At 43.6% G+C, this 144,179-nt stretch overlaps 1 protein-coding gene across 2 annotated transcripts; it reads left to right on the top strand.

The window, feature by feature from the left end:
• The first annotated feature begins 23,418 nt into the window (after positions 1 to 23,418).
• ENOC (cytosolic enolase) lies at positions 23,419 to 101,246 on the top strand. 2 transcript variants are annotated; one of them, XR_015262797.1, is made up of 14 exons: positions 23,419 to 23,621; positions 43,395 to 43,549; positions 43,657 to 43,831; positions 44,024 to 44,095; positions 44,683 to 44,799; positions 48,339 to 48,419; positions 60,684 to 60,760; positions 91,892 to 91,995; positions 92,086 to 92,187; positions 92,645 to 92,730; positions 92,824 to 92,910; positions 93,028 to 93,225; positions 100,601 to 100,770; positions 100,888 to 101,246. XR_015262797.1 is itself a non-coding variant. In XM_086779344.1 (13 exons), the coding sequence occupies exons 1-13, from the start codon at positions 23,517 to 23,519 to the stop codon at positions 100,670 to 100,672; spliced, it is 1,431 nt and encodes a 476-aa protein (XP_086635470.1). In that variant the 5' UTR covers positions 23,419 to 23,516; the 3' UTR covers positions 100,673 to 101,246. The 2 variants fall into 2 exon arrangements, 1 of the variants encoding a protein (XP_086635470.1); XM_086779344.1 differs by having other exon boundaries at positions 100,601 to 101,246.
• The last annotated feature ends 42,933 nt before the right edge of the window (positions 101,247 to 144,179 follow it).

The raw sequence follows: 144,179 nt of genomic DNA, 5'->3' as shown, positions 1-144,179 counted from the left end.
TAATTTTCCCTATATAGAGAAATCTATGACTATTTTTCCTATCTAGGAAAGTGTTTCATTTTCCCTAGTTTGCGCTTTTCCTAGATATGTTCATTTTTATTTAGGAAATTATCTAGTGAATGCTTTTTTTTCCCTATATAGAGAATGAACAAAAGCTCCCTACGAAAGAAAGATAAAGTTACAGAGGTAGACCTTCAAAGTCAAGCAGCAATAAGGGCTAACAAGAAAGTAACGTGGGAAGATCAAGCTTACATCAAAAAACAAGTAGCATAATGGATAAGAAAGGCACAAGGCACATAAGAATCAATAACAATGGAACAAGTAAAAGCAGTACACTAGCCAAAGTCGCAACAAAAATGAAAGTAGCCTGCATGTGACAACTCTACAACACAGAGTGAAGCATTAAACAATCATTCACCAAAATGAACTAGCCAATAAGTGGGGGCATGGATACCCATTGACAAGAGGTGACTTGGTTCCTCAACTCGAGGTAATAATCACGTAACTATAGATGGTGAATATGGAGTAAACATCATCTTAGAAGAGATAGCTATGCAAATTGGCCTCAAATCATGGATTTTCGCCCCATTAACTAGTGTATCAACGTGTTGTGGCACCTTTGAAAATTGTTTAAGATGAGCTTATAGACATTGAAGGATGTTGATTTGGAGCCAACCTAGCCATCCTAAGGATGGAATCTCTAACATATCCCATATTACTTAGCAAACCATGGATGTGGAATGGAAAGATTAAGCATGAGAAGGAGCACACTAGCACCAGAATGTAGAAAGGTAAGAAAAAAGTGAAAGTGGAGTTTGAAACCTAAACTAGCACTAGCAAAACAACCACAATGAACTGAAGGCATCAATATGATTACTAGAGTGGAGGAAGATGAAGAAGAGAAAATCCCCAAAGAAGGTCCAGAGTTAGACTCATTATTCACGATGGATGTATCCAAAATCATGTCTAGATACTTTAAGAGGGCGCTTGTGTAACACCAAGAGAACACAATGGATAGTGAAGACAAACATGATGTAGTTGCTCACATAGAGCAACTACAAAAGTGGCTAGAATGAAGCCACACGGAAAGAGAAAACCCCATGGGTCAAGGAAGACACCTTGAAGAAATCAATAGGCGGAAAACATAAACCAGTGAAGATTAGTGCCAAATGAATAGAAGAGTTCTGCAAAGAAGTTGTTCAATTACTTACAAATTATAAGGATGTGCTTGCATGGGAATATTCCAATATGGAATTGGTGTTAAGTTCTACCAACATGAGATCAATCTCAAGGAGAATGCCACACCAATCAAACAACAAAGATACCATATGAATCTTAAATATGTCAAAAAGGTTATGGAGAAAATCAACAAATTACTCTAGGTTGGATGATTCAATTACTCTAGGTTGGTTTCAGAACAAGCCACATGGGTATCTCCTAGTTGTCATTGTACCCAAGAAGAATAGAAAACTTAGAGTTTGCATGGATTATCAAATGTTAATTGTAGCTACAATGTATGATCTAATTTTGTTGCCCTTCATAGATGTATTACTTAATGCAGTGGCCAAACATGAGATGTACTCTTTCTTAGATGGCTTTTATAGAGTGGATACAACCAAGTCAGAATGGCTTCAAAAAGATAAGGGCAAAATAGCCTTTGTCAGAGAGTGGGATATGTTTGCATCCAATGTAATGACATTTGGCCTTCAAAATGCCCTAGTCAAATTGGTGCAAGAGATTCTATGACTATCTCATAGATTTCATGAAGGTCTTTGTTGATGATATTGGTGCGTTTAGGGAGAAAGTAAAGCATCTACATTAGGCTTGCTTATGTGTGCAATGTTGCCAAGAAACTAAGCTCAAGTTAAATCCTAAGAAATGTGCGTATATTGTTTTATCTACTTTTTTGGGGAAATAGATATTTATAATATTAACACTGCAAAATCTTTACAAAATAGAACCGTTCAAAGATGCCATGGGCTAGAGCCTATTCTAATTATTTTACATTCTAATTCTGAAATTTACATAGCATATTCCACCTATCATCCTCCTAGACAAAAGAAGAATGGCTCCAAGATACATGGTACTCTAACTACATACGGCTATCATCATTACTTCAACGGTGCATTCTTTAGGGGGCAGCTTCGCAATGACTTGTTTTCCTAATCAAACCTTCAACACTAGTTTGGTTCCTAGAGGATTCTCTATAAAGCTCACGAAGGTATAGGTGGGGTGTTTTTCCTTGAGGTAACATCTTCTTGTCTTTGTCCCAAATTTGGGGAGCCTTGTCTTCATATCATACCCTAAATATCCCTGCATAGCACCACATGTTAGGAGACCTGGTATGTACAAGGGTCTACTCATCAGCAGATCAATTGATCCTAGATTACAGAGAGAACATAGCTTGATACATGTTAGCATTATTTAGATTATTAACATAATATATAGACCAACACTAATAAATGCATTTATACATCAACTTAGTCACATCTAGTGTTTCCTCTTTTTTGAAACATAATATATAGACCAGCACTGATAAATGCATTTATACATCAACTCACTCACATCTAGTGTTTCCTCCTTTTTTCTGAAACACAATCTTGTTCCTAGATAACCAAATTTCCCACAAGCATCCAAATCTAATAATATTAGATAGTAGATTAGTAACCTTTTCAGAATCATCCTAGCTTCCAAGAACCCACAATCCCCCCCACATCCCCTGAGCTCCTATAGACTTAGCTACCCATTTCCCTATTCTAGTCCAAATCCCCCTAATAGCAAGGCAATCCTAGAAAGCATGCCTTCCATCCTCCAGAGCTGATCTACACCTCGGGCAGTAGCTTGTTCACTTTTCCTCAGTTCCATGTAAATGGCCTTAGCTATCCTTTTGTCTATAGCTTCACCCCATTGAACCACATCCAATCCTTAATCTAGCAGGAGTCATCAAAAGTAGTAGACACCCACTTTTCCTAAACTTCAACCATCATCAGTTCAACCAACTGCCTTTCTCTGGGTAGAAGATCCAAATCTAAAGCCAGATGATCCAGTTCTTTTTCCAGCCTCAGTCCCAACAATCTACTAGTCTCCTCAATCCTTTGTTTTTTAGTCTTTTAGCAAGAGTAATATCTAAGAGAGCCAGTGGGGGGTTAAAGTTATGGGACCACCAAATCCCCAAGCTAAAGAAGGAGTTGCCTGTGGCTCTAAGCTGTGGCTCTAAGATAGCCATCCCAGTAGATTAGTTCCAACACTTCCATTTCCTGCATAGGAAGTTGTAGAGGAGAGAGTTTGAGATGTTGAGAGGGGCAGCATAGAATAACTTATCTCTCCAATTCAGGCCTAGCCATCTGCCTTTCTGAAGGATAGGCGAGTCTTCCACCACCTCTCTGAGCATTCTAGGCATTTGGGAAGAAGAATAGCAATTCTGGCTAGAGCATGAGTAGGCAAGTGTAGTATACACAAGCCACCTTCCAACTTAGGCATGCTTACCTTGTCCTAGGCTAACCAAGATAGCACTCTTTTGTTATTGCTCTTATTCCTTCATAGAAAGTCCCTTACTAGGCCTATGATTCTGTTCCATTGGGCTTTGCTAAAGTTGATAGCAGGATTGAGAAACATGATATAGGCATTCAACACAGTATTACAAATGGTCACCTATCGTCGAATGGAGCCCTTACCCCTTCCCATTTTTTCAATTTCTGAAGAAATATTTCTAAGGCCCAGTCAAATATCTGTTTGTTGGTAATCTCCAGTCCAAAGGGAACCCCCAAGTGCCTAATGATCTATCCTTTTTTTACCACCTCACAGCCCCATCGTTCTCTAGATCAAAATCATCGTCCTCAGTTAAGCTGATTATTTTGGATTTCTGGATATTGCACTTGGAACCTGAGGCATCTAGCAAACTCCTAGATAATAAACCTTGTAATGCATGTATCACATTATCACTGTCTGCCCTTAAAAACAATAGAAAGTCATCAGCAAAACATTGTATTATCAATTATTCCCCAGTCCTTAACTTTAGCCCAACAACCCTTCCTTTTCCACTAGCATCTTCCAGGGCCACAATTAGAGGGTGGGAGGCAAAAGCAAAGAGAAAAAGAGTAAGATGACAACCCTGTCTTACTGATCTTTTAATTTCAAATCTTCTTACTAGCCTACCATTTAGGAGAAGATTATAGCACCCCCCAAGGGAGAGGGTGAAGATGCATGAGGCAATTTTGAAGCCAAATCCCAATTTTTCCATGACCCTGGCCACAAAAGACCAATAGATCCTATCATAAGCCTTTTCAAGATCGAGTTGAAGCATTATACATTTCTTATTAGTTCTTTGGGCTACCTCCCTCCCTATCATAGTAGTGAGAATATTATCATTGATAAAGCCATATTGTTTCTTGGATACAACTTCATGACGAACATGAGATGTAAGATTCCTCCCTCCAGCTTTTGAGGTGTACAGGTGTAATAACCTCCCCTTCCAATCTTATAATGATTCCCCTCTCTGAAATAAAAGAAAGATCATGTTTTGGCTTGGAGAGAGAAAATCTCTAGAGGGAGGTAATTCATTGATATATTTTTGGATATAAAAATCCTCCTAGTGTCTAAAATGGTTTCCCTTGAAACAGAAATTCAAAAAAAACTTTCCAATGTGCAATTGGAATTAATTAAAAATATGTATAAGGACCTTAGCCTAAGGGTCCAGATTTTCAAAAAAAATTAGATTATGGTCCAATTGAGGTTCCTATGGGCCAATAGGATCAATCCAAGTGTAGGGAGGAGATAAATTAAAGAATAAAAGAAAACCCCCCCAAAAATGAGTAAATTCTCACATAAGATGAAGAGTGGACTAAGGACCCAAGACAAGAATTAAAAAACTAAATTTTGACACCTCCGTGTGGGGATCTCCCCTCATGAAGTAGGTGCCTTTTTCTCATCATTACCCCCAATTCTTAATCAATAAAATGAGATATTTTCATCTCTCCTGTTTCAAAACTAGATCCAAAAAGTAAGCTAAACTGACCCAAAAATGGTCAAAAATTGACCAAACTGATCTGAAAAATTCTAGAATCGGTTTGCTTGGTTAGAGGCTCACTTTTTCCTATAAATAAAAGCCTCCCCCTTTGTAAAAGCTTAATGGTGTTTATGCACTGTTACTGTTGTCCTCCTGAGCCATCTACATTGAATCTTTTAATAATCTAATTATTTTTTGCTAATCCTCTCCAAAGTGAATTGGTGGCCACTATTGCTTCAAACAATAGTAGAACCCTCAATCCCTCAAGCCAAAGGAGAGCTTACAAGCTCCATGTAAGCTAATTTTCTTAATTTGTTTACAAATTTTAATGAAAAATCTATGGTTTTCTTGATTTTTATGTTTTGCAAATGATTGAATTAAATTCAAATGCTATGCCTTTGATGAAAAGGCCACCCCCTTCTCTTCTTTACATTCCAACCTTTCTTAATCTTAGAAAGATTAACTAAGTGATTAATTAAACTCTTCTTATTGTTTACTCTCTTGAATTTAGAAAATTATGTAGATTAGAGTTCTATAATTCTAAATTAGGTTAATTAAGTTAAATAAAGAAAGATCAAATTGAGAAATGGTCAGCCATACAAAGGAGGTTATGGAAAAGTTTTCCAAAATTTTGTGAAAAGAAAGTTTATTTTTATGTTATTCTAAAAGAGTAATTCCCACCATTTTTTCATCTAAAAGAAATATTCTGAAACTAAGTTTGAGACCCTTCGAATTGATCTGTGGCTCAAGGTTATAGAATTTGAGGAATTCTTGTATGAAATTCAAAATTTCGATCAAGAAGTTTTGGGGATACTGATTCAAGAAATACTCCTTGTATTCAAAAGAAAATCAAACTGAAAACTTGCATAGAAACCCTGTTTTCTTAAAGGATTTTCTTACGCGCCAGAATGCTGGTTGGAGGGGACAGAGGGGTCTCACAGCTCATCTCCGAGCCACTAGACTCTCCATTAAACAAGAGAATGCCCTATAGAAATCTCAAGCATACCAAGGGGCTCAACCACTTTCTCTTTACCTTTATGTGATGTCATGCGAATCGGGATGTAAATGAATGATATGGGATGTGAATGGATGATATGTGATGTGAATTAATGTGATGTGATGTGAATCAGATAGATGTGAATGAATGGATGGATGGGATGTGATGTGAATGAATGAGATGTGATGACATATGAATCAGATAGATATGAATGAATGGATGAGATGTAATGTGATGTGAATCGGGATGTAAATGAATGATATGGGATGTGAATGGATGATATGTGATGTAAATGAATGTGATGTCATATGAATTAGTATGTAAATGAATGATATGGGATGTGAATGTCTATATGAAGAATGGATGTGGATGTGTATGTGAAGAATGGATGTGGATGTGTACGTGAAAGAATGGATGTGGATGTGTACGTGAAAGAATGGATGTGGATATATGTGAAGAATGGATGTGGATGTGTGTGTGAAGAACGGATGTGGATGTGTATGTGAAAGAATGGATGTGGATGTATGTGAAGAATGGATGTGAATGTGTATGTGAAGAATGGATGTGGATGTGTATGTGAAAGAATGGATGTGAATGTATGTGAAGAATGGATGTGGATGTGTATGTGAAAGAATGGATGTGGATGTATGTGAAAGAATGGGTGTGGATGTGTATGTGAAGAATGGATGTGAATGTGTATGTGAAAGAATGGATGTGAATGTGTATGTGAAAGAATAGATGTGGATGTGTATGTGAAAGAATGTGATGTGATGTAAAGAGATGTGATGTGACATGAATATATGTGGATGTGAAGTGATAAATGTGAATGTATGGATAGATGTGGGTAGTCGTACATGTGAACGATTGGATCGATGTGGATGAATGAGATGTGATGTGAAATGGATGTGATGAGATGTGATGTAAATTGGGATAGATGTGAATGGATGATATGTGATGTGAACGAGATGTGACGAAATGTGATGTGAGACGGGATAGATGTAAATGAATGAGATGTGATGTGAATGGATGAGATGTGATGGGATGTGAATCGGGATAGATGTGAATGAATGAGATGTGAGGTGAAATGGATGTGATGTGATGTGATGTGGATCGGGGTAGATATGAATGGATGAGATGTGATGTGATGTGGATCGGGGTAGATATGAATGGATGAGATGTGAATGAATGTGAGGTGATGAGATGTGGATATGGGTAGATGCGAGTGGATGAGATCTGATGAGAATAAAGGAGGAAAGATGTGATGAGATGGAAAATGATAAGATTGGATAAGAATGGGAATACATATGAAATGAATGTGGATTGATGTGGAACAATGTGGAAAGACGAGTTCGTCATAGAAACTGTATTTATGACATATTTTTAAATGATTGTTTTATGTCAAAAATGCTGGGGAAGCATTTTGACCGTCTTGTGAATGAGGTTGTGGAGACCTAACTGCTGATAAAGTTGCAATAGCTGACAGAGAGTCAACGGAAGACGTCTCACGTAGTAAGATCGGCCGAGGTCTTAACCAAGCTCAGTTCGATTTAAAATGGTGAGCGTCCGGTACGGTGGACGAGGAACTAAGGAAGCGACCTATGAGTGAAGCGCTAGGTGACCTGCGAAGGATCCTAGAGGGTGCTAACCATATGGTGCTCGAGCTCTGGGTCGCCGACGAAGATACCCACACGTGCGTTGAGGAAGATATTGGAATAAGGAGTAAGAGTTGTTTTCTAAATTCGGGCATGGATCTGGTTGATTGACTTTGCTAGTTCTCAACGGATGAGTCCATGGCTCTTTTATATGGATCTGTTGGTTGATCTTGCGGATCTTCAACAGAGATTCCATTTTGATTTTTACAAGTGATTTTTTACTATGAGCTAGGAACTATCAAAAAGGCCCCTGAGTGGACATGTGGTGAGCGTTCTGGTTGCCAATGATGCCATAGGTACACCGATGAAGGAAAAATTTGGAAATTACGATTCTACCGGATATTTTGGAGGATTATGACTAGTGATACTATAGTTTCATTAAAAGATTGTTTTAAAGACAGCTGAATCTGTGAAAAAGGCAATTTCATATTGGGTGTGTAAGTGGTGTGACTAGTTTTAAGTTTGAATGAATATCCGGCTAGGGGGCTTGGCAACTCTTTTCCCTAGTACCCAGGACAAAACCTAACCAAATTCTTAATTGGATCCCATCACTACAGTGGTTGGGTGGTTGGCTAATGGAGGCTGGACTGATGGATCCCTGAAATGAGACTCAATTCTATTATGGTACGATAAATGAAGTAAATCTCGGATAAAAATTGTTCTATGGAAAAGAATCAACGGTTGTGCCTCTTAATGAGGAAAAAAGCATTGGTCTCTATGATCCAAGTGCAAATCTTTTCCTTGATCTGACTATGGGACTTACGGGTTCAGTCAGATCAGTTCAGTTAATTAAGGCTCTTGACTACGTTAGAGTAAAATTATCCTAGAGGAATCGCCCATGCTTTCCGGGCAAGGAAAGTTTTTCCAGGTTCGGTTTTGGAAGAACCAAGGGCTTAGTCTCTTGTCCGGATATCTGTGAGTGAGGCCCCGAGTGAGGGACCCTGCCCCACGCAAGAAGTGCTACTTCCGCTGCTAGCACCCCTGAATTCGTTGCGCGGACGGGACAGGGATCTTTCATGAGAGATCCTTAAGGCAATGACTTTGGCTAGGATTTTATAAATGACAGTTAGCAGAGCAATGGGTCTCGAGTGTTTCAATATGTTACTGCAAGCAGCTTGTTTAGGAATAAGCTTCACCACTCCCTCCTTGAGGTCTTTGTCAAGCTAAAGGCTCCTCTACTTTTCTATTAGGGCACATTGTCTCCAAAGAAGGCTGAACCGTTTCTCTGGACAAGGTCAAGGTGATCTTGAACATGCTAGACCCTAAGAACATTAAAGAATTATAAAGACTTCTAGGGAAATTGAAGGGGACTGAGGTAGTGAAGGATTTAAAAATGCAGTTAGAATATGGTCTATTGATTTTAGAGATCCTACGCTAAGTCCAAATTTTCCACAAATTTCATCTTCCTCATCATCTCCCTCAACAGCTAATTGCTTCATCTCCATGTCCACATATTTGGCCTATTTCAATTGATTCAAAAGAGGGCTTCATACCTTTCTCTTTTGCAAGGTTTTGGTGTTGTTGAGCTCCTGCTACAATCTCTTATAGCCTTTGCTATTGTAGTTGTGGTTTGCTTTATTACACCTCTTCTTCACCTTGTTTATTTGTTCAACCACTCTGTTAAAGCTTTCTTGCATCTGATGTACCTGCTATACTAGCTCTATACTTATAATAAATGTTTGTTCATGGTATAAAGAGCTATTATGCTATCTTATAGAGTTTGTGTCTGTGGCCAACTTGGTGTCCCCTTTAGGCACTATAGGGCCTAACTTTATCTAGACGATTGGGTAGTATTTTGAACGTTAGTTTCCTTTTGTATCTCTAAGGAGTGCTTGGCTGTAGCTCTATCTTTTAGGTATGCTCTCTAGCCTTCTTTTACTTTTGAGCACTCTATTCTTCCCTAGGTCCAACTCAAACTCTAGGTCAAACTCTATTCTTTAAGAGCTCTTTGTTTGCTGATTGCTCTCACTCTTCTTAGGCTCCCTCCTAGTAGCTTCTCTTACTTTGGTTCTTTCTTAGGCACCTCCTGCTTCTTGTTGTTTATATGTTTAGGTGTGGTTTTTGGGTGCCTTTGGCAGTGTGTTGCCCCATCTTTTCCTTAACATTCTTTCCTTGTAAATTCTTGGCCTTCACGAAACACCTTTCTTCTTTTCCCTATCAATCTTCCCTCTCTTGTTGCTACAGGCCTTTGAGGCACTTGCTAGAGTTCCCTTTGCCTCTTTTCAAAGGTGTTGTCATCCTCATTTTTGGAGGTCCCTACCTCCCCTTGTTTAGGAACATCCCCTCCTTTTTGCCCTTGTGTCAATGCCAATTTCTTCTCTCCAATCATGGATTTGGCCATTAGGTGGGCATGCACATAGTTGTGTCTCCCTTTTCCTTTACATGTTTTGCCCTTATATTCAGATGCACCTAGTTTGATTGCTCTAAGCATGTTTTAGTTCTTCTCTAACATGTTTAGACTCTTTGTCAATGCACCACATTGTCCAAGAAGTACATTTGGTTTCTTGCATTTTCATCTTTCACATCCTTGAATTAATGCATGGTACATATCTTGGGTACCTCTTGACGTACATTTTGATGCGGTTATGCTATAAGGCTTATGCTATAAGGCTTCCTTCCTTAGGATATCCAAATGCCTATTTCAATTGAACTTCACCCTCTCCCTACCTGGCACTTGCACATATCCCTTGTTCCAAGGAGGTTTGAAGCTGTTATGTACCCATGTTCCTTTTAAAGAGCTCATGCCAGTCCAATTGAATGAAATCTCATTTGCTTCCCCCACCCAATTGACATTCTCCTTTTTTGTTGAGTTTAGGTGAGATAAACCCATATCCTTTCCTTGTAATCATGTTTCTACTCTTTAAGGAAGAATTTTTTTATAAAAAGAGCTCACGAGTGCAAAAATTTTGGTTATTTGCAGAAAATGTTTTTTTAAGCACTTTGTTTTCCATTTTCTCTTAATTTTCAATGGAGGCTTTTGTTTGACTCCCTTTTGTGCTAAGCCACAATCTTCTTTAGTGTCTTAATCATTATTTGATTTGTGGACTCATCCTACCCATTACACAATGCCCCAAACAATGGATCTCTAGTGTATTATCATGTTCCTCTAAGTGTGCCCGTGTACCACTTTGTTCACAACATGGTAACCAGTTTTAAGGAACATCCCAAATATTGTCATTATGTCGTGACACAAAAATTTGGCTATTGATTTAGTCAAGTTACTTCTTAGTGCCCTACTTCAAGCCATTTTATATTAATCTGTTGCAAATTTTTATCTTTTGCTCCCCTTTTGCTTAAGGATGTAAAGGTCCCACGTAATTCAATCCCCATTTCAAAATGGATGTAGAGGAGCTATGGGGTTATGTGGCATCTTATCTTTGTCATTTGGTTGGCTTAGCCTTTGGCACACATCATGTTGTTTAACAAACTTTCATGCATCCTTCATGATGGTAGGCCATCACAATCCTAATTGTAGCACCTTTCTTCATGTGGTCTCTCTTCCCATGTGATCTCCAATAGTGTGCATTTAACTTTCTTAGTGCCGGCTTCTTTCTTCACTCCTTACTTGGGGCTATACGAAGCTTTTCTTCTTGAATTAAGTCTAGCATGTCATGATACCTATTATCTTCTATACCCCTTGCATTTACCTTGAATAGCTAAGCATCTATTAGCTTCGTCGGCATTGCGTTTCCTAGCTATTCTTTATTTGTTATCATTGACAGAAAATCCACCATTGTATGTTCCTTTCTAAGAGTTTATTTGATTGTAAAATCAAACTCTTCTATTAGTATCATCCTTTTGGCTAGCTATCTTGTTAGGTTAGGCTTGTTGGTAAGGTATAACAAAGTTTGATCGTCTAGATGAAGCACAAATTTGTTTTTGCATAAGTAGTACTTGAATTTCTTCACTGAGTAGATTAGGCCCAAGGATTCCCTCTCAATCATGTTGTTTTTTTTTCCCACTTAGGTTATTGGCCTCTTGGCATTATAGGTAGGCCTGAACCATTAAGATACTTCCAATTGCTACATCAAAGGCATCCACAAAGATAAGGAATGGCTTCTTTCACAGGTGTTATTAGCATTAGCATTTTTTTAAGCTAGTCAAGCAATCAAGTGGCCATTTAAAATTCACACCCTTTTTTGCCATCCAGAAGTCTAAATGGGTGAGGTACCTAAGAAACCTAGTGTGCCATTTTATTTTTGCAAGAAATATTTGAAGCTCCTTTGTAGTGGTAGGTGTAGAAAATGCCTTTATAACCTCCACTTTTGCTCGATCTATTGCTTGCCCTTCCTTGGATGCTACTGATATTCTTTTTTTTTAAAGTGCAAGTGCATACTTAGCAGTATTCAGCTTTAATTTTGTCTTTACATCTTTGTATGTTCAACACGAGGTGATACAAGTGCTTGGATTTTCTTCCAAAATGCTAAATCATCCATAAACACCTTCATGAATTCAATCAGGTGGTCGTAGAAGATTTCTTGAACCATCCTTTAGAATGTAGCGGGAACCTAAAGGTCATGACATTGGATGAAAAACCCCCCGCTCAATTATAAATGTAGTCTTTTCCTCGTTGTTAGGTGCCATCTTCACCTAATTGTAATTGCTCAAGCCATCCAAGAATGAGTACATATTATGCCATGTGGCTTCGTCTAGGAGAGGGTTTGTGAAGGGTAGTAGAAACACATCTGCTACGCTAGTAACATTAAGCTTTTTGTAGTTCACACACACCCTCGGCTTCAAGTTCTTGGCAATATGGGATAGATAAATTCCATTCTATGTAGTTGTTTTAGTTCCTCTTTAATGTGCTTTGCATAATTGGGGCTCATTATATATCTTTGTTGTTTTACTAAGAGACCCCTACCCGAATTCAAACTATAAAAAGAAAATAATAACTTTACAATGCACATAATGTCAATGCTCATGTCTATCATGTGCTGCAAACAAAAGTGTGAACAATGGATAAAGGCTAAGTTGGAAATTGGAAAGGTTGTCCTAGAATTCTTATTGGATGTAAAAACTACATTCAATGGATTGTCATTGACAGCAACAAATAGGTGTCGGCTTCTAATGATTATCCTTAGCGTGTTCCTATGGTGAGCTTGGAGATGGAGGGCGAGTACTTTCTTGCTCAATACTTCACTGATCTAATGCCGATTGAATTATGTGTTTTGGATAGCACAAAGGGTCCTGCGAGAGGAAGATGCAATGGAGTGTGGAGAGGCTTTCACAGTTATTGAATGGCATCATGACTATCACTAGTGGTACAGGTCTCTCACAATATGTATTACTTGTATTCTTAAAGATCAATGATGTTATGTGTTTGCAAGAAGCCTTGAACAATGCACAAGATGGAACAAACTAGTTATGGGCACAATAGATTTTGTGAGAGATGCACCATGTATAGTGGTGCAACCCAACTCTTCAGTGTGCTAGTTTTCTTGAGTAAGGAAGATGCTTTTGAAGGCTATGATCAGTTTGTTGGCTTATCTTGGATGTAGCTCTTTTAAATCAAGACTATGAGAGAGTCGAAGGTTTAGATGCCACATCTTATTTACGATACAACAAGTCCACTGTCACATCGATCAATGTATTAGGTTGTATTGTATGCAAGATCTCATGCTCATTAATGCTTTCACCAACGATTTTGTGTCAGGATATACACTCAAAGAAAAAAGAGATTTAATATGCTTGGTTGACAGTGGTCAAGGAAGTGAAGAGGTGCAATCAAAGCTTCTAAGCCTTTTAAAGATGGACAGTGGTATTAGATATAGTGGGCGGGGATTCCTGATAAAAAACCACAACTCAATTCCTCTACCTCCGTCGCATGTAGTTCCCAACCAATTAAAACGAATACTCAACCAACTACAACAAGCTTTGTAAAGATAGACAGTGGTATTAGACAATGTGTGGGGATTCTTGATGAATAACCACAACCCAATGCCTCTACCTCCATTGCATGTAGCTCCCAACCAATGAAAATGAATTGTCAACCAACTACAACAAGCTTCGACCTTGTAGGTGCGATTGAAATCCTTTTATGCTCTGAAGATGAAGAGGATTGACCCATGTTTTGTATATTGTTAAGAACTATTTTAATTGTAGAAAATAACATGGTCATGCTCTTTATAGTGATGTGAAATTAATGAGTCTTATCTTTTTGTTTAGCTGATTATTAAATTTTACATGTGTATGTTGTTATAACAAGAAATAATTATGTACCATTTTTAGCATGCACCAATAGTTGACTCAAGGGCTTATAGAATGGCCATAGGGAAATTCTAACATGCATTACAAGTTATACTAGAATGGTCCCAAGGCCATTCTAACATGCACCAAGAGTATATAATGGTTATAGGGCCATTCTTTATAACATATTATGCACAATAGAATCATTTTAGGCCCATGATAAATCATATTATGCAATAATTACCCTACCATGCATAGTCTTTATATTTGATGCATGCACGGGTAGAGGATAGCCTTAGGCCCATTCTAATATTCACTATCATTTGGCACAAAAGGGTAGAGATGCTTCTTAGGCCATTCTTTCAAGAACAATGTGATTTAGAATGGACCTAGGGCTATTCTACCATGCATAGTGTGTTTAAAAGAATGGCCCTAGGGCCATTCTAAAGCACACCATGAATAGTCCTAGGGCCATTCTAAAACACATTGTGCTTGCAATAACGACCCTAAGGGTCATTCTACCATGCTCAATCTTGATATTTTATGCATGCACATTGAGAGAATGGCCATACAATTGCTCTAATATTAGCCAAGAGCTGGCACAAGGGGTATAGAATGGACCGAGGGCCATTCTACCATGCACAATCTTAAAATTCTATGCATGCACAGGTAGAGAATGGCACTATGGCCACTCTAACATGCACCAATAGTTGGCACAAGGAGGCACCATTCAATTTACTGAATTTGATGACTAGTTTCTCTTGGATGACTTTATCTTGCTTCATTAGTGTTACACGGTCCAGCAGTACCCTTGGAAATCAAGATCGCTCCCAACTTTAATTCGGATTGGATGATCTTCACCTCCTTGTCTTCTAGCCTGCACAAGCATCTAAATTGAGAAGGGTTGGGCTTTCTTCCGGAGCTCTCTCTCTCTCTCTCTCTCTCTCTCACACACACATTTAAAGGAGCTAAGGTCTAAAGTTATTTAAAAACCCTAATATACAAAGCCTCAAAATACTATATGGGATTATGTTAACTGCATGTGGTAGTTTGTGAGAAGTTCCTACATATTTACTTATGATTTTACATATACAAAAGCTCCTACTAAAATTTCTATAATTCTATTGATTTTGTACCTTGAGCATTGAGGGTATTCACACATACTCAAGAATGGCAACCTTGATGACAATATAAATGAATTTGGCAACACTCCATGAAAGGAGATGGGCGTCACGGAACAAACAGGAAGAAAGTATATTTTTATTTTCCTTTCTAGTGATATCAAATTCATGTTATTAGGATATATAACAACACTCTAATTTGGTTCTGGAAACACTATTAATCGATTGATGATGTAAGGAATATTATAAGGAATATTATAAATGAGCATATTCATGTTATTAGGATATATAACAACACTCTAGTTTGGTTCTGGAAACACTATTAATCGATTGATGATGTAAGGAATATTATAAATGAGCATATTCTTTGGTTATATCTTACAATATTGATATAATGTTCCTTATTTCTCATCATTTGTCAATGTTCTTTTTATGGAGCTCATAGCACATTCCTATTTTTTGTTTAGGTTGCTAGCTTTTCTTTTGAATCTGTAGTACAATTGGACCGCTAACACCCTAAGCATAAGAGGTCTAGAGTTTGTAACCCAGACTGTTGAAAGAGTTAATAAAGAACACAAAAATTTCGTTGAGGATGATGATGCTAGTTTTGTAAGAATATAGAATAAGTGACTTGGTAACCTTGTTGATAACCAATCTTTAGAGACCGAAGAGATTCTTATGTGAGTAAAAGAACAAAAGAGTGTAAGGGAGATAATGATGTAATCAAGACTCCTCTTAAACCTAGAAGGGTTGAAATAAAGCCTTAGGATGGGGTTGAGAGTGAGAAGCAGGTTCCTTCACCTTGCTTATGAAGGGTATCATGTTACAACCTTCAAATTTGAGGCTTCAACACCATTAATATTTGACAAAGTCTTAGACAAACACTCACTCAAATTTGAGGCTTCAACACCATTAATATTTGACAAAGTCTTAGACAAACACTCACTCAAGGATAAATGTTGTTTGTCTCATCCAATATTCAAAAGTCCCTGAGTCCATTAAATGCCCTTATTGCATTGGGTGGTTTCTTTTAAAGGGAAAATGAGATAGTGATGAAAATCTATGTGGGTAGATTTGCCAAGTTTAAAATAAAACATTGTGATCACCATAGATTTGATGACATAATAAAAATAGAGAGCTTTATCAAGGGTTTATCGTGCTCATTGCGAATCCATGTGAGGTTAGCAAGGCCACTCTCTCTTGATCATTTTGGATGCAAATTTAGCACTACAATTTACACCTATGCAAGAGCCAAAGAGAAATGAAATTTAATATAAGCTTGGAAGTCCTAGACACGTGCCAAATTGTAGCCTTGGTGAGAGAAACCAAAATGAGTAAGAAAACATACATAATGTACCATTTCAAGGTGATGTAGGGAGTCACAAGAGGGATAATAGGACAATATCACAAAAGGTTAGAGGACCAAAAAAGAAGAATATGATTTATGTTTGGAGAAGAAAAGAAGATGGATAGAAAAAACACTTGATAGAAGCCCAATGGAGAAAGCATGAGTCTAAACGAAAATTTGGGTTCACACTAGCATGCTAGTTTCCTCGTAGAGAGGATGCCACTATTGCATTTTTTTGGAGCCTCCGAAGCATGTTATTGTGTGAGCATTGCATGCATATATGTTTTTTGTGTCCGCATGTGTCCATTTACTACCATTATGTGCATCTTGCATAATATTTATCTCACACTGATGATGATCTCACTTGGTCAGCCTTGAGGAGCTATTTTGATAGGGATGAAGATCGTTGGCACCAAAACAAGCATAAGGTGGAGTGTAACCTCACAAAAATGAGAAGAGAAGATATACCATGACAAGGGACTCAAGCCCGTCAAGAAGAGGAACATTTTGTGATGGAACAAATATTGCCAAGCGCTGTATCGATATAGTCAAGCACTTGATCAAGGGTTGGGTTGATCCGGCCACACAATGCAATCATAAAAAAGATTAGGTCTCGATTCGTGATACTGTTCAGTTTAAGGTAGATGGAGGGATAATGAATTTTGGATTAAAGTGGATAGGTATTATCATGAGTAGAGACCAATAAGGCTAGATTAACTAGTGCTATATGCCATCAAGGTGAGGTTGTTTAATCATAGGTGGAAAGGCATTGCAGCTTGGGTAGAGAGTAAGGTGTGATCGACATTTTGGGTTACTTAGTTTGTAAGTAGGAGGGGAAATGAGTGGGTTGATTGGCTGGATGATAAGGAATTATTATTATGAGCTGATGATTAAGGGGTTGGGTTTTGGAGGTGGCCGTGTTCGAGGTGCTCGGTCAAAGAACATCACGTCCCTACTTCGGGTGCTAATTAGCTAAAAATCAAAGAAGGCATGTTTAATCGTAGGTGGAAAGGCATTGCGGCTTGGGTAGAGAGTAAGGTATGATCGACATTTTGGGTTACTTAGTTTGTAATTAGGAGGAGTAATGAGTGGGTTGATTGGCTGGATGATAAGGAATTATTATTATGAGCTGATGATTAAGGGGTTGGGTTTTGGAGGTGGCCGTGTTCGAGGTGCTCAGTCAAAGAACATCACGTCCCTACTTCGGGTGCTAATTAGCCAAAAATCAAAGAAGGCATGTAGTTATTTATCATGGCCCTATGCATCAAAGGGGGCATTAGATGGGCACACTTGCCATTTGAAAAGGTAATTTGAAGATGTGAAAGGGTGTCGTGTGGAGAGAAGCATGGGAGGGGTAACGACAACCAAAAAACAATGGGCACGGGGGCGCGTAAAGCCCAGCCAGACAGAGACACGGTGATCAACATCACCGTGCACCACAGAGCCACAACCAGGCCACGTAGACAACAGTAACAACCAGTGGAAATGGCAAGCAACAACGATCAACAACGAAACGGCGAGCAACAGCAACCAGGCCATGTAGACAACAGTAACATCGCCATGCACCACATAGCCACAACCAGGCCACATAGACAACAGTAACAACCAGTGGGAATGGCAAGCAACAACGATCAACAACAAAACGGCGAGCAACAGCAACCGCATTAACTTACACAAACTGGCAGGAAACGTTGAGGGCCACAAACTGCGCACACATCAGCGCGAGAAGATCTCTCTCTCTCTCTCTCTAAAGGAACGATGGTCTAAAGTTATATAAAAATCCTAATATACAAAGTCTTAAAATAATATATGGGATTATGTTGACTGCATGTGGCAGCTTGTGAGGAGTTCTCTTCCTTAAAAAAAAAGAAGACACACACACATATATATTTGTGATTTCACTCATACAAAAACTCCTACTCAAAAAAATTTAAAGGGATTTCCCTCCCTTTAAAAAAAAGACACACATACACACATTTGCTTGTGATTTCATTCATACAAAAGCTCCTACTCAAATTTGTATAATTCTATTGATTTTGTGCCTTGAGCATCGAGAGGATTCACACATACTCAAGAATGGCAACAACCTCGACGACAACATAAATGAATTTGGCAACACTCTATAAAATAAGTCGGGCGTCACGGAGCAAACAAGAAGATAAGATCTTTTTATTTACCTTTTATGATATCAAATTCATACTCTTGGTATATATAACAACACTCTAGTTTCATTGTGAAAACAATATCAATCAATTGATGATGTGCAAAATATTATAAATGAGAATATTCTTTGGTTATATCTTGCAATATGACATAATATTCGATATTTCTCTTCATTTGTCAATGATACATTAAATAAACATGATGTGGTCTTAGGTGGTCTATGGTTTTGATGAGCATTGAGATTGCATTGCATACTCCTGGGCAGATAGTGAACATAGATGTACACTCCAGCCACCATAGGTCCTTTTCTTGTTGGGCCTAGTTTTGGGAGTTGAGGAGAGCTGTTAGTTTTGAGTAGCTTTCTTTGCTAAGTGTTCTTGGGCTTCGGTTTAGCTCCACAGCTTAGGTTCTAGAATATTTCCTAACACTAGCTCTATCCTTCTTCTTTCTTTTGTGATACACATGGTGCCTTTTATAGATTTCCCATGGTAGGAAGCTTGAACTCTAGACCACTCTTTTGCTTGCCTTCTTTTTTACTTTGCTTGCCAAAAAAGAGTAGTATCATGTATTTTTATCTTTGCTTTACAACCATGCTTATCTTGGACAAGAATAACTTTCTTTCTTAACTTTTGAGAGAAAGACGTGGCTTTTAGAGAGAGGTGATGGGGAAAGAGAAAAAGTCATTTTTGCATGGTCAAGTGGGTTCGCAAAAGCGTCGAAAATAGGCAGCCTTACTGGGCATGGCGGAGGGCCATGTGAAAGCCGATAGTGTCCAACCACACCCACGCATGTGCCCATGCGCTTGGCAGCCAGAGCTCCCACAAGAACACATAAGCCCAAGCTCCTCTCCCTTGTGATACTAACAATGGGGGTGTGGAGATCCTAATAAAGGTTCCCCTCCTCTCTTTGACTTATGTGTATGGGATTATTCTAAAAGAATCCAAGCTTCTCATGGCTTCCACTTGTTCATCACCCAAAAAAACTTCTTTTTTTCTCCCAAAACTTTATGCAAAAATGCTACATGATCCTAAATCACTCCGTTTGTGCCGTTCCTTCCCTCTTGTAGGGGTGTGTAGAGAGGGAATCAAAAAACCCGATCACTAACAAGATGGTAAATAGTGTGCTAAGGCTTAACAAGTCAACTTGAGAAGGAGTATTTTCCATGTTTTATATTTTCATTCGATGCTCAAAAATTCGATGCTCAAAAAATTGCCACACATGAGGTGCCCCCAAAGTGTTCCATATTGTGATAAGAGACACCAAACACTTTACACCCTCACTTTTTAGCCCATTGGATCAAACAAGATTCAGTTCTTTTATTCCTTAAATTTCTCATCCTTTGACTTGTGTGAGCCACTTCTTAAGAAATCAGTGCACTTAGGCAATGCTCAAAATAATTGCTCAATACCTTTACACTCAAACATTGTTCAAAGATTAAAAGGGAAAAGTGTATTTTGAGTTTTTATGAAATTTGTGGAAAAATGCACCAACCATATAATATCATGGATTAAGAATCATGTGGAAGTGTATTCTGACACATGGGTCATGCTAGTCTTCTATTAAACACTCTATCTCCAGTAAGTAAATAGGATTCGTGTCGATTGCTTTTGCATTAACTATGGGGTTTTTCTTGTTAATCAATGCCATGGAGAATCATATTGCCTTGTTGGGAAGATGATTCCAACAAGGATTTGCTACTTTTGAATATCATCTAAATACTCTTCCATTGAAAGACATCGAAAATATGCCAACTTTTGCATATAGGTCTACTTGTACTTATCATAGTTGGTAACATGATAATAATAATATTCATATTTGATTTCTTAAAATGACTTGTAATAAAAGATATAATCCTAATAATTTTTTAAAATAACTTGTAATCAAAAATAAAATCCTAATCATTTTTTAAGTCAATGGGTCCATTGAATCATTGAGGTGTGCTCATCATGGTGAGTGCAACCTTTGTGTTTTGTTTCGTTTAGCTCCAAGTTATTTTAATATTCTATTTATTATGTTTATGTTATTCATAAATTATGTGCTTTTTATCAAATACATTTGTGAATAACGTTATCGAATTGGAACTCTAACCTACTACATTACCCACCTCAATAATCTAGAGCCTCCCTTGCCTCCTCACCCATGGCCCGCTTCTCTTGATGGATGCAATCCTAATCATTTTTAGGTCAATGGGTCCATTGAATCATTGAGATGTGCTGATCATTAGTGAGTGCATCCTTTGTGTTTTATTTCTTTTAGCTCCAAGTTACTTAAGTATTCTATTTATTATGTTGATGTTATTCATAAATTATGTGCTTTACATTTGTGAATAACGTTATACAAATGGAACTCTAACGTACTACATTACCCACCTTAATAATGTAGAGCTTCCACTTGATTACCTAGCACCCCGTCCCTTGCCTCCTCACCCATGGCCCCCTTCTCTTGATGGATGAACTTACTCTTCTTAGAGTGCAAATGGAGAATGAACAGTGGGATCATCATCAATTGAGTTTTGATGCCCCTTCGGGATATGGGGATGAGGTCTTCAAATTTCAAGCTACAAATGACACAAAGGAACTAATTGGATAATGAGATGATACATAAGGGAGGGTAGGCCTTATTATACATGCACCAAAGAGCCAATATTGGGATGCTAAGAAATAATTGGATAATGAGATGCCTTATTATACATGCAAGGGAGGGTAGGTCTTATTATCCAATTGGAACTCTAACCTACTATGTTACCCACCTCAATAATCTAGAGCCTCCCTTGTCTCCTCACCCGTGACCCGCTTCTCTTGATAGATGAAATCCTAATCATTTTTTAGGTCAATGGGTCCATTGAATCATTAAGGTGTGCTGATTATTGGTGAGTGCATCCTTTGTGTTTTGTTTCTTTTAGCTCCAAGTTACTTAAGTGTTCTATTTATTATGTTTATGTAATTCATAAATTATGTACTTTTTATGAAATACATTTGTGAATAACATTATACAAATGGAACTCTAACCTACTACATTACCCATCTCAATAATCTAGAGCTTTGAGTCCTCCCATTCTCTGAGCGAAACTTTTCGAGCGAGGAAAAAATCGAGCGACACATTTCAAGGAACATGCACACAAGAAGGCTAAGGCCAATAATAAGAACACCATAGGTGTGCAACAAAAATTCAACGATCTAGGAATGGATAGAATCGGCTGCAATCAATTGGACGGAATTAGCTGGAATCAACTGGATGGTCAGAATTAGTAGGACTCTCAGAATCAGTTGATCAGTCGGAATCAGCATGACATTCGGATTCAGATGGGCAGCCGGATTCAGGTGGGCAGCCGGATTCAGCCGAGCAGCCGGATTCAGGTGGGTAGCCGGATTCAGGTGGGCAGCCGGATTCAGTCGGAATCAGCTAGGAAGTCGGATTCAGGTGGGCAGCAGGATTCAGTCGGAATCAGCTAGGAAGTCGGAATCCGCTCTGAAGACTTGAAGAAAATCCTTGATGAAAACTTCTAGCCTTATGCTGAGATGAGACTCACAAGAGTAGCAATGGAAAGCTTAGAGAGAGCATAAAGCTAATCTTACCATTAGCAAGTTGACACCTTCTATCTATAGCTACCACCATTGCTAATGCTATAGAGCCAACCACCTTTTCATAGGTTCTTAGTCCTCCCCAATTAGTGGCTCTCACTAATAGCAGTAAGACAATGAAACGCGTACATCTTGTCTTAAAGACACGGGCTTTTTAAGCATCATGAATGATCAGCTGCCCTGCAGAGGCTGGCCTCAACACTAAGTGACACGGTACATTAATGAAGGGGGGACCATGTGATCTTCGGCCCAAATGAGATCGGGGTGGCATGTGAAATCTGGGCCATTCGATGGGCGATCTGTGATTTTTTTATAGGGAAACCTCCAAAAAAATAATGATATATTAGTTTTCTAGCCCTATCCTTCACGGTGGAATCTTTGGCGTAATGGTAGAGCATTGCCCTCTCCAAATAACCACCTGTGTTCAAAGCTTTACGCCCGCAAACTTGTTTTGGAATATTTTTGGACTTATTTATTATTATTATTATTATTTTTAAGTCCCCCAAATTTGGAATCAGCAAGACATTCGGAATCACTTGATCAGTCGGAATTAGTAGGACATTCGGAATCAGTTGATCAGTCGGATTCAGCTAGACAGTTGGAATTAGCTAATCAGTCGGATTCAGCTAGACAGTTGGAATTAGCTAATCAGTCGGAATCAGCAGGTCATTCGAAATTAACCGGGTAGTCGGATTCAACCTGGTAGTCAAAATCAGCCTGAGTTTAATATGTGCGCCCGAGTTTAATGGTGGACCTAGTTTACTCGATGCTCGATCGGATTGATTGCGTGTTGGTTGCAGCAATGCACCAGTGCCTGGAATGTTTGGTTCGAGTTTATCTCTCGTCGGAGTTTACTTTTATGACGCCCGAGACAATCAACTGGTATGGAGAGCTTGTTATTATGGCCACACAACCTGTACCATTGATCCCATTATCTCACACTGTGTGAGATAGTGTCGAGGCTCTCTTTTTACCCTTGTTTATGTCAGCCTTGTTTCGGTCATAATTTGGGGTGTTCTTAGCACGTCGAGTTGTGGTCCTTATGGGATACTACACCACGTTGGGCTGTATAATGGGTTTCCTTGTGACAAAGAAGTGGCATTAAACATTGTTGTTGGTTCGTGTAGAGATAGACGTAACATCGTATGTAGCTTTAAGTATTGGGAAGCATATGCATCACATGCATAGGCTCAGCCAATTTTTCTTTAGATACCCATGCTATGTGTATATCTATCTATCTATCTCCATTCTTAATGACATTCTGGCCCACCCCTTTCCCTATTGGGTTTCCTCCTTTGAAAAAAAAGGGAAAAGAAAAAAGGGGAAAAAAATGTTTTTTAAAAAAAGGGGCCCATTTTGATGGCGGACAACGATGCGGGCAGTGTGAAATCGCCCCTGCGTGGTTTGGGGGATCGGAACTGTCTTTCATTTCCCGATCAAAGCAGTTTGTCGAAGCAGCAGCCATGTCTGTGCAGGAGTACTTGGAGAAGCACAAGTTGTCTCAGCGAATCGAGGACGCAGTCAATGCAGCCGTCAGGGCCAAGGCGCCTGATCCTCTCATCTTCATCGTAATCTGCCCATATTTTACTTTCTTTCCCCCTGCTTTTCTGCTTTTGATTAGGGTTCCATGCTACCCATTATGCTGCATTATCACATATGGTGATTGATTTAGTTCAAACTAATCTACATACGAAAAAATATAAATAAATAACTATGTATGTATGTATATACATATATTTATTTTGTTTTGTTAAAAAAAAAAATTGGGGGGGATAAAATTTCCTCCCCACAACCTTTCCCTATAAGAGTTGTAATGTGCTCATATTTGTAACTGGCCCCATACTTATAACAAAGTATCTTTGAAGGCTCTGCCTTCTTCTTTTGTAGGGTCTGTATATCCATTGTGATGGATGAAGCTCTATTTGAAGAGTAGTACATCTTGACTGGATCGGTTACTCATGGACTTTGAATTGTCTACCAGAAAACGAATCTAGTGAAATGATCGTAGAGTAGAGGTTGGAGAATGGATTATTTTCACAAAATAGTGGCCTTAAATGTCCATGGGTGGTGGTTCTTCTCGATTCGGGTAATACTGAAGATATGGTCCCACCTGTATTAAAAGGGCTAGATTCTTACACAGATGTGAAATCTAGAGGGTGCTTTTTTAGGTGGTTCTTGACAAATGCATCATCCTGAGCATGGGTGCATGAGGCTGGAGTGACTCTGAGTTTTAGGGGGGCATGCTTGTGAGAGGAGACTTAGTGATTGGAGGCAATGGCCTAGGCTGGGAAACAACAGTGGTGAATGATGAAAGGAGCAGGTAATGAGACATTGGATAGGGGCAGATTTTAGCATGGAGCAATGGCCTAGGCTGGGAAACAATAGAGGTATACGATGAAAAGAGCAGGTTGTGGGACATTTGATAGGGGCAGATTTTAGCATGGAGCAGCAATGTGCAGGTTTGGATTTGATTGGTGGGCATTTGCCAGTCTTAGACTAGCTCTGGCTGGGTGCCCAGGGACCAGCTAGAGGCGAGGCTTGTGAAAGGGCCTAACCCCCTTATTTTGGCTCCCTACAACAGGCTTTAGGAGGTGGGGGAATTCCCTATTATATGCTCCCATTAACCCCTTATTTGAGCATTCAGCCGACTACATCTCCTTAGCCCCCTTGAGCAGCAGAACCAGCTCAGATCATCAGTCCAAAACCTGCCACAAAATGTGGAGATTTTCAGGACCTTCCATTCATGTTACATGGACACGGAAGATCATGTAATAAAGGCTTGCAATCAATTTGTGGTGTGTTAATTTTGAGAAGAGATTACACTGAACAGGGGCCCGACTCCAAATAATCAACTATAGGGGCCCCCATGGTGCACCTTGCGGTGTACTTGCATTATTGCTGGATTTGAAATGAATACAAAGATTGGGACCCGGATGTCTTTGAGTGTATATACTGGACCTTTTGCTGAACTGAGCGTGGGCTGAATTCTGGGCTGAACAGGAGGTGGAACTGCTCATTGGGGCTGGATCTGTGCATGAGCGGGCTGCCTGCTGAAATGGGGAGGTTCTAAACACAAACGCTTGTTCCTGGCTGGTTTGGGCTGCTTCTGAGATGTGGCAGTTGCTTGCTTGTAGATGCTTGACTTACAGTTGTGAGAAATCAGGAAGTGGGGAGGGGAACGGCCTTTTATGTATAGGTGCTAGGTGCACATAGAGCTGATCTCTCAACATTGGCGTGACAACGATGAAGTGTCACAGGTGCACAGAGCGAACACAAAGACCAGCGCACAAGATATGCTGCTTTATGCCCATGAACTTCACAAAAATGTACGACTGCTGCTCTACTTTGCTTTGTTGTGCACCACATACCCATATGATATAGACATCTTGTAGATCAAGAGGCTAAAACCAACTAGCATACACAGCTTTGGCCACCACAATAATAACACGTCACCACAGTAATTATGCGCCAACAGGCAATGAACAAAACCACCTTATGCGGTAGCCGTTGTAAACTCCGACATAAGGCAACAATAATTCAAATTGCGACTGACAAAATCGTGCTGCAGCACTAATGGAACCATGCACAGTTTTCTTCCTCACACAAAAAGCCCAAGCTCCTAGCCCAAGCCCACATAACATGGCTTTGATACCAATTGAAGGTTATTGGAGGAAGAGAAAGTGGGTATGGCGGCTTGAATAGGAAGGCAGCTATGGCTATGGAGTAGTAAATAGGGAGAGAGAGTTAGAGAGAGAACACAATGGTCAATAGAGAGTGTAGAACAAGACTCAATGATGTGATTATTCTATTACTTCAATTAAGTACAATGTTTTTATAGGTTTGGAGCCTATTGGTCTTCTGTGGTCGACACATTTAATTCTATGGCTGGAACTAGTGCGGAGATGAAGGATTTATCTTTGGAAGAGGACGACTACTTCGATGAAGATGAGGAAAGCGAGCAAGAAATACCTTCCGATATGCCAGAAGCTGAAGATGATGATGCCACCTACAAAGCAAAGATGCAAAGTTTGATGGAGGGATTAATGGAACTCGCGAAGAACTCATGTTTTCCACAAAACTTCAAAGCTGATTCTAAACCACGGAAGCAGGGGTCTGAGAAGAAAGCCAAGCCTCAACATTCGGCTTCCATCTACCCAAACTTTCAGCCATACCCCGATTCTTCTTCTTCTTTTCCCCCACCTACCCATGGAAACCCTTTTAATACTTCTCATCCTGGTTATTTTGGCGGAGGCTCTGACTTTCATTCCATGACGGGTGTACCCAACATGGGCATGACTGGGAGCTATGGTATGCAACCAGGTATGCATGGAGGTATGTATGGAGGTATGCTAGGAGGTATGTATGGAACTTATGGTGGTGGTGGCAGAAGTGCTTTTGGTATGCTTGGTATGGGAGGTGGTAAGATGGGCATGGGATCTAATGCGTAGGCAACTCTTTTCTCAAACCACATCCCTATGATAATCTTGTTCCGGGCGAGAAGCCAAAAGATCATAAAGAGGGTGGTGTTGCAGTAAAGTTTGATACTTTTAGTGGTGCAAAGTATCGTTTGAACTTTGAAGGCTCTCACCTTCATTCAACAGTTTGATGCAGCATTTTTTGGTTGTAACTTCACAGAAGCATCTAAGGTACGGAAGGCAACTTCTTTCCTAAAGGGAAATGCTCTTCAATGGTGGTCGACACTTCTTCATAAGGGAATAGCACCTAACACTTGGGTGGAGTTCAAGCAAATCTTCTCTTCTTTATGGTTGACACCGACTTTTGAGGTGGATGTTATGACAGCTTGGCATCGGTTAAATTCCAGAGATTGAAGCAATCTGGAAGAATATAACAAGGAATTTTGGGATGCTTTGCTACCGGTCACATCCTTTAGGCCCGTGTCACTGGTTGAGCAAGTAGAGACATATTGCTGTGGGCTACCCAAGGAGCTTCATGATTACTGCATTAAAACAAAGGTCATGAATATGACTCAGATGATAGAAAATGCTCAGACTGGATATGCCATGCTTACTGGTCATATGTTAGGATTCAAGGATCAACGTCTCTTCTCAAAGAAGGCATTTAACGAGGCAAAGGAGTCAAAGGACAACAAAGACACTGAACCACGAGAGAAGGGGCAATCCAAGAAGAGAAAATTTCAGCCCTTTGTTAGAAGTCATCTCCTGTCTTTATCAGACACCAGTGCCTCTGTTGTGGGTGTGCCTGCCCTGTATAGGTGTTTTATCATTTTTCCTCACTCCCCGTATTTTTTCCCATTTTTTTTCATTTTTTTCCATGATGTGGGTGGCTGCCACAGGCTGGCAGGAGCCTCTGATGCTGGCCGACTGCACTCATGTGTACCAGGAGCTGGCCGACTTCATCAGGAGGGGTCGTGGTTTTTTTCTCTGCTGGCCGACTGGATGTGCCCAGTCGTGAGGGCCACTAGTGCTGGCCGACTGCATGATGGGGCCATATAAATAGGTCCCATTGCCCCACGTACTCATTCAGTTATTTCTCGAGATCTTGTGTATAGAGAAGAGTTATACGCCTATCTGTCTCCTTCTCTTGTGCTGTCTATTTTCTTCACTCTACTTGCTCTTGTGGTCTCAAGTTTGCTTATCATTTCCGTTGCACACTTTTGACATGGTATCAGAGCCCTAGGCTCTTGATAGATCTTGGGAGTTTTCTGAGCAAGAGGGGGATAGTTACGTTGCTGATTGGTGGACTGTTTGGACTGTTCAGGAAGAGAAGTTGCAAGAGGAAGGCGGGCTAAAGTGCTGGACAGCCACTTGCAGGTTTAGAGTTTTTTTTTCCACCCACCCACCCTTTTTTAGTTACATCCCCGCGATGGCAAATTTGTTAGAGATGGCTGAGAAGCATGTGAAGATCCTGACACTCCCCATGTTCCAAGTGGACCGTCAGTTGGATAGGAACAACTACGGCATATGGAAGGTTATGATGGAATCTGTTCTGGAGTCTTACGACCTTGCTGATTTCGTCATTGTTGGGGTTCCACGGCCGGAAGTAGAGGAAGGGAAGTTACCGTCGATCTGAAAGGACCGGGAGGCTCAGACACAGATGTGGGATCGTGTCAACGCCAGGGTCCGTTCGTTTATCTTTCTCAACTGCACACCGCAGGTAATCAATCATGTAAAGCATATGATGCTGGCCAGAGGTATATGGCAACATTTGGCTTCTCTTTATAACAGGGTACCACCCATGAAGAGGATCTCCTTGGAAGTGCAGATGCGGGTTATGAACCTTGCAAAGTCATCGACGATGCGGGAGCACATTAAAAAGCTGCAGGCTCTTCAGCAGGAAGTTCTTCAGGCTGGGAAGGAGATATCGTCAGAGGACATGGCCATAACGTTGCTGTCGCACTTGCCCTCTCAGTACTCAGCATTTTACTCGTCTTTGATTACCAGTGGCAGGCTCAGCACCATCACGTGGGAGGAGCTTGTGCCCATGGTCTTGGACCAGGAGGAACGATTCACGAACCCTCCTCAGGGTGGAGGTTCGAAGGCCTTAACTAGCCAACGGTCGAAAGGCTGTAACACGGGCAAAGGGAAGGCTTCCTCGGAGAAGTCTTTTGAGAAGAAGTCCGATGCTGACTGCGAGAAACTAAAGGCAGAGAGGACCTGTAATGATTGTGGCGAGAAAGGTCACTATTGGAGGCAGTGTCCCAAGCAGAAGACCGAGAAGGGTGAAGATTCCTCAGCATCAATCATGAAAACCCCGGCTTTTGTGCACCTGGAGGTGATGGACACCGATGTTTCATTTTCTTCAGGTAGGGAGGAGATTGGAGGATTCTCCGCAATGGATACTCGGGAGTGGATTCTAGACAGTGGTGCTTCCAGGCACATGACTCCTTCCCGTTCAGATTTACAGGATCTCTGCAGGTATTCTGGTCACATTCGTACTGGGGATACATCCACTATCCCAGTTCACAGTGAGGGCAGGTTGGAGATAGTTCCCGATGGCAGAGGGGGAAAGCATTCCTCCCAGGTGTTGTATGTTCCGTCACTTGGTTTTCATCTGTTGTCAGTGCATCAGGTTTGCAAGACTGGCGTATGGGTGGAGTTTGATGAGCATTTTGTTGCTCTCCAGGACAAAGCAACAGGCCAGGTGGTTTGGGAAGGCGGAGTGGAGAATGGAGTTTACAAGCTTTCAGCACTCTCTCTCCCAGGTCCTCAGGTTTGTGTGGTAATGGCCACTTAAGTGTGGATACGTTGCAGGTACAGGCTTTCCGAGACCAGATGGTGGATAGCTTGCCAGTAGATGGCAGCAGTTGGCAGGAACTCTCTAGTACTGATGTTGGTAGTTCTTGTGTTCGTCAGTCAGAGGAAACTGAACAAGTCACTTATGTTCTGTTGTCTCGTAGTATTCGGGACAAAGAACCTCATGTAGATGAGGATGTTCTTGTTAGAAGTCATCTCGTGTCCAGTTTTATACACCAGGGCCTTTGTTGTGGGTGTGCCCGCCCTTATGAGGTGTTTTATCATTTTTCCCCACTCTCCGCATTTTTCCCCTATTTTTCCCATTTTTTTTGTGGCTTGGGAGGCAGTTCTGAGTTGGCAGGAGCACCAAGTAGCTGGCCGACTGACCCATCAGCAGACAAGTGACTGGCCGACTGCCCAACAGCAGTCGTGGACCTTTGTACTGCTGGCCGACTGGGCATATACAGTCGTGGGCTTCATTCAGTGCTGGTCGACTGATGCTACAGTCGTCGAGGCTTTTTCAGCAGGCCGACTGCCCATCTGGGGGCATATAAATAGGCCCCCAGCCCCCATACCACAATTGTATCATATCGGGATCTTCTTGTGTATATCAGAGTAGAGTTACACGCCTACATCTCTCTCTCTCTTGTGCTGTTTTTCTGCATGCGTTTTTTGCTCGTGTTCCCAGATCTGGTCATCATCTCCGCTGCGTATTCTGACATGGTATCAGAGCCTAGGCTCTAGATAGTTCTTGGGATTTGTGTGAGCAAGAGGGGGACTGTTGTGTTGCTGATTGGTGGACTGTTTTGGACTGTTCGGGAAGAGGAGAAGCAAGTGGATGGCGGGCTGATTTGCTGGACAGCCACTTGCAGGTATTAGTTCTTCTTTGTTCCCACCCACCCACCCTTTTCAGAGTACATCCCCGCAATGGCAGATCTGTTAGAGATGGCCGAGAGACATGTGAAGATCTCGACACTCCCCACGTTCCCGGTGGACCGTCAGTTGGACGGGAGCAACTACGGCATATGGAAGGTTATGATGGAATCTGTACTGGAGTCTTACGAGCTCACAGATTTCGTCGTTGTTGGTGTTCCACGGCCTGAAGTAGAGGAAGGGGAGTTACCGTCAACCCGAAAGGACCGGGAGGCTTAGACACAGATGTGGGATCGTGTCAACGCCAGGGTCCGTTCGTTTATCTTTCTCAACTGCACACCACAAGTGATCAATCATGTGAAGCACATGACGCTGGCGAGAGGCATATGGGAGCACTTGGCTTCTTTGTATAACAGGTATCACCCATGAAACGGATCTCCTTGGAAGTGCAGATGCGGGTTTTGAACCTTGCAAAGTCCTCGACGATGCGGAAACACATTAACAAGCTGCAAGCCCTTCAGCAGGAAGTCCTACAAGCTGGGAAAGAGATATCATCTGAAGACATGGCCATCACTTTGCTGTCCCACTTGCCTGGTTAGTATTCTGCTTTCTATTCCTCGTTGATTACGAGTGGCAGGCTCAGCACCATTACTTGGGAGGAGCTTGTGCCAATGGTCTTGGACCAGGAGGAACGATTCACGAACCCTCCTCAGGGTGAAGGTTCGGAGGCCTTAACTGGCCAATGGTCGAAAGGCCCCGTAACTCGGGAAAGGGAAGGCTTCATCCCACTATTGGAGGCAGTGTCCCAAGTGGAAGACCGAGAAGGGTGAAGACTCCTCAGCAACAATCATGAAGACTCCGGCTTTTGTGCACCTGGAGGTGATGGACACCGATGTTTCATTTTCCTCAGGCAGGGAGGAGATTGGAGGATTCTCTGCAACGGATACTCGGGAGTGGATTCTCGATAGTGGTGCTTCCAGGCACATGACTCCTTCCCGTTCCGGTTTACAGGATCTCTGCAGGCTTTCTGGTCATATTCTCACTGGGGATACGTCCACTATCCTAGTTCACAGTGAGGGCAGGATGGAGATAGTTCCCGATGGCAGAGGGGGGAAGCATTCCTCCCAGGTGTTGTATGTTCCGGCACTTGGTTTTCATCTGTTGTCAATGCATCAGGTTTGCAAGACTGGCGTACGGGTGGAGTTTGATGAGCATTTTGTTGCTCTTCGGGACAAAGCAACAGGCCAAGTGGTTTGGGAAGGTGGAGTGGAGAATGGAGTTTACAAGCTTTCAGCACTCTCTCTCCCAGGTCCTCAGGGTTGTGATGAGTGGCAGTTTGGTAATGGCCACTTGTGTGTGGATACGCTGCAGGTGCGGGCTTTCCGGGACCAGATGGTGGATAGCTTACCAGTAAATGGCAGCAGTTGGTAGGAACTTTCCAGTACTGAGGTTGGTGGTTCTTGTGTTCGTGAGTCAGAGGAAACTGAACAGGTCACTTATGCTCTGATGTCTCGTCGTGTTCGGGACAAAGAACCTCCAGTAGATGAGGATGTTCTTTCCACGGGGACCTTTCGGAAAGCCAGGCAGGTGGCAGGTGCTTACTTGCAGAAGGAGGTGGTTTCTCCAGGCTTTGTGGTTCCGGATTGACAGGTTTCAGAAGGCCTTGCGTGGTCTTTAGGAGGTTTCCAGGACTTGTTTGTGCACCGTAACAGGTGTTGATCCTTGTGAGCAGTGTGATGCCTCTTTGACCCAGAAGCTGTATGGTTCATTGATCTGGTTGATGGACACCAGATTGGACGGGAGCTTCCTGATGAGGCGGTTGAGCTCATGGTTGCAGATGTCTCTTTGGGAGGCAGGATTGCGTTTCCTGTGGTTTCGGCGGCATGCGAAGGATCATGGACTCTTTTACACAGGAGGGGGATTGCTGGATGGAGTCCGACTCCACGGTTGGAGTGACTCGGTTTGCGGAGGAGATCCGGACACGAGGGGATCTACTTCAAGCCTAGGAGCAGTTTTATGGAGCAGTAAGAAGTAGTCATCTTTTGCCTTGTCGAGCACAGAGGCAGAGTACCGGGCTGTTTGTGATGCTGCTTGTGAGGTGGTGCGGATGCAGAGGTTGCATTGCAGGTTTGGGCTCCACTGGAGGAACCCATGGTCATCCAGAGGCACTTTGTTCGTGAACAGATCATTGGTGATGACATCCTGCTAGAATTCTGTTCGACGGAAGAGTACGGTGGACCTCTTCACGAAGTCGCTCTCTCAGGATTTGCTCAAGCGGCACCCCAGCTCCATGTGGTTGGTTTCACAGCCAGGAGCTGAGAGGGGGTGTTAGAAGTCATCTCCTGTCCAGTTTTATACACCAGGGCCTTTGTTGTGGGTGTGCCCGCCCTTATGAGGTGTTTTATCATTTTTCCCCACTCTGCATTTTTCCCCTATTTTTCCCATTTTTTGTGTGGGTTGGGAGGCAGTTCTGAGTTGGCAGGAGCACCGAGTAGCTGGCCGACTGACCCATTAGCAGACAGGTGACTGGCCGACTGCCCAACAGCAGTCGTGGACCTCTGTACTGCTGGCCGACTGGGCATATACAGTCGTGGGCTTCATTCAGTGCTGGCCGACTGATGCTACAGTCGTGGAGGCTTTTTCAGCAGGTCGATTGCCCATCTGGGGGCATATAAATAGGCCCCCGGCCCCCATACCACAATTGTATCATATCGAGATCTTCTTGTGTATATCAGAGCAGAGTTACACGCCTACATCTCTCTCTCTCTTGTACTGTTTTTTTGCATGCGTTTTTTGCTCGTGTTCCCAGATCTGGTCATCATCTCCGTTGCGTATTCTGACAGTTCTTTCCACGGGGACCTTTCGGAAAGCCAAACAGGTGGCAGTTGATTACTTGCAGAAGGAGGTGCATACCCGAGGCTTTGTGGTTCCGGATTCAGAGGGGGTGGTTGACAGGTTTCAGAAGGCCTTGCATGGTCTTCACCAGGTTTCAGGACTTGGTTTTTCACCGTAACAGGTGTTGATCCTTGTGAGCAGTGTGATGCCTCTTTGACTTAGAAGCAGAATGGTTCATTGATCTTGTTGATAGACACTAGATTGGACGTGAGCTTCCTGATGAGGCTGTTGAGCTCATGGTTGCAGATGACTCTTTGGGAGGCAGGATTGCGTATCCTGTGGTTTCTGCGGCATGCGAAGAATCATGGACTCTTGTACACAGGAGGGGGATTGATTGATGGAGTCCGACTCCACGGTGGGAGTGACTCAGTTTGGGGAGGAGATCCGGACACGAGGAGATCTACTTCAGGCCCAGGAGCAGTTTTATGGAGCAGTAAGAGGCAGTCATCTTTTGCCTTGTCGACGACAGAGGCAGAGTACCAGGCTGCTTGTGATGCTGCTTGTGAGGTTGCAGAGGTTGCAGAGGTTGCATTGCAGGATTGGGCTTCCACTGGAGGAACCCATGTTCATCCAGAGGCACTTTGTTCGTGAACAGATCGTTGTTGATGGCATCTTGCTAGAGTTCTGTTCGACGGAGGACAGTACGGTGGACCTCTGCACGAAGTTGCTATCTCACGATTTGCTCAGGCGGCACCCCAGCTCCCTGTGGTTGGTTTCACAGCCAAGAGCTGAGAGGGGGTGTTAGAAGTCATCTGCTGTCTTTATCAGACACCAGGGCCTCTGTTGTGGGTGTGCCCGCCCTGTATAGGTGTTTTATCATTTTTCCTCACTCCCTGTATTTTTTCCCCATTTTTTTCCATGATGTGGGTGGCTGCCACCACAGGCTGGTAGGAGCCTCTGATGCTGGCCGACTGCACTCATGTGTACTAGGAGCTGGCCGACTTCATCAAGAGGGGTTGTGGTATTTTTCTCTGCTGGCCGACTGGATGTGCCCAGTCGTGAGGGCCACTAGTGCTGGCCGACTGCATGATGGGGCCATATAAATAGGCCCCATTGCCCCACATTGTACTCATTCAGATATTTCTCGGGATCTTGTATATAGAGAAGAGTTATACGCCTATCTCTCTCCTTCTCTTGTGCTGTCTATTTTCTGCACTCTACTTGCTCTTGTGGTCTCAAGTTTGGTTATCATTTCTGTTGCGCACTATTGACACCCTTACCTCAAAGAACGAATGAAGAAAAGAAATAACTTATAGCTGCTAACAAATGTTTCTCTTGTTTGGAGAAGAGGGACATCGGTACTATAGGTGTCCGAAGAGAGCACTTAAAAACGCAAATGACTCACAAGAAGAGCCTAAAGCAAAGAAACAGAAACCGTATGTTGGACTAGGAGCTGACTTGATAGGGTTGAAGCAAGGGAATGCATCTTCAGAGTTGTGTAAAGCATGGGGAAGACTTCGAGATCAGGAGGTTTTGATCTTTTTCGATCCTGGGGCTCGTGCAAACTTCATCACCCCCGAGCTTGCAGCAAAGTTGGGCATTAAACTAGAGGAGATGGGTGTGTTGCATGAGGCTACTTTGGCTTGTCCTAGACATTCGGTTGAGGTTACACCGATCATTGGGAAATTGCGTCTCAGTGTGCAGACTTACACGGACAGAGAGGATGATTTCTACATTCATGCAGGTGGAACTTGATGCCATCGAGAAGAACAGAACATGGGAGTTGGTACCGAGGCCGTCGAAACGGTCAATCATTGGTGTCAAATGGGTCTTTAAGACCAAATATGCGTCAGATGGGTCGGTGGACAAACACAAAGCCAGACTTGTGGCTAAAGGTTATGCTCAGCGGCTAGGCATCGACTAGGAGGATACCTTTGCATCGACAGCACGGATGACTACGATTCAGACCGTTCTTGCCCTTGCTTCTTCTTCTCGCCCTTGCGTTCCTTAATGGTGACCTGCAGGAGGAGGTGTATGTTGAGCAGCCTCCAGGATTTGTTGTTCCAGGATCAGAAGGGATGGTTTATAGGTTACGTAAGGCCTTGTATGGTCTTAAGCAGGCTCCCAGGGCTTGGAATCAGAAGATTGATTCCTTCTTTGTTTGGACTGGTTTTCAGAGACGGTTGCAGATCCCAACCTGTATCTCTTTCGGGAACGCGGCATGGTTACGATTATCATCCTTTATGTGGATGATCTCATTCTCACCGGCGGTCATATGGAGCACATTGGCGTGACGAAGGCTGCCTTGTCAAAGGAGTTTGAGATGACCGACCTAGGCTTACTCCACTTCTTCTTGGGATTGGAGATTTGGCAGACCCAGAGGGGTTTTTTTGTCTCTCAGCAGCGGTATGTTCATGAGTTGCTTGAGGCCTTTGGGATGGAGAACTGCAAGCCTATTACTTCGCCGATGGACCCAAACACAAAGTTAACTGTTAATGATCCTTGTGAGCCAGTTGATGCCCCGCAGTATCGGAAGTTGGTTGGGTCATTGATCTAGTTGCTGAACACCAGATTGGACTTGAGCTTCTCCGTGGGACTGTTGAGCTCTTTTATGCAGACTCCATTGAAGTCTGATTGGGACGCAGGATTGCAGATCTTGCGGTATCTGCAGAGTACGAAGGATCTAGGACTCTTTTACGCAGGAGGGGATGGAGTCAGACTCCAAGGTTGGAGTGACTCAGATTGGGGAGGAGCTCCAGACACGAGGAGATCTACTTTAGGTTACAGTTTTACCTTCGGCTCAGGAGCGGTTTCTTGGAGCAGTAAGAGGCAGCCAACTATTGCCCTATCTTCGACAGAGGCAGAGTACTGGGCTGCTTGTGGTGCTGCTTGCGAGGTTGTGTGGCTGCGGAGGATGCTAGGCGAGATTGGGTTTCCACAGAAGGAGCCCACAGTCATCCAGTGTGATAACCAGAGTTGTATAGCTATTGCTCGGAACCCGGTCTTCCATGCCCAGACCAAGCACATGGAGATACAATATCACTTTGTATGTGAGAAGATCTTGGTTGGTGACATCTTGCTCCTTTATTGTTCAACAAAGGACAATGCGGGGGACCTCTTAACGAAGTCTCTACCTCAGGCTACGCTCAGGCGGCACTCTAGCTCCCTAGGGTTGATTTCACAGCCAGGAGCTGAGAGGGGGTGTTAAAAGTCATCTCCTGTCTTTATCAGACACCAGGGCCTCTGTTGTGGGTGTGCCTGCCCTGTATAGGTGTTTTCTCATTTTTCCTCACTCCCCGTATTTTTTCCCCATTTTTCCGTGGTGTGGGTGGCTACCATTTGCTAGCAGGATCAACTGGAGCTGGCCGACCTTCTCTGTTGGGGTCGTGGATGTTTTTCTTGGCTGGCCGACTCGAAGGACCCAGTGTTAGAAGTCATCTCCTGTCTATTTGTATACACCAGGGCCTCTGTTGTGGGTGTGCCCGCCCGTATATCATTTTTCCACACTCCCCGTATTTTTTCCCTATTTTTCCCATTTTTTCCTAGTGGCTGGAGGGCTGCCAGGTGATGCCAGGACCACTCTGAGGCTGGCCGACTGCATCTGTAGCAGTCGTGGGCTATCTGAGTGCTGGCCGACTTGTTCTGAGCAGATGTGGGGCACCAGATGCTGGCCGACTGCTGTTTTTCAGCAGTCGTGGACATTTTGTGAGTCGTGGGCCTCTTCCAGAGCTGGCCGACTGCCCTCATGGGCTTGTATATATTCCCCCCCATCCTCCTCCACTTTCTCATTCAGTTATCTCCGGGATCTTGTGTATAGAGAAGAGTTTACACACATCTCTCAGTGTTTCTTGTGCTGATTATTTTCTGCAGTCTACTTGCTCTTGTCTACCCAAGTTTGGATATCATTTCCGCTGCATATTCTGACATGGTATCAGAGCCCTAGGCTCTAGCAGATCTTGGGCGTTTTTCTGAGCAAGAGGGGGAGCAACAGGTTGCTGATCGGTGGACTGTTTCGGGCTGAACGGGAAGTGAAGGTGCAAGAGGAAGGCGGGCAGAGGGGCTGGACAGCCACTTGCATATTTTTTGATTTTCAGATTTTTCCCACCCACCCACCCTTTCAGGTTACTCTCCGAGATGGCGGATTTACTCGAGATGGCAGAGAAGCACGTGAAGATTCCGACTCTTCCCACGTTCCCAGTGGATCGGCAGTTGGACGGGTCCAATTATGGCATCTGGAAGGTCATGATGGAGTCAGTTCTGGAGTCATATGGTCTTGCTGATTTTATTGTCAAAGGGGTGCCAAGGCCGGAAGCTGAGGAAGGGGAGGTTTTATCCGCGAGGAAGGACCGAGAGGCACAGGCACAAATGTGGGACCGTGTCAACGCCAGGGTCCGGTCATTTATATTCCTCAATTGCACACCATAGGTGATCAACCATGTGAAGCACATGACGCTGGCACGAGGCATATGGGAGCACTTGGCTTCTTTGTACAACAGGGTATCACCCATGAAGCGGATATCCTTGGAAGTGCAGATGCGGGTTATGAACCCTGCAAAGTCTTCGACGATGCGGGAACACATTAACAAGCTGCAGGCCCTTCAGCAGGAAGTCCTTCAAGCTGGGAAAGAGATATCGTCCGAAGATATGGCCATCACGTTACTTTCCCACTTGCCTGGTCAGTATTCTGCTTTCTATTCCTCGTTGATCACGAGTGGCAGGCTCAGCACCATTACTTGGGAGGAGCTTGTGCCAATGGTCTTGGACCAGGAGGAACGTTTCACGAACCCTCCTCACGGCGGAGGTTCGGAGGCCTTAACTGGCCAACGGTCGAAAGGCCGTAATACCAACAAGGGCAAAGGGAAGGCTTCATCAGATAAGTCTTCCGAGAAGAAGCCTGATCCAGAACGAGAGAAGCTGAAGGCCGAAAGATCGTGTAATGATTGTGGCGAGAAAGGCCACTACTGGAGGAAGTGCCCTAAGCGGATAGGGAAGAGTGCTGAGTCCTCAGCCTCAGCTGCGAAGACTCCGGCATTTGTGCACTTGGAGATGGTGGACTCCGATGATTCATCGTCTTCGAGCGAGGAGGCAGTTGGCTTCACCGCAAAGGATACTCGGGAATGGATTCTCGACAGTGGTGCTTCCAGGCACATGACTCCATCCCGTGACTTCTTCCTGGATCTGAAGCGGCAGTCAGGTCGTATCTTTATTGGTGATAATTCCACTATTCCGATTCATAGTGAGGGCCGGATGGAGATCATTCCCGACGGCAAGGGGGGCAAGCATGCTTCCCGTGTTCTTTATGTCCCTGCTCTGGGCTTTCATCTTTTGTCAGTGCATGAGGTATGCAAGACTGGCTTTCGGGTGGAATTTGAGGAGCATTCAGTTGCTCTAAGGGACCGTGAGACAGGCAAAGTTGTTTGGGAAGGCGGTGTGGAGAACGGTATCTACAAACTCTCTGCACTCTCCTCACTCACAGGCTCTCAGGTCGGAGACTTGTGGCACTTTCGTTTTGGCCACTTGAATGTGGATGCTTTGCGGCGCGCCTTCCGGGACCAGATGGTGGTTGGCTTGCCAGATGTTGGTAGTAGGCAAGGACGCTGCAGTTCTTGCATACGTGGTAAGCAGCACAGGGAATCCTTTCCGAAGCAGGCTTCCAGGCGGGCTTCGAAACCTTTGGAGTTGATTCACACTGACTTGTGTGGACCACAGCAGATACCATCCTTGGGAGGATCTCTCTACTTCATGCTGCTTGTTGATGATTGTACCAGATTCACGTGGGTCTACTTTCTTTCACAGAAGGACCAGGCTTTTGCTCGGTTCAAGGATTGGCACGTGATGGTGGAGAAAGAGTCTGGATTTCAGGTCGAGACTCTCAGGGCTGACAAAGGAGGGGAATTCTCCTCGACTGTATTCTTTCGGTTTTGTGCAGATCATGGCATCAAGAGGGAATTGGCCAATACCGGATCGCCTTCGGAGAATGGAGTTGTTGAACGTAAGAACAGGACTGTGGTGGAGATGGCGAGGACCATGCTGGAGCATCGAGATCTTCCTCGTCCATTGTGGGGTGAGGCTGTGGCGACAGCTGTCCATACCATTAACCGCTCTCCGACGACTTCTGTACCCCATATGACTTCATTTGAGGCATATTTTGGCAGGAAACCCGATGTCTCGCACTTCCGTGTCTTTGGGAGTGACGCGTATGTACATATTCCGAAGAAGCAGAGGGGGAAGCTTGACTCCAAGTCCCGCAAGCTGGTATTTGTGGGGTATAACTCTCTTTCCAAGGGATACAGGTTGTATGATCCAGAGAGGAACGAGATTGTTGTCAGCCGGGATGTGGTCTTTGACGAGCATGTTCCAGCATCCACTGTCGAGGAGCCGCCACTTCTTGGAGATCCAGAGTCTGATGATGATTCCCAGTCTATCACTCCAGTTGATCCACCTCAGTCATCACAGGAGGTTGAGCCCGCAGCTGGAGTTGAGCCCCCGCGACCACAGGAGGCTCCACGATCTGTTCGAGTACCTAGGTGGTTGATGGACACCCTTCGGGAGTCAGGTGTCACGGAGCTACCCTCCGAGTGGACCACAGAGGACGGCCCTCGAAGATCACATCGAGTTCGAGATAGAAGCAACACGGCGGAGCTTCTTCAGGTGAACTATGCTCTTATGTCTCGTATCATGCGGGATAAAGAGCCCACTTCCGTAAAGGAAGCCCTTTCACAGGATACTTGGAGGGAAGCCATGCAGGTGGAACTTGACGCCATCGAGAAGAACAACACTTGGGAGTTGGTACCGAGGCCGTCGAAGCGGTCAGTCATTGGTGTCAAATGGGTCTTTAAGACCAAGTACGCGGCTGATGGGTCGGTGGACAAACACAAAGCCAGGCTCGTGGCTAAGGGTTATGCTCAGCGGCCAGGCATCGACTACGAGGATACCTTTGCACTGACAGCGCGGATGACCACGATTCGGACCGTTCTTGCCCTTGCTTCTTCTCAGAGGTGGCCCGTGTACCAGATGGATGTAAAATCGGCGTTCCTTAATGGTGACCTGCAGGAGGAGGTGTACGTTGAGCAGCCTCCAGGCTTCATTGTTCCAGGATCGGAAGGGATGGTTTACAGGTTACGTAAGGCCTTGTATGGTCTTAAGCAGGCTCCGCGGGCTTGGAATCAGAAGATTGATTCCTTCTTTATTCGGACTGGATTCCAGAGATCGGTTGCAGATCCGAACCTGTATCTCTTTCGGGAACGCGGCATGGTCACACTCATCATCCTTTATGTGGATGATCTCATTCTCACCGGCGGTCATGTGGAGCACATCGGAGTGACGAAGGCTGCCTTGTCACAGGAGTTTGAGATGACCGACTTAGGCTTACTCCACTTCTTCTTGGGATTGGAGATCTGGCAGACCCAGAGGGGGTTTTTCGTCTCTCAGCAGCGGTATGTTCATGAGTTGCTTGAGGCCTTTGGGATGGAGAACTGCAAGCCTATTACTTCGCCGATGGACCCGAACACAAAGTTAACCGTTACAGATCCTTGTGAGCCAGTTGATGCCTCGCAGTACCGGAAGCTGGTTGGTTCATTGATCTGGTTGCTGAACACCAGATTAGACTTGAGCTTCTCCGTGGGGCTGTTGAGCTCTTTTATGCAGACGCCATTGAAGACTCATTGGGACGCAGGATTGCGAATCTTGCGGTATCTGCAGAGTACGAAGGATCTGGGACTCTTTTACACAGGAGGGAATGGAGTCAAGCTCCAAGGTTGGAGTGACTCAGATTGGGGAGGAGATCCAGACACGAGGAGATCTACTTCAGGATACACTTTTACCCTCGGCTCAGGAGCGGTTTCGTGGAGCAGCAAGAAGCAGCCGACTATTGCCCTTTCTTCGACAGAGGCAGAGTATCGGGCTGCTTGTGGTGCTGCTTGTGAGGTTGTATGGCTGCGGAGGCTGCTTGGCGAGATGGGGTTTCCACAGAGGGAGCCCACAGTCATCCAGTGTGATAACCAGAGTTGTATAGCTATTGCTCGGAACCTGGTTTTCCATGCCCGGACCAAGCATATAGAGATACAGTATCACTTTGTTCGTGAGAAGATCTTGGCGGGTGACATCTTGCTACTTTATTGTTCGACGGAGGACAATGCGGCGGACCTCTTCACGAAGTCTCTACCTCAGGCTACGCTCAGGCGGCACTCCAGCTCCCTGGGGTTGGTTACACAGCCAGGAGCTGAGAGGGGGTGTTAGAAGTCATCTCCTGTCTATTTGTATACACCAGGGCCTCTGTTGTGGGTGTGCCCGCCCGTATATCATTTTTCCACACTCCCCATATTTTTTCCCTATTTTTCCCATTTTTTCCTAGTGGCTGGAGGGCTGCCAGGTGATGCCAGGACCACTCTGAGGCTGGCCGACTGCATCTGTAGCAGTCGTGGGCTATCTGAGTGCTGGCCGACTTGTTCTGAGCAGATGTGGGGCACCAGATGCTGGTCGACTGCTGTTTTTCAGCAGTCGTGGACATTTTTTGAGTCGTGGGCCTCTTCCAGAGCTGGCCGACTGCCCTCATGGGCTTGTATATATTCCCCCCCATCCTCCTCCACTTTCTCATTCAGTTATCTCCGGGATCTTGTGTATAGAGAAGAGTTTACACACATCTCTCAGTGTTTCTTGTGCTGATTATTTTCTGCAGTCTACTTGCTCTTGTCTACCCAAGTTTGGATATCATTTCCGCTGCATATTCTGACACCCAGTCGTGAGGCTGGCGGCGCATCCCTACACTGGCCGACTGCAGTTATGGGGCCATATTCCCAATCTTTTCCCGAAGTCCCTCTGTCATCCATCCATCCCTGGCAACCCTTTTCTCTGAAAACCCGGCTCCAAAACCACTCTGCCTCTGAATAAGATCTATGCATCTGTTCCATCTAGTCCCCAATCCATTCTTGCCCTGACTCTGAACACTGTCTTGGTCTTCATTCGTGAGAAATGAGTCTAGCACTCTCACATCTCCCCTTGGAGGATAATCCTCCCTTGGGACCGTTGCTCGAGAACCTATCTGGCTCATAGGACTACCATCCCCTCTGGCTTTGTGGAACACCACCAACAAACCTCCTGGGAGCTCTTCCCGATTTTGTGTTCCTTGCCTTGGGCTTCGTATCCGTGTACTTTCCTGTACCTTGGACCTGTACACCATCATATGGGACTGAATCAGTGTTTAGCTTTGCTGAGCCTGATGCTCTGATACCAATGTAACACGTGGAAGCTCTGGGGGTCTTCTTTCAGCCCTAAACACTACTGGAAACATGCTGATGCATAACGCAGACATGAAGAGAGAGTAGAGAGAGAGAGAGAGATATAGTTGGAAGTTCAGTATATTTCATATGGTACAAAAAGGTACTCAGTCCACAGCCCTAGGCTGCCTTGTAAAAAGGGTGAACATCACCTAAATCTGCCCTACTCTAAGGACCCTAAGGACCCATTCCATAAAGGAATGAATGAATACAACAATGAGCAGCTTATGCTATATATAGGCTCTTGACCAATGGATGAGCTGGCTGATTGCTGTTGGACTCCAATAAACGCTGTCGGACTCCAATAAACGCTGGTCGGGCTGCGCCTTCTTGTTTGGTCATGATGCGCCTGCAGCCTGCCTTGTTCTGGTATAGCCGACCCTTGCTGTCTTGCAGCCGACTGAGCCCTCCAAGTCCTCCAAGTCCTGCTCCAAGTCCAACCTACTGCCTCATCTGCACCTTGTGCTCCAAATCCTAGCTCTAATCTGTTTTTCTTGGCTGCCCCTTCTGGATTAGCTCTGGGAATGTACATGGGCAAGCATGCACATGACATTATATTTGGAGAAGTGATAGAAACTGAGTTCGATGGTTTATCTATAAAGATCTGTTTCCTAAGGCGACATATCTTTATGCATGAACTTGCATCTCCTCTTGGGTTTTGATGACATGCATGGGATTGTTATAGCACATGGTTTAGGCTATGCGTGATGGAGTTGATGATTTGAAGTTTTGCGAGTAGACCCTCATGGAGTTAAGATTGCATTTTGGTTTTTGTGAAGAGTGGGAAATAACTTGAATTTTCCATTGGTATATGTTAAAGGGACTTGAAGAATCATAGGAAAGGGAAGGTTGGTTGATACATAAGGGGGAGGGAAGGCAGGGGACCTGAAGTGAAGAGGGGGAGGGGATACAAGTGCCCAAGGCTTCTGGTGACAGCTGGCCACGAAATGGAGAAATAAAGAAAAAAGAAGAAAGGGGGGGTGGGGTGTGTGTGTCTCCCATTCTTTGGAAGAAACCCCAGGATTTAAGCAGGGGGTCCTCTTGACAATGATGCATTTGATCTTTGTTAGTCTTTTTTTTTTGCAAACTCAATGATTTCTATAGTTACCCAAAAGTATGTTCGGCGGCCGATGCTGGGTTTCAGTCTGATCATATGAAGAGAGCCACATCATCAAAGATCACAAAGGTTTTTGCCCGTCAAATACTAGACAGTCGAGGCAATCCAACAGTGGAAGTTGATCTTCACACAAGTAAGGGATGGTTTCGGGCTGCAGTACCTAGTGGGGCTTCAACTGGAGTGTAAGTGTATTCTGTTTGCCTTCGTTATGGTTCCGTGACTCTTCTAATGGAACTGTTGATAGTTGATGCAGCTAACAAACACAGCTATTCATGTGGTATGTATGTAGATATGAAGCCGTCGAGTTGCGTGATGGTGATAAAAGTAAATATCTAGGAAAAAGTGTACACAAAGCTGTTGCTAATGTAAATGAAAAGATTGCACTTGCCTTGGTTGGGATGGACCCAACACAACAGGCACAGATTGACAAGTCAATGATTGATTTGGACAAGACCGAGAATAAGGTTTGTGTCCTCCCACCCCCACCCCTGCCCCCACCCAAACCGCCCCTCCCCCCTCCCCTTATTCTTTCTTTCCAAAAGATGTTTACTGGTTTCTCTCTCTATCGCATGTTTTTGGATTTCTTATGTTATCATTGAGATTTTGTTAGACATTCCTATATAAGGTTCTAAAGCTCTCATTTCTGGTGGGAATAGGGTAATCTTGGTGCAAATGCAATTCTGGCGGTTTCTATGGCTGTTTGCAAAGCAGGAGCTGCTGAGAAAGAGGTTTGAATCGGTAACTTGGGTTCTCTTTTACGAAACATGCAGTATGTTTTAGAAGCTCTTTGTGTTTGTTTTGATTAGTTTTTCAGAAGCTCATTGTGTTAGTTTGTGCACGTGAATCATGTGCATTGTACATTTCCATGTGAAGTGAGGTGTGTAAACTCTTTTTAGAATCACGTCGACTGAGGATATTTGACCTGAATATGGAAAACTTGAATGGCCAAAGACCTTGAAGGCTTGAAAGTTAAGGTCAGGGTGGTTTGAAGGGCTGGAGCTTTCCTCTAAACTGTTGAACTGCCAGTTGGATGGTCAGCGGCCTCCAGCAAGAGAGTTAGACCAGCCTGTGGAGCGACCAGCATTCTCTAAGTGTTTCTGTGCAAGTTGTTGTCACTTCGCTTTCTGCCGTAGGTTGTATCTCATGGATTGTTGTTGAGCTGTTCATGCTGCTTCTATATCATTTTATTTTGTCATAGATTTTTTCTTGAAATCTTTTTAAAGGAAAAAGGTGAGAATACAAAGCCTTGTTCCTCCTTGGTTCTAGAAATGCAGTCTTACAGATGGCATGGCTGATAAAAATACTGTGTTTGCAGGTTCCTTTGTACCAACACATTGCAGATCTTGCAGGAAATGCAAGGTTTGTCTTGCCTGTGCCTGCTTTCAACATCATAAATGGTGGAAGTCATGCTGGAAACAAGCTAGCCATGCAGGTACATTTATGTGGTTTTTTTTCTGTGTCTTCATTTATTACCATATAAGGGTGGTGCAGCCCATCTTAAGCTAGCAACTTAACTTTTTCTAGAGTAAGATCCTTATAGAAAGGACATAAGTTGCAGCCAATTACACACCCTCTACATAGAGAAGAGGACTGAGATAAGGGGGCTTTCCCCCACAGCTGGCGGAGACTATATATCCTTGGGGGTGGGAAGCCACGTGTGGGGCCTGTACACCATCTGGGGGGCTAGGTGTGCACAAGGATGGGTTTGGGGAAAGATGTTATTTGGGTTTTCTTATTGATCACTGGTCATGGAAGCCGGAGAGTTCAGAGCTTTGTTCTCTCGAGCATGATGGCAGCAGAGAGAGCTTCCCTATGTGGGAGATGAATGTGCATTTCCAAGCGCCGGGGGCCTAGCCATACGCATCAGCAGCAGTTCCTAATTTTGTGTCTACACGGGCTCATGCTTCTAAGAAAGGGCCGGACAATTCTGAGGACGAAGTAATGCAACACCTTGGGGTGGAGTTGTTTGCTGCCTTGGATGCACGCATGAAGCAGCTGGACGAGCTTCCCTCCTGGTTTGGCAGTCATCATTTGGAACTTGCAGCAGGTCAGCAGGAGAGATGCCATTTGTGTCGCTGATGGTCTCCTTCACCGAGTCCCTCTCCACCTGATGTTCTAGATGGTTCTCGTGCACCTTCATCGGGTTGACAATGGGGCACTGCTGGTTTATCGGGTTCTACAGCCATGCCTCGTGAGGCTCTTGAAGCTTTTGAAGCCTCCCAAGTTCAAGGGGAAGATGGATGATGAAGTCGTCGCCAAGTGTACCTGGCTGCCATGCTGGTGGCATGTCTCGTGCATCACCCATGTGGACATGCATTTTACTTTTAGCTGCCTTCTATGGCCTGTTTGGGGCTATTTTGGCAGCCAAATAGGTGCCCGGAGGTGCCTAGTAGTATGTGCACCGATAGTTGGGACACAAGTTGGGCACAATGTGAACACAAGAAATGACCATTTGGACAACTTTTTGGTCATAAAAGGGCTGGCCGACCAACCAGCATCATGGCACCCTATAAAAGGGTAGTTTAGAGTTTATTTTAGGCATCTCATATCATCACCTGTTGCACACACATACAGGGTGAATACAATTGTCTGTTGTAGTCTTCAGCCCTTAATGCAGGCAGGATCTTGAGGTCAGCAAGTTATCTATGCATTAGTAGATAGGTATGCATAATAAGAATCTCATCCAAGATCCAAGTTCATCAATGTAAATACTCATGTTTTGCAATACACAATAGATTAGATCTATCTCTCCTTCTCTATTGTGTTTTGCTAAGTTTTGATCAACATTAAACTCATGTGCTTAGCGTTAATCTATGTTTAAGTCTTTCCATTGTGTCACGGATGCATGCTTCTATAGGAAAGACCCCATTTGAGATCATGTATGACAAAGTGGTATTGCCACCCATCCTTTGTAGAGTGGATGAGATCTTTGCCGCCGATGAATTCGTGCGTTTGCACAGTGCGGACAGTCATTGAGCGTTCTCAAGAGAAGTGTACAAAGGATAAGCATAGAAGGCAATTGGACATTAAAGAAAATGATTGGGTATTACTGAAATTCGAGAAAGCCAGACTTCAAAAGAGGCTTGGAAAAGAGGTTATGTGCCCTAAACTCTCTACCAGGTACTATGGACCATTCAAAGTCATTGAGCATATCAATGAAGTGGCTTTTCGGTTAGTTTGCTGAATCATTGGAGGATACACAATGTGTTTCATGTAAGTCTCTTGCCCAAATATGTGGGGCGGGAGCCTAGAGAGCCGGTTATGGAAGATCCACCTGAAGTGGATGAGCTGGAAGAGGTGTTACAACCAGAGTAGATTGTGTTTCACAAGGAGCGTAAGCTTGCAGGTGACAAACTTCAAAGACGTTACCTTGTGAAGTTCAAGAATTATTCACCTATGGAGCCTAAATGGATGGATGAGGTTTACTTCCAGGAGTATCCACAACTCCTAGTAGCATACTTGGAAGCTTTTCAGCTGCAGTCAACTGTTTAGAAGCCGGGGGGATGTCACTAGGTGGCCATTCTCTAGGCCTCCAGACATATGGACGGGCGCCGTAGTGTGGACATGACAACTCATTGGCAAGGGACTTACATCTGCACCCAGGGTCATGTGGACTCGCACCTCATGGTAGGGGAATGATGTCTACACCAAGGGCCACTAGGTTGGATAGGAGAGGCTGAGGATTTTTGTTTGTGCCCATATTACGGTATTCTAGTTGGCCTGGGGACATAATGTCTACGCCCGGAATGACCACCTGCTCTACAAGCTAAATGAAAGGCAGATTGTCCAGTACATTCTTATGTATGGCATACTTGCATGCTTGGAACTGTTTTTGCATGAAATGTTTTACTGCCTGCAAGGTTTGTGTGTTTAGTTTACGGGCAGGGGACGCTCTCTCGTGAACCGTGCGTGTGAATCTGTATTCTGACCTTGCTTGTGGGTTGTAGACAAGTGGTAGGCGTGACTCTAAACTCTTTGTGGAAGCTTAGTTGTGTTTTAGCTCATTGTGTTGCTTTGCAGGTCCACACTTCATTAAAGTATGGCCAGACAATTTATAAGTGAGTTTGGGCATCCACACTTCATAAAGACTGGGCGGATAGGTTATAAGGGAGTTGGGCACTTATTGGATGGCGGCCTGCCAAACTCTCATAAATCAAGGGAGCATAGTGGCAAGACACGGGGACTGGGGAGTGAGGTTCTTTGTTACAAAAGCTGTGGAATCAACCCCGACTTTGACAAAACATGTTTGCAAAATTGCATGAATGTCGTTGGAAATCTGGCACGTGATGCCCATGAAGCTTGTATCTTGAGAAATCCTTTATAATACAATCATATTACAAGGGGGTCAGCCCTTTCCGGCCCTATTGTAGTGTCATGTTATCTCATTTGGTTTTGCACCATTTCATCTTGTTTAATAGTATTAATAGTTTAAGTGTGTGTCGAGATAGTGCCCAACCCTTTTTGGGGCAATTACAAGCAGCTTACAATAAGCTTGCTCAATGAGAAAAGGCTTCTGTTCTGCCACTGATGGTAGGTGCAAGTGGAGCCAAACTCTATTGAATTGGGAATACATGTAACATTTTGCAGCTAGTGGCTTAATATCTGAGTTAGTGATATTGAAATGGTTCTGAGGACATTGTTTCACGAGGTTTTACGATTGTAGTGATTAGAACTTGCCTGCATACACAGCAAATATGAGGATGTGCTTTATGCCATCCATGCATCAATAGTATTTTTAGAGAGCTTAAACTTTCTAGCTGCACCATCTTATCGACCTATCAGTGCTTATATGTCTTGAGTTGGCTTTTACTAAGTTTCATACAATCATCATATCTAGTCATTGGAGAATCATTGATTGATTGGAGATACCATGTTGTTTAATGTGCATTCTGCATTCATTATTCTGGCTGTGTCCATGAAGTTGAAAATGCAATATAAATGACAGCTTCTTATACTTTGCTTGTGCTCCAGGAATTCATGATTCTCCCTATTGGAGCTGACAATTTTTCGGAGGCTTTGCGTTTTGGGGCAGAAACTTATCACCATCTGAAGGTAGTGCCTGTACAGAGTTGTATGCATGTATGCATGCATGCATTATGTGTGTATGTATGACATATGCATGTATGCATCTGCAAACACGTATGTATGACATGCATGCATACATGTATAAAGTCTTTTCATCCATAACCTGGAAAGAAATGATCATGCTTGCTGTTCTTGTTATCCTGGACTTTTTCAATCTGCCACAGAACTTTTTTGATTTGGAATTTTGGAAGATGCACTTGAAAATTTGTAGAAGACATGAGGTTGGAAAATGTGGTATTCTAGATAGAAAGATTCATCACATCTTTATTAACATGTAAGTGTTTAAAAGACTTCATGACTTTGTCTAGTGGTGAAGGGTAGGGTTTTTAAACACACACACACACTTTTTTTAAAAGTGAAATCACTGCTTCGTTAATAAAAGTAATGTACATTTATAGCCGTCCCACTCTACGACGCAGATCAGAAACAATGGGAAAACACCTCGAGCTGCGGAAAAGAGAGCTCTCCAAGATCAAAAGAATCTCTGAGAGATTGGTAAAGTGATCTACGGAAGAAGCAAAAAGGGTTGACATGAACAACAGAAAAAAGCAACTGATTTGAGACATGGTAGATAGTCCAGAGTGCCCATAATCTTGTCCAATCCAAAAAGACTCCATAAGTTGGCAATGGTGGAGAGAGTCGACCAAAAAGCCAAAACTGCCTCCCAAAAAGTCTTCCTAGAAATTGTGCCCATAGGTGCCCTGACAATCTGTGGAGGAGGGCTCAAGAGTGGGAGAAGTACCATAGAAGATGGGGCACTATCTCACATGGGTGAGAGCATCGCCTACATGAGGCTGAAGCAATGTGTCTACGTGCGAAAAGAATCCCCACCGGAAAAACACCCATAATGTTGGTCATGACCACTCCCGGCTAGTTTAGGTGTGAACACAACTTACTCACGGGCACTTTTTCCCTGTGACTAGACACTGGTTTTTCTCCCGTGTGAACACACTTATGTGTGTTGGGCACTTTGCCCTAGGCTTTTAGTACTCACTTGTACTTTCATTTTCATATCATTATTGAGTACATCTTTTCCAGCACTCTTGAGCTTCACTCGTTTTCTCTCTCTTGCAGCTGTGTGTGTGTGTCTGTGTGTAGGCTTCTCCCCCCATACCCAACATTGGTATCAGAGCTTGGCTAGGGTTAGCATTAGGGTTTTCCCCCCTTGCTACCCGTCAAAGCTTCAGCTTATTGTCCATACACTGAAGCGCACGTAATGCTGCCCTGCTGCTAGTCGACCAGTGCTTTGCGCCGTCCATGACTTGCAGCTGCCGCCCTGCCCTGCGCTGCACGACTGTACCAGCTGTGTCGTACAAGCGCCACCGCCGCCCGACTGTACCAGCTGCGCCGCCTTGTGTACTTGCCCATACTGCGCCCGCCTTGTGTACCTGCCTGTATTCCGCCGTTGACTGCTGCTACTCCGTACACTCTGTCTCGCCGACTGTACTACTGTGCCTGCTGTCCTACGCAGCTGCTGTGTGGCACCTACACAGTCGCCTGTTTGACATGTGCACCCAATCGACTGAAGCGACTATACCTGCAGTACAAATCGTGTGCACTATTGTGCCTACCCGATTGAAGTTGCTCCACAACATTGGTATTTCTGTAATTTTTTGCAAATACTCGGAAATTGCTAAAAACTAGCAAATACACTGTATTAATTTTGGGGCTTTTCACCATTGAGCTCAAAATTGCAACATTGGCACTGATTTTGCCCGATTCAGTGCGTAATTGCATTAGAAATTTGGGGATTTTGCAAAAATTGACTCGATTTTGCAGAAATTGGCACTATTTGCAGGCAATTTTGGGTATTGCAGGCACATTTGGTTGGCATTGGAGCATTTCCCCCAAATTTTTTGGGAGTTACAGCATTATTGCAGCATTACTACTTGCTTGAACACACTTGTGACCACCATGTCTGGGAATACTCGTGATTTATTTGGTATGCTTTCCGTTGAGCATAAGTTGGATGGCACCAACTATCCTATGTGGGCATACATGATGAAACATGTACTTGTTGCAAAGAATTTGTGGGTTTATGTATCAGGGGCTGATGTCAGGCCCATGCTTTGATTGCCCTCTCATGCAGAAGGCAGGTTATACTGCACATTCGTTCATGCACCTCTTCTAAGGGTGCATGGGATGTACTTGCTCTTTGTATCAGGTTCGCAATGAGGCCCGTGTTGCCTATCTTCGCAAGAAGATTGAGTCTGAGCATATGGATGAGGGTGACTCAATGGACAAGTTCCTTACCCGCATCAAGGATTTGCGAGAGCAGCTCATCAATATTGATGAGGTCATTCCATATGGTTCACTTGTATCTACAGTGCTTCAGGGTTTGCCAGAATCCTATCAGGGTTTTGCTACTACTCTTCGTCTACTCATGAAGGGTAATCCAAACTTGTATACCTTTGATGAGTTGGTGACTCTCTTACTGTAGGAGGAGCAATCTCGTTCTAATAGGAGCACTATGCTTTTTGCGGATCAAGCATTTGGTGCCTTTGATCGAAACAAAGGTAAATCTGGGGCTTCATCTAGTGGTAAACCTAAGGGCAAACCACATGCCCATTCAGATTCTACCTCGTCTAAAGAGGGTGACAACAAGAAAAAGAAGAGATGCAACTATTGTAGAAAACCTGGCCATCTTATTGAGGAATGTAGGAAGCGCATTGAGAGTCAAAAGAAAAAGAGGCAGCAAGGTTTGGCTGCTACTGTGGACACTAAAGAAGAGGCAAACTTTGCTCATGAGGGATATGCATTAGTGGTTACATGCAGTTTGCCTGCTTCTTGTATGGTACTTTGACAGTGGTGCTTCTAAGCACATCACTTCTTGCAGAGATCTCTTCGCCAATTTGCAGGATTCACCTCCAGGTGGCATAGTTATGTGTGCCAATGATGCCTCTTACTCCATTAAAGGCATTGGCAATGTGGAGCTAACAGCATGTGATGGGGATAGCTTTACTCTTTGTGACACTTTATATGTACCAGGCATTGAGAAGAATCTCATTTCTGTTTCAGCCCTTGCATTATCTGGGTTTAAGGTTTAGTTTTCTGATCATTGTTGCTGAGTGTGTATGACAGCAGAGATTCAGCTTCTCTTATGCTTTTTGGGACATTATGCAGTGGCTTGTATAAGCTTGATATGTATGACAGGAGTACTTATTCTCATGATGCTATGATTGCCTCCACATCCTGTGTGATGAGTGACATTGAGTTATGGCGAGACTTTCGTCCCATGGCTGAAAATGCTTGTGGACACAAGCTTGTCACATTGCGTACAGATCGAGGGGGGGAATATTTGTCGAATGAGTTCACAGCTTACATGCAGTTACATGGTATTTCTCATCAGTGTACTACCCTCTATACTCCTCAGCAAAATGGAGTTGCAGAGAGACGTAATCGTACACTCATGGAGATGGCACGTTGCATGCCCAAAAGCAAGGATCCTAGTAAGCTTTGGCTTGAGGCGGTTATGTGTGCCAATTATGTGCTTAACCGTTGCCCCATTAAAGCCTTGAAATCTAGGACTGCCTATGAAGCATGGAATGGCAGGATTCCAGTGGTGACTCATATGAGAGTCTTTGGGTGTTTGGCATGTGCCCACACAACAAAGACACAAGCTTGATGCAAAGGCAATCAAATGCATTTTCATTGGTTATAGTACTGAGAGTAAAGGATACAGACTCTATGTGCCTAATACAGGCAAGATCATTGTGTCAAGAGATGTTATCTTTGACGAATATGCATCTCAACCACTTGTCTCATGTACCAGACAGCCGTATATTGGGCCGGAAGATGTCTTTGATTCTTTGTTGCCTTTATTCAATTCAAATGTGGACAATGTAGAGCCAGTTTCAGCTCATTTACAGCCACCTATGCCTGCTGAAAACCAGCAAAATCAGCAGCTGAACTTGCCCCAAATTGATCCTAAATTGCCTCAAATTCATCAAGATACCTTGGGTGATGCATTGGCAGAGGAAGATGCAAATACTAGGAAGTCAAAAATTGTTCCTAGATGGCTGGTTGACACTTCGCGTGATAGCAAACAGTCTACATTTATGCTAGGTCGTACACGTGCTGCTTCTCGCCATGCATCTTCACATTATGTGGATACAGCTCTTGGTACCACCGCTTGTAATGAGGAACCCATTTCTCATGTTGATGCATTGGAGGATGACCATTGGGTGGCAGCCATGCGTTTGGAGTTAGACTCCATTGACAAAAACGGTACTTGGGAGTTATGTGACTTGCCCTCGGGCAAGCGTGCTATTGGCACAAAATGGGTTTTCAAACTTAAGCGTAAGCTTGATGGTTCAGTTGATCGCCATAACGCTCGCTTGGTCGCCAAAGGGTATGCCCAACGTGCGGGCATTGACTATGAGGAGACCTTTGCTCCCACTTCACGTATGACTACCATACGTACTGTTATTGCATTGGCTGCCCACAAGCAGTGGCATGTACATTGGTTGGATGTTAAAACTGCTTTTTTGAATGGCGATTTGCAGGAGGAAGTTTATGTGTCTCAGTCTCCTGGCTTTGTTCAAAAAGGTGCAGAAAATAAAGTATGCCGTTTACATAAAGCACTGTATGGTCTTCAACAGGCCCCTCGTGCTTGGTACCACAAAATTCATACATACTTGACTGCCAAAGGGTTTCAGAATAGTTCAGTTGAGAGTACACTTTATGTACGCCACATTGGGAACAATGTTCTCATCCTTATTCTTTATGTGGATGACATGCTCGTCACTGGCCCTGAAGAGGGTGATATTTCAGCTTTTAAAGCTGATTTGCAGCATGCATTTGATGTCACAGACATGGGGCATTTACATTACTATTTGGGCATACAGTTTATACCTTTTGAGGGTGGTATCATGTTATCTCAATGCAGATATGTTGAGCAGCTCCTTGAGCGTTTTCACATGACAGATTGTAAATCTGTTTTTATTCCTATGGAACCAGGTCTAAAACTGTCACTTGAGCATGCTGGTGAGCCTTTTGATGTTGCCACCTATCAGCAAGCTGTGGGATGTCTTATCTACTTATGCTCTACTCCTTTGGACATACAGTATGCTGTTTCCCAGTTGAGCAGATTCATGCATTGTCCGAGCACTATGCATTGGCAAGCGTGTAAGCGTGTCTTTCGCTATCTCAAAGGCACTGCAAACTTTGCCTTGTTTTATGGCAGTTCTTCTACACTATGCTTGCTTGCATTTACAGACAGTGATTGGGCAGGCTGCTATGACACGTGAGTGTCAACCAGTGGTAACTGTTTTCTTCTTGGTGACTCATGCATCTCATGGCTCTGTAAGAAGCAGCCTACAATGGCCACTTCTAGTTGTGAAGCTGAATACAGAGCAGCCTTTACAGCTACTGTGGAATGTGTTTGGCTATGACGCCTTCTAGCCGATCTTGGTGTTGGACAGCAGTCTCCTGCCACCATTTACACTGACAGTCAGAGTGCTTTGGCAGTTGCATGAAACCCAGTATTTCATGCCCGCACAAAGCATATTGAGGTTCACTATCACTATGTCAGGGAAAGGCTCCATGTAGGAGAGATTGACTTGGCTTATGTGTCTACACATGTCAATATAGCAGATGGGTTTACAAAGTCTCTTTCGAGGGAAAAGTTTGAAGCGTTCCGCGAAGCTTTGAGCTTACAGCCTCTTCCAGGGTAGTCTGCTACACCCTATCCCCGTTCACACCATTCACTTGAGGGGGGTTTGTTGGTCATGACCACTCTCGGCTAGTTCAGGTGTGAACACAGCTTACTCACGGGCACTTTTTCCCTGTGATTGGACACAGGTTTTTTCCCCGTGTGAACACACTTATGTGTGTTGGGCACTTTGCCCTAGGCCTTTTAGTACTCACTTGTACTTTCATTTTCATATCATTATTGAGTACATCTTTTCAAGCACTCTTGAGCTTCACTCGTTTTCTCTCTCTTGCAGCTGTGTGTGTGTGTCTGTGTGTAGGCTTCTCCCCCCATACCCAACATAATACATCTCCATAGAAATAATCATTGCTTCAAGGGAAATTTGCTCTTCCATATCCGTCGCAATGCCGCTTTCCACCAAGGCAAGGATTTAGACATCCTCTATATATGATTCGCATGTTCATGAATCCGCCGCGGGTGGGGGGGTGGTAAGGCAAAAAGAGCTTGTATGCCTTAGAAAGTGTGAGTTGATGAAAAGAAAGAGGTGTATATCCAGGAAACTGGCTGTCAAAAAAGCTAGTCTTTGAGTCGGCCTTCTTCTTGAAGCGCAGGCACTGGGTGCAATGGTTGCATCATCTCCATAACGACCCTCCAAATTGACCTATGATGCAATCCCAAATGACAATGTCTGATTGCTTGAGGAAACGAAAAAACCATACCATGCTCATCAATAACATCCCGTATGTGGCAAATTCCAAGCATGGAAAGGTTATAGGCCTTCCTTGGTTGGGATTATGCAAGAGGCACTTAAAACACCCTATTCCAATGAATGCTCTCCACAGTCGAAGAGTTTCCCTAGTTTGGGGGCTGGCCCAACCAATGTAGGTGGTGTAACAAAGCTTTCTAGTCTTGAATGAGAGCAGTAGCATAGGAAGAACCGATGATTTTTCCATTAAAATGTCCAAAAACTATATCATCATAAGGGGTGGCTGAAAGTCCATATGCTTCTGTACGCATCGAGGCACACATACTGCCCAACATGCGAGTCCATGGCTTTATTTGTGCCACAAAATCAAGTAGTAGCATCGCCTTCCTCGCGAGGACATGATAATGGATATTGAGAATATTAAGTCCACTATGCATCTTTGACGAGCAAACCATTCTTGCTTCTTGAGACGAAGGGCTTTTCTGTCTGCTTTTGTTTGCGACAAGCATTTCAGGGCTTTAGACATGAAAAGGTCAATCTGTTTGCGAGACTAAGCGAGCAAAGGGAGATAGAATTGCATATACGCTATGGTTATAGACTGCACTATTCGTAGACGTACATGCAATGGCCATGTAGACAGTTTTCAATATTCAATTTTGTGATGTAGCTTTTGCATCGCCCACTCAGTCTCTTCTTTGAGGGAGATCTCCCATCCAATGGGATATCCAAGATGTTTGACTATCTGTTGATTAGGTGGCACAATTTGTCTTGGCTAGAGCAATCTATGCCAATTATAAATTTTCAGTGGTAACAACTTTGATTTTGTGAAGTTGACATTCAGCCCAACAGCCAACTCATAAAGTGACAAAGTTTGCATGAGAAACTCACATCAGGCTTTTTGTGTTCTGAAGAAAAAAGAAGAATCATCGGCACAGGCTTGAGCCACAAACTTGTTTCCATCCATCATGGAAATTCCATGTAGCAGGCCATCCTTTGACAACTTATCCATGTAGAGGAGCATCGGATGCGTAGCAATGACATATAGCAAGGCACTGAGAGGATAGCCCTGTATGATAGATTTGCCTAACTTCCAGGGAGGTGAAAGTTCTCCTCCCAAAATGCATTTGGCTGTACCTTCATGATATAGCCAGAAAGCAACATTTTCATTTTTCATTTTGCACCCAAATCCCATTCTATCTATTACTTGTGCTAAGAAATCCCATTGGACGATATCAAAGGCTTTAGCTATGTCCACCTGCATAATAAGGATATCTTGGTTCATGTATTTGGCATATTCAATGTCTATATAAGCATTGGTTATATTGTCCATAATTTGCCTTCTTGGGATGAAGCCATACTGATTGGGATGAAGGCCAGCATGCAGTATACCTTTGATTCTATTCACAAGCATCTTAGTCACAAGCTTGTACACCATTGGCATTAGAGAGATGGGATGCCAATTTGCTAAACCATAACAAAGCTGTTTTTTGGGCAGCAATTTAAGTAAGCTTTCTTTCGAGGAATATGGCAACCGTCCACTAGACCAACAGTAATTGAACATTGAGAGGATGCGTGGTTAAGAACATCCCAAAATGCGTGAAAGAACTCCACCGTAAGCCCATCCCATCGCGGGGACTTCCATGTACCTAGATTCTTGAGAGCATCATCCAGTTCTTCCTCCGTAAAAGATGCATCCATACTAGCTGCCTCATGCGGTGTGACTATAGGCTGAACATACTGCAAGAGTTCACGACACGCATGGAATACGAGCTCGAGTTTGCCATCATGTTGGTCAAGGCAATATTTGGCTTGTGCCATATTTTGGTGCTCATCAAGTGTCAAAGGTCTCAAATTTCAATGTATTCTTGCAAGGCCGATTTTGCATGAGCCACTCGCATCCTAGTTTCCTCCATATACCATCTACAATAATCCTGAATGACAGCGTGCTTGCGCATCACAAAACCATACCAAGCAACATACAAATCCTCTCTCATGTGAAGCATAAGAGGTGGGCAGCGGCATGTACCATTTGTATAAAGTGAGCATGCGATAGATAACTGTTATTTACTATGATTTTATATTCACTTTTTTTTTTGTGAAACCATGCTTCTATTAACAATGACTTGTGTACAATATAGGAGATGAGATAAGTCCATCTTCAAAGAACTTCAGAAGCAATGGAAAAACATTTGAATTGGCTCAAAGCAATGTCCTCTAACTGTAAGCAGTCATGAAGGGATTGTTGCAAATTCATCTTAAAGTAAGCATATGTCCCTAGAGGCGTTTGCCCAAACATAACATTGTTTCTGATCTTCCATAGAGTCCAATATCTAGTCCATAGAAAGAAAACATCAAAATCAAATATCTAGAATTGCTTTCCATATCGCCTATTGCCTAGAAAGCATCCTGTGATATCATTGGCCAATCATCGAAGAAACTCCCTTGTCTCCAAACAATGCCATAATAGATGGGGTACAGTTTCAGAACGAGCTCCACATCTACAATAGGTGGCTCTAGCTATCCCTCTTTTAGTGAGCATCTTTGCAACATGGAGGACACCCACAAAACATCGCCAAGGAAACAATCTTTGCTCTAAAGGAAGCTTACTTTTCCATATATATCGGAGGTGGTTTTTCCACCAGCCTTCACTCTTTTGCATACCCCATAAGAGTGTTGCCATGTGCGTGAATCCAAGGTGGTGGAAGCAAATGGTTATACATGCAAGTTGCAATTATCTTATCCAAATGTATCCCCGAGCATTGTCAGTTTGCCCTTTCACTTTCCAGTCATGCAGCTTGTCATTTTCAACAAGTGGAGGCAATGGTTGATATGAGTGGAATAAATAACCTTTTAATCTTCATCCAAATTGGATAATGATGCAAATCTAAGTTATTCTCATTGCATGCGTACGGAAAGGATAGCACATTCCTTGTATCATCCACAACATCCTTTAGCGTGCGTATACCCAGGGATGCCAAAAAGCATGCTTTACGTGGCTCTTGCATAGCTAGCGGTTGTGCAAACAAAGAGGACTAGTGGAGATTTTTCGCGTAGAGTTACTGATTGCAGAATCATGTCTCACCCATTTGAGGTCTTTCAATGTAGTCTTCCAATCTTGCACCATTCTTGTAGCATATGGACAACCCATAATGTGGCCCTCAAAACGGCCTAGCACTGCTTCCCAATGTGAATTCACCCAAATTCCATAAGCCATAGTTTTCAGGCCTGTACACATAGCAGCAAGCATGATTGCCCAAGGCTGCACTTGCTGAAAAAAAACTGGAATCATGGTAACTTTTCGAGCTAAAACATGGTAGTGAATATTGAGAATATTCAAACCACCACGCTCATTTTACACACACACACACACACACACACACACACACACACACTTGTTTTAATAGTAATTCTTGTATTACCATTGGGAAACCTCATTGCGAGGTGAAAACCCACAAACAAAACATCATGATACAACTGAGATATAGGGGCCACACACACATGCATGTATGCATGTGAGTATGTACATTGATGCTTTTGACTCAAAATGGATTGATTCTTTAAAACCGAAAATAGTATGAAGGAGAATACCGAGTCATGGAAGAAAAACTGAAAAGGGAAAGACTAGTTATGTATACAATAATAATCATGTTAGTACAAAATGAGCTCATGAGGATACAAGATAGCCTTAGGCCAATGAGAGATAGCAGGGGTGAGACATCCTCATCATCAATCCAAAATAGGTGAGTCTATGACCCCAATGAGGTTCACATATCCACTGCCTGCTGGGGAGCATCTCTGTGCATCTGTAGAATCTCTCGGATCTTGAAGCTGGTGCATGGACGTTCATCTCCAGCCTGAGAGCCCTGGGTGTCTCGTGCACTGCACTGAAGAACTTGACACACATCTTGTGCACCCACTTCATTTGGTCGCCCATTGCATGCACCATTGAGTCCTTAGCCCACTGCCTTTGGCTTCTTGCTTCAACCGGTCAGCCACACCTGCAATCTTGGGAGTGGTGGTGTGTATCCCTATGCTGTCAAGAACGCTCTCTTAAAAAATCAAGGTTGACTTGCATGAGTTTGATTGTATACATGCTTACCTTGTAGAAGTGAACAAGGATTGCTTTGGCAATGATGCAATCAACTTTTAAAACTTAAGCTCACCTGAGCTCGAAGAACTTACCCTTAGTACTTCCGCTTAGTGGTCTAGGATGATAAATCAAATGGAATTAATTCCTCACATTTTTAACAAAAGATTATTTATGTTGGCATTTGACCACCTTATTGAGCTACCTCATTTTTATGGACCACTTGCCCATTAAACGACAACTGAGTTTTTTTTGGACATTTTTCCCCTTGAACCACAATTTAGCCTTGTTCCCTTGATCCTTGGTAGAAACATTGAAGATCAAAGATAATAAACTAGGCAGAAAGAAACACGTCAACAAAGGGTGCATTCCATTCTCCTTTTAGCATAGGCTTGGACATCAATTAATTGAGAGAGCAGCCTGTCCTTTTATTTTTAGCCAGACAATTTGGCTTACGGGATCGCGGGTGTGATTGGTCTAGTGCATTGATTGCTAGACGTTGATATAACATGGGTGCTTTGTGGAAGCTTGTTTATGATTGATTGATTGCAATTAACGCTTAATCAAAGACTTAAACCCATCCACCCACGTTTCTTCTTCATGCTCAACTAGTAGAGAGAGATGACTTAATCTACGATGTATTACTAACACGAAGTATATAGAATGCTGAATAGATATACTCAATGGTAGCACTGCTCCTGAGCTCTCAATGACTCAATGATGATTGACTGATGAATGAATGAATATGACTAAGTCCTAGACTCCTATTTATAGTGTCTAGTGTTGGTGAGTTGGCTACCAACCCCACCAACCCTATCCAACTAAGTGTTCACACAATAACCCAATAACTCTATCCATACTTGGCTGCTTATTGGACGCCTAGACAATATTACAATGAATTCACACAATAGCCCTTACAAACACATGAATCTGACCACGTACTAGACCTTTGAGCTGGCCAATTGGTAGAAGCATGTCCACATCACACTCGGGAGAGCATGCACGTGAGAGTTGATCCCATTGAGCTTGTGAAGGAATTGATCTCAATTGATGTGGCTGGCGAGGTCTTGAGGCAATATTGTGTATAATGGCTGTCTGCAGTAGTGTGCACCCCCGGTAGTCTTGGCTGTTATGATCTCCAATGGCATGTAAACCTGTAACGATACAAATTTGCATCAAACCACAAGATCTCTCATTCCCATGTATAGAGTGGCAATCCAACTTCCACCAAATGTAATCCTCACTAGCTGCTTTTTTGCTCCCCATGGCTTTGATACCAAATTTGAGGACCCGAACTCCCATGGGTAATTCCATGTGTTGACACACAATTTGTGCATGCACTTCATTTGGTCCCCCGTGCATACACACCACTGAGATGGTAGCCTTCGGATGTCGCTCAAGACCCTGTTATCCTTTGGCTTCTTGGCTCAAGTGGCCATTCACACCCAATCTTGTGAGGGGCAGTGTGCATCCATATGCGGTGGAAAATGCTCTCCTTCAGACAGCTTGTCCTCAAGAGTGTTCCTTTTCTTTGGACCTCTCATTTCAAGCATTTCTCCCAAATCTGGCCTAGCTCCTTCGATCTTTACTGACATATTAGGGTCGTAACAGTGTGTTTGTGTAAATACATTGATGCATTATTTTCAAAAGGTTGACGATAATTGATTAAGTGTGTAGAAATGCAGTTTGTGGAAAAGATTCTATGTGGTTTGTTAGTGATGAAGGCGTTTGGAATAGCTTTGTAAATGGCTTGATTTCCTCTATGTCTATGCTTGGTCTGAACAGGCAGTCATAAAGGAGAAATATAGCATAGATGCTTGTAATGTTGGTGATGAAGGAGGTTTTGCTCCAAACATATCCAGGCAAGGCCATTTTATTGGCTTTCTAGTCACTCTCTCCTCTAGTTCTTTTTCATTTTCATATCTTGCCTAAGGCACCTGATCTAAGCAATAGTTTCCAAAATTTTATCAATAATTGTCTAGAAAGAATGCCTTTGCATTTGAAAGGACATTTTATCAAAAAGTGACCAGCTGGGATTTGGCTGAAAATGGTTGCCCAATGCCACCTTACTTTGTTGACTTGGCAACATAGAGGGCACGTTCTCTGACTGTAACCTGATTTTCAGGAGCTATTTGTCTTTGTGCTTGAGAGAGAGGAGAAAAAAGAAAGTTGTGTTAACATCTACAAAAGACCAAAGGGTCTATGAGACCAAAAGTGTTACAATGAATATATGAAGTAACTGTATCATGGAAAAATAAAAACAAACTAGCTACCTAGATAGAACCATCATATGAGAGAAAAAGAAAGAAAGATTACATTAATGTCTATGAAAGACCCAAGGGTTCTGTGAGACCAAAAAGTGATACATGTAATCCATGAAAACATGAAAAAAATCCATATGCCTGAACTTATGATCCCTTGGCCACGCCACACGTGGAGTCATCAAAGAGAGGGCACAGTTCCTCTAGAGACCTTGCCCTCTCCTGTCCTCAAGAGATTCAGACCCTCCAGGCTCCACCTGCCAGCTCCAGTACTTCAGTGGCATAGAGAAGCACAGTTCACACCCACATGAGGCAGACATTGATGCTTTGTATCCCATTCATGAGGAGGATGACAAAAGATGAATTCTTCCCATTTCATTGTATTAAGTCTTTTTGACACATATCCCAGGACACATAACTGGCGTCACACACCTTAGCCTTTGTTCATACCTTTAGTTTCCTAATGACCCCCCTATCAAGCCCCAAGGCTAAAAGACCTTGCGATCAAGTATAAACAAAAAGGAAAACACACAAAGACTTAGGCATCTAGCTCACCGCCCAACCATAGAGCCATTCAGGTTCACCCTCGAGCATAGGGGGATAGTAGCATGTGAGACATGGCTTCATGTGCAAAGTCATTGGCATTCCATGCCACCAGTACACACCCTTTGGATGTAAGCACGGAGTAACCTCTCAAGGCCTTTAGTCTAGGTCTGAGGAGCTCTCTCTCACACTGACTCATAAAGTCACTTATACAGGCCTCCTATAAACAAGGAGCCAAATATAGCACACGTCTCAGAAAAGCTACTAACCACCACTTAAGATGCCTTATGAAACCGGCCTCTGGTAGAAACCAGAGTGCGGTAGACTTGCAGTCACCCTTCCACTTGTAGTCCAAATAAAGAACGAAATTAATTGGAGCTAGAATGCCCCAAAAATGAAATGAAATCGACACCTGTTGGCCCCAAAGCTTGGCGCCCCTTTCGGTATTTCTTTATTCAAATTCAATGAGATGTAAAACTGAGTACAACAAAGCCAGCCAGGAGAATAAACCTGTATGTCCAATCTGGCAGCCCTCAAGACCTCTTAGCACAGAGGATTCACACACAGATCTGTGTCCCACAAAAGCAACACACTGTGCTTCCCTCTGATCAACCAAGACAATTCAGCAGGGCAGCCTTGAGCACACATCTGGCATATTCCATGAACATGGTTCCACAACTCAGTTCAAATATACATCCACTGTCCAGTCTCTGTTTCCACCCTTTCAAACTGCCATACCCCTCCTCTCACAAGTGGCCAGATGACACAACCCTGCTGTAGACATAAGCCAATGGAAAGAAAGAAAGATGACAAGTTCAGAGCTTACCAATTCAATGCGTGGATCTGCACCAATGGGACTGATCGTACCAGTCTGTACTTGACAAAGACTGTCTGTACTTCCCTCCCTGCAACCACTTGACTGATGCACCAACTATGCTCTGATAAAACACCACCTGCAGACAGCTGGAGATGCACCACCTGCAATCTGTTCAAGACTGAACAGTACTGTACCTACCTGTACCTGTCCGTACAGGTGAGTAGTATCCCACTGTACTAGTCTGTACAATCTCTGCGCCCCAGCTGCTGCCTGTATTATGCACCTCCGCCTGTACCAGCTGTACGGGTCTGCACTGTACCCGACTGTACCAGCTGCACAGAGGTTTCCTTGTTCGCCTGTACCTGTCCGTACAGGTATGCAGCCGTCTTTGTACCGTATAGGTCAGCACCTGCACAGCAGCCGCCTGCTGTCTGTTCTTGCCAGCGCCGCCTGAACTTGTACCTGCAGTCGTACAGCAGCCACGTGGAGTGTGCAGCCATGGTTATACGGCCTGTTCTGTACGGAAACCAGCAGCCAGTCGACTCACGTTTCCCTCCTCCTCAACGCATGTAGCTTGCACGCTTCCCCCAAAAGCAAGAGAGAGAGAAAGATGAGAGAGGCGTGTACCAAAAGTGGAGTTGCCCCTCTCTCCAAAAATATCCTAGGGGCCCTTTAATAAGTTTATTAAACTTATTAAAGGTCACTTATGCCTAGGGGCCACCCCAAGGTTCAAACATTAAAAATATTAATGTCCTTGGTCCCCCTTCACACTTGAGGATGTCCACACATCATACCATTTGTCCGGGCACCCCAGATATGAATCATTTAATATTTATCTTGCTCACCAACCACCATGTTCCATTTTCACAGGGTCATGACATACCCCCCTCTTGAAAAATGGCAAGCGTCCTCGATTGCAATATGGTGATATAGCAAAATATCCAAAGTGAAATATACAATATGGCAAGATCAGCGTCCCAATCTCTCTAAGCCATGCATATGTAACAACATTCACTGCAAACCAATGGCGTAGTAGTAGTCCAAGTTAAAGGAAGATGCTTTTCCCTTTGTTGCTTGTGCTCTGACACATAACACTTGAGAAGATCTAACACTGTAGAATTAGCCTCTTTCGATTGACCATCTGTTTGTGGATGAAATGAAGATGAAAACTTGAGAGTTGTACCCATGTTGTCAAACAACCCTCTCCAGAATAAACTCATCATCCGTGGATCACGGTCACTGATGATAGATGAAGGCAAGCCATGATACTTGAAGATGTTCGCCATGAACAACTTCACCATATGATCAACTTTGATCGTCTTACGCACGGGAATGAAATGAGCCTGCTTACTGAACCTGCATATGATAGTCCAAATGACATCATTCCCCGTTTGTGTCCGTGGAAGATCAAATATAAAATCCATGGCAATGCTCTCCCATGGTCTATCTGGAATAGGTAAAGGATGTAGTAACCCTGGTGTCTTTTGACGGTCAAACTTTACCTTCTGACATACGATGCATTGCCTAACAAAAGCATCAACATCTCTTCGCAAGGTTGGCCAATAAAGAAAGTCTCAACTGCTTTTACCGTGGCGTCAATTCCTCTATGACCTGCATACGGTGGAGCATGACTTTCAATCATAACCTTGAGGTGCAATTGCCTGGTAACACACAATTTACCATGCATCAACAAAAACCTATCTCTGAGAGTATAATGATCATGCCGCTGACCCTCAGACATCTGATCATACAACCTTTCAAAGTCCTCATCATGGGCATACTGCACTTTCATTTCATCAAGCTCATGATGATAAGCAAGTGAAACTGCTGAGACTTGTGGCTTGCGCGACAAAGCATCGGCCATAACATTCTTTTTGCCTTCCACATGCACAATCTGGAAGTGGAACATAGACAAAAAGTTAGCCCATCGCATATGCTTCTTAGAAAGCTTAGTTTGCGTGAGGAAATAATGCAAGGTCTGATGATCTGTCTGCATAGTGAAATCAGTCCCAAGCAAATATTGTTTCCATGTAGAAAGAGCATGAATTACAGCCAACATCTCTTTCTCATAAACCTGTAAATGCTTCTCGGTATCCTGCAATATTCGACTCTCATAGGCTATCACATGTCCTTCCTGCATGAGAACTGCCCCAATGTTGTTTCCACATGCATCACACTGGACAACAAAAGCCTTTCGGAGATCCGGTAATACCAATACTGGATCCGAAGTAAGCTTTTCTTTAAGCGTTTTAAAGGCTGTAATTTCTTGATCAGCCCATCTAAACGGAGTTGCCTTCTTTGTTAAGGCATGAAGGGGCGAAGCAATTTCAGCAAAATACCGTATGTACCGCCTGTAATAGGAACACAATCCCAAAAAGCTGCGTACATCATGCACGGTCTTCAAATTCGGCCAATTAAGAATTGCTTCCACCTTCGATGGATCCCTACGGACTCCATGCTTAGACACGATATGCCCCAAGAAGTGTATCTCTTGCAAGAAGAACTCACTCTTCTTGCCATTAATAATCAGCCTATGGTTCTGGAGTTCTGCAAACACAATGGCCAAATGCCTTCTATGCTCCTCCTCAGTTTGTGAATGCACAATCATATCATCAAAGAATGTGCCCACAAACGCTCTATGAGGCCGGAAAATCTTGTCCATCATTCTGTTAAATGTGGCAAGTGCATTTGTCAAACCAAAGGGCATAACCAAGAACTCATACAACCCAAACGTGGTTCGAAATGCTGTCTTATGCACATCCTCGGGTCTAATACGTATCTGATGATACCCGCTTTTCAAGTCAATACGACTAAAGACTGTGGAGCCCTGTAAGCGGTCCAAAATGTCATCGATCCTCGGAATGGGGAATCGATTCTTGGTATTCTTGTTCAGCGCCCTGTAATCAATACACATGCGCCAAGAACCATCTTTCTTTTGTACTAAGAGTACAGGTGAGCAAAAGGGTGATGAGCTAGGCTGTATCAATCCTTTATTCAAAAGCTCCTGTACCTGACTCATAATTTCTTCTTGTTGGACTACACTAACACGGTACGGCGGTCTATTTGGTGGAGTACTGCCCGGAATTAGATCAATGGCATGATCTTCTGGCCTTTCCGGAGGATGTTCTCCTGGCAATGACTCAGAAAAACAATCTTGGAACTCACATAAGAAATCAGTCCTGTCCTTATCTAACGTAGACAAATTAGACTTAGACTCATCATCTTTTGCATCCTTTACATAAATCAAGTATGCGGAAAGATGCTTTTTCATTATTGATGAAATTGCCGAAGCTGATACAATAGGAACAGGTTCCCCTTTTAGCTTTACATCCAAAACATGTTCTCTCTCTCTATGAGTCAAAGTGATCTTTCTATTGTATGTATCCACCACCGCATGTACTCTGTGGCACCATGGCATTCCCAACAAAACATCACATCCATCAAGTGGCATGATGAAAAACTCCTCGCTGTCCACATAACCCTGCAAATGAAGCCGGAGCTTCCCAATAATAGGAGTGACGGGTTCTGCATACCCAGGACAAGCCATGTTAGCCTCATATAAAGGCCCCATCTCCTCTGCACGGATCCCCAATCGGCCAGCCAAATCCGGTGAAATAAAGTTGGCTCTAGCACCTGTGTCAAAGAATATCAAGGCATTTTGATCTCTCACTTTGCCCCATGCCCTGCACAACTCAGTCTCTTCACCACCTGGCTGTTCCCCAACAAGATCAGGAACTAACCCTGGAGAAGGTTCAGGTTTCTTTGACTTGGGCTCTCCTTTGGTGTCAGAGTCCTTTTGGGACTTTCTCTTGGGACAATTAAAAGACATATGTCCCTCTTCTGTACAGTAAAAACATTTCCGAGCATCCATCAAAGCCTGTCTCTCCTCAGGAGTTCTCTTGGGCATTGGCAACTTCTTATACCGCTTCTCTGTAGACCCTTTTGCATCACGCGAAGCATGCCTTGACTTTTCAGATTTCTTGCTTGAGTTCTTACTGCCTTTAAATCCAGATGAGACTCCAACGAGTAACGCATTTGCTGTCATAGCATTCACTATCATCTGTGACATATTTGTTACTCGAGTCTTTATGCAATAATCACGCACTTCCTTGGGCAGCCACAACAATACTTCTGCACTTGCTCAGACAAGGGCACTGCACGATAAGAAGTAACTGGGAGTAAGGCTTCCCAAAACTTCTTATTATAATCTTCAAGATTTTCACACTTTGATGCATCCAACTTGCGCCATGCTGTCATTACATCGACCTCAAAAGTAGATGTGAGCCATACGGAAGAGAACACCTGTTTAAACTGTACCCAAGTAGATGGTGCTATGCCCTGCAGAAGAAGAGTAGACCACCACTGCAATGCATTGCCTTTGATAAAAGTCGCAGCTTTTCTCACCTTAGAGGATTCCGTGTAATTACCACCAGAAAAAGCAGCATCAAACTGCTCTAAAAAGGTAAGTGCCTTTAGTTTATCTTTGGCCCCACTAAATGTATCAAATTTCACAGCAGCTCCCCCTTCCTTATAATCCTTCGCCTTACCCATAGGCGTTAGATTATCGTAAGGAAGTGGCTTCACAAGATTGCTACCCCCAGCATTCATGCCCATCATAGGGTCAACATTACCAATTCCCACACCTGGCATGCCATACATTCCAGCCATGTTTCCAAACATACCATTATGCATACCGGGCTGCATGCCCCCATACATATTTCCTTGCATTCCAGGTTGCATGCCCCCAAACATGTTTCCTTGCATTCCAGACTGCATACCACCATACATATTCCCTTGCATACCAGGCTGAAAATTAGCTCCAAAAGTCCCTGGCATACCCATGCCTCCCTGAGGATAACCTCCAGTCATGGATTGGAACACAGAGCCACCACCAAAATAACCTGGATGCATAGACTGCTGAGAAATAGATGGCTGTCCGAAAAAGGAACTCTGTGAGTTGGCACCAAAAGCTTGTTGCATGTTCGGAAACTGGCCAAAAGATGGATCCTGTGGGAAGGCACCACTATGACCCTGAGGTAGGTTCTTAGAACGCACCTTCTTCTTCTTCTTTTCAGGCTCAAAGCGGGATCTCATAAATTCAGCAAACTTCTCACTTTGTGTGAGCTGCATAAACACATCCATTACACCTGCCAAACGATTTTTAAACTAAGCATCATCTTCCTCTTTACTAGGCATATCTTCTGGCTGTGTTACATCCTCATATTGTTCATCATCTGCAGCCTGTTCTCCTGCAAGAATATCCTCAGATTCATTTCTCTCAAGAGAGGTCTCTTGCTCTTCCTCTTCATTATAAAAATATTCATCTTCTGGGTCTGACATGTTGCTGAATTTTTCAGCAATGACTTTCCTCGAGTCAACCACGAGCTCACCCCCTTAAGAACGTTGATGATGGGTCCCGGCAACGGAACCTTGAAACCGGCCTCTGGTAGAAACCAAAGTGCGGTAGACTAGCAGTCACCCTTTTACTTGTAGTCCAAATAAAGAACGAAATTAACTGGAGCTAGAATGCCCCAAAACTGAAATGAAATCGACACCTGTTGGCCCCAAAGCTTGGGCCCCTTTCGGTATTTCTTTATTCAAATTCAATGAGATGTAAAACTGAGTACAACAAAGCCAGCCAGGAGAATAAACCTGTATGTCCAATCTGGCAGCCCTCAAGACCTCTTAGCACAGAGGATTCACACACAGATCTGTGTCCCACAAAAGCAACACACGGTGCTTCCCTCTGATCAACCAAGACAATTTAGCAGGGCAGCCTTGAGGACACATCTGGCATATTCCATGAACATGGTTCCACAACTCAGTTCAAATATACATCCACTATCCAGTCTCTGTTTCCACCCTTTCAAATTGCCATACCCCTCCTCTCACAAGGGGCCAGATGACACAACCCTACTGCAGACATAAGCCAGTGGAAAGAAGTACCCGACTATACCAGCTGGACAGAGGTTTCCTTGTCGCCTGTACCTGTCCGTACAGGTATGCAGCCGCCTGTACCGCACAAGTCAGCACCTGCACAGCAACCGCGTGCTGTCTGTTCCTGCCAGCGCCGCCTGAACCTGCACCTGCAGTCGTACAGCAGCCACGTGGACTGTGCAGCCAAGGTCTGTACAGCCTGTTCTGTACGGAAACCAGCAGCCAGTCGACTCACGTTTCCCTCCTCCTCAACGCATGTAGCTTGCACGCTTCCCCCAAAAGCAAGAGAGAGAGAAAGATGAGAGAGGCGTGTACCAAAAGTGGAGTTGCCCCTCTCTCCAAAAATATCCTAGGGGTCCTTTAATAAGTTTATTAAACTTATTAAAGGTCACTTATGCCTAGGGGCCACCCCAAGGTTCAAACATTAAAAATATTAATGTCCTTGGTCCCCCTTCACACTTGAGGATGTCCACACATCATACCATTTGTCCGGGCACCCCAAATATGAATCATTTAATATTTATCTTGCTCACCAACCACCATGCCCACACTTGTGCTGTTCCATTTTCACAGGGTCATGACACCTTACCCCTAGGCTATGGTTAACCTAACCTGAAGATCTTAGCCTTGATTAGCCTTGGGACGTAACACCCCCGCTTAAAACTATGGTGGTTGTTATACCCATGTTTTGTTGTCGATCATGCGGGTGGACATCATGACATGGGGCCTCTCAACTTGCTGCCAATCGTCATTGGATAAATCTGGTCCCTAGAAGGCTTCTCCATACATCAATGTTGGTGTGATGAGGGTGTCAAAAAGCCGACCCCTTCGTCCTTGGCTCCTGGAAATGTTAATGGAAGCACTGTTGCTCAAGTAAGCTGAAGGCTGCATATCTCCGTGTCACTCTGGTATGTGCTGTAGGAATATGGTGAAGCATGGGCCACTGAAAGTGACACCAAGGTAGACATAGGATGAGACAATCTCCACAGGATCCCCTCTGTATGTGATGCTCAATTTGGATGTGAAGGGGCGGGAGGTATTGAAGACCATTACCTTGGTTTAGCAAGGTTAAGAGTGAGATCCCGTTGCCTCAACCAGCTAGGCATTGCCCATGGACTCCCTTGTCATCGTCGAGGCCCAAGCCAACCTGCGTGCTAGTGTGGGACCAGCCCCACCTTATCTATCAGTGAAGCTCAAGATCACATCAATGTAGAGGACAAAAAGAGTGGGTGATAGAGGGCAGTCGTGCTTCACCCCAATAGTACTGGAAATCTTTTTCGGTGTACGTCCTGGGGCTCTCACTTGTCTGGTGATGGACTCATAGAGGGCGATGATGCTCCAAACCATGTCAGATGGGACTCCTATCTCCTGTAGACGCTATAGGAGCGGGGCTCAGGGTACAATTTCAAAAGCCTTACGGAAATCCACAAAGCAATAGTAGATCCTTTGATGTCGTGCTCTACCCTCCTCGATAATGGCATAGAGGGTGAAGATGTGGTCAAGGGTAGAGTAGCTCCCTTTGAAGCTTGCCTGTCTTGAGGCTCTGCATCCTTGTCTCTTTGCAAATGAACTGAGCTTCACCTCTAGCATGGATCCATAGAGTTTGGCCAATGTGTGGCCAATCATGATCCTCCTCTAATTATTAGGATCAACTGGATCTCTGGCTTTGAGGATGGGGGTGATGGTGTTAGCAGACCAAGAGGTTGGAAATCCTTCACAAAGGACTCTATTGAACTTGTAAGGCTAGTAGGGGTGCTAGGGTATCATCGGCATGTGAGATGTACTCGGCAATGAGTCCCTCGTTATCTTGGGCCTGCCTATCAATGTCAGGCTAGTGGTGCTAGGGTATCATCGGCATGTGAGATGTACTCGGCAATGAGTCCCTCGTGATCTTGGGCTTGCCTATCAGGTAATTTAAGAATGACCTTGAGGACCATGCCCTTTGTGAAGAAGGTGGAGGTGGTGGGGGTAGAGGTGGGTGATGGGGGATATGATAGAGCGAGCGTGCATAGGAGTGCCATGTGTCCGGGCAGGTGATAGGTGTGGGGGGGCGATGTTCTTGGAGTTTCCTCTAGGCCTATTTGCAATTCGGCCTTAAGAAGAGTCGCTATAACTCATCCTCTTTCTGAGTGTAGAACTCTCGTTTCTTGTGTTGGGTGAGGCATTGACAAATCCGTTGCGCTTGGAGCTTTGTGATTTGCCCAATCTATACCACATACTTAAGACAAGAGTGTTTGGCTCAGCTTTCATCATCATACCAATTGTTTTGGGGCATGGAACCGCAAGGTGGCTTGGCGGTAGACGACCACGTGCATATGAAAGAAGTGTGGCAGATGTGTAGAGGATGACGATGAGTAGTGATGTGAGGGGGGGTAGGGGGACAGTAGGATCCACATCCTAGAGTTGGCGGTATATGTGATTGGAGTAAACAGGGTCAAGCTCATGATCAAAATGGACCTGGGTGTAATGTGAGATGGGGGGTGGTGGCAAGGGGACAGGTGCTGTGCAAGTAAGAGTGAAAGAGCGGTAGGCATGGTCAGCTTCAAAGGGGGGTGGTGGGATGGAGAAGTTGGGGAGAAGGTGTGCCAAAGCCGGAGATCCCATCAAGTAGTCCACGGTGGTGGCACCTCTTGAGTAAGGGAAGGAGGTTAGGGTGTCTGAGGTGGGCCATCAGGACATCCCGTTATAGATAACAAGACAATGTGCAGCTATGTCAAGACCATGCTGAGTGAGCCACTGTATCATTGGCCCAGAACATCCCGTTATAGATAACAAGACAATGTGCAGCTATGTCAAGACCATGCTGAGTGAGCCACTGTATCATCTGTGAATACCATGATCTCCTATCTCCACTCTCTGCGAGCTGCCTGGACGCCTCAAAAGCTCTATGTGAGAGTCGATCTGATGGCATATCTCTGATCCTCTGTATGAAGCAGATCGTCTGGAAGAGGGCCTCTACTAGCATAGGAGGTGCAGCAAACTCCGTCCGGACAATGTCATGTGGGACGGAGGGTTTGCTGCGGATCATCCGTGAGAGCATGAGAATCTGAGGCCTCTCTATCTGAGACCATGTGGAGGTGGTGAGCCCAGGTGCCCATACTGCTGCAGCATATATCAAAGCAGGGGTGACTAGTGTGTCAAACAACCACCCCTTCGTGCGGGGCTCCTGGAAGTGTGCTTGGTGACACTGTCTCTCTAGCATGGCCAGAGCTGCATACCCTCGTGTGAGTCTATCCTTGGCTACCTGTGCCATAGTAAATCTTCCTGGCGGAGTCGTAAATGTAATCCCCAGGTACACATATGAGTCTACCACCTCTACCTGTCCTCCTGCTAGTGTGAAGATGGCCTGTTGTCAAACCGGCCCTGAGGTGTGGAAAATCATGGCCTTGGTTTTTCCAAGGCGCATCCTTGCTTCACACCTATGGTGCTAGCAATAACATCAGATAGCCCCCCGGGGCATTGTATGCGCCCGAAGACCTGCTCATATAAAGCATAGATGCCCCAAACCATCTCTGATGGGATCCCGAATGGCTGTAGGCGCTGCAAGAGTCTCTCTTGTGGCACCGTGTCAAATGCTTTGCGGAAATCCACAAAGCAGCAGTATAATCTCTTCTCCCGCACCCTAGCCTGGTCAATCAGACATCTCAGAGTGAATATATGGTCAATAGTGGAGAAAGCTCGTCGGAATCCAGCCTGCCCTGGTGCTCGCAGTCCCTCCTTCTCTGCATATGAGCTCAACTCTGCCTCGAGCACTGCGCCATAAAGTTTGGCCAATGTATGACCAATCATGATAGTCTTGTAGTTGCTGGGGTCTAGCATGTCTCCCGCTTTGTGGAGAGGCACGATGGTGTGCATAGTCCACTTAGCTGGTAGGCCCTCCACTAGTGCCCTATTAAAGAGGTGAGCAACAAAGGGTCCCAGTGTGTCAGCTGCATAAATAAGATGCTCACTCTGTATACCTGTGTGGTCAGCCGGTCTCCCATGCTGTAGCCAGCGGATAGCTCTCTCTACCATCGAGGCAGTAAAGAAAGTAGAGGTGGTAGGGCGGGATTCTTGTGGCTGTGGTATGGGCGGCTGCTGAGGGATATGGTAGAGGCTCTTTGCATATGTGTGCCATGTGTGTGGATCCTCAATCGGGGTACGAGGGCGAGGCTCTCTCATCCTGCGCCATGCAGTGGCTGTATCTCTGCTCATGAGTAGGTGGTATATATCCCAGTACTATGCCTCCTCATATGCACGCCTCTTACGGCGTGTGAGGATCCTCATTGTCGGCTTGCCTGTCTCTGTGTAATGGTCCCCAGTGCTCTCTGGGCACGGAGGTGTCTATATAGCTCTCTGCACTCATCATTATACCACCGATTCTGGGGCATGCTCCCAGATCTATCTGTGTGTGCAATGTGTGTATGATGGGGGAAGCTGCGGGTGGCGGCCGTATGTAGTAGAGATGACAGCTGGGTGGTGAGTGTGTCTAGAGGTGACAGGGGATCCATCTGGAACAGCCCGTCATATACATGATGCTCATATATGTCTGCCAAGTCATGGGTGAAGTAGAAATGTCTTCAAAAGATCCTGGGGGTCTATAAGACCAAAAGTGGTACAACAGTGTTCATGTAATCTCATCATGGTACACAAGAAAACAAAGACGAGAGCTATGAGTTGGGAATGATAAAAAAAAGCCATATGATACAAAATGGGATTATCATCATCATACAACCCATGGAGCTAATCCCCCGGTAGGAGAAGGGGGCCATCAAGGAGATCAAGCATGGGGGTAGCTGGGCATGAGAAGGTGGCTCTTTGCCCAAGGCCTCTCCAAGATCTCCTCAAGCTGGTGTTGATGTCTGTGTTGGCCAAGGAGTCTGGGATCTCGGGCTTGCTGTAGTATCGTGGCCCTATCTAGAGTCACACTAGAGTGGGGTCTGGTGAGAGAGGGGGTTTGGTGAGAGACAAAGAAAGTGGGTCTACGAGACCAAAAGTGTTACAATAGTGTCCACGTAATCTCGTCATGGTACAAAAGAAAACAAAGACAAGCTATGAGCTGGGAATATCAAATCCGAGCCATATGATACAAAGTGGGACCATCATCATGATACAACTTATGGAGCTAACTCCCCAGTAGGACTCACGCATTTCATGAAACGCCTGACAACTATGGGTAGGAGGGGGCCATCAAGGATATCGAGCATGGGGTTAGCCTGTAGAAGCTTTGCAGCGTGGGAAGGTGGCTCTGTGCCTCTCCAAGATCTCCTCAAGTTGGGGTTGATGTTTGTGTTGCTTGCGAGGTCCAGGGAGTTTGGGATGTTGGGTTCGTTGTAGTGCTGTGGCCCGGTCTAGAGTCACACCAGAGTGGGGTCTGGTGGGGGGTTGGGCACTCCAGAATGTGTGGCTTGATGAGGCTATGGGTATGTCATCCATGGCTGGTGTGGTGTCCTCTCGTGATCGGAAGAACTGAGTGACGGTAGGCGCCTGGGGCTGGGGTGGATGGCTACCATGGGGTCTCGACTCCTTAACTTGTGAGTCTGTGCAGCGATGAAGCTCTAGTAGGAAAAGGCGTAGGCACAGCTGATCTGGGTAATCCATGATCCTGGATATGTGCCCAAATCCCTCTTTGAAGAGACAATGGAACCTCCCTCGAATCTCATAATATTTGGTGCACGTGCATATGAAGTGCTCCTTTGACTCGACCTCTTGCTGGCACATAGTGCATATCCTTTCCTCATGAGGTATCTGCATGGCTCTCCCTGTATCTATCCTTAGGCGGTGCGATGACACCCGCAATTGGCCCACTGCAATCCGTATGGCATGTGACGTGTATATGTCAAGATATCTGGATTCTGGCCCTCAGTATGAAACCATCCTCTGCAAGCCTCTTGAAAGTATCCATGTGGTACTAGCATTTGTGTAAGAGTGGCACATGTGTTGTGATCCAGGTATCCTGTATGTATAGTCCCAATAAATCATATCTGATCACCTGGTTCCTGTCATCATGAGAGAGCCTGATGAATGGGGAGTGCGGGTCAGAATGGAGTGGGGGGTGGCAATCCATCTTGATTCCCTACCTCATTAGAACCAGGTGCATACTCGGCTATACCATGACTCGTACCCATATGCTGCTAGCTGTTGGGAGGATTGTAGGGCGAGCCTCGGGAGTCTCCAAGGGACCATGGGACTGATCCTGTAAATGTATGTGACTGTCTGGAAGACTGCCTCTATTACCATGGGTGCTGCAGCAAACTTTGCCAGGATAATATTATGTGGGACCGATGGTTTGCTTCAAATTATATTGCAGAGCATCATGACCTGATGCCTCTCTATCTTCGGCCATTTGGCCGCTGTAAGATCAAGTATGCTCCATACATCAATACCGGAGTGACCAAGGTGTCAAATAGCCACATCTTCGTCCTCAGCTCTCGGAAATGGGCTTGGAAGCTGTCACCATTTGGTCCCTTCACCAGTTTTGATTAGTGTTATAGCCACATCTTCGTCCTCAGCTCTCGGAAACGGGCTTGGAAGCTGTCACCATTTGGTCCCTTCACCAGTTTTGATTAGTGTTTTGGGGCAAGCCGACACTCAGAACAAAACCAAGGTGAGAATGGGGATTTTATATAGAAGGAAGCTGAAGCATTCACTGGCAAGGTTTGGCCTAAAAGATGGCCACACAACATGAGTACCATGGATTTTAGTCCTTCATGTGACTTAAAAGGGTTTATAAGTCAATATGTCCACACATTATTAAAGTTTGGCCAGATAGATCATTCTTTGGGCATGGATCTCTGGACGAAAGGAGGCGCTTAGGGCCAAGTTTGGGCAACCAGTTGGGAAAAGCATAAAAAGCAGATATTTTGGGCAGCCAAGGCCACTTTTGGCAAAAGGGGGAAAAGCATAGCTGAAAAGAGAGAAAGACCTGGTCAACTCCATAAAAAGCAAAGAGAGGCTATCTATATAGAGCATGCGCATGAGGAGCACTGGCCGACTGCTGTTTGCTCTCTTCTGCTCTGGCTGTGCAGGAGATGCCTGTTTTCCCCTCCACTCAGTGCTGGCCGTACAGGGGGAGCTGGCACCTGCTGTGCTGTTTTTCTTGGCCGCCTCCAAACTGGTCATACAGTTGGCCGACAGCAGCCACCTTTTTGCTCTCTTTTACCCTATTTTGGAGCTGGCCGCCTACTAGATCGGCCGCCTGCTGGCTGTTCAGACTGCCGTACAGCCACACGTGTGACAGAACTGGTCATACAGCTGCTGCTGGTGGTGCTTGCCTTTTCTGGCCGCCTTCAGGGTGGTGCTTGCAGCCCTGAAGTATCTGTCTACAGCTGGTCGCCTACATGGGTGTTTTGAGACAGGTTTGAGGCTGATTTTGGGACTGTTTTGAGACAGAGTTCTGGTGCTATGTGCACCCTCACCAGTTCTTGTAAAGCTTCCTATGGGGGGCCAGCCGTTCTGGCTCAGTGTGCTGTCTTTATACTTTTGTGGCTTCCTGCTGTGTTCATACTTTGTTTGTATATTTGAAGTGTTTATCTTTTGTTCTGGTCCCCGATCGGTTACAGTGGTATCAGAGCTCTGGAGCAGAGGCTTCCTTCCAATATTGAGGAAGAGAAAAGATCAAAAGTGGGGACCGCACTGACCAACAGTTTTGCTATTGAGCTTATGGAAGCAATCATGTGTCAAGAGCATGAGCAGTAGACATAGGATTTATGGATTCATAGAATTTATCCTCGAAGTATGGAGCTGGCTTTATGTGCCTGTGTTTAGCACTTCTTTCCATATGGATATTGTGGATCATATAAACAAGCAAATTTCACATTGTGAATTTTTCGTCCGAGTTGCGGCCAATTGATATTGTGCTTATTCTTTCTATCTTTAGCGGTGCATTTGCCCTATCAACTACTTATTTGCTGTATTATTTTTTTCTATTTGCTACTTCCCTTAGTGCTAGGCTTCATTATGGCTGAGTCTGCCCTGCATCTCCGGAGGTTTGACAGAAACTTAGTACCAAGGCCTTTGTGTGAATATATGCTCTTATGTGTGTGTGTGTGTGTGTGGAGTGCGTGTGTGAGAGCATATCTTGATACAGAGTTCTACACCCACTATTGGACACTGATGGCGTTAGTGGGGATGTCGTAGTATCTAGTCCATACTATGCATAACGGAGTTGATAGTTATTTAGTCTTGTGGGTTGACTACCATGAGTATATAACATGCATGTTCCTAAAAGGTGAATTTGGGCATGTTCTTGGATTCATCTAGGTATATATCATATAAGCAAGCTTATAGGCAAGCTATCTGAAAATATATCTCAAGATATGGTTAGGAGATATTTGTTTTGACTTCATGACGAACCTGGCAAAGAAAAGCTAAGTATGCTTTGAGTTTTGCAAAGTTGATTCTTTTTGGCAATTTATAAGTGCTTTTGGACACTTAACCCTCGTATACCCATACAAGGAGAATTGTGTGTTGTTTGCCTTGAAGTGTTTCAGGTAAACAATATTAATAGTTGAAAAGCTTGGTTTATATGGTTTTCATACAGATATGTTCAACGACTATGGACTAAGTTTTTGGCATATCTTTGCTCTAGGATTTATACATATATGATGGTTTGGTGCATCTATATGGTTATTATTGGCTCAGTGATTCTTGGGCTTTATATACAACACTATGGGTCCCTTTATTGGGATGGAGTATGTTTTTGGCTCCCTTTATTCTGGATGCAGTGGACTTGAGGAATTCACGGATATCTCATCGATCGAGTATTTTTCTATGGATTTCTATTGGCGGCCGAAATACCTGTAAAACTATTTGTCGTAGACATGCTTATGGAGAACGAGGATCTCTATGCCTGTGACTCATTCTTATCTTATGTTATACACTTGAGTGCAGATGTCACAATCCTCTAGAGAGCTCTGACATGTGGAAGGATTTCTAGGACGTTGTCTTGGAAGAATTCAGGAGCATGATAGACTCACTCATGGAAGCTTTGGCGACCCTGGTGAGTAAGTATGTGAACTCATGGAAGGGTTGGTGACCCTGGTGAGTGTTGCCCTGGTGAGTGTCGCATCAATTCATGGAAGGTTGGTAGCCCTAGTGAGCGTTTCATGAATTCATGGAAGGGTCGTTGCCCTAGTGAGTAGAGTCTTGTGGAACGTGAAATCGGGTCATTTCCTTGGTGAAGCAGTTGTACTCTTGTACAGGGTGCATTGCAGAGCGCAACTACCTGTGAACAGATGGACATGTGAAGCATGTTAGGCTTGGGCATGCATAGGGATCATAGGGGTGGTGCCCTTATGCAGTCCAATGGAATGGCATGGCAAGATGTTGTGGCTATGTATTTTGCTTATTTTCTTTTTGTAGGTACTATAGCTACTCATGGATTTATGTGTATACTTGGGACACAGTTGGCTCTTGTGCTTGTGTTTGACTGCAACCAGAGTTCTTGACTCTTGACATGGCTGGTGGAGTTGGCCAAAGTTTGTTTCTCGATATGGTTGGCTCTTCTGTCCGTATCTGACTTCAGATCGCGGATCTGCACGTATGATATCTTCTTTCTTTTTGTATGGCTATGGTTGCATACTATTATAGATTGGCAGTGGATCTACTACCTTTGAAGAGTATGGTATCAAGGTTATACAGTTGCAGACAACTATTCATAAGGCGGAGGGGATGTCACCATTTGGTCCCTTCATCAGTTTTGATGAGTGTTTTGGGGCAAGCCCACACTCAGAACAGAACCAAGCGAACACAAACTTAAATGTCCAATGTCAAGAAATGTCTAGTCATTGACGATTGGGAGACACAGCAAGCACATTCAGTTAGATAAGGTAGCACAAAGAAACTCCTTAGCCGCCACTTAGATCAGCCTTACTCCAGGCCATGTGAGACTTCTCCTGTCTGCTTTTGATCCAGCCTTATGTCCCTGTCAAAATACACCTAGTCATCTGTGTTTGAAAAGCGGACAGTCGGAGTTTTGACGGGCTGATGCTAGGACACAGGATGCTAGCGATGCAAGAGAGTGGTGAAACCTAGTTGGTGAGCTTGCGTTGCTTTTTCCTGCCCCCCCCTGCCCCTCTGCTGCCCTAGCTGCTCCTGCCTTTGCCCCCCTTCTTCTGCACCCGCCTCTATGTCAGCAACAATCTTATCTGGAGTCAAGTCGGCCGCTCACATTTTTTTGATTGGCTTTATGGCTTCTTTTGCCTCAGCCTATCTTTCACCACCCCCACTGGCCGGGAGAATCATCAATTTTTCACAAGACGAGCTCACCTCTCTTCAGCATGACATTGACCTTGAGGTCCAGACCACCCTTGTTGTGAGAGTTTATGGTTCCCACCCCTCTCGTTCGTCGCAGGCCCGTGAATGGCTTCTAGCAGCTCTCCCTTCGGAGCTGATTGTGCACTTCCAGGATACTTGTTTGCTTTGTCGAGGCTCCTTCCAGGTGGACTTTCATTCTTCAAAAGAAGCTACTTCTTAGGTTTTGGCTGGCAGCCCCTTCCCTCTTGGTCCTAGGAAGATTTTTTTCTTTCAGTACCAGGTGGGCTTTGATCCAGTGGCGGAGGATCAGCGCCTTATCGCGGTCTCACTGCGGTTCCTTGCTCTTCCTCGGTCCTATTGGAAGCTTTTAGCTTCCATAGGGGCATCCTTTGGCCAGGTTCTAAAGGTACCAGTCCTTTCGAGCTCTCCCGCCCCAGCTTCCGCGGTTGTTATCGCCACTCTTAATGGTGTACCTCGGGTCCTTGTGCTTGTTCCTGATCCATCGATTATTGACGATCATGTTATGCTTTAGAGACCTGACGGATCTCATATCCGCCAGAGGATGGAGATTGCAAGCAAACCTGACCAGTGTCGGATTTGTCGTCGACAGGGCCACATTGCTAGAGATTGTCCCAGATCGAGGAGCCATGCTAGGAGGTGGCGTGGTCCTACCCATCAGAGGCCTTCTGCAGTTGTCAAGACTCCAGTTGCTCCTTTGCCACAGCAGACCACACAGCGTTGGGTTGTGGTTAGGGATGGCAGGCACCCTCGTGTAGGCATATGCTCACTTATGGTAGTGCTATGTGTGAACAGGGCTTAACCAAGGGCACTTTTTTCCCATGGTTTTTCCCCTTGGACATCAAGTGTGAAAGGACACGCTAACATATAATATTTTGTTGGATGTGGCACACATGCAAGGGTTGACTTGCATTTTGTGGATACCACACTTTTGTCTCTCTCTCTCTCTCTCTCTCTCTCTCTCTCTCTCTCTCTCTCTCTCTCTCATTTCTGTGTGTGAGCTTCTCTATCCTGCACGTAACCCTAATGTGCAGGTTTGTGTGTGTGAGTGTGTGAGTCCAACACCCAACAATTGGTATCAGAGCTGGAAGCTGGCCCTGGAATTCTGCCTGTGGAGAATTTGCAGCAAACCCGACGAAATTCCGTCCATTTCTGAGCTCTGGGGCGTTCACTGGTTTTCGCCGCCCTGTCGCCGTCACCGCCGCCGCCGCCCAGCTCCGCCGCTTCCGGTCCTCTTCTCGCCGCCGCCGCCCAGCCGCGCCGGCGCTTCCAGTGCGCAGTGAGCCACCAGCGTCCAGCCCAGCCGGCGTAGTCTGCACAGAAGCCCGTCGCCGCCCAGCCCGACCGGCTGCGATAGTGGGCAGGCCTCCGCCTCGGCGTGCCTCTGCCTGGCCTGCCCGTCCTGTGTCCGCCGCCGCCGGGCCCCTAGCGCCGCCCCGCCTCCGCATGCCTCGTCAGCTTTGTGCGCCCTCCTCGACACCTGCAGCTCCGGCGCACTCTGCACGCCTCCACCTGGCTGCCACGTACATGCACCCGCTTGCAGCTCCAAGTGCTTCTCCTCGTTGAGTTCCCAGCTCCGCCGGCTCCCACCGTCAGCTCTACTCGCCTGTGTGCTCCCCGCCTAACATCATTTACACTCTGCAACTACAAGGTATTCCTAGTACACATTTTTGGTCAAACCCAAATACAAAATTTACAGCCATTTCAGTGCAGGTCATATGCAGATTTTGCAGACACTTCTGTGCAAGTCAGATTCAAAGGAAAGTTGCAGGTGCAATTTGGGGGATTTCTCAATTTGAGGCCAAATTGAAAAATTGCAATTTGGGGGTTTTCAAAATTGAGGTCAAAATCAGCAAATTGAACCTCTTTCAGTTGCAGAAATTTGGGGCTTTTGTGAAAATTGGCCAATTAGATGCACATTGAAGCGATTGGAGTGCATAAAAATTGGGGATTTTCAGATTGGAGCATGTAATTGGGCATTACAGCTGTGATTTCTCGCGTATGTATACACATTATGTGTAATTGGATAATTTGGTGCAGGTTTACACTTGCTTTGGTTTGCAGGCATACATTTGCACAAGACATTTGGTTGCCTGGCAGTGCACATTGGTGCTTGGTTTGCTTGCAGGTATATTTTGTTGACATGGCACAGAATGCTACAGATGTATTTGGTGTGCTCACCCAAGAGGACAAGCTAGATGGATCTAACTACTTCCTCTGGGGTTTCATGATCCGTAATTTGTTGGTAGCCAAAGGGCTTTGGGGCATCGTGTGTGGTGATGACACACGCCCACTTATCATACAGCCAGCCACGCCTCAAAGGGGAGGTGCTCAAAGAGCTCCTGATGTAGAATCTGCTCCCACACAAGAGCAGAAGAGATGGGACTCTAGAGATGCACAGGCCATGTCATTGATAGCCCTTTGAGTGAAAAGGACTCTTATTCCACACATTCGTTCTTGCAAGACATCGAAGCTTGCATGGGACACATTGGAAGCAATGTATCAGGTACGCAACGAGGCAAGAGTTGCCTACTTGAAGAGGCAATTGGATCTTCTTTCTATGGATGAGGGTGACTCCATGGCAAATCATCTCACCAAAGTGAAAGATTTGCAGGAACAATTGCTCAACATTGATGAGGTTATCCCAGACAGACAGATGGTCACCAACGCTCTTCATTCTTTACCGCCTTCCTACTTGGGCTTTCACACCTCTCTCAACCTCTCAATGAGAGGAGGTGGTGATCCCGTCACTTTTGAAGAGCTCGTGGGTTTACTCTTGCAGGAAGAGCAAACTTATCGAGCAACCATGGTGGAGACGAGGCATTTACAGCTAAGGATAAAGGTAAAGCAAAGAGCTTTAGGCATGGGGGACAACAGTCTAGCAAGGCTGGTCATGGACAGCCCTCTTCTGGTGGTGAAAAGTCTGACAAAGGGGATGCAAACAAGCCCAAAAAGAAGGGCAAATGTCACTACTGCCATAAGCCTGGACACTACATCAGTGAATGTAGGAAGCGGATTGCAAAAGAGAAAAGGAAAGAAGCAGGCAATGCAGTAGCAGACTCTTCTGATGACAAAGCACAACAATCAGCTAACGTAATCCAGGAAGAGTACACTTTTTTGGTCACATGCACTAGTGGCACACCAAGTGCTTCAGACACTGATATGTCTTGCATTGCATCTGACAGACAGAATGCATCATGGTATTTTGATAGTGGTGCTTCGAGCCACATCACTTTATGCAAAGATGTATTTCAGCACTTGGTTTATGCTTCAAAAGGCCGCACTGTATCATGTACAGATCATACCACATATCCAGTAAAGGGAATTGGCAATGTCATACTTATTGCAGCCAATGGTGCCAATATTTGTATGAAAAATGTATTGTATGTTCCAGGGATAAAGAAAAATCTGCTCTCCGTCTCAGCCATAAACGACCAAGGTTTAAAGGTTGAATTTGAAGATGGAAAGTGTTTGGTAAAAGACCCATCAAAGGGTTATGAAATAGTCACTTCTGGAACACGATACAAAGGCTTGTATAAGCTGGACAGCTATGACAAGCGCACTTATGATGCAAATACAGTGGCTGCACACACTCCTGTTACGCATGATGCAGAGCTATGGCATGCTCGTTTTGGGCATGTAAATTTTCAGAGTTTGATGCTTTTGCAGAAGCATCATATGGTTGATAATATGCCGCCTCTTGAGTCTCCACAAAGACATGTATGTGAGGGGTGTATTTTGGGAAAGATGCAACGAAAACCATTCCCCAAATATGGAACTGTTAGAGCTGAAAGTAAATTACAGCTCATACATAGTGATGTATGTGGTCCAATGCGGACACCATCCATAGGGGGGCATCTTTACTTTGTCACATTCATTGATGACTAAAGCAAATGTGTTTACATGCCTTCGACACTTTGTAGCAATGGCTGAAAATATGTGTGGATGTAAAGTCCAAACTTTCCGCTTAGATAGAGGTGGAGAATACATGTCAAATGCATTCATGGATTATATGCTTCAAAAGGGCATCAAACACCAATGTACTGTGCCTTATACACCGCAACAGAATGGTGTAGCTGAAAGGAAAAATAGATCTCTCATGGAGATGGCAAGATGCATGGTGAAAGTACAAAAGTTGCCTCTCAAATTTTGGATGGAAGCTATAATGTGTGCAACTCATGTGTTGAACAGGTGTCCAACAAAAGCTTTGAAAACCATAACACCATTTGAGGCTTGGTATAGCCGAAAGCCAACACTGGATTATATGCGTACATTTGGGTGTTTGGCATATGCACATGTGCCAGAACAACTCCGAACAAAGCTAGATGACAAAGCAATTAAATGCATTTTTGTGGGCTACAGCAATGAAAGCAAAGGATACCGTCTTTATAATCCAACTACACGAAGGATTTTTGTCAGTAGAGATGTGGTATTTGCTGAAAATTCAGAACAGCCCATGTACAGCTTGTATAAAAGCAATGATACAAGCATACAGGACATGTTTGATGGACTTTTACCCATTGCAATTAGGGGGGATTCAGATCAGCCAGCCCCAACACAACAATATCCTCATGTAGAACATGTGGAATAGCCAGCCATTCAACCCCCTTCTATGGAAGAAGTGGAAGATCTTGTCAGGGAAGAGCAAACAGCCATAGACACAGCCAAGTCAGTGCTAAGATGGTTGCTGAAAACTTTGCAAGAAAGCAAGCTTCAGCTCCACTCACAGGTAGAACAAGGGCTAGTTCCAGCCATGCTTTATATATACATCGTGGGAAGTCTGCATTAGCAATGGGTGGTCTCTTTGATTCAGAAGAGCCTTCTTCTTATGAAGAAGCACATGAGAATGAGCATTGGTTGCAAGCTATGCAAGCAGAAATTTCTTCTATCATGAAGAACAATACATGGGATCGTGTGGAATTGCCTAAAGGCAAGCATGTCATTGGAACAAAGTGGGTGTACAAAGTCAAAAGAAAGTCAGATGGTACTATTGACAGGTACAAAGCAAGACTTGTGGCTCAAGGCTACTCCCAGAAAAAGGGAATAGATTATGAAGAGACTTTTGCTCCTACTTCAAGAATGACCACAATAAGATCAGTGGTTGCATTGGTTGCACATAAAGGATGGATAGTGCGTCAATTGGACATCAAAACTGCATTCTTAAATGGGGATTTACAGGAGGAAGTATATGTACCCATTGGTTTTGTAGTTCCTGGTGAGGAACATAAAGTATGCAGGTTACACAAAGCATTGTATGGGTTAAAGCACCAAGAGCTTGGTATGATAAGATACATGCTCATCTAACAAGCCAAGGTTATGAGAATAGTCCAGCTGAAAGCACATTGTATGTGAAGAAAACCGATGCCGATATTCTCATAGTCATCTTGTATGTAGATGACATGCTCATTACAGGTACTAGCAAAGCACAAATTTCAGATTTCAAAGCTGATTTGAAAGCTGAATTTGATATGTCAGATTTGGGGCCTTTACACTACTATCTCGGCATACAGTTTATGCATACAGATGATGGCATTGTTATGCAGCAAACTAAGTACATAAAAAGTTTGCTAAAAAGGTTTCACATGGATGAATGTAAGCCCATTTCTACTCCGGTAGAACCAGGTGTACGGCTTACTATGCATGATATTGGAGAGCCTTTTGAGGCTAGTGGGATGCCTCATTTACTTGTGTAACACGAGGCCAAATTCATGCACAGCCCAGGCACAAAGCATTGGCAAGCAGTCAAACGCATTTTTCGTTATCTTAAGGGTACCCTGGATCTTGGTTTGTTCTATCCCAGGGGGGCAGCTTGCAGCTTTATGCATACAGTGATTCAGATTGGGCTGGTGATTATGATACTAGGCAATCCACCAGTGGGAATTGTTTTTTTTTGGGAGTTCATGCATATCTTGGTTGAGTAAAAAGCAACCCAGTGTTGCCACATCTACTTGTGAAGCTGAGTACAGGGCAGTCTTCACAACTACAGTAGATTGTGTATGGTTGAGGAGACTATTGGCTGATCTTCGTGAGTGTCAGCAGACACCCACCACCATTCTCACCATTCTCACTGAGTACAGGGCAGTCTTCACAGCTACAGTAGATTGTGTATGGTTGAGGAGACTATTGGCTGATCTTCGTGAGTGTCAGCAGACACCCACCACCATTCTCACTGATAGCCAGAGTGCTATGGCCGTGGCACGAAATCCAGTATTTCATGCACGTACCAAGCACATTGAGATTCATTATCACTATGTCAAAGAGAGGCTACATGCAGGGGAGATCAGTTTATCTTATTGTCCTACACAGGATAATGTTGGAGATCTATTCACAAAGGCTTTACCTCGAGAAAAGTTTGAAGCTTTCCGCAAAGCTTTGGGTTTACTCTCATACAGAGAGTGATCTAGTACCTTGTACAGGTTCACACTTTCACTAAGGGGGGATTTGTAGGCATATGCTCACTTATGGTAGTGCTATGTGTGAACAGGGCTTAACCAAGGGCACTTTTTTCCATGTGGTTTTTCCCCTTGGACATCAAGTGTGAAAGGACACTCTAACATATAATATTTTGTACTTCTATATTATATGGATGTGGCACACATGCAAGGGTTGACTTGCATTTTGTGGATACCACACTTTTGGCTCTCTCTCTCTCTCTCTCTCTCTCTCTCTCTCTCTCATTTCTGTGTGTGAGCTTCTCTATCCTGCACCTAACCCTAATGTGCAGGTTTGTGTGTGTGAGTGTGTGAGTCCAACACCCAACACCTCGGACCCCCGTACCTGCCCCTTTACCCACACCCCTTGTGGAGCACCCTAACCCTTATGCAGCTCTTGCCTCACAGGATGTTGATCCTTCTTTGGAGGATGGGCTTTGCAGGCACATGATCTGGATCCTTCACAGGAGGATGCTGCATTATAGTTATAGGATGATTGTACCCTTGAGGATGATGTTGCGCATTCTCATTGTCATGGTACCTCTCCAGTTCTGAGGACTAGCCCTAGCTTTTCCCCGGAGTGGGAGAGAGAGGTAAGGTTTACATCGTCAAATTTTCCCTCCCTTACCTATGCGAGATGTACTTTCGCCTCTAAAGGGGGTCCTTCATCGACCACGAGATTTGGTCATTCCTACTCTGAGTCCTTAAGAGGATTGTCTCTTGGAACATTTAGGGTCTTGGGAGTTTTTTTCCGCGTCGGCGGAAACAAATTGTAAAAACCCATCTTCATTGTGCAGTCATAGGTGGACCTGTAGATGTATTGCTCTTGCAAGAGCATAAATTGGATGCTAGCCAGTGTGGGAGATCAGGCAAACTTCTCTCGGGACACCTTTTGGTCACCAGTTGTTGGTACCAAGGGTGGTGTCTATATCTTTGTTTCAGCTTTGATCTTGCCTTGCATCATTGGACATGGTGTCATTTTGACTGTGAGAGCGCAGTGGATCCTTCTTATGCAAGGTACCATACGCATTGGTATTCTCAACCTCTATGCTTCTAACCATAGAGGTGAGAGGATTGCCTTTTGGAAATCTCTCACTACACTGATGCCTCTTGCCGACCATTGGATTATTGGTGGGGATTTTAACATGGTTGAGATGCCAACAGATAAAAGAGGTGGACATGAGGGCTTGGTGCATCCTTTTGAAAGAGCGTCTTGGGAGAGGTTTATACTCTCCATTCATGGCAGAGATTGTTGGCATGAGGATGACATTTCGAGGAGACCATCCACTCTTCTTTATTCATGGTCTAACAGGAGAAGAGATGCAGGATGTATTTATGCACGGCTAGATAGATTTTATGTGGATGATTGGGTGCTTGACAGAGGTGGGCATACTTTTATTGCTACAGGCATCTCTAAATCGGATCATTGCCCAGTGGTTTTATGTATTAGAGATCCGAATTGCCATGGATTAGCACCCCATGCATGCATTCCTGATCATCTGTTTTCAGATGCAGAGCTATCGCGTTGTATGCTTGACATTTGGAGATCTCATGATTTCTCACAGGCCTCTCAAAGCCTGGCCTTTGCTCTCTGTGATATTAGTGACTTTTATCACACATGTGCCCTGTCTAAGAGGCAAGAGGCCTTGGATTTAGAAAGGGCTATTAGACGTAGATTGACTGTCTTACAGAAAGAGCACGAGAAACATCCTCATGCTCAATGGGTTGCAGATTCTTTATGTATTGTTAGGGCAGAACTTCATCACTCTCTTGAGCAGCGCGCGGAGTACCGTTTCCATGCCCAGGAATCCTTTTGGACACAATTCTTACATGGCAGGAGCATCTTTGATAACATTTTCTCGTTTTGGGAGGCCGTCGAATGGGCTAAAGGAGAGCAATCAGCCCTTAGCCATTCTGCTCTTGGATTTTGAGAAGGCCTATGATAAGAGTGGATTGGGACTTCCTTGAGGGTACTCTTAGCCATATGGGCTTCTCTCAAAGATGGATCAAGGGAGTTTCATGCATGTATTGTGATGCCCACAGTAGAGTGCTCGCTTGCGGTGATAGGGGAGAGCGGTTTCAGATTTCTCGCTCAGTACGGCAGGGTTGCCCTTTAGCCCCATTATTATATATCATAGTTGCAGAGGCCATGAGCATCTTTGAGTTAGCTGATGACACAGCCATGTTCTTGGAGGCTTCACATATATGCTTATGTTCCTTCCGAGTAGCACTAGAGGAGTTCTGTTTGGCAGCAGGGGCACTCGTTAATTGACACAAATCTGTTGGTTTTTGGGTTAGTGATTCACGGAGAGTTTCTTGGGGTGCAGAGCTTGGTTTTACTTGGATCAGCAGAGGATGCACTGCTAGATATTTGGGATGCCAAGTTGGGATTGATATTTAGTTGGGATTGATATTTCTTCTGCATAGCAGTTTGCTCCGGTACTTATGAGTATTCGGAAAAAGCTCCTCCATTGGAGCTCTAGGAGATTAGATTTAGCTTCCAGAGCTTTGGTGGCTAATCAGGTATTGCTTGCCTCAACTTGGTTTATTACCTCTTGTTGGTGCTTCTCTCGTGCGTGCATTGGTTAATTGCGGAGATTGATCCGCAATTTTCTCTGGTCGGGTTTGGATGGCACCTTAGACACTCGTGCAAGGGTAGCTTGGCTCACAGTTATTCAGCCCAAACAAGAGGGGGGACTTAAATATTATCGATCCAGATGTTCAGTGCAGGGCGTTGCTCTGCAAACTTGTGGTCAGAGGTTTCCTACCAGGCACTGAGCCTTGGAAGGATTTTTTCTTGTCTCAGATTTCCAGATGTACATCCCAGGTTGGGGAGAGTGAATGCCCAGCACATGATTTTTGTTCACAGAGGCTGATATCAGGGCACCATCTTCTCCTCTTATTGCAGCCATTGTCAGAGCATGGAGAAGCATGAGATCTTTTTTGCGACAAAGGCTTCCTAGGTCTTTGGATGAGGCTGACCGACAACCTATTATGTGGAACGAGCTCATCAGGGATGAGGCTGGTTGGCCACTTGGTGCACTTTGCAGTGGTCAAGATGGGAGAGATGTGCATACATAGTTCTTGCTTGGAAGACCTTTAAGAGTCTTCCGCAGGATCGGAGAGCTGCATCCATTCAGCATCTTAGGGGCTCTCGCATTCATATTGATCAGATTGATGTAGCTATTCCGCATGAGTGGCTCTCTGGGACCTTTCATGGAGACTATCATCCGAGTTGGCTTGGAGTTTTTTCGAGGATAGGCATACCTCTGCAGGTCATTGCTCTCCTGGGCCAGGAGGCCACAGATTGCATCATTTACTCTATCATGCATGGAGGGAGATTGAGGAGATGTAGTATGGAGGAGATCATCCGAGATACTAGGCTTAGTCCAGTGAGGATCAGGGAAGGATTGGTTCATTGACCCTTCTCCTTAGATAGTGACTCATGGCTCTTGGTGTTTGTGGTTATATGGTGGCAGTCCTATTAGATATCTTTAGTGGGATCCAAGAGAGTGGAGTGGATTGATGACTTCGATTCTTTGAAAAGCCTTCCTTTTTTCAATTTCACCGTCTCGAGGCTTCTCCTCACTCGACAGATGCATAGGATCCCTACTCTCAGGCCTCATTGGGAGAGCTATGACATTTCTCCAGTGATACAGCGCAGATATTGGTATAGACTTTGGCACTCATACAGAAGGAGCCAGATCTCTCATTTTTTTCGGTTATTCTTACATGGTGGTCTCCCCACCAATCAGTGGAGATCGGTTTTCGGTGTAGCACCTTCTTGTCCTAGGTGTGCGGCAGATTATGAGACTTTACAACATTGTTTATGGGGATGCAGCACTGCACAACAGATTTGGGGTTCTGTAGCCCAACTTATGGGCAAATTTAGTGGCCAAGCCATGCATGTGACTTGGGGGGCAGTTGCTCGGCTCTCCCAGTTCGGTCCATAGCATTTTTATGAGGGCAGTGGTACAAATTCTGCTATTTTCATTCGTAGAGATATTGCTGAGCATGGTTTATTGCACGATGTTCCTCACTCTGATTATACACCCCCCAGACAGAGGATTGACACCAGTTGGGAGATTGTTGCCAGTATTACAGCATGGTAGATCTGGAGAGCTAGATGCACGGAGGCTATTGAGGGTGTCCTTGGGTCTCAGTGCGTTAGTACTATATGGGGTGATATCATCCATACTCTTATGGCTACTTGGGCTCGCATTCAGGGGCCCTCTCGTTTTGCGCAGGCAAAGCGCGTGATATTTATGCGGGAGTGGGACCATGGCATCTTCTTTTCCTCTAGTACCACAAGTCTTACATGGCATCATGATGCTCCTCAGTGGTTGAAATCACCTTACATATTGGGGTGATTCTATTCTTTTCCGGCTTATAGCTGTGATTGTTGTATGTTTTTTTCATAGAAGTCTCTTTCTGAAAAAAAAAAGAACAGAACCAAGCTGAGAACGAGGATTTTCCACAGAAGGAAGCTGAAGCATTCATTGGCAAGGTTTGGCTTGAAAGATGGCCACACAACATGAGCACCATGGATTTTAGTCCTTCATGTGACTTAAAAAGGGTTTTTAAGTCAATGTGTCCACACATTATTAAAGTTTGGTTGGACATATCATTATTTGGGCATGGATCTCTGGACAAAAGGAGGCGCCTAGGGCCAAGCTTGGGCAACAAGTTGGGAAAAGCATAAAAAGCAGATATTTTGGGCAGCAAAGGCCACTTTTGGTGAAAGGGGAAAAAGCATAGCTAAAAAGAGAGAGAAAGAGCTGGTCGACTCCATAAAAAGCGAGGAGAGGCTGTCTATATAGAGCATGTGCATGAGGAGCACTGGCCGACTGCTGTTTTCTCTCTCTTCTGCACTGGGCATACAAGAGCTGCCTGTTTTCCCCTCAACTTAGTGCTGGCCGTACAGGGGGAGCCGGCATCTGCCGTGCTGTTTTTCTTGGCCATCTCCAAACTGGTCGTACAGCTGGCCGACAACAACCACCTTTTTGCTCTCTTTTGTCCTGTTTTTGGAGCTGGCCACCTGCTGGCTGTTCAGACAGCCGTACAGCCACATGTGTGATGGAATTGGCCGTACAACTGCTGGTTTCTTTTTCTCTTTCTTCTGGCCACCTTCAGGGTGGCGCTTGCAGCCCTGAAGTATCTGTCTCTACAGCTGGTCGCCTACACGGGTGTTTTGAGACAGTTTTGAGGCTGATTTTGGGGCTGTTTTGAGACAGTTTTTGGACAGCTGTTGGTACTGTTTTGTCTTGGCTCTGGAAAGAGAGCTTGGTCTGAAGCTTGTTTATGCTTTGTGGAAGGTAGCTCAGTATAGCTGTGTAAAATTTGGTGCTATGTACACCCTCACCTTGAGTTCTTGTAAAGCTTCTATTGAAGAAAGAAGTTCCTAAGGGGGGTGGCCGTTCCGGCTCAGTGTGCTGTCTTTATATTTTTGGGCTTCGTGCTGTGTTCATACTCTGTTTGTATATTTGAAGTGTTTATCTTTTGTTCCGGGTCCCCGATTGGTTATAGAAGCACAGTCTCTTCATGAGAGTGAGAGAAGCATACCCTTGCATTAGTTTAGCCTCTACAACATGGCTCATTGAGAAGACCGGTCCAATAACAGTGACTCCCAAGTACACATATGAGTGTGCAACCTCCACTAGGTTGCCCATGTAGGTGAAACTCAATCGAGATGTGAAAAGAGGGGATGTGGTGAAGACCATAACCTTGGTTTTCCCAAGGTTTACTGTGAGATCTCGCTGTGCACGAAAGTCTTGTAATGTGTCAAGATGCCTATGGAGAATTTGTAATAAGCACAATGGCATCACCATAAAGTAGTATGGAAACACCCTCTATCAATGAATCCCAAAATCTCGTCGATGTAAAGGCCAGAGAGAGTGGGAGACAGTGGGCATCCTCGCTTCACTCTGATGGTACTGGAGATCTCCTTTGATAATCCTCTTGGGCATCTCACCCGCCCTATGACCGACTCATAACGCCATAATCCCCAAGATCATGTCTGATGGTACCCCCAAATCTTGGAGTCTCTGCAGCAGTTTGGCTCGAGGCACTGTATCAAATGCTTTGTGGTAATCCACAAAGCAACAGTAAACCCATCGGTGTCGTGCTGTGGCCTCTTCTATGATGGTTCGGAGGGTGAAGATGTGATCCAAAGTGGAGAATGATGTGCGGAAGCCTGCCTGCCCTGATGCTCTGCGCCCATGTCTCTCTGCTAGTGTGCTGAGCTCCATCTCAAGTGCTGACCCATGAAGTTTGGCTATTGTGTGGCCAATCTTAATAGTCTTGTAATTGTTGGGGTCCATGGGATCTCCGGCCTTATGGATGGGTGTGATGATATGGGCTGTCCAGGTGGGTGGGAAGCCCTCCGAAAGAGCCTAGTTTGAACATATGGGCTAGAAGGGCTCCGTCGCATGGGAGATGTGCTCTGCTGAGAGAGAGAGAGAGAGAGAGAGAGAGAGAGAGAGAGAGAGAGATTAAACGTCTACTAAAGACCCAATGGGCCTACGAGACCAAAGTGATACAATAATGTCCATGGCATATCTCATCATGGAACGGAAAATAAAACAGAAACAAAACAAAGTTATCTTACTGAGGTGATACAAAACTGTCCATGGAATCTCATCATGGAATAGCAAGAACATGAGAGAGAGAGATAGAGAGGGAGAGAGAAAGAGAGAGTGATCTTTTCATGCTAAGTGAGATAGTAGAATTTTGTTTTATGATCTATCACAGTGCTAGAGAAGGGTTGGACCTCATCATGGAAGCTATTGACAAGGCTGGATACACTGGAAAAGTGAAGATTGGAATCGATGTTGCAGCAAGCGAATTCTTTACAGGTTTGATAGGCATCTTGGGTTGGATTTGTTATACAGAAGCCGGACATAGATAATTGTATGAATGTGTTTTGTGGTTGTGGGCATGGTTAGATGACAAGAAATACGACCTGGATTTTAAGACACCAAACAATTCTGGTGCTGCTAAAAAGACGGGTGCAGATATGATTAACCTTTACAAGGAGCTATGTGCAGGTGAGCTAGAACACTTCATGCAGATGGCCTCGATTTGTCCATGTTAAGCCTTCTAGTGAGATAATGTATTAAAAAAGTTCAACCGAATAATATTGTATGCCACATCGTCGCGCTCCTCACATGTACGTAACTTCCCTGATCCAGACCACACCTTGTGTGCCTTCTTTACGTTCTGTATGCCATACGGAATGCAAAAGATTGGAGGTCTAGCGTGTCCTGGACCTTATTGTGCAGCCTGTATGCCTCATCCATGCAGCATCTATGCTTCTGCATGCAGCCAGTGCACATCCTCCATGCACATTTCTATAATGTTTTTTGTATTTATTTATTTTTTATTGAAAAGAAGGCAACACACCTAACATATCTTATCTACTCATACAGCACACTTATTGTGTGTATTGTACTAATGCTTCTAACCACCTCTGTATGCCACTTGGTGTTTTTTGTTCATGAGAAGATTACCCTATTGTCTCCATAGAGGATCCATTTGATCAGGATGATTGGGAAAACACTAAAGCTTTCACTTCTTTAGGTGCCTGTCAGGTTTGCATCTCATTTACCCGATTTAACTTTTCCGTACTGCAAGTAATTCATCCATTATCTGATGAAGTGTGTGTATGCCTTCCGTATCATAAGGTGGTTGGTGATGACTTGCTTGTTACGAATCCAAAAAGAGTTATAAAAGCCATCGAACAGAAAGCGTGCAATGCACTGCTCCTGAAGGTGAGATAAATCGTAATCTCAGAATTGAGGCACATTTACAGCTGCAATATCATGGAGTAAAAGAAACTCTTGTTACATAGTGACAGTTCTGGTCCATTTGATGTTTGGTGGTACCAGGTAAACCAAATTGGAACAGTTACAGAAGCTATCGAAGCGGTAAAGATGGCAAAGGATGCAAATTGGGGAGTAATGGCATCACATCGGAGTGGTGAAACAGAGGACTCTTTTATAGCGGATTTAGCTGTAGGACTGGCAACTGGACAAATCAAAACAGGAGCTCCATGCAGGAGTGAACGCCTTGCAAAATATAATCAGGTACACAACCTTTCCTGCAATTGTTTCAGGGGGTTAAATGCCTTCAAAATCTGCATATGTGTGTGCACTTGTGATGGTCACTTGCATGCGCATGCATATGCTGAAGTGAACTAATTTACAAGGAAGTTTTTAACAGTTTACAGCTTGCAAGGAACCTTTAGTTTTTTTTTAAAAAACCTGAAGTTGTAAATTTCAACCAGAGTTTAGCTGCTACAGAAAGGTTATTATCTACTAGTGGTGGGCCTGTGCGGGTTGTATACACTCCACTTTTTTGGTCTCGTAGGCCAGTTTGCTTTCCGCATACGTTATTAAAACTCTCTCTCTCTCTCTCTCTCTCTCTCTCTCATAGGTCACTTTGGCCTTTTGAAGACGTTAATATAACATTTCATTTCATTTCTCTCTCATGCATTAGCGATATCATGAACCTGTGCACCCTGCTCCGCTCGTGCTTCACGCTGCTGGCATTAGCTCTTTCTGCTCATCGATGCCCGTTGCTGCACATTGCTGCTGCATTGTTCATCTGGTGTGCCCCGCTTACATTCTATAGGTGACCTCCTTCCACAGGTGACTCCACCCCGCATTCGAACTGGGCACCACATGCCTTGCTCTCGCCACTTCCCTGTGGCCCCACTTACACAGAGGAGATCTGGCTTCCATAGGTGACCTCCTTACTCGGGCGAGTCCACCCCAGCATTCCAACTGGGTGCCATCTGCCTCGCTCTCGCCACTTCCCTTTGGCTGGCCCGTCAACCACAGTGCTGGTTGTCATCTCTCTTGAAGGTGCAGGTTCATGGCTACCCCTCCTGCATAGCACTAGGCACACCAAGAGGGTGGAGCCTGTACACCATGCTAAAAACAATTTCTGGAAATTAGAGGCCAAGAGTGTACGAAACCTCACTCCAAAGCTCTTCACAGGATAACAGCAGTGAGGGACATCCTAAGGCAACAAGAGGAGGAAATAGATACAATGAGGCAGGAGATGCAGAAAGATCTTGATGCCTCAAAAGCCACATGGAAGGCTGAAGTGCAAGCTCACATGCAGACAAAGCGAGATGCCTCAAAAGCTGCCTGGAAGGTTGAAATGTAGACCCATGTGAAGGCGGAATTGGATGCCTTAAAAGCCTCTTGGAAGGCTGAAAACACATGTATGGAATGTAATGCTGACATGCAGGCCCATGTAAAGGCAGAATCGGATGCCTTGAAAGCCTTGTGGAAGGCTCAAAACACGTATGGAATATACTGAAGCCTGCAAGGAGAAGGATGGCATGAAAGCCTCTATAGGGAAAGGGCTAGAAGAGAGTTAAATATTTATGCAGGAAGCCCTAGCTCATGATGTGAAGCAACGAAAAATTATACTGGCAGAGACTAAACATTTAACAAACTATGGCCATGGGCTGAAAAGTGACATTGAGGCAAACTCCAAATGGATTGAGGTGGTCAAGAAGCAAAAGGTGGCACCCATGCCACAGCAGAGTGCTCTCATAAATGCAATGAAGGGCCGGCCTGAGATGATGATCCCAAGCACACAAGAGGCTGGTTGCAAATCTGTCCTCAAATGCAGGGCTAAAGCTAGGAGCCTACATCTCCATGAAGATCCATCTCGTACTCTAGGGCCAAGGGCCTCCCAAAATTGGGATGCGGGTGGAGATGCTAGCTAGGATCATTCTCATTGACCCAGCTATTCAGAGCCGTGCTCTGTTGGGCAAGCTGATTGTTCGAGGACTCCTCCTCGGTGGTGAGCCTTGGAAGGACTTCCTCTTGGCCCGGATTTCAGCTTGCACCTCGAGTTTAGGGGGCCCCTTGGCCGCAAAGTACCAAATGGATTTTCACGGAGATGTGCGCCCGCGGTTTTAGTCCAGCTTTTGAGGACAGATTTGTAGCCAGTTTACTTAGAGCTTGGCATCACTCAGGCCAGCCCTTAGGCAGATTGCTCCTGTAGCCTCAGAGGAGCGGCTTCGGCAGCCATTGGTTTGGAACCCCCTGATTCACTTACCCAGTGGCCACACCGACCTCATGTATCATGGGGAGCGTTGAGCATAGGACCTGCCAGGTCCCTTGGAGACTGGATCGCACACAGACAGTTACCTCCGGATGTGCAAGAGAGAGACCTGACAGGGATCCGGGGTAGAGACAGGATCAACATCGACATCGACTCAGCTATTCCTCAGGAGTGGTTGACTCCTATCCCAGACCCAACTCCCTCAGTATGGCTCGGTGTGTTTACCAGGCATGATATTCTTGTGGTTGTTCATGGAGCGGATGAGGGCAGTGGTCTGCTTACCTTTTCTATTGGATCCCACGGAAGATTAGAGAAATCCGAACTTCCCTTAGAGGATTTGAGTGACTGCACCTTACAGAGGGTGAGGGTGATTGGATTTTAGGCACGGGAGTGGCACATAGACCCACCACCGGCCAAGGTGGCCAGGGAGAGATTCTGGCGGCTATGGATATGGGAGTGCTGACCTCTCACGTGCCTTCAATGGGACCCGGGCGAGTGGACTTGGCCGTACCCCACTGATCGGGAGGAGACTGTGGATGCCCCTTTCTTTGCATATATAGCACGGCTAGGCCATAGGATCCAGATGCTAGAGATTGATGGCATCCCGGCAGCAGCAGCACACTATATTAACCTTGGACTCTCGATTGTATGTACCTTCTACCTCATAGTATCAGCATGGGCATAAAATCAACTCCAAATTGTAATGTAGTAGCTCCTCCCATCCTCCAGATGTAAGGTACCTAATTCTAGTACCTGCATTATTAAAATTCTACATGCATGCCAAAGCATTACCGCACGTGGGCGTGTCTTCTAGCTAGCTACAGTAGATATCTGGGCAAGATACGAGGCCGCATATGGGCAGCATGACTCACATTTGGGGCAGTCAGACGTAAGGAAAGATAGGGTAGACATGAGCGCATACAAGGCCAGATATGGGCAGCAGGCACTTGCATTTGGGGCAGCTGGATACAAGGACAAACATGGTAAGACATTAGGGCATTTAAAACAACTGGGTGTGGACAACCATGTGCAGTCACATGGTCTCTCATAGCGCTTCCTCTCAGATTTTTGGAAGAGGCTCTAGGACATTTTTCAGCCTAGAAAGATCACCCTCTTTCTTTGGCTGATGGCACACATGAGCTTGGTGGTCGGCACTCGGTTGACAGTTGGAGGTCGGCCAACTGCTTGTCCGAGGTGTGACCACCCCCAAGAGTCTCAGCGACATTGTCTTTGGGATTGCCCAAAGGCACAACAAGTTTGGTGGCGGATTCTCCACATCTTCACTATGGACAGGGCTTCGACCCGGATCATTACATGGGGCATCATCGCTTGGGCCACAGAGGCTGAGCTGGTCAGGGCTTTACGAGGAGGATGGGGGAAGGCTAGCCCTTTAGGTCTCTCACCTCCGCATTTCAACAGTTCCAGTCATAGCCCCACTTGTAGATCACTAGTGAGCAGGCTCTTGCCACACAGATGGGAGATTTGCAGTAGCATTGTAGCTTTAGCACATATGGCGAGCTAGATGTAGCGAAGCCATTGAGGGTACCCATACTTTGCCAGTTGAGTCTATGAGGAGCATTTGGCTCGATATCATACATACCCTCCGCGGCCAATGGGGGAAGTTGCAAGGTGGATCTGACCGCATGTGGAAGCGGAGGAAGCTTTCTTTGGGGGAAGTTGCAAGGTGGATCTGACCGCATGTGGAAGCGGAGGAAGCTTTCTTGAGGCTCTGGCGGCCAGACCCTTTTCTCAGTGATAGAGGTGGTGACCCCACTTGGCATTACAGACCACCTGTGTGGTTGTTTCTCTCTCTCTCTCTCTCTCTCTCTCTCTCTCTCTCTCTCCCCCCCCCCTTCCTTTATGAGATAACCTTCTCCTCAGAGAGTGGCCAGCCAGAGGAGAAGAGTCTCTTTCCCCCCTCTTGATTACTTGATTCCCGCCCTGTACAAGCGACGAGTTTGTATGGCTCGTGGCTGTTTTTAGCCCTCGGAGGCTGTTTTTTCAGTAACTAATAGGTCGTCCAAGGAAAAAAAAAAACAAAAAGAGAGAAGGTTCGAGTGGACAGAATCTAGGAGGACAATAAGATCCTACTGCCTCAACCTGGCCGAAGCAGTATTCTCCCAGAAAGTGAAGATGATGTCCAGAATGCTCCAATCCTAGACGAAACCTATCTATGTGCCATGAATCAAATCGGGGAGGAAAGGTTGCAATTGCCGGCCGATAGCCTTGGCTAGAATTTTGTAGGCAGCCCCTAGGATGGTGATGGTCCTTAGTTGCTGAATCTCCAATCTGTCACCACTCCTTGGGAATCAAATGGATCAATTCCTGTAACAGCCTCTCTAGCATGGCTCTTGTAATCATAATCTCGTTGAAGGCAGCTTTGAAGCCACCTTCCATGAGATCCCAATGTCGGAGAAATAAGCGTGTCTTCTCCCGGCATTTGTCCCTAGGGAGTGCCGTCAGAGCGTCCGCAAGCTCCTCCGCACAGTAAAGGGAGTCAACAGGAAAGTCCGGAGAGCGGGAGGAACCATCAACCACCTCTCGCGTATGTCGCCAAACCCGCTCATGCGCACCCCGCACCTGTGAGGATATGGGGGCACCCGTGAGAGGAGAGCGGAAGAAATCAGTGGCAATTGCTCACATGGGAATTCGCAACAATGGATCCATCCTGGCCTCGCAACCTACGGATACCGTCCCTCTACCTGTGTGGCCCTGCCATAGTTGTTTCTCGTACGCGTACGAACCTGTTCGTACGTACGAGTCGTACGGTACGATACCGTACGAATTCGTACGATATCGTACGGTACGAGTCAGTTCCCCCCCCCCCCCTCCCCCAAAATTTTTTTTCCTTGAAAAAAAATTTCCAAATGCTAAAAAAAATAGAACCCCTGCTTTACGAAGATCCCAAATGCTCGCAATACTTCGCAACTTTCGTGTCCACTCAGTATTCCATATGGGGTTGTGGAGAGACCTAAAAAATCTGGCGAGGTAGACTAGTAGTGTACACTTGATTGGTAGGATGAGAGAATCTTGCTACATCACTTGGGGATCCCTGGTATAGGTAGGCTAGACAATTAGATTCTCAAGTTATGCACAAGGGAGAACATTTGGACATGGCCATTTCGATCTAGAGAGGAGTCCCTAAACTTATCACCCTAGATGCACTCCTCGTATTTGTGCAAGGACGGTCCCTTAGTCATAAACGCTACACTGGGAGACCTTTGGTATTGCATTACCCATCCAGGTTCTTTTTTGGAGACAATCGGGAGATCCAACCGGGAGAGACACATATCCATGTACTGGTTTCTCAAGCACTGTAGACTCCTCCCCTCCCAACCTTCCCTCACATTCAAGCTTGAAGCTCCATAGCTTGTAAGTGTAAAAAATAAAAACCGTATTTTATCGTACCGTATCCCAAAATTTCATATCGTACCGAATATTCTCGTACGGTATCGTACCGTACGGTATCGTATTTTCGTACCGTGACAACTATGGGCCCTACTATCTCAAAGAAATCCCCGGTGACCCTCTCTCCCACCTAGGTTCAAAAGGAGGCTTTGGCATGGTATTTGTACTCCACCCTCCGCTCCTCGATGGAACTAGGCTCTGTACGGGCTGCATCTACTGACCCTCAATCCACGGGCTATTTGGTGCTCTTCTCGAGCCGCTGTAGGGAGGCTAGGCTCCATCGGATGCTTCTCTCTTGCTCTCAGAAGCCAGCCAATCTGCTCTGCGCTGCCTCCTATAATAAATTGCTGATCTCTTCAAGCCACCTGCGGCTGAACCTGAGTGAAATTCCAGACTCTCCAAGATCTCCTCTATGCTTTTGTGTATCTTGGAATCCTGAATGAGGCTGTCTGGGATCCGGGTGGTCAAATGCCTGTCCTGCCTCCAGGGGTCCTCTAGGAATAGAATGATGGGTGCATGATTGGAGAAAGCAGTGCCTACCAGAATACTGCCACCACGTCCACAAGCCCACTGCATGATCGGAGGAAGTAGTACCTACCAGAATACCAATCATGCCACCACGTCCACAAGCCCACTCATCTACATAAAACCAGTCTAATCTGGATAGGTTAGGGCCTGTACTTCTCCTATCGGATCTTGAGAACCACATCCGAGTAGGGAGAGCTGAGAACATCCCACGAGAGGAGCAGATATGCAGAGTATGGGCCATAGGGGTGCACCATAGGAGAGGTAGAGGACAAGGCCGACTATATGTTCGATGCCCAACGTATTATGAGATACGGGGTAGTTTTTAGTTCCTCTTTGGGAGGGGTTTGGCCACTGGGACGTATGATGCAGTATGAGGACCATAGATGTCTTGGGATGTACCTGATAGAGCTTAGATGACATAGGGAGGGAGTATTGGGAGAACATGCTGAGAGACAAGGCCAGCCCATACAAGGCATTGCCCAGTGATCCATCACTGATTTCTTCACGGCAGGAGCATCCGGATTAAGCACCCATGCCGACACCGCCACATCGACATCAGCTCATGCCGGCCATACACAAGGGCCATATTCACATCCCAGTGAGTCCTAAGTAGGCAGGCCTACTCCATGGTGCACGCCAGGTCATGAGGGGCTTATAGAGTCATGTTTCGGTTTTCAGTTTTCACGTCCTTGTCTTAGACTTTCCATGACATTGTATACCCATGGTATCATTGTATTATTCATGGGTCTCATAGGCCCTTGGGTCTTTTGTAGACATTAATAGATCTTTCTTTCTTTCTTTCTCTCGGGGGATCCTTCAGCCCCACGTACCTACGGAATCACTAGTGAGAAAGCATGATCCCTCCTGAGAGCGAGACGGCCCCGCATGCACCTGGGTTTTAGACCTACGGCCTATCAGCTGCAGGACATACTCCACCACCATGGAGATGCCACTCCACGGACAGGGGACACCATCGCAGCTCTATGTTTGTTTATAGAGGATGGTACTGTCATTGGATGAGATCCAGGTTACATTCCCCAAGTATCTCTGGCCATCTTGCTCCGGATTTGCAGTACTGCATGTAGATGGGAGGCGTACATGGGTCTTTTTTATTTCATTTTTAGTAATGTTTGTTTCCATGTTCACAGTCTACATATGCAACTTTTTTAAAACATGTTGGTCTCATAGACCCATTGGGTGTCTTTTGTAGACGTCAATTAAATCACTCTCTTTTTCTCCACACATGGGTGCGTGAACACACACACAGATTGTAGATGTCGGGGGTGGCAGACCAAGTGGCACTAGTGGGCGGGGGGGTGTTTTAGAAGTGGATGACTAAGCATTAAATAATTTCATTTTGCAAGGTCTGATACATCTATGCATTGAATTTGCACACTGACAGTACATGTTTTCATTAGCAGTGGTCGTGTTGTTTTGCAGCTTCTCCGGATCGAAGAAGCCCTTGGTGAGAATGCAGTGTATGCAGGAGAAAAGTGGCGTCCCATTGATTAGGAAAAAAGTGAATGCTTATGCTTGCTTGTAGATGGAGTCACAGAGAATTTTTGAGCAAGTTATACCTTCTGGTTCCCTTTAAGGAAGGCACCCCGTAGGTATATTCCCAGCAATGAGAGCTAAACTGCAGAAATTTGGAGGAAGTAACATTGTTGGTTTAAAGGAAAGCACATCTAAAGGGTGGTAATTTTTGTTTGTGTACTCAAATTGGATAGGTTATGCTAAGCATCAGATGGTGAGCTGTGTCAGGCATCATTTATCTCGCGGCAGGAACAGTTCTGGCCCCTCTAGAATTGTTGTGAACATTAAAGAGGAAAATTTATTTATTTAGTTGATGAGAGAGCTCAAATGTCATGAAGTACCATAGCTTGCCATTTATTCCGTGTTAGTATCAAGTCTTGGGCTTATCAGGTGTCTGTTTATGGTCATAATAATATCGAACAAATGGCACATCATTCTTTCTAGAGATTGCCAATGCATATGCCCAACTAAGCTGGCAAGGAACACAGATATAGCAGCCATTCTGTTTTTAAAAACTGGCTTATTTAATGTGGAAAATTTGGCAAGTTTGTTATGAAAGTAATGTTGAGTCCAATTGTAGCTTGCCCTTCAAATGTGTGGAATCTTCCTCACACCTCTATTCTCCCCTAAAGAAAATTCAGCAAATGCTCAAATAAGCAAATCAAATCCAATGCAAATAGAACAATGCAAAGATGGTCCTATTTTTTCTGCACTCTCTCCTTCTCTCTCCATGAACAAGTGCATAGATGTGTACACGCATGGTCTCATGCACATTGGTTCACCCATATGTGTACACATGGTCATGTAGTGCACACACTTGCATACATGAATTAGCTAATCTCTCCATGTCTTGCATGTTGTCTTCTTTATTAATTTTGTAATCAAAACAGTTCATCTTTAACTTATCAGAGAACCAACGGCTGTGAGGCATATTTTTATTGGTGCATTGACTTATATATTAATTTTGTAATCAAAGCCGTGCATTTTTCAAGTGTTAGAGAAGCAAAGTTTGTGAAGTGTATTTTTATTGGTGCAGTTTTGTCATGCATGCAAGATGTTGGCAACAATTCTTGTGAAGTGAAATCTTTGTAGCTTGGGCATTGTACATTTTGGTTGTGCTTTTGTTAGTCAAGGTATATGAAGCCATACTATTGGTCAGAAGATATTGCTAATTTGTGATTTTTTGTGTGTTAGATGATTGGTTGTTAAATTGGTGCGATAAGAGGCTAATTGGCTACTCCGAGGTCCACCATGAGACTACATGAGGGTGTTTAAATTGTGAAACTTACAACTACATAGAAATTAGGTGATCTTCCTTGAGGACACAATATACCTTAGAAGGGGTAATGCTATCCATGTCGTTTTTAAGAGGGGTTGCAATATGCAAAAACCTTACCCAAGCAAGTGCAATAGTAGAGGCCTTTTCTTCATAGATTAGTAGGGGCCTTTCCTTCAGAGATTAGTAAGGGAGAATCCAAGTTGGAAGGATGAATAGGATTTGGGGTTCTTGTCCAAAAGTTGGGTTCTTTGACAAATGGCTTAAGAAATCTTTAGGGTCATTATATTGTGAAAAAGGGTCAAGACCCAAAAGATTATCATCAAGGAACTAAGGATACTGTGACACAAAGTTGGGGTTTTGACTTCGGTCACTTCTTAGAATCAAAACATACTTGTATGAAACCTCACAGCCTTCTCACCTTCCTTTCTCTCCCTAGGTTAAGATAAAGATAAACACATCAAAGGTGAGATCATAATTCATGGAAGGAAAGATGAAAGGCTCCGGAGAGAAGCAAGAATTTCTGCCAGTCTTGCAGCTCCAAACAACAGGGTAATTCTTTGTTGGAAGAAAATCTTCCGACTCAGGATTATGTTAACAAAAACATACGAGGAATGTTGGTAAGGTTCATCCGTTCGAATTGGACGATTTGGACGGAACATCTTAAAGTAAAAGAATATAGTAATCACTTACAAGAGGATAAGATACATGGGATTTGTTTTTTGATAAGAGATTAAGAGAAATTAATCATTATTAAGAAATAATGATCAAAAGTCTCTAAAAACAAAAATACACAGAGAATTACAGTTTTAAATCCATATAGATTGTACAAAAGAGGATTACATAGGTACGTAGAGCTTGAAGAGAGCTTCGCGCCTATATAAAAACTTTCGAAAACGGACAACCGAGCGAAACGTTATGGGCATTTTATTACAAGACTAAAATTGTCAAAATTCGCCTAAAAGTTAGCAACTTTGGGAGAAATTTTGATCATCAATGAAGTAAATGATTAGGAAATTAGTTACATGAGTGGAAAGAGCATATAAAGAGCTTCCTAGCCATATGATCAATTTTAGAAACCAATACCCGAGTGATGAGTAATTACCGGTTGAAATTTGGGTATTAGATCACAAAAACTGCACTTCTCTCTCTTTGCATTAAACCTCAATTTTCATATAGCCTTTTGCCTTTCATCTCCTTCATGATTCAAGCTAGAGAGTAAGGGTTAACATTGTTCAGCGGGACAATTGTAAAGATTATGTACCTATGGTCCCTAAAGTCTTTCCACATGCTCATTACCGTTAAAACTATTCGTACCTCCAAAGGAGGGCAGCAATAGCGCAAGGGTTATCTTGAGAAGTCACAGGCCCACCAAGATAATAACTCCTTATTTCACTTATCATGAATTATCAAAGAGGTCCAAAATTAGGTTAAGCATGAGGAACTAATGCTAAATGAGGCATTCACATGTAAAGAGAGTGTTTGAATAAGGGTTTGAAGATAAGAGGATGGCAATGACACAAAATGCTCAATTGAGGAGGTTTTATTCATTGATTTGAAAGGGAGAGGAGGGCTCCTTTTATAGGTGGAGAATCATCCTCTCTTCCATTTTACAAATTACAACGGAAAGAGTTATTCCTTGATGTGGTCTCAGGAATATAGAGACATGTTTTAGTATGGGAAGTCTAGGATAAGGCCATCTTATTCCTTTTATATAGCATTTTATTCATATTTCCTAGACGACATACTAGGGAGTTTCAAATTAGTAAGAAATATATGGGTGGTATCATGGTGGTATGGGACGCTAGCGATCTCTTACATATATTATCTTATGGGATAATTTGGGCTCAAGATTGTTGCTTTGCTTACATCACTTAGCATGTTGACCTCAACATTCAAAGACAATCTCATTTTCTGAATTCATTTAAAGTTATTGTGTGGGCATTCTCTAGATAAACTTCTTTTATCTATAACCTACATGCATGAGTGTAATCTCGTCGGTATTTTCACTTGTTGAAATCTCTTTCTTTAAAGTTTAACGAGTTTATCTTGTTGTGTTCGGATTAAGAAAATTTGGATTTTTCATTTGTTGGCATTTCTTTCTCTAGTTTCATACTTTAGGTGATTTATACAGTCAACCTGATGGTTTACGGATAGACATATGTGACTCATTGAGATGTTGATGACTCTCTATGTTGATATAGGTAACTCGAGACACCGACAATTCTATGTGCAGATGTAGGTACGTCGGGGCGCGATGAATCCCTGGTTCCTGCTGTTATAATGCCATGTTTTCCTACTTTATTTTCGAATGGTTTACAATGAGAAAATTACTAGAGTATGCATTTCTCTGATCATCCGTCGTAGTCTGATGGGCAAACAAAGCGTATGAATTAGATTATAGAGGATATGCATCGTGCATGTCTCTGAAAAAGCATCAAATAGGAAAAAATATCTTCCAATGACGGAATTTTCCTACAACAATTTTAAACATACGGTTATTGGTTTTATTCCGTTCATGCTTATGTATGGGTATCAACCTAGGGCACCTATTGATGTCGGTCTTAAGGACATCGAGCTTGATGCATCAAAGGATTTCTTGCGTGATATGTAGGAAATACTGACCGAAGCTCAGGATTTTATTAAGAGTTCTCAGGATAGGGCACGGTTCTATGCTGATAGAGGACGCTCAACTTGGTCTTTTGAACCATGAGTGTTAGTTTATTTTAATGTTCCTAAAGATTCTCAGACTGTGTCTCAATAGGAAAATGCTCGAATTTATCTCCTAGATATTGTGGTCCATTTCGATTTATACATCGGATTGGCACGGTTGCGTATGAACTTAAACTACCTCCAATTGTTAGAGTTCATCCAGTCTTTCATATCGATAGATTGAAAGGAAAACTGGGAGGTGAGGATAACACAGTTACTCCTCAAGAACTCGTTGAAGTCAGAGATTTATCCTATGTTCCATATGAACCTGATAAGATACTTGAATTCAGGGAAAGGAAACTTTTTGTAGTTGACTAATCCGTGAGGTTAAAATTAGGTGGAAATATAAGAAAATAGAGGATTCGACTTGGGAGTCAGTTGAGATTGTTCAGCGCAGTTCTCCTTCTTTTTATTACAAGAGTTCAATGTTTTGAGAGGGGAAGTATGTTATATGTACACTATGTGTGCTATGTTATATGCACATTATGTGTGCATATACTAGGAGGCTAATCCATATTAGGCTTGTGAGCATGGGAGCATGGGAATAAGCTCTAGTGGAGCATGGGTTAGGACTAACCTTAAGGGTTAAGGTTAGGGTCAGGCATCCAAGGGTCACACATGGGAAATGGAGAGTCAAGAGTCACTTGAGGGCCCTCCTATATAATAGAGGCATGGGACACACTCAAGGGAGGCTATGTTTGGGGGTTTGCAGGTCAAGGCTATGTTATCTTGAGGCTGAGGCTATGGTCTCTTGATGTTATCTTGAGGCTAGGTTATGTTATGTTCGCCTTGTGTAGAGGATCATAACTACTCACCTATCATTTCACACTATAGCTTCATGTTATTGGATTGGAGTAATACCTCTTGATGGTATGGGACATCAAGGTAAAGGTATGATGTACTTCATTATAATTCATGTGTGCATCCCTTGGGCTCGAGGGTGGATGCGTTTATGCCTGATTTATGCATGTTTATGTATAACAATTATCTAGAGAGATCTTAGGGTTTTACATACCTGTAACGAGGTGGTTGATCCATATACACTTCTTATTGCAAGAACACATTTTTTACATCCATTTGATGTAAAAACCAGCCTTTAGCTATAGCCACTGTAATCACAACTCTCACAATTGCCATCTTTGCAATCGGGAAAAATGTCTCCTCATAATCAATCCCATGTGTGCGCATATCCTTTGGCTACCAATCTAGCCTTGTACCTGCTTATGTTACCATCATTGTTATGTTTCACCTTATATACCCACCTACAATCAATAGCTTTCTTGCCTTCACGCAATGGCACCAAATCCCAAGTTTCATTTCTATACAATGCACCCATCTCGTCATCCATAGCTTTATCCCAACACACATTTCCAATAGCCTCATCAAACCTTGTAGGCTCTACAGCCTGCACAACTTTTTTCATGTAAGCATAATGATGTGCCACATAACCATCATAAGTCAACCTTTGCACAGGGTTTTTGACTCTTCCAGATCTTTGTAACTTTGCATTCATGGCTTCTATAGCCTTCTTCACACCAGGTGTCCTCATTGCTAGAATCCCAAGCTTCTCATCAAGGCTCATCTCCTCCGAGAGCCACAAGAGTCTCCATCAACAAGATAATGTCCTGCAGAAATATCAAGCATACCAAGGGGGCTCAACCGCTTTCTCTTTACCTTTATGTGATGTACAAACTACATTTCCAGGACTAGTATTATGACGCAGCCTACCACTCCATAGTCTATCAACAAAACCACTGGATGAGGACTCTCCAGGTCCACTCAATGAATGTGATTACTGACTTGGATTCTGTGCAATCACGTTTCCAGGGCTATTCTCTCTAATGACATTGTGCATGATGGTATAATAGCCTTAGGGTCATTCTCACTACACATGCATATACAAAATACATCAAGATTGTCCATGGAAGAATGGCCATTCTTTTAATCACAAATTATTATTAAAAGAATGAGCCTATGGCCATTCTAAAGCACACCATCCACAGTGTGGTTGGTAACATGGACCTTGGGCAATTCTACCATCCATGGTGTGCTTTAGAACAGCCCTAGGGCCATCCTCTCAAATCACATTATCCATAGCAAAATGGCCTTTTGGCCATTCTCTCTACACATGCATATAAAAAGTATCCATGGATAAAATGGCCCTAGGGCCATTCTTGTAATCATAAATTGTGCTTGAAAGAATGGCCCTATGGTCATTCTAAATCACACCATCCATGGTGTGCTTGGTAGAATGGACCTAGGGCCAATCTACCATCAATGCTGTGCTTTAGAATGGTCCTAGGGCCATTCTCTCAAATCACATTGTGCATGGTAGAATGGTCTTTTGGCCATTCTCTCTACACGTGCATGCAAAATACATCAAGATTGTCCATGGAAGAATGGCCCTAGGTCCATTCTTGTAATCACAATATGCTTGATAGAATGGCCCTAGGGCCATTCTAAAGCACACAATCCATGGTGTACTTGATAGAATTATCATAAGGCCAATCTACTATCCATGGTGTGCTTTAGAATGGCCGTAGGGTAGGGCCATTCTCTCAAATCACATTTTGTGTGGTAGAATGGCCTTTGGCCATTCTCTCTACACATGCATATAAAATACATCAAGATTGTCCATTGATGAATGGGCCTAGCATCATTTTTGTAATCACAATTTATGCTTAAAAGAATCGCCCTATGGCCGTTCTAAAGCACACCATCCATGGTGTTCTTGGTAGAATGGACCTAAGGCCAATCTACTATCCATTGTGTGCTTTAGAGTGGCTCTGGGGCCATTCTCTCAAATCACATTGTGCATGGTAGAATGGCCTTTGGCGATTCTCTCTACACATACATGTAAAATACATCAAGATTGTCCATGGAAGAATGTTCCTCAGGCTCCACTCCCTTGTGACAACTCCCAGGGCCAATCACTACATATGAATGCAAAATACATCAAGATTATCCATGGATTCTTGTAAGCAAAGTGTGCTTGAAAGAATGGCCCTAGGGCCATTCTCTCAAATCACATTGTGCATGGTAGAATGGCCTTTTAGCCATTCTCTCTACACATGCATGCAAAATACATCAAGATTATCCATGGAAGACTGGCCCTAGGACCATTCTTATAGTAATAAATTGTGCTTGAAAAAATGATCATATGGCCATTTTAAAACACATCATCCATGGTGTGCTTGGTAGAATGGCCCTAGAGCCAATTTACCATCTATGGTGTGCTTTAGAATGGCCCTAGGACCATTCTCTCAAATCACATTGTGCATAATAGAATGTCTTTTTGACCATTCTCTCTACACATGCATGCAAAAATACATCAAGATTGTCCATGTAGAAATGGACCTAGGGCCATTCTTGTAATCATAATGTGCTTAAAATAATGGCCCTAGGGCCATTCTAAAGCATGCCATCCATGGTGTGCTTGAGAGAATAGCCCTAGGGCCAATATACCATCCATCATGTGCTTTGGAATGGCCCCAAGGTCATTCTCTCAAATCAGATTGTGCAAGGTAGAATGGCCTTTGGCCATTCTCTCTAAACATGCATACAAAATATATCAAGATTAAGAATCTAGGGCCATTCATGTAATTATAATGTGTTGAAAGAATTTTCCTATGGCCATTCTAAAGCACACCAACCATGGTGTGCTTGAAAGATTTTCCCTATGGCCATTCTAAAGCACACTCCATGATGTTATTTAGATTGGCCCTAGGGTTATTCTACCATCCATGGTGTGGTTGAAAGATTGGCCCTAGGGCCATTCTACCATCCATAGTGTGCTTTATAATGGCCCTAGGTCCATTCTTTCAAGCACATTGTGCATGGTAGAATGGCCTTAGGGCCATTGTAAAGCACATTATAGTTTCGAGAATGGTCCTAGGGCCATTCTTCACTCCTCTGTGTCAAACTGGTAAATTTTAGAATGTTCCTTTGGCCAATCTCTACATGTGCATGCCAATCCCTAGGGCTATTCTTGACTCCCTTATGTCAACTTCTGCTTAATTCGAGAATGGTCGTAGGGCCATTCCCCACTCCCTTGTGTCAACTACTGATAAATTTTAGAATGGTCTTTGGTCTAGGTCTTTGGTCCAATCTCTAGATGTGCATGCCAATCCCAAGGACCATTCTATACTCCCTTATGTCAACTGCTACTTAATTTCAAAATGGTCCAAGGGTCAGTTTGTACATGTGCATGCATAAAACATCAAGAATGTGCATGTTAAAATGGCCCTAGGACCATTCACGGACAATATGTTTGAAAGAATGTCCCTAAGTCCATTCTACCATCCATGATGTACTCTAGAATGGCCGTAGTGACCTTCTGAATCATATTATGTGTGGTAGAATAGCCCTAGGGCCGCTCTCAACCTTCTTGTACCAATAGCTCGTGAATTTCAAAATAGCATGCATAAAATTCTAAAGCACGTTACAGATGATTTTTAAAGCACGTTATGGAAGATATTCATTTAGATGTAAGTATGATTTACTTATTTTTATTTTAACTCGTTTCAAGCACACAGATGGCTCCAAACAGAAAATTTTCTTTTCCATCAAATGTTGACATGGCCAGTGAGCCAAATAAGTGGTACATGTAATCCCAATGGTCAAAAAATACACAAGATGCATCTTTTTCTTCAGAATCCAAATGACAATGAGTCTTTCAAGGTTAAAGAGTGAATTATGGTTGTTGTTGTGTCAGTTGACTTGCATCTGGAAATTGATTGTATTGATGTGTTAAGGTACCAGGTGCATTATCTTATCAACTTACTCCTCCAGCATATGTCAAGGATCACATGGTAGCAGACCAAGAGGACACTATGTTCTCTAGAGCATGAAAGTTGTATGTTGATAGTGCCTTTGATATCAATGCTAACACCCACAAGATATTATTATACAAGTCTTGGGAAAGAAAGTGCCAAAGCCTCGTGAAGCTACATCAAGTTCAAAGAATGCAAGATCTTATCCACAAATAGAGGGAAACATTTTTGATGTGGATGAAGTAAGGCTTGCTACATCGGGAGATAGAGGTTCTCAACAAGTAGCTTCAGATTTGAACATTATGAATTCCAGCGGTTGTTGTGTGTGCCATTTGTGGCTCTCGACCTTGCTCGCAGTTTGTGTGTCTTGGCGCGGTTGCTGTTCATCATGCTACTATTATTTTCGTCGATTGGTGCTATTGTCTGTGCTAGTTGGTTGTGGCAGTGTTCATCACCATATCTATGCTAGGCTTTACGCACCCCCACGCTCACTTCTTTTTGGTTGTTGTTGCCCCTCCCCATGCTTCTCTCCACTTTTACCTTTTCAAATGGCAGTGTGCCCATCTAATGCCCCTTTGATGCATAGGGCCATGATAAATAACTACGTGCCATCTTTGATTTTAAGCTAATCTCAGCACCCAAAATAGGAACGTGATGTTCTTTCACCAAGCACCTCAAACATGGCCACCTCTAACACCCGACTCCTTAATCGAACATGGCCACCTCCAATGCCCGACTCCTTAATCGAACATGGCCACCTCCAATGCCCGAATCCTTAATCGAACATGGCCACCTCCAATGCCCGACCCCTTAATCGAACACAGCCACCTCCAACACCTGACCCCTTAATCATGAGCTCATAATAATAATTTCTCATCATCCAACCAATCAACCCACTTGTGATGAGGATGGTGGCGTGGAAATTGTAGAGGTTGGAGGTGTTGGGGATTTTGGTAAAGAGGCGGGAGTGATGTTGGTAGTAGGTGGTGGCAAGTCTCCCAATGACAGTGTATCCAACACCAACACTTAATCCACGTTCTATTAACGAGTTGCATCAACAAGGCGAGTTATTTGTGTGACCAAGAGGATGTTAAGGATGTATGGGTTATGGATAACTTACATGTGGTTCTTCATGTATGATTCAATCTCCTTGCTTATGATAGCTAACCAATCATCCACTTTTCCATTTAGAAAGACCCAAAATAGCTTGCATGTGATTCTTCATGTATGATTCAATTGTCTTGCTTATGATAACTGACCAATCATCCACTTTTCCATTTAGAATGACCCAAAATAACTTACTTGTGGTTCTTTGTGTATGATTCAATCTCCGTGCTTATGATAGTCAACCAATCATCCACTTTTCCATTTAGAATGACTTAGAATAGCTTGTTGGGGATCATGTTCTACCTGTCAAACACTCTCACGTGGATGAGGAGTGAGATAGTTCATGTGGAGCATGCCATCTGTAATGGCCTCATAAAGTATTCCATTATTATTATTCAATGTTGCTATACCATCAGCTAGCTGTGGATTGGAAGACTTTGTTAAAGCCATGAGCCCAAGGGTTTAGTAGTGTTTCCATCTACAAAAGCATAGTAATTAGTGCTTTTTTTTGCTAGAACTAACAATATGCATATTTTTGATGGATTTTGCAACGCTATCATGAGCTTGACAAGACACAATGAGATTCTTACCAACAAATGTCCTTGTATATTAATTGTAGTTATTGTTTGGGGGTACCTTTGTCTGGACATCCCATGGACGATTTGACATTTTTAATCCTTGCACAATGATGGTGAGGCAACCACCATGCAGGCTCATGTCTGTGTCAAAGAGTCTGGTGTTTAAGGCTTGATTTTTGGAACCCAAATAGATTTTGCACCCTGGTAGTAAGTACCCTTAGGCTCCCAATAGGGTCTTTGGTACCAGATTTGTTACAATTGCATTTCAGTGTGGAATTCACCCATGGGTGAAGCACGTAGTTTGTGATGGTTATTTTTTGTTGTTTGTTTTTGTATGTTTTTAAATTTTCATTCTTTTGTCTTACATTGTGGACAACTCCGACCCCGTTTCGGCACCCAAATTTCTATGTTTAAAGGGCATTTTTGGGCTTCCAAAAGCCTTTTAGGTAGCCACTGTTGAGAAACCTGGTCTTATAGTTGTTTTATTGGTGGGGTTTGTCTTTTGGGTTGTGTTTTTCCATGCTTTGAGGTTTGTTGGAAATAACTTCAGGGACAAGAGAAACAAGCACGGGGGTCGGTTCAATTTTGATTTGTCTTCCTTATCACTGTAGGAGGTGTTGACCAAGCCAATGCGAGGAGAGAATCCTCACCAGGCAAGTTTATGATTTCATCCTCTATGAGAAGGATGTGGATGTGCTAATTAGCAATATTTAAAGATGTTGTTCTTGTATCCCAATAGTACATGTTTGATGTCCCATCCAATATCTCTCTACTAAGAGCACTTCTTCAACTACTAGAAGGAGGTGTAACAAAGAACTTTCCTTTAATAGCCATGTCAGCAATTGAAAATAATATTCTACATGTGCCAACAAAATCCACCAAGCGATTTTCCACAGCTTGCACCTGGGTAGCAACTTATAGAAGTTAGCTTTGGTTTGCCCAAAGATGTCCAGACATAAAATTCTGTCTTGCACCACAATCTAAAAATCCTAATTTTGTTAGGGATGTGTGACCCTGTGGTCATGTAGTATAACCATAGCCGAGCAGGTCTTACCTTCACTTCTTTGATTCCCACAACTTGTGCCATGCAGACTTGTAATGCTCAACTTCTCCTTTTGTTTATTTCATCACATTCTTTGGCTTCTTTTAAAGCTTATCTTTGTATTTCTTTATTTATTCACACTTTCTCTTTGTATTTCTTTATTTATTCTCACTTTCTCTTGAATTCTAGTTATGTAAAGTCCTAGGCCTTGGAGTTTGAGTTTCTTCTTTCCTTTCTTGATGTTATATATCAACACTAGGTCACCCATGTGAAACTTATGCTTTTTGACATTGGCATCAAAACAATGCTTTCGTCAACACTTTTTTGTTGGGTTTGTGATTATGCAGACTACATAATCACAATTTGTGATTATGTAGACTACATAATCACAATTTTTGGAAACCATGGGTTTGTGATTATGCAGACTACATAATCACAATTTTTGGAAACCATAGTTTTAGATGTAAAGAGAGGGTTTTGGGAACCACAGGTAATGATGTGCATCCACAGAAGGAGAGGTGTTGAAACAGAATATGGAAAAAATAATATTATGCATGTTAGACCTACTAACGTTACCCAGTTTACCAGCGTATAGGAATCAATCAAGAGTAATTCAGAAAAGGAACAACGATCATGACATCCTATCTGATGAAGGTTGGGGGGGCTGGTGTACATAGAGGCAATGTGTAGACAGTAGATAGGTGCAGGTGTAATCGAAATTAAAGGAAGATGAAATATCAAAAAATAGAGAAAACAATACAAATAGAAGAAGTGATTGCTAGAGGGTAAATGTATGTCACATGGCACCATATCATTGGCCTTGGAATGAGGGTCCTAATCATGCCAACAGTTGTTGTTGATCATGTCAACAATGGCCGTTGAACAATGGTACGATCACATCAAGTGAGAAGATTAAAAATCATGTGATCCTAACCTTACCAGCCATAACATACCTTAGGGATCAGAATAGGTTAGTTTTTGTTCATTCCTTATTATGGGGTGATTTTGCAAGTGTCAAAATCATGGCCGTGATTCTTGGAGACTCACAATGGTTCTTGGAGAATCACGGTGTCAAGATTGTGAGGTTATGGCCATGTTAAGGTCTATATTGGATCATGATGCATTACATGAGAGCTTTTGGGCTTCCAGGATGAATTTAGGTAGACATTGTTGTGTGATGTGATTTTGGGGGTTAGAAATCACAATAAGCAAGTTAGTACTCAGAGCCTATTTTCCCGAATCCTCATGATTTACTAGCTTGATGCTCCATCAAGCATATCTGGATAAAGCTCTTAATGTAGATGGAGTGTATAGGTTTAACATTTTTAGTTCTTATGTGGAACACAACAACTCTTGCTCCATCCATTGGATTAGCCTATCTATATAATATGTATAGCAGGTTCTTGTGTAATTGCGTAATAACTGAACCAAGGGCATCTGGAGAAGCGTGGATAACACCGCTTCTAGGCTTCCTATATCCCTAGGCTCCTTAGATATAGAGTGTTCTTCCCATCGAGGTGTCTCGTATTCTTCCACAGGGAATGTTACATTCCCGTAACGCCGCTATACGGGCGTTACCACAAGAGGGGACGGCCTCTGGCTCACCACCCAGCCATAGAGGAAGAATGAGGATTGCCCCTCATCCCCCAGGCTATATAGTGTGTGGCCTGCCGTCCACACTAGCCTGGCCGCCCATGACTCCGCATGGGCGTCCTCTCCCACTGAACCCCGAACATGGCCATCCGGTCTGCCGTCGGTCTCACAGGCATTACAGCCTACGTGACATTACCCCCCCCTTAAGAAGAGTTTTCGTCCTCGAAAACAAACTGGGGAAACCTTTTGGAAATTGCACTACGGCGTTCCCAGGTTGCTACTCCTCATCCCTATCTGTCCATTTAACAAGTACCTCCTAGTACACTTTATGTCGGGTTTGTCTGTCACGATACTATAGAATCTTTTCAGATTCATGTGGTATCTTTGGTGGAGTGATCAATTCTACCAAAATATCTAGAGAAACTACGTTCTCTAACCCGTGAACTGATTTCTTCAGTTTACTAACATGGAAGACAGGATGAATTTGAGAACTCTCCGGTAACTCAAGTTTGTAGGCTACGTCCCCAATCTTCTTAAGAACCTTGAAAGGACCGCAATATCTAGAAGAAAGTTTATCACACTTTCCCGTTTGCATGGTTGCTGACTGCGCAGGAACCTTTAAAAATACAAAGTCACCTTCTGCAAAGGTCACTTGTCTGCGTCCTTTATCGGCAAATGTGTTAGCGCGATCCTGTGCGCTACGGATGCTCTCGCGTGCAGGTTTGAGCATATCATTCATTTATCAAGGAACTCCTTGACAAATTGAATCTTCTCCTTTTCCAGGCCTACAGCCATTGGAGATCTCGGCTGGAATCCATACATTGACATGAATGGTGTAAATCCAGTCGTTCGCTGAATGCTTGGAGCTGTTATAGGCAAACTCCAATAAGGGCAAGTACTCTTCCCAATTAGATTGCTTCTTACTAACATAAGAACGCAACATATTTTCTAGAATTTGGTTAACTCTTTCAGTTTGACCATCAAACTCCGGATGATCTGCCGTACTCATACTCAGAGTAGTATCCAACTTTTTGAAGACTTCCCTCCAAAAATGACTGTTGAACTTTCTATCTCTATCTGACACTATATCTGCGGGCAGGCCATATAGCTTGTAGAGATGTTCAATAAAGAGTTTTCTTCGTGGCAATTAACTTTGCCATTTTAGTCCTGTCCACTACCACCCACACCGAGTCATTCCCTCGACTCGGGTAAACCGGTAATGAAATCCATGGAAATGCTTTCCCATTTCCCTTGAGGAATCTCCAGCGGATGGAGTAGTCCTCCAACCTTAAGACGTTCATGTTTATTGACCTGGCACTTATTGCATTTCAGCACATAAGTTTGGACGTCCTTAAACAAACTAGGCCAATAAAACTGTCTTTTAACTAGTGCATAGGTCTTCTGAATCCCAGGATGACCCGCACTTGGACTATCAAAACTATACCCCGAAGGCTCGGCTAGCCTCTCCGGACTAACTCTCGCCTCGCTACTCGCCGCACCTACGGCCAGTCTCTCCGGACTAGCATAACGTGCCGGCGAGGAAGGTGGGCACAACTGTGACAAAGTGCGTACGCGTACAGCACGCCAGACCTCTGTAAAGACAGGATCATGCTCACACAAGCCATGATTTGGTATTTCAACCAAAACCTTAAGGTAAATTTCATACCTTGATTTTGCATCATGTCATTAGCACAGAAGCTAATGTACTGGAGAGCACTCTAGTAGTGCAAGTTCTTAGACTATGCTACTAGATATTTGTAGACTACGCTACCATGTTGCATCACCAACTTGGTAAAACTTCTCCTTGGAAAGCTCTACGGCCATAGGAGAAATAAACTAGAGCCAATCTAATCATGAATCACAAGGATTAGTTCCAAAGCTGAGAGATACTTTCTCTCTTAGAGTAACATCTTTGCACAAGCATATGCTCTAGAATCTTGTTGAGTTTCTAACTACCATCAATCTACGGATGGTTAAACTCCACTCTAACTCAGAGTAAATGTAAGTTTTGAAGATTTCCCTTCAAATATAACAATCAAACTTCCTATCTCTTATGCCATACTATCTTTGCGGGGACCATATAGTATGTGGAGATGTTTGATAAAGATTTTGCACCACTACGGGTGTCTGGAGTTACATCCAATCACTTACAACTCTTTGTTGCTATTACCAGACACATCCCTTCAAGTATTGTCTGGACTCACACAACTATTCGAGTTTATGTGGTATTTGAGGATATCCCTCCTTTCCCTCAAGAAAGGTTTTTGTCCTCAAAAACTCTACTCTCAAGCGGACTACGCGCTTATGTCATAGGTCCAAGAACAAATCTAGACCATGTTTAATATCATATGTTATATCTTGAGTCCTTCCAAGAAACTTTTAAACATCTTGCAACGAAGATGTGGTATAGTGTCTACGCACATATGGTGGTACTATTGATAAACTGTTTTGCAACAGATCAGTGGTTTCACACTTGTAACAAAGTGCTTCATTGTTGCATATTATTACCCTTCATAAACGGTTACACACTTATGAATTATTTGGGTGGGTTGTACCATCTATCAAGAAAAATTCCAAACTACTAATAACCACATTATCAATCCACAGATAATGACTGAGCTTGCTGCGAAGCCATAGGTTGCTAGATAATTGATGGTAATTACACAAGCCCAATGTCTCATTACATCGTACATTCAATATAAATGCAAACATCACAGTACTTCGTGATGATGAACTTAGGAATTTCATCCTATCCCTGTTTGGTGTTGGTATGAAGTATAACTATGAGAACATTATTTGCTGCCTCCTCATTATAGCGGCAAAGCTACCTACCCATCACACAGGTGGCAATCTCTACCAAGCTATAATCAATGACAAGCAAATAAACGAGTACTCTTGTAAGAACTTCATAACCATATTTCACACCCAACTCATAATCACTACGGATTAAATGCCAGGGCTTGCAAAATTGAATGTTATCTGATAGGTAGAGGGGATCATCAAACTACGGATGACCTCGACAACTCACTAGGACTAGTGATGTGTAACTTTTAAGTTATTCCACTCTCCTTGCTTATTCCATACCATCGAACAAATCGGTCTCTCGATTTGAGCAACGTCAACATATTTATGAGTACCTCGATACTCATGGATTGTGGTTCGGTAATTTAAAATGTTGATCTAGAGTATCTTTCACTCGAGGATCTTAATTTTATTAGCAGCTATGTATTAGTAGTGAGTAACTACGTACTTACTATCATCACACTAGTGAGTAACTACGTACCCACTATCATCACACTAGTAGCTCCATACTAGTCTGTGAGTAACTCCGTACCCAATGGTGTACCTCCCCCGAGTGGGAGTACCATATACAACCATCTATAACAAGGTGCTTAAGTCACTTGCTGCTAAGAAGTGACTACACAAATTGACCCCTCCATTGCACATTACAGTACAATTTCTGGTATTACAACACGAATTTTTGGACGTCCTTAATAGAGGTCAACTTAAAAACTAGTGCATAGGTCTTGTGGAGTCTCGGCTGACCTAACCACACCACTGGTGACTTCCTACAAAAAATGTGGCGCCGAAGTCACCACCTATGTACTTTAACTCCGTAAAGTACATGGCCTTCATCTATCATCTATGGAAAGTTGTAAAACATTCCTGCGAGATGGATTTTTATCACCCTAAAATTATTGTGCACTATTTTAGTGTGAAGAGCTTTTTTCATGGGTACCATGGTTCACCCCAAGCTCATCTTTTGCTAAATTCTCCGATTTAACAAAAGATATGTCTGCCTCCGAACACTCCGGTTCAGCCCCAGACTTTGAGTTTACTTCTTAACACTCCGGTTAAGTCAAAACTCACCAGATACAGTAGGATTTACCACTAAGCTCTCCGGCTTAGCCTTCTATCCTAACTCAGCCCGAGTTTATGTACACTTCATATGTCGGATCCGATACTAACAACAACCAGGCTCATCTGGAGTGAGATACTACTCACTATTGCCATGTAAAACCTTATTAAATCCTAGAAATGCTCCACTCATTCCCTAGGGGTCATACGACTTATAGGGTTTACACGCACATGAACTTTGTAAGCAAAATAGCCGGTCATGCAATATTACAATTGCTTATGTAGGAAAGTAATACATTTTCCAAATTCATATGGTAGCAACTAAAATGTGCTCACAATCGCACACTTATGTTGAACATAGGCAAGACTACGCTTGCAAAATGCTATAGGGCGTCCCCCATGCATGAAACTGTCCAACCAAACTAGTCTTACTGCTAACCTCTAGATTTAGATCACTCCGGAACTAAATCACTCTGTTAGCACTAGTACACCATCATGGTCTTGCTACCTAGAGCTTCTCCGAACTCTGTAACTGGGTTTTATCCCAACTTATGGCTATATTTGGTAATTTTCAAAGTTCAAATTTTATCTTGCACACTTTATCACTACAGACAAGTGTACATACAGACCTGCCAAAGAGACAAGTTACATGCACAAGCCTTGGCGTCCCATTCCACCATCGATTCCGTGAGAATTTGATGTCCCATACCATCAAATTACCACCAAACCAATTGATGTGACATATAAAAAGGCTCTTTCCCCCCTCGAAAGATCACCACAAACTCTCGAGCAGTGGGATGTCGACGCATGGCAATATAAGAAGAGAAAACCATGCTAGTAAGTTTAAGAACGGTTCTCTTCGTCGATCAACTTCTATAAGGGCATTGAGCATTACATCTCAAGACTATACCCCTTCAGATTTACCTTTGATTTCTACAAATCAATCCTAAATCTGGTATTATTATCTATGCGTATGCTAATCCCTCAGATTAGTACTCCTAGATAAACCATTCAGTTGAATACTCTAGCAGCACTACTAGCCCCTTTTTCCCAAGTAATACACACCTTAGGGATTAACTTTACCAGGCAATCACGTGACTAAATCAAACTAGTCACCACTCTCTAGGCCCAAGTAGTGACACTATTTTGTTACTTTTAACAAGGGCCAGCTTGCCTCTACGGGCCAAGGCCTTTTATTGCTACAAACAGTAAGCAACTTGTTTGGACACGAGGCATAACCACATCAAGACTACGCTTGTACATGGTTCTCATTTGCCAAAGTTTATCACAATCTTCGAGCATCTGTTAAAAGATTGTGAAGGGTTATGAGCACTACGGCTCAATTAGGCTTACCTTGATTTCGCGTGATAAGCACTTCGTCTAATTTGGGCACAACTGACGCCATTGCCGGTCTTCTTAGCCCAAGTAAAACACACCTCAGTTTTAGATTTACACTAGCCAAACTACGTGACTTTGATGGTCAACACTAAGTCTATGCTCAACTTAAATTTAGTCTCTCCGAACCAAATGTGTGATCACCACGTGTTATTCTCGAGGCGTTACGGCCATAGAACGGCTCTCCTTGAAGGACTCGGCACTACGACAGTGGGATTTGTCTCTTTCTTAGCACGCGACGCTACGGCCATGTGCGGTGGGTCTCTTTCGTGGAAAACAGGCACTACGGCCACACGGCACGACGGTCGTGTTGGGTTTGTTTCGTGAGGTGTACCGTTGTTTTGTGTGTTTTTTTTTTTAATAAAATAAAACAATAACGGGCCGGGCCGGCCCTCGCCGCTTCGGGCGTGGCCGCCCGCTTGTGGGGAGTGTCCTTAGGGCCGAGTCTGGCCACCCCCGTTGCCAGCTGTGCGCTGGGCATGCCCATATGTGGTATCAAGGGCTGGCCGCCCGTTATTTTCATTATTCATAAAAATGAATGATGAAAATATATTTAAAAAAATAAATGATTTTTTAACCCCCCCTTTTTTTTTCTTTCTTTCTTTTCTCGCCGCCTGCAGCGCTGGTGGCTGGGCTGCTTTGGCCGCTGCCGCCCCTGGCTGGCCGCCGCTGGGGCTGGCTGGCCGGCGCCGCCGCCGCGTCGCTTGGCCGGCTGGCTGGCCGCCGTTTGGGCGCCTAAGGCTGGCCTGGCCCTGGTTTGACGGCATTGCACGCCCTTCCAAGGTGTCTGCTCAGGCATGGACAACACCGACGCCCTCCATCAGCGAGACAAGACACGGCGTTCACGCAGACTTTCGTGGGCTGGTCTTTGCCCACCCACGCTACGCAGGCCATTATGGGGCTGGTTTGCGCCTGCCTTTCGCTGGGGGCTGCTCTTCGCCCCTTCACGTCGGGTTCCCCAGTCAGCCCCTTCATAGCGGGTTTACCCAGTCAGCGCAAGTCTCCATGGGCTCTGCGCCAGTCAGCCCCTTCAAGGCGGCTCTGGTATTGCATTCACCTCACACACCCGCCATCGCCGCCTGGCCTTGCTAGTCGCGGAGGTCATCATTCCAGCCTTATACAGTTTGGTTGGTAGCGCAGGTCAACCCTCCATTCGGCCATTCAGCAGCAGCTTCAAATCGTGAGTAAAAGCGTGGGGCTGTGGGGCTGCTCTTCGCCCCCCCCACTCAACGCAAGAGGCGACTTCTCCTTCTTCGCAGTGGGGCTGTTGCTTCGCCCCCCCCACTCAACGCAAGAGTATTTCTCTCTCTTCGCAGTGGGGCTGTTGCTTCGCCCCCCCTCCATTCCCCCACACAGTATAGAGAGTCGATTTTTCTCTCCTACCAAACGAATTCAGTTTGCAGACCATTTCAACGTAGAGAGAGAAAAAAAACAAAAATTGCTTACCTCCATTGCTTGTTGTGTGTGACGGGGAGAGAGAGAGAGAGAGAGAGAGTTCTTCCCCTCCATTCTTCCATGGCTGCCTCCCTCCACACCCTCCATTCGAGATAAGGATAAGGAGACGAATGGTCGAAAACCATCGAGTAGGCTTCGATCCCCCGGTCACGCGCGGGCTCTGACAATCCCATCGAACCACGCTCTGATACCAGTGTTACATTCCCGTAACGCCGCTACGGGCGTTACCACAAGAGGGGACGGCCTCTGGCTCACCACCCAGCCATAGAGGAAGAATGAAGATTGCCCCTCATCCCCCAGGCTATATAGTGTGTGGCCTGCCGTCCACACTAGCCTGGCCGCCCATGACTCCGCATGGGCGTCCTCTCCCACTGACACGGCCATCCGGTCTGCCGCCGTCGGTCACCACCACAGGCATTACAGCCTACGTGACAGGGAAGGAATGAATGGATTCCCCCAACTCATTTTCCTCGAATAATCTAGTCATTGTGTTTGTTTTTGGGAGTCTGCTTCAGTTTCTTCCCGAATCGGGGTGGGTAGGTTCAAGGCCCTCTTGTGGGGTGGTACATCCAATGGATAGATGGTATCCCTTACCCCTAGGCTCGTCGGCTTCATAAATTTGTTGGTATTTTTCAACTAGGGCCTTGGCATCTTCTAACTTCCTTATTTCTTCGTCAGCATTAGGATATTCACCAACCCCCCTTGGGGTTGTTGGTTGTTCTCCTTGTTTTCCCCAGTCTAACCCTTCCAGATTGATCCCTTGACTCCCCTCTTCCTTTGATTGTGTGGATATGGTATCAATTGTGTCTTCTTCGGATCCATCTTGGATTGTAACCCGTGTGTCCCCCTTTCCTAATTTCTTCACTCTTCTTCTGCAACCAGATTTGGAAATAGTAGCATCCATCCGGTTCCTCCCTTTTTCACCTGACTGAGCTTGAGCTTGTGTTAGGACATTGAGCGGTGTGATCTTCCCAGACTGTACACTAATGGTACGAATGGTGGCTTGATTAGCAGTAGAAGCTGAACCACTTGCTCGTTGGTAGGGATAGTCTTTGATCAGATGATCAATTCCACACTTAATGCAAGTGAGCACTGGCATGTCATTGGGTGTGGTCACTACTTGTTGTGGCTGGTGTGTATGAGTCATATTCTTATTAGGGCATTCGGCTACTCGATGTGGCCCACCACAACCATAGCATTGTAAAGGCCCTCTTCTCAGATTTGAGTTGATTTCCTTGCCCTTCCACTGTACCATGGTTTGAAACACAAGTACTGGCTTATTATTTTGTAGGACATAATACTCTAGCGTGACATCATCCATATCCTCATAGTATTCCCCACTATATTCTAGTTTCCATACCAATTCAATATCTTCCGATGGCTCTTCAATCACTACTTGATTGATCTTGGCCTGTGGTGGTTGTGGCAGTAGAATTGGTGGTGGCAAGGGCAAAGGGTCTTGTACCCGAAAAATCCCCTTAGGTAAGTAAGAAAGGTTGGGTTGTGGCAGTAGAATTGGTGGTGGCAAGGGCAAAGGGTCTTGTACCCGAAAAATCCCCTTAGGTAAGTAAGAAAGGTTGGGTTGAACAGCAGTGGGCAATGGTTTGCATAGGTGGTGCCGGCAAAGCCAATGGGGCTCTATTTGTTTGCAGTTGTTCTATATTTTGAAACCTTGGAAATCTACACGATGATGTGTCATGATTGCCCAATTTTACACAATGTGCACAATACAGTAATGGTCTTGCCCATCTTGAATTCAAGTGTTTCAGGTGAGAAACATAGTCTCTCATAGACTCATCTTCTTTCTGTTTGATGTTATGTAGTTGGGCCATAGGGCTCCACCTATCACCACTACGTGCAAAGCTGGGCACAAAAATGTTTTTTAACCTGGTGAAGTTAACCTTGTCCTCAGGCTTAAGGGTTCTAAACCACTGATGAGCTTTTCCTTCTAAGGTCAGAGAAAAAGCATGTATCATGGTCACATCACTGACTGGTCTGTAGGTTTCACATGTAGATTCAAAAATCTCTACATGATGCTGGATAGGATCTCCATCCCCAGAGAATTTTTGGACAAGTTTTGAGATGATATGGGGCTTCATCTAGGAAGGTCGAGGTTCTAAGGTAGAACCCAACTCCCTGGCCATCCCCCTACCCATCTTAGTAGCAATAATATTTAACAAGTCTATCCTTGTGGCTCCATTAACATCCATGGCTGAATTGTTTCTAGGTCTCTGGGGAATTGCCCCCCAGACCTCGTCCCCTACCCATATTGGCTCTTCTTGGTATCTCAGGTTCGTGGACTTGTCCAATTGTGGTATCCTAGTGAGATTTTCCAATAGTAGCTTCTGTGCGTCTTTGTGTAATTAAGAGCTCCATATCTTGTAGGAATGTAGGGTCATTAGCTCTATGTCCTTCTTGGTATAGAGCCAGTCCTCAACTTCTACAGCCAAGTTGGCTATGTTACCCTCTTCTTCTCTGGTTATAACCCCTTCCTCTATTCTGGGTTCCTCATTGATGGGTTCTAGGTTCGGAATATCCCCATCGCCTCTACCTGTTTTTAGATTCCTTTCCTTGTGATTGGAGATGGTTAACATTATCTGTCTCCTTTCTCTCAACTCTTGTCCTGCGAGTATCAAGCTCCTATTTTCTTAAGTTCAATTCTCAGAGTTGTCGTTCCACCTCACTTCGTTGGAAGTCCAATTCCAGTTCCTCGGTGGTGGGAAAGAATATTTGACCCGTCCTAACTGCATTTTCTGTATCTCGCCTAATTCGAGGGGTGCCAGTATTTGACAACCTAGAATTCAATGTCTGGAATGGCACTTCTTATCTTGGACCGAGTCCAGCGCTAGTTGATAGACCCATGCCCGTAGATTATGCCTCTTCATCATGACTGGTTTGGAGACCAAAAAATCCCCGTGCTATATCAATGACCCCACTTGACTTAGTTGGAAAGTGTGGTTTATCACCTTCCCCAAACCCAATGTATCTTAGTCCTTCTTCCATGGATTCCTCACTATTGGTTTCTACGGTGGTCAGGTTTCTCAAGACACTCAAGTGTGTGCTTTGCAGACTGTCCCGATCCCACACTTCTTTGATAGGAAGTTCCTCAATGATTTGATGCACTGTCAGGCATGAGATCGTCTTCGATGAGTTTTCCAGATCTTAAGTGCATGTATGTATGATTTGATAAGATAGTATCCAATCCAATTGGTTCAATACCTTGTTCTATCACTCTGTTTAGAAGGCGTGAATTAATAGAGAATAATTCACACCGTGAAATAGCAGAACTAGGATCACGTCTGAAACTGTAAAACAAATGGTTCACGTCATGAAACAAAAAGTGTTTCACGCCGTGAACTACTTCAAAAGTATTTCACGTCGCCCTGTGAACTACTTCAAAAATGGTTCACGTCGTGAAAGTCCACTGCACTTTCACGTGATCCAATCTTTCTCTTTAAGATTAATTCCTTCTTTATCCAAACCTCACAGCCTTAGTTTTTTCAATTCATTGGTTTTGGTCTTCTCGTGAAACAGCAGGATTAAGTTCACGTCATGAAACAAAAAGTGTTTCACGCCGTGAACTACTTCAAAAGTGTTTCACGTCATGAACTCCTTCGAAAATGGTTCACGTCGTGAAAGTCTATTGCACTTTCACGTGATCCAATTTTTAGTGGATTGAATCGTGTCAGAGGTGTTAGGATAAGGGTTTCTATTTTTGGAATATAATCCCACAATTTTTGGCTGAAATTTCGACGCTGATTTCGTGAGTGACTCACGGTGTGAAATTGCAAAAAAATGGTTCATGTCGTCGTGAACAACTTCCTGCACGTTCACGTGAAGTTTTTTGCGTCGGTAATTTATAGTCTGTAGTCTTGGGTGCATAATACTTATCCAATTGATGAAAATTAGATTGTGCCAATTCTAGGGAATGGAATGCAAGTTCCTGGCTCAATCAATGGTCCCTTGTGTTTTTTATTTTGTTGAATTTTTGAAAAAAGAAGAAAACAACACATAATTTTTTTTTTATTTTTTTTGTGGTGCTAACATCAACTTATCAAGAATAACCAATGAATCCTTTCCTAAACTACTTTCCACAATACTCACAGCATCAAAACTATAATTTTTTTTAAAACCACACACACCTTATCCTTCCATTTTCCACACAATGCATTACCAAAATGCAAAGGCAACAATGAATACTATGCAATGGGAGCTGAAACTCTAAGAGTATGGAAGAAACAAAGGTGTTTCCCTGGCAGCGACGCCAAAAATGTTATGCTGAACCACACCTCCAAGAGGGAACTCTACACATTCACCTAATGGATGAGCAATGAAACACAACTGTCATGGGGTACTTACCAATGCTTCGAGCTTGTGTCTCTTGAAGTCTCCAAGCTCGCATATATGCTCCAAACTCCAAGCTCCACCTCCTCACTGTCACCGTGGAGCTGCTCACACCATCACATAGGCCAGTCACACTCTCTCTCACCCTCTCATACAAGCATAAACTCACAAGCATGAGAGAGGCACAATGCTCGAATGCTCTCACTCCTCACTCTCTCACAAGTACAAAGGAAGAGCTCTCAATAGCACAAACGGGATTGTGTCCTTTTATTATGAGAAAATACCTTACATACAATTGGCCCTTATTCACACTTGGGCGCTCAAAACTTACTAAAATTAGGTCTTGGGTGCCAATGTCTCATAATGTACAACCTTTATAGTGCCTTTACATAACACTTATTAATGTCCTCAATTGAGGATCATGGTGTTAATCCAAATGGGATTAACAAGAAATCATCTTCATTTGCAAGATATGTAAACTGTTCTTGGAAACACAAGAACTTTTGGAGAGAGGAAAGTGTAGCTTTTCTTAAACTATGTGGTCAATTGAACTTTACCACATTATAGAACAATTTGCTAAAGACTTGTAAACAATTGCGCAAATTTGTTGAATTAAAGTCCATGTGGCTTCTAACCACAAAAGAAAAACATCTTTGATGTCATAGAACATGTAAAGGAATTCCTTGAATGTCGGAGTACATTCAGTATGAGGTTCTTGAGGATTTGAGAGCTTTTAGCGTATATTAAAGGCATGATGTTATTTGATGGCCTTAGTAGCAATTTGTGCTTTATTAACATCTTTCTTCATAGTTGCAAGTGGCAACTATGGTTTGGTGTTCTAGATGAAACACGAGTGTTGCATGTTTCCTTGGTTGTACTACTTAAGGAAAATATGTGCTATATGTCTTACTTTCCTTAACGGTAGTACTTAAGGAAGTTACAGGTGTAGATGACTATATGGTCTACAAACGGACACTTGTTTACAACTTTCTGAACCATTGTCTCACAGACAAAAACTCTTCTTTTGAAGGGAAGAGTAAATAGGTTTACAAAGTTTCTTCCAACAAAAAAGATGTGAAAACATCTGAGTTCACTAGGCTCTTTATTAAACATCTCTACAAACTATATAGCTTGCCCCTGTAGATATAGTGGGGTAGAGATAGAAAGTTTGATAGTTATCTTTGAAGGAAAATCTTCAAAGGTTAAATATGACTCTAAGTAAAAGTGAAATCAACCATCCGTAGATTGATGGTGGTCAAACTAAAAACCCAACGAGGTTCTAGAGCATATGCTTATGCATAGATGAATAATCTAGTAGAGAGGAGTACCTCTCACTTTTGGAATCTATTTTTTATTGTTCATGACTAGATTTTCTCCATTTTTGTTATTTTGTAAACTCTAGTCTAGATCTCCTATGGCTATAGAGCTATGAAAGGAGACGAGTCAACAAGTTGGTATCATAGCATGGTAGCGTAGTCTACAAATATTTAGTAGCATAGTTTACAAATGGTTGGTAGCGTAGTCTACAAACTTGAGTTGCCAAAGAGCTCTCGAGTACACCTAGTTTTTCATATCAGTGGCATGTGAAAACAATGTATCACCAAGACAACGTAGTTTATCTTAAAGTTTTAGTTGAGTCCTTGGAGTTACCGTACTTCCACACATAAACCAAGGAGAATTCTTAGGTTCAAAGACCGGAACATGAGGTGTATTGTGTACCGATAGGTAATTGTTAAGTGTGGAAGGATAGGTTAGAAAAGGTCTCAAGTGAGAAAAACTATATATGCTTACCAACAACTTTCTTTAGTTTGTTTTTGCTCGTGGACAAAAACTCTTTAGAAGGGGGGGGGAGTAATGTCACATAGCCTGTAACGGCATGCATGAGCCGCCCCCGTAGCATGCTAGAGTGCATGTGACGAGTGTGTCCGAGGTTCAAGGATGAGGCGCTCGGGTCGAAGGACCGTGGGCGATCGCGGGCTAGTGTGGGCAGGCAGGCTACTATATAAGCTCGGCAATGTGGACACTTATCCACATTCCTCTATGGTTGGGTGGAGACTAGATCTCGGAGTTGTCCTTGGCTATGGCCGCTATGATGATGTACCCATTAGTTTTTTCATTTTTTGCATGTCTCTAAACCACTCACCACCATGACTGGTCATGTGTTTAGAGACACTAGAATCCATATACTATAACAAACATCTCTAGATCATCTTGACACATCTCCTATTGTGAAACTGAGCATATGATGCTACATCACAAATAGTTGCTCACTTCTATCATCTTGACTTACATAAACTAAATCTCTTTAACCCATAATGCTTGGAGAGTTAAGGAAGAATGCATGCTTCAAGAGAAGTAAATTTATAAGTTCTTTATTCACATAAGTTTAAGATCTTGGAGCTATGGATAAGCCTCGGTCAACCCAAGCCATAAACCTCTTCTAGACTTTACTTGTCTCTTTATATGAGAAAAGGAGACTAGTCAAGCATTTTTATGACCTTCTAGTTATCCGAAGGAGAACCTTGGCCCCTTTAGGTAACCCCATTTCGCTTTTAGTACCAATGTTAATACACCTAAAATTGTATAAGAAAATCAAGCTTACATGGTGTTAATGTTGACTAATGTTCCTCTTTAATCTACTTGAGTGTCTCTTAATCTCTTCATTTAAAGGGAAAGAGCTTTAGGCTAATAATCCTAAGAATAATTACCAAGAATTGAGACAAAACTAAGCTTTTAGAGTATTTCTAAGCATAAGCACACATATAGGTGGTAGACAACAACATATGCTAAACATTCCTACTCTAGAGATAATTCATAATTTCATGAGAGAGTTTATGAAAAGATAATACTAGTAAGGAGGCTTCCATTATCTTTAAAAAAAAACTTGAATTTACGAGACAATCCTTGAGTTGCCTCTTATTCTTACATCAACTTCTTATAAGCTTAAATATTATGAATACCGTAACCATGATTAAGAAAAAAATCTTTCCATTAAACTCTCTACTTAAGAGGAAAACAACCTATTACAATTTATTTAGCCCTTGTGGCTTAATAAAAATTACTAAATGGGGGATGCTTAATCAAGCCTTGCCTTAATCTAAAGAAAAGAGAGAAAAGCAAGCTATCCATTAAAGCAATACAATAAATTTTATATTCCATTTATCAAAATTTCTACATGACTTGGTTACTATCCAATCTTCATCTTAAAAAAAGAGCTTCTAACTAGTGACACCAAGTAAAGGGATGAAGAACCCCTCATTAAGAGAAAAACATAAAAATGCTTAAGGAGACATGCATAAGAAGCTAACTTACAAAATAAAACACAAAAGGGAAGAGGGATTAACATTAGTCATGTTGAACTATTAGACAATGAACATCATCAACACCCCAAATTCATGTGTGTTCAGTAAACTCCGAACTCAAAGATCATTGCCGAACTCACTTTCAGAATACTACAAAACTTAGAACAATTGATATCTGGACCATGCATGAGCACTTACATTTATGTGGACTAAGCATGATATAATTTGGTTATGAAGTAGCACAACAATGCGGTTGTTTAGTACGCCCTCATCTAAGAGATCGTCTCATGAATCTAGGACCATATAAGCACTGTCAGAGTCTCTGGCTTAACTTTGTTAAGTGAAACATTCAACGGGCTAGGCTACAACATCACGGCCCAAAAATGCAAGACAAAAATGTGAAATGGATTGATATACATTATCCCAACAATGGAAGCTAACGTCCTTGTTTGCCTAGCTTTGTGTGTAACTCCGCACACATAAACTAGAAAATGTCAGTGCTCATGCCTTGTATGACTGTGTACACCTAGAGCCAAAAAAAATTCAAGTTACACTCTCTTCAATCATCTCGAATTCTTGGGATACACACACGCACTAGAGGTAATAGCTATATCTAATCCCATATCGCAACTTCAAAGGTGTCAATTCTTTTTGTGGATGTTGTGAATGAGCTGCGTCGCGCCCGCAAACTATTTCCAAACTATGCTAGATTAAGACCTCACTTACTGTATCCTCTTTGATCCCCATAGGCATGCACAAAAGCTAAAAGCACTCAAATTCCATGTTGATACATGGCTGCACATGCATGTGTAACAACCAAGATATGAACACTAGAGATGGTTGCTAATGCCATACTTCAAGCGCACCCATCGATGTAGTAATTATGGTCACTTGTAGGGTGCAATACCTCACTCTTGAGCTCCACCTACTTTTGAATCCATGATGCTATCGTGTGTGACTATGCACACATGAACAATCTATGACCAAAGTGCGTACACTTGCATATCTATGCTACGATGACAACACAAAACTGCCTAAACATGGCTACATGTGTTATGACTTATGTCATCATGTGTGTCTCACTTACACCCCCAGACACACATTTAAAGTATGTGCAAGGTTACGCTCTCTGGGAGCCTCCCCAAATGTTTTTTTGCAATAAATAATTATTAAGGCTATAAAGCCTTGTCTTTTATCTTGTGGCACTCGTGACGCATTTGCTGATTAAATGTGGCCCGATATTCTGCTCTGCAAACAACTCCAAATGTTGTGCTTATACACACACAACCCACCACTGAGTGCGCTCCCTGGTAAGGCAAGCTCTGCTGGCCTTTTTGGTTGGCTACCCTAGTAACCTGGGTGGCTGCCTTGTCATCTACTATAGTCAGAAAGGAGAAAAGGTGGGGGGCACATACAACCCAGCCCACGGAAGTAGTCCTTGGTCCACTCAAAGACAATGAGCAATTTATACAAGGGTCTGGCTATCTTTGCATAAAATATGATGAAGCATCGATAATAACCCACATGACCCATAAACCTTTGCACACCTTTGCAATTGGTGGGCGGTGGTAGTTCCAAGATCAACTTGACCTTGCTATCATCAGTGGATATGCCATTTTTTGAGATTATGTGTCCTAGCATCACACCATGCTTAACCCACAACTGGCACTTCAAAGGGTTTAGTGATATCCGATATAATTGGCAATGCTCAAACACCTTCCTCAAACAGTTCAAATGATCTTCCCATTGAGAATGTGCACATAGATAATCAATAAACACTTCCAACCACTTTTGCAAGTAGTCCTTAAAAGCGATGCACATCAATCTTTGAAAGGTTGCTGCCGGGGCAGACCGAACGGCATAACCTTGTAAGCAAATGTTCCTCACATGGTATTGAAGGCAATCTTATGTTGGTCTTCTGGTGCTATGGACACGTGGTTGTACCCTGAAAACCCATCCAAGAAGCTGTATGCTTCCTTTCCAACCACTCTTTCCAGGACATGTTCGCTATACGGCAATGGGTAATGGTCCCTTCGAGTGGCTGCATTTACTTTCTTAAGATCGACGCATACTCTCAATTTTCCATTCTTTTTAGGCACTATCACAATGGGTGATAACCAATCCGTATGTTCGATCTCATAGATAAAGTCAGCAGCAACAATGAGCTTATCAATTTCCTCCTTTACAATTGCTGCACACTTTGGATTCATCTAGTATGGTTTCTGCCTGGTAGGCAGTGATCCTTCCATAATTGGAATCATATGTTGTACCACCTGGGGCGGTACCCCTTTCATTTCCTTATAGTTCCAAGCGAAACAATCCTTGTATTCCTTGAGAAGAGCAATAAGCTCTACTTCTTCTACAGAGGTCAAATCTTTGGCAATATATACGGATCCTGCTTCTTCCCCTGATTCCGCAATATCAACCTCCTTGACTTCTGCCGGGCCATCGTATGATGTCGACAGCCCTTCCTCTCTTAACCTAGTGGCTATTAACAGGGCCACTCTTCTATCATCAATTGTATAGTTCTTGAAATGGTTAGGCACTGAGAGTACATCCATTTTGTCCTCATTGTCTTTTTTTTGTTTCTTCCATGATTTTCTTGGCCTCATGTTTTGCCTCTACCAAAGCTTTGTTGCATTTTTTGCATCCTGTTTTTGTAAGTTTGGGTCTATCGATTTTCTTAAGGGTGTTCTGCTGCTCTAGATTCCTCCCTTCCAATGATATTTTACTCAACTCTTTGCCCCAATCCTTAGAGAATTCATCATGTACCCTTCAAGGTATCTCAACCATTGGGCATCCATTGGTTTGCTTTTGCAGCAATGCATTTCATCGGGCTAGGTAGCACCGTTTTTGTTTCTGCCATCGCCTGATGTGCTAACTACTGGTTCGAATTCGCGCCATGGTGCCTTCTGTACTTGATGTCTTCTCTATTGACTCCCCATCCATGGTTTGCCAATCAACCATGCTGCAAATAGAAGTCATAGGGATGTTTTCGGAATCCAAATACTGGGTTCCCTTAGGTTGCATCACATTAATTGTGGCCAACACATGCATCCAATTCTCACATAAATCCGGGGGAGGTAATGATGCATACATCTCCGTATCCTCCTCATCCTTGGTTTCCCCTTCTGTGAGCTGGCATATCTGTAGGGATGTGGTTTGCTCCCTGTTTGTGACCAAGTCATTACTGAACAGCTAAGACATTCCCTGTGATGTTTTTCTTGTATAGCAATGCATAAGCTTGGGACTAAGAACTCCATTGGCATAACCGTTCCAGTACCATAGGTCAAACTGAAGGGTATCACATTGGTAGCAGCCTTGTAGGAAGCTCGATAGGCCCAAAGTGCTTGTGGTAAATTTTATTCCCAATCATTGTGGGCTGGCCTCAACAGCTTTGGTGAGAATGGCACATAGGACTTCTTTGGTGATTTCTGCTTGGCCATTAGCTTGGGGATAATATAGGGAAGATTTTCTATGAGTGACAAGGAATTCTTGTAAGAGAAATTAGATTACCTCATTAATAAATTGTGTTCCATTGTCGCTCACAATCTCAAGGGGGCATCCGAACCATGTGATTACGAACTCATATAGGAATTTTATGGTGGTAGAGCATGCATCAGCTTTACAAGTAGCCCGAACTTCAACCCATTTTGTATAATAGTCCATGGCAGCAACGATTATATATCAGGTTGTTTGAGTGTATTTGGTCACGCAACTAATAGTCCCAATAAAATGATTAGATCTGCTCTTTTTAGATCCAGCTTACCCTAATTTTCCTAGCAATGTTTGCTAATGATGCTGACACCTCCCCCACCATCCAGGATGCCTTTTTCCTAGTATCCATTATGATGAATCGGAATGGTAGCATTCGTGTCGTCACTCTCATAGTAGCATTCGTGTCGTCACTCTCATAGTAGCATTTATTTACATGCCTTTTTCCTTCCCAACCAAGGTTTAAATCTCTAAAAGTGAGCAAACACCTCACTTTTCTCCTTCATGAAATAAAACCACACTTTCCTACTATCATCATGAATGTAACATAATATTTGTAACTTGTTATTATTGTAGTCTTGTTTGGTCCTCATACATCTAAATGTATAACATCCACCAATGGCCTTGTACTAATGTGCTTATATGGAAAAACATGTTTAGCCTACTTATACTAATCTGGCATGCTTCATGTACTTTTTATGCATAACATCAACCTTAAACTTTGGTAAATTTGCAACAATATTTTGGGCTTATATAGACTTTCGCCACTAAATATTCACATGACCAAACAATTGTGCCACATCTCAATATCTATAGTGACAAATATATCCTATGCGCAATGATCAATGTGCTTGTGCCACATCTAAATATCTATAATGTCATATATCCTATGCATAAACATGATTGACTTCACCTCAGACATGTTCACATCGAAAGCAAATGTCTTGCCAATTCTGTTACCCTTTGTAACCAAGTAGAATTGATTTTTGAAGTCTTCCACAAAACATCCTTGAGGATTAAACCTCACATACAGACCCTAGTCAACCATCTATCCAATAAAAACCAAGCTCTTTGTAATGTTTGGAACATGAAGTAAGTCTACCAAAAGTACTTCATTTTGCCATCTTGCATAGACAATAATAGTTTACCAACATTGTCACATAGCCTGTATAAACGGCATGCACAGTCGCCTGTAAATGACGGCGAAGCTCGATCGGACATGGAGTCCATACACCGGGTGCATATGATGAGTGTGTCGGGGGCTCAAGGGTGAGGCGCCTGGGTTGAAGGACCGTGGGCAGCCGCGCTAGTGTAGGCATGCCACTATATAAGCCTGGTAGTGTGGACACTTATCCACACTCCTCATGGTTGGGTGGACACTAGAGCTCGAAGCCCTCCTTGGCTATGGCAACAACTAGGGTGATATAACATTGGTATTAGAGCTGAGAATCATTCTTCTCTCTCTCTCGCTTCTCCGTGAGCTTTGTCTTATTTTTATTTTTTTTCAATTGTTTTATTTTTATCTCTAGTTTTTTCTCTTCGTGTCTCTCTGCCTGTGTATGGAGAGGATAAGGTGGAGAAAATAGAGGTGCTCACACCCGACTGCTATAGAAGGCGCCTACTCATTGTAGCCAATAGAGTTTTAAACTAATGTTGCTTGCAGCCATGAAGCCACCCACATTGGAGATGTCATTTTCTTTGTGCGCTCTGCCATGAGAGAGAGAGAGAGAGAGAGAGAGAGGTATTAGCGCGGTAGAATGCAACACAAGGGCATATATGACCAATGGTGGGACTTGAACTCATGTGCTATAGCATTGTTGCCGTTTTGTTGTTGTGGTTTTGTTGGCCGTCGATCTTGTTGTTGTGCTCATTCTATACTGATGGCACTGCCGTTCACACTATTGTGGCTGGGTTATACATGTCCCTTGTGCGCTTTTGACTCTTTGACTCCCGACATTGCCTTTGCGCCTTCTCAAGGTGGGAGCTATACCCTTCTTTTTATTTCTTTTTTGATTCTTTGTTTTCATTTTGTTGTTTCTTTTAAATGTATAAAGTTTTGGGGCGAGTGTTTAAAGTATATCTCTTTTGATTGCCAATTCATGGACTGAAAAATAATTGAAAACAAAAAATGCAAATCCGCCTTCTAAAAAATAACTGCATGAAAACATAAGGTATAGAAAACAAATAAAAACAAGCTTCATTGTCACGCAAATATGTAAAAATCTGCAACTTCACAGGAGTACTTCACATTCCCAAGTCTGCAACTTCATGGGGGAACTTCACGTCCCCAAGTCTACAACTTCACAGGAGAACTTCACGAGGGTACTTCATGGGAGACCTTCACGGGACAACTTCACGGGAGAATTCATAGGAGAACTTCACGAGGGAACTTCACGAGAGAACTTCACGAGGGAACTTCACAGGAGACCTTCCGGGAGAACTTCACGCGGAAACTTCACGGGAGACCTTCACGTTCCCAAGTCTGCAACTTCATGGGGGAACTTCACGTCCCCAAGTCTGCAACTTCACAGGAGAACTTCACGAGGGAACTTCACGGGAGACCTTCACGGGAGAACTTCACGGGAGAATTCACGGGAGAACTTCACGAGGGAACTTCACATGGGAACTTCATGATGAGGGAACTTCACAGGAGACCTTCCGGGAGAACTTCACGAGGAGACTTCACGGGAGACTTTCACGGGAGAACTTCACGGGAGAACTTCACGAGTAAACTTCATGAGAGAACTTCACGAGGGAACTTCACGGGAGACATTCACGAGGGAACTTCACGGGGAACTTCACGTCCCCAAGTCTGCAACTTCACGAGGGAACTTTAAGGGAGAACTTCACACGGGAGACCTTCACAAATAGGAGAACTTCACGGGAGACCTTCACGAGGGAACTTCACAGGAGACCTTCACGAGGGAACTTCACGGGAGACCTTCACAGGAGAACTTCACGGGACACTTTCACGGGAGAACTTCACATCCCCAAGTCTGGAGCTTCACGAAAACTTTTCACACCTTCAAATTCACACATTTTACTATGTGTGAAGGCCATCTTTCACTAACATACTAACACACAAAAAAATGTGGGAGGTGGCTTCCACTAGTCATTCGACTAACAATATATGCTTGTACAAATGTCTATGTCAGAATCTGAGTCCCGGGAGCAACGACCTCCAACACAAGCTAGCTATGCCATAGAGTGAGTCCTAGAGTGCCAGCAAGCTAAGGAGCAACTTCTTGGGACCTTATGCCGAGTCCTTCCAGGGAAAACTCATCAGAAGACAGGTCATTACACCACATGGGAAAATCACTCTTCAGTGCCACAGTAAAGAATGCCTCCATCTGTTGGAAGATGCAGAAGTAAAAGATAAGCTGGAAAAAGTCGGCCTTAGTAGAATGGCTATAGTTTTACCCCACTGAAAGATCAGACTTTGGAAGGACCAGTACACGAGGAGGCATCAATTGCACAACAAGATTTAGTAACACCAGCAGAATCTAGTAAGAGGCCACACTCCCTAGAAATGTCCATGCCAAGCAAACAAAGAAGATTGGATGAAGACGAGCCACTGTTGCATCTTGGTTCATTCAAGGAGATGGACTCAACAATTCCTCCAAGACACCTTGGAAGGTCTCGACACACTCCTCAATGATCCCCATACAAAAATAAGTGAGGCCACTTGAACAAGAACAGAAGGTATGGCGTTGCCATTTATTGACAACACACATGTTGCACGATAGGAATGCCAGCCTATGGAATCAGCTACTACAAGAGGCCAATGCCCAAACACAAAGTGTGAAAGATCCTTGGCAGCAAAGGAAACTCATAAAGAAGTAATCATAAGGAGTTTACAAGCTGCAGAACAACAAGAAACAAGATACAGTGCATTAGAGAGCAACAACTTGGTTTTTAGAGAGCAACAACTTGTTTTTAGAGAGCAACAACTTGGTTTTGAGTCAAACCATTATACAAAAAATAAATGAGAACACTGACTTAAATGCAAGGCTGGAGCAAGCAAAGGAGCAGATACAAAGGGAGATAGCTCACACAAAAGGCCTAACAACTAGGCATGCCAAGGAAATGGGGGAGTACCAGGAGAGCACAAAGCATATTGCAGATATGCTTCGACAACAGATAGAGCTCCTCACAACCAGCCTCAAAGAAGAACAAGGAAGAGTATAAGGACTGCAACACGTTAACAAAACACATGTAGAAAAACTAAAGGCTCTCAATGAAATAATCATCTCATGAACCAAACAGCGGTGCAAAGAAGCCAAGAAACAATATCACAACTAGAAAACCAATTACAAGATGATGCACAAAGATTTGCAACACAATAGGTAGTTCAAATTACTGACGCCAATCAAAGAGAAGCTATAGCCAGAAGAGCACAAGAAGATTCAAAGCGCTAGATGCTAAACGAATGATCAGAGAAATAGCCATTTCTACAGAACACTGATATCCACATGCAAGAACTAGCCCACCAACTAGCCACACAGGAGAGGAGTCAAAGATCGAAGCCCTCAAATAACTTACGTACCCTCCTTGAGCACGCCTCAAAATTGGGACAATTGCCACTAACTCCTCGGGACCCTTCTCAAACTCTTACCTTGTTTTTGTCTACACTAACACTCTCATTACTTCAATATGACATTAACTTAGCTGAAGATATAGGTTTAGGAGAATTAACCCTTATTAAACAAAATACTGAGCGTGATGCTGACCCAACCATCATTATGGGCATTTTGAGGGGGGGATCTGATATTAACTAACCCACAAGATGTCTTGTTTGCATCCAATAGCCTCAACCTCCGTAGTTGTCGTGTCTTACAAAATTCAAAAATTCTGGACAACAGGGTCGACAAACTCGACCTGTTTGTTCCAGATGACATACCAGTAACACCGGCTAACTATGAGGTTATGGCTAATACTTATTAATGGGTAATTAGTCACTGGTGGTTAGAAGTATATAATACCCACCAGCATTTAAACCTTTGTGGGTCTACCCTATATCACCCAATGGGCATCCTTAAGTTATATACTAATATCCATAAGCATTTAGAAGCTATGCTTACCATTGTAAGCATAGCTTACCACTGTAAGCATTTAGAAGCTATGCTTACCACTGTAAGCAATAATTTTGATGCAACTCACGTAAATTACCCAGATGTGGATAATGAAGAAATCCCTTAAATTCAAACCTTTTTTTAAGCTCACAAACCTAGCCACCCACCCCCTAGTTTGGGTCACGGTGAGGATGAGGATCTATCTTCTTTTTTCAAAAACACCTACCCTGTGTATACTAATATCGCTAGTAGTAGGCTTCTTAATCCCTATCCAAGCACGCCTCCTACTACTTCTTCATAAGCTAGATGCATCTACGCTTCCTTCTCCCCACCAGAATTAGAATTTCCCACTAACACTCTTGCCGCCCCTGGCTGAGGAGATATTGGCAACTATTCCATCTCCACCAAGGCAACCTCATGAGTATTCAGGCACAAAGACAACAACTACTCAATTGGATTAGAACTTGGCAAAATATACCAGATCCTGCAATTGTAGCAAGTGTCAGGTTCATGAAGTTATTAGTGGTTCTGATAGACCAACCTAGAGAACCTTATGATGGCTATGAGGCTCAGCATCTACAGTTCGATATATGAACTAAGGGCCAACAGATAGAGGTTACATGCACATAACATTTGAAGACATGATCGACACAAGGTTCTATAAGTCCCATTTGGCATTCCAGTGCACACTCAAGAAACTCCAGTCTCGCTGCAATTTCTATCGCCATGAATTCGGTGACCAGGTCTTCAGACCTCGGTATAACAGGCTCTAAGGACAAAACCTACTTCAAGAAAGGGGGAATGTTAATCCCATTTGGATTAACACCATGATCCTCAATTGAGGACATTAATAAGTGTTATGTAAAGGCACTATAAAGGTTGTACATTATGAGACATTGGCCACCCAAGGCCTAATTAGTAAGTTTTGGGCACCCAAGTGTGAATAAGGGCCAATTGTATATAAGGTATTTTCTCATAATGAAAGAACACAATCCCCTTTTTGTGCTATTGAGAGCTCTTCCTTTGTACTTGTGAGAGAGTGAGGAGTGAGAGCATTCTAGTATTGTGCCTCTCTCATGCTTGTGTGTTTATGCTTGTATGAGAGAGTGAGAGAGAGTTTGATTGGCCTATGTGATGGTGTGAGCAACTCCACGGTGACAGTGAGGTCCAGGTGGAGCTTGGAGTTTGGAGCATATATGCAAGCTTGGAGGCTTCAAGAGACATGAGCTCGAAGCATTAGTAAGTACCCCACGACAGTTGTGTTTCATTGCTCATCCATTAGGTGAATGTGTAGAGTTCCCTCTTGGAGGTGTGGTTCAGCATAACATTTCCACATAGACTACGTCTATGTGATGTATAGTGTCTATGCACTACTAGAAAATCAAGAGTTATGTGAACCAATAAGAGTACAACTCCCAACCCACGAGTAGATACATGCCTATCCACATGTCTACTCCTGCAACCACTTTGGTTAGCAATGCATATCTATGTCTCTACGGCCAACCATGTCTCTACGAAAATGTTTATGGGCTATTTATGGTCATATCCAAAAACTAATAGCACCATCCAAACACACCTCTACAAGTGTGGTCTCACTAGACACCTCTACTATGTGAAACAATATCATAAACCATTTCAATTATAGGAAATGATTTAGTATACAGCAATAAATGAGAAATTTTTATCACTTATTCAGTCTGTATATACATACGCTACGATATGTGGATTAGGTATGCCTCCAACACATATTACACTAATAGACAAATATTCCTTCTCAATTTGGCTAAGCAACTCTGTACTCATGGATACACCCTTCCTTGCACATTTAACAAAAGCTCATACATCTTTAAACAAGGTTAATCATCGTAAATACTATGTGGTATATAGATCTCTAAAGAACTCCATATTCTCCTCATCCCCCAACGAATCAATGCCAAATTACCAAGATTTATACCATAAGAGATTCTTGTTTTTTTAAAGATATCATTCCAATTAAAGGAGCTGTACCAATATATAATTCCATTGGGTCTTGGTATTGAACATGTGGAAACTTAATCCTCCACAAGTTTTTCATTAAATCTTAGTATAGAGAACATGTGGAAAACTTTTGAGATAGTCCTCCACAAGTGAAGTCTTAGTATCCAACACATGTAAAATTGTAAGACAATTAATGACAAGATTCTTTGTATTTCTATCTTGAAGAACAATAACTATTTTGGAGAAGTGTGATACCTCATGTTATTTTCATAGCTCATTCATTATTTATCATATTTCATTCCTTTTTTATGATAGAGTTCGAATGAAACATGTCTTAGAAACATTGTAATATTGATTTTAACCATTTTATAAGCTATTTTTAGGTAAGAAGCAATCATAATTAGGGAAAGAACATCCTAAGCCCATTTTTATATTTTTTATCCACATTCTTAACAAAAGTTTATGCATGAATATTTTTTATCCACATTCTTAACAAAAGTTTATGCATGAATATCTTACAATAATAATCATCTCTCTCTATTCATGGCCAAAAGTAGCTTCTCCTTAAGACATGTAGAGTTTTTGCATAGCCTGGGTATCCTGCTACTACAGGGCTATCATGAGCTTCATGTGCATGATCATCTTCTTTAGAATAAGATTCTTAGGGATACATAACCTATGCATGAAGTAGAGACACTTATTAGTAGTGTAATCCTTGATTAAGGCCTTCTCCTTTACTGTGGGTTCTTCCTTTTGAACTAAGTTCATCAGCTTTTAGTGATCAAGTTCATGAAGTGAGGCATATTTCACCTTCTCTAGGATAGGGTTATCTGAATTGCACTTATGAAGGACTTGGCGAAGGACTTGGCGGCGACAACATTATCCTTCCCATGGCATTATCCTTCCCATGGCAAAATCAAATTCTTGTAGAATTTCAATCTATGTCCTTTGCCTCATGTTGAGCTGGGTGAAAATCCACTTTAAGCTCTTGTGGTCGGTTACAAGTTGGAACTTGCAGCCTATGAGGTAGTGTCTCCATAACTTGAGACAATGAACAACTATTAAGAGTTCTAAATCATGGGTGGCATAATTGAATTCATAGGGTTTCAATTTGCGAGAGGGGTAAGCCACGGGTCTTCCTTCTTGGTTTAAGACATCACCAAGTGCAAGGCTACTAGCTTCAGTGACAACTTCAAACTCCTTGTTTGGTGAAATCAGGGAGCTTTAGAACTTACACTGAAGTAAGGATGGCTTTAAGCTGGTCAAAACTAGCTTGGTGGACTGGTAAACCACACTATTCTACACTCCTTTTTTTTTAGGAGGTCATTCAAGGGTGCGGCCATGGCATAATCCTTAACAAAGATTCTATACCATCTTATGATACCTAGAAATCCAAGGATTTCTTTAACTGAGCTAGTGGCCATTCCAATATATCCTTGAATTTAGTGGGGTCTATTGAGATGCCATCTAGGGAGAAAATGAACCCTAGATATTCAATTTGAGGAGTGAATAAGGTACACTTACTCTTCTTGGCATAGATTTTATGTTCATGCAATGTTTGTAGCACTACGCATACATGCTCCTCATGTTCCTCCACTGACTGGAATAGATCAAAATCTCATCAAAAAAGACAAGAACAAATTCATCCAAGTAGGGTCAAAATATATCCTGCATCATGTGGTTGAAGGTAGCTGGGGCATTGGTTAATCCAAATGGCATTACTATAAATTCATAATGGCCATAGCGGGTATTGAAAGTGGTTTTGGAAATATCTGCTTCTTTGATCCTAATTTGATAGTAGCCATACCTTAATCTACCTTGGAGAAAACCTTGGACCCATAAAGCCTTTCATCGATGCGAGGAATGGGGTACTTGTTTTTTATAGTGACTTGGTTTAGCCCTCGGTAGTCGATACAAAGATGAAGTGTATCATCCTTCTTTTTTTTAAAGGAGGACAAGTGCTCCCCATGGAGAATTAATAGGGCAAATAAATCCTTGCTCAATGAGTTGAAGAAGTTATTCCTTGAGCTCAATGGCTTCATGAAGGGACATCTTGTAGGGTCTCTTTGAGACTTATTCAACCCCAGGGATTAGCTCAATCACATGATCTACTTCACGAGATGGTGGGAGCTCTGTAAGTTCCTCAGAGAATACATCAAAAAAATTCTTAGAGCCAAGAGGGTCTTGATTCTGAACTAGATTCCTCTACCTTATTGAGTTTGACAAGAAAGATATGTTGTCCCTTGCGCACTCTCTTAAGAAGGCGATTGGCTTTGGCTAACTGAGATTTAGGTTTAACAGTTTTTCCCTGGGCTAACACTACTTGGCCTTGGCTACTCTTAAAAGTGATGTTTCCCTCTACACAACAAACGTCGACACTATTTTCAATTAACCAATCCATCCCAAGAATTCCATCATATTCTTAGTGGCAAGACTCTAAAGTGGCCAATTCAAACTCAAGATCTTCCACATAGTGATGGGATTCAAACTTAAGATCTTCCACATAGTGATGGGATACTTCCTCTTTCCCCAACCACTGGCTAACTCTACCATCATTTTCTGAGCTAGTTTCCAACTTAATTGTAATTTTTGCAAGCATTTTGGAGAAAGAAATGAATGGTACTACCACAATCAATTAGAAGATGAAAAGGTCTACCTTAATAAGTAGTCGGGTGGATATCAAAAAATTGTTGGTTGGGCCCTTGATGTTTCACAGCTACGTGGATGGTGGCTTGCTCTTCTTCGTCCATCTCCAAAGTAGGTTCACCAATCATGGTGCAAGTGCGAGCAACCAGTCCACGGTCTCTACCACGTCCACCACTACCACCGAACTTGGCAGTTGGGGGCTCCACGCCCCTAGTTTGCTCAACCACCTTGTGGAATAGTAGAAGAGGGTCTTGCAAGTTTGGAGCATTCAGCTCTAAAGTGGCCAACTTCACTCTGCAATAAAAACACCTTTCATTCCTAAAAGGCTCTATAGTAAAAATAGCATGTGCGGGAGACAAAGCTGCTATTGGGGTGCTGACCAAGAGTGTTATTTGCGAGGGTTTGCCTGGAAATTCCTTTGGAAGCACCCCCTTAGATTAGACTCAAAATGGGATCTCCTCTTGCCTTGACTACTCTTTATTTCTTTTACCAATGGCTTGACTCGGGTAAGAGATTCTTGCAAGGTGGTTGGTCTCATTCCTTCAAGTGAGAGTCTCAAGTGAGAGTCTAGGGGTTCATTAAACCCTTGGCAAAATTGGGCCACCTATTGGTTGGTTGTCATAGGCGGAGCATGCTTGCGAAGTGTGACAAATTTTGAGTAGTATTTCTCTAGAGTTAAGTTGAGTTGCTTGAGGCTAAAGAACTCATTCTTCATAATAGATTCATGAGATGGGGGAAGGTAGCATCTTGCTTAATGTCACTCCATGTATGGTTCCTTCATCAGTGACCCCCTTGTCTTGACACCATTGTTTCCACCAAAGTTTAGCATCTCCAGTGAGACGAAACCTGGCAAGCATGGATTGATTTCCAGCTCATGTGCTAGCAGAAGCTGAGAAATAATCATACATATCTTCAATCCAAACTTCTGCATCCCTTTCAATCTTTGATCTTACCCCATTAAATGAGGGAGGGTGCATTTGTTTGAGGAGGAGCTTCTTCTCCTATGTATCTATGTATAATGCATTGGGAGCAAGAAGTTGACGATCCTGGTTATCAATACGATATTAAGTTTAGAATCATAACATGGGCTTCTTAACCTCACAATAATCATAAGAATATTGAGTGCAAGAATTCAAAATCTTTTATTTCATGCTTTAATATTTGCAAGTAAACCAGGCTGATTATACAAAAGGTTGGGCTATATAACCTAAATCTTATTGATTTACATAGTAAGCTAGAAAACCTAGCAAAGATCTGAGATATTAGCATTAAAAAAGTAAGAGGGTTTTGTCAAGGTTTCTAAAACACGATAAGTCTTTGACAGGGGAGGTAAGCTATGTCTAGCACTACGGGCAACAACTGCCCTATCAAGGGATAAAACCTGAATCACATTATCATAAACCCATCAATTTTGCAACATGCGAGTTCCATCGATGCTCACATAGGTATCATGAGGAGTGCCAATAAACCAAAACAAGCAAACCATCCACAACATTTTGACATAACAGATTTGCCACAAGTCAATGGAAATGTTGCCGACATGTTCGGCTCAGATGATGAAATATAATGATCATCGATGCCAATGTTCATCTCTATTACACCCCTTTCAATGCGAGTGTAGTGAGGAAGAGTTAGCTTGTCTACGATGTGCATCATGGCGTCATGAAGCTCAAAGTTCGACTGGTCATGAACATATACTGAAACACCAAGAATCGGGAATAGGGATCCATCCTACACCTAGCCATAGCTAGATTAGTCTAAAAAGAAGGCCTAGCAATCAAAGAATACAACATATAATTTCTTAAACCTAAACCGCACTCCGATACCACGTGTAAGGTCCCTGCTCTAGTTGCGACAAGAATATCCTTTTGATAGGCGACTAATTCCCTTGGTCTCCGATTGACGACACCTTAATTTCTTGAAAGTACAAGGATATGAGCAAACGGAGGGACCTAACTCTATCTCACAGGAAAAAACGTAGTCACTCTAACAAGAGTCTATTCCACTGATCGAATGGCACTTATATGCATGATCAAGGATGGAACAAGTCCACACTTGATTCGAAGAAGCCAATGCCTTTTTCCCCTTTTCTTTATGAGGCATAGGGGAGAATTACCTTGGGCTGACTCCCAGGCTTGCTACTACTGCCTCGCTCGCCAACTACGCAAGCAAGAGCAGAGTTAGCTAAGTAGGGGAGAAGATGTACCTACAAATTAGCTATGAAACCAGCAAACATATCCATTGAGAGAAGGAAAAACATTCTCTTTTTTTCAATAATTCATTGAGAAATAAGAAAACATCGGACAATGAATAATCTTCTTAGCTACAATCCTTATCAACAAGAAAAAAGAGCCATAAAGTATTTTAGAGTAAGATTACCATTTCGTATACTAGCTGTACTTAATGACATATACGAGGACAAAAGTGGCAATTCTCCATATTGGAGGCTTAATATTTTAGGCTACTTTACTTAAAAGAGAGATGCGATGTTTCTACAACTCTAGACGTAATCGTTATAATTTTATCTAATAAGAATATAACCTCGCTAAGCCTAAGAATCTTAATCTTAAGACCCAAAAGAAAGATGTTGCTTATATTTAAGAGAATTAAAAAATAAAGCCAACTTGGTTGTCGTCTGCATAACGTTTCGTTATGGAAGGGATGAAGTCGCTTGCGTGGATGCGTGCTTCCTCATTTCCACCGTGAATGACACACGATTCTTCAATTCGACGACATTTCTAAGCCATAGTAGGCCCTTAAGAGAGTGGGGGGGATGTGAAACGCTAGAGATTACTATAAGAGAGAGAGAGAGAGAGAGAGAGAGAGAGAGAGAGAGAGAGAGAGAGAGAGAGAGAGAGAGAG

The sequence above is a fragment of the Cibotium barometz genome, chromosome 40 (assembly GCF_041138505.1).
Source record: "Cibotium barometz isolate CiBa-2024 chromosome 40, ASM4113850v1, whole genome shotgun sequence".
In the NCBI taxonomy this organism is placed as follows: Eukaryota; Viridiplantae; Streptophyta; class Polypodiopsida; order Cyatheales; family Cibotiaceae; genus Cibotium; species Cibotium barometz.
Note: the sequence above shows the minus strand (reverse complement) of the source record. Positions and strands in the feature narration are given on the sequence as shown.

What these genes read in the sequence shown, in the direction of transcription:
- ENOC (XM_086779344.1), top strand. Translation starts at nt 23,517, where the DNA reads ATGTCTGTGCAGGAGTACTTGGAGAAGCACAAGTTGTCTCAGCGAATC. An exon ending in AGCAAGCGAATTCTTTACAG is followed by an intron (nt 91,996 to 92,085) that starts GTTTGATAGGCA and finishes GGGCATGGTTAG; the next exon opens with ATGACAAGAAATACGACCTG. An exon ending in GCCTTGCAAAATATAATCAG is followed by an intron (nt 93,226 to 100,600) that starts GTACACAACCTT and finishes GTTGTTTTGCAG; the next exon opens with CTTCTCCGGATCGAAGAAGC.